Source organism: Callorhinus ursinus, unplaced genomic scaffold, assembly GCF_003265705.2.
Source record: "Callorhinus ursinus isolate GAN/ISIS: 27379988/994484 unplaced genomic scaffold, GSC_fseal_2.0 scaffold24, whole genome shotgun sequence".
NCBI lineage: Eukaryota > Metazoa > Chordata > Mammalia > Carnivora > Otariidae > Callorhinus > Callorhinus ursinus.
The window spans coordinates 20,066,480-20,201,794 of record NW_027397086.1 but is presented as its reverse complement, the minus strand read 5'-3'; the positions used below and the strand labels follow the sequence as shown (position 1 = coordinate 20,201,794).

General features: G+C 46.7%; 1 protein-coding gene across 5 annotated transcripts; it reads right to left on the bottom strand.

Moving 5' to 3' along the window:
- Positions 1-14,084: 14,084 nt before the first annotated feature.
- On the bottom strand, positions 14,085-119,045 carry PTPN3 (protein tyrosine phosphatase non-receptor type 3). Of its 5 annotated transcripts, none has more exons than XM_073876586.1 (26): positions 118,947-119,045; positions 89,143-89,297; positions 83,859-83,966; positions 83,740-83,782; positions 81,126-81,204; positions 76,602-76,646; positions 73,237-73,289; positions 67,339-67,459; positions 66,123-66,210; positions 63,058-63,146; positions 61,924-61,987; positions 60,224-60,396; positions 56,884-57,018; positions 54,459-54,635; positions 45,775-45,961; positions 45,530-45,607; positions 44,406-44,462; positions 43,232-43,388; positions 40,628-40,788; positions 28,811-28,901; positions 28,461-28,522; positions 25,963-26,109; positions 19,210-19,401; positions 18,109-18,254; positions 17,533-17,668; positions 14,085-15,529 (listed from the first exon to the last, which is right to left on the bottom strand). In XM_073876586.1, the coding sequence occupies exons 2-26, from the start codon at positions 89,278-89,280 to the stop codon at positions 15,452-15,454; spliced, it is 2,805 nt and encodes a 934-aa protein (XP_073732687.1). In that variant the 5' UTR covers positions 89,281-89,297; positions 118,947-119,045; the 3' UTR covers positions 14,085-15,451. The 5 variants fall into 5 exon arrangements, 4 of the variants coding, with proteins under 4 accessions (XP_073732687.1, XP_025744140.2, XP_073732688.1 ...); XM_025888355.2 differs by having other exon boundaries at positions 19,210-19,338; XR_012373522.1 differs by lacking the exons at positions 14,085-15,529; positions 17,533-17,668 and adding an exon at positions 23,823-24,069 and having other exon boundaries at positions 18,115-18,254; positions 19,210-19,338.
- Between the last annotated feature and the right edge of the window lie 16,270 nt (positions 119,046-135,315).

Below are 135,315 nucleotides of genomic sequence, written 5' to 3'. Positions count from 1 at the left end.
CCCTCTCGTGCTCTCTCTCTATCTCATTCTCTCTCTCAAATAAATAAATAAAATCTTTAAAAATATATATATTAAAAAAAAAAAAAAAAGCCCGGCCCATTTCCCTGAATTTTGGGACAACTCTGAAGGGCCATTGTGGCTCCAGAATTGCCTGCAGGATCAACGGAGGCTCAGTTGCAGCTGCATTTCATCTTGTTTCCTCCAGTGCAGTTCTTGTTCCCTCACCTTCTTACAGGGCGGATCTCTCGAAAGCATTCCCCAGTACCTCTTCCGCATGCGACTCTCCTCAGAGCCCGTTTCCAGGAAACCCAATCTGTGATACATGACAAGTTACCTACAGGAGATTTCCTCGGTGTCTTGGGTTACAGGGGCTGGGACTCGAGCTGCAGAGGCATCAGGCCGGCTGTTCTCTTTCATCACCCCTCTGCATCTCCTCTGCACGGCTGCCTCCTGACAGGCCAGGCTTTCCATGACCTCTGCGAGTCCTGATGCCATCTCAAAACTTCTTTTCAACTTTATCTCCCACTGCTAACTCCCTCATTCCCTGGGCATTTCTGTACGAGTCCCGGCAAGGAAGCATCTGATAGGCTCAGCCCACCTGTTCAAGTCAGGCCACCTCACAGGCTGCCAGCAAACCTCTAGATTGGCCGAACTGGGGGTCGCGGACTTACCTCTGGCCCTATTAGCTGTGGTTGGGGGGAGGAGGGCAGCAGGGCCTGTGGCCGAAGGGCCTCCCTTGCCTTCAGCAGGGCTAGTGGGGGAAGGTAGGTATTGTGGAAAAGGCGTCCAGTATATTATAAAGGGTGCTCTCAGAGCAAACAAGGCCCCTGAAAACCCAGGAAAAGGTAATCGGAGCACCAGGTCAGGCAGAGCAAGAAGGCAGCCTGCTGCCCCTGTGTTCTTGGCTAAGCGGAAAGCCAGCTTGATTTGGAATGAAGCATTCAGGGCGGCCGAGGGAAGCGTGGGGATGTGGGGAATGAAGGCACGTGGGCCGGCACGGCCCTGTTTCAAGGCAAGTTGAACTGCAGACATGTGACTATGGGGGAGAAAGCCGTAGAGGGACCCGGGGCCAACTGAGGAGAGACACGGGAGCCAGCAAGCAGTCAGATGTCACTGGGACAGAATTAGTTCCCTGTTGTTCTCGACCATACAAGCTGGGCTCCCCAGGGAGACCGCCGCTTGCCCGCGCAGCAGGTGACCCCAGACCACGTGCCTGCCACTTCGAGCATTTTCCTCCCACTGCCAGGCCCATGGCGGCAGCCTCCCGCTCTTAAAGGTCCCCACAGCTGAATTCTGTCCTGCGGCTCGCTCTGTCTGACGGAGGCACGACACATCCTCACATGTGAGGACGCCCACAGCCCCGTGTTTACGTTGCTTTGACCCTCTCACAAACTATGAGACAGGCAAAAGGCATTATCTGCTCTTCATGGCACAATCCGACGGGGCAGCCGCTAGCCTCATGTGGCTATTTACATTTAATTACACATAAATTAAAAAGGTCTGCCCCTCAGAAGCACTCACATTTCAAGGGTTCAGTAGCTCCATGGGTCTAGTGGCTACCATATTGGATAGTGCAGACACAGAACATTTCCATCATCCTAGAAAGTCCTATTGGACAGTTCTGCCTTAGAACGTGAACTTCAAGTGTATGTCTGTCTGGTTCTTTGTGGCAGCCCCAGACCCCACAAACAGAGCCAAGGACATGGCACATGATCAATAAACCATTGTGGAATGAATGAACTGACTGACAATCTACATTTACTAGGGGGAAAAGAAGATGCGGAGAGACGCTACTTCCAAGGGTGGTTTAGCAAATATGTGACAGAGCTGGGACTCCAACCCAGTCCTTCCAACTCCCAGCACAGGGCTTGTTCAATCTCTCCCGCAGCTGCTTTATTTGCCCCCAGCCTCTGACAGGAGAAAGTGGTCCTTGGGCACCTGGGTGGCTCAGTCGTTAGGCGGCTGTCTTCGGCTCAGGTCATAATCCCAGGGTCCTGGGATCGAGCCCCACATCGGGCTCCCTGCTCTGTGGGAAGCCTGCTTCTCCCTCTCCCACTCCCCCTGCTTGTGTTCCCTCTCTCACTGTGTCTCTCTCTGTCAAGTAAATAAATAAATCTTAAAAAAAAAAAAAAAAGAAAGTGGTCCTCTGTTTTCATCTCAGCAAACTTCCGCTAGCGGATTGGAAAACCACTTTTAAAAAATGGCTTATGGGGGCACCTGGGTGGCTCAGTCGATTAAGTGTCTGCCTTCGGCCAGGGCATGATCCCGGACTCCCAGGATGGAGCCCCACTTCCAGCTCCCTGCTCAGCGGGGAGTCTGCTTCTCCCTCTCTTCTGTCCCTCCTCCTGCTCGTGCTCTCTCTTTCTCATTCACTCTTTCAAATAAATTAAAAAAAAATAATAAAATAAGAATGGCTTATGATGTTTTTTCCCCCAAGGTAAAGGGAATGGAAAATGTGAAAAATACCAAAAAATAGAAAGAAAAGTTACTCATTCCCCTAACACTAAAACCCGCTCAGTTAACATTTTGGTATATTTCCTCCAAATCTCTTTTCAGTACTGTTAAAAAACAAAATTCAACTGAGTAAATTTGCACATCTGGGGCGCCTGGGTGGCACAGTTGGTTAAGCATTCAGTTCTTGGTTTCGGTTCAGGTTGTGATCTCTGGGTTGTGGGATCAAGACACGTGTTAGGCTCCTAGCTCAGTGGGGAGGCTGCTTGGGATTCTCTCTCTTTGCCCCTCCTGCTTGGGCTCTCTCTCTCTCTCAAATAAGTAAATAAATCTTTAAAAAACTTGAACATCTAATTGGCTTTATTAGCTGCTTCATGAATTGAGCAGCATCCCATTTAGCAAGCAGAGAGATGCTCTGAGGAGTTGCACAAGATGGAAGATTTTTATAGGAAGGAAGACGGGGCAAGAAAGTTATTAGCAAAGGAACGGGATTGTTCCAGGCAAGGTCACTTTCCTTTGGGGGAAGAGCATAGGGTCCTACCGTGCAGATTACCTCATCTTTCTTTGGGGGAAAGAGAGGGCCCACGTGGCAGGTTACCTCGTTGGTGCTGATCAGAAAATTCCGGAATGCCTGGTTAGGACTTATCTTCTGGGGGACTTGGAAACTGCAATTAGATTAGGTATTGAGTCCTAATTTGGTGACTTGGTCTAAGTGATGCCATTTGGGGCCTGTGGTTTTCTTTTAAGCAATACAGAGGTGTTTGAACTTTTCCACAGGGCTGTGTCATTTGCTTTTGAAAACTGATTTTCCAAGAGGTTTGTTGGGCCAGACACTCACTGCTTTTTTTTCTCCCAGCCTCATCTTGAAGCTCCTGGACCTATTTCTCTCTTCAGCTATCAGTATAGTCCTGGAGTCATGGATGTTTTCCCTCTCCACGGAGTGTGCCACAACCATTACGTGGTGGAGCTCAAGGCAGGAGCCAATAAGATATCACAACTGGGTGGTGGTACTTGAGATTTTGTGCCTGCGAGGGGAGTCCAGCCTCAGGCTCTGTTTGCAGGGAGATGAAATGAGGTGCCTGCCTGAAGAAAGCTCCAAGTCACACAGGCTGCCTAGCTAAGGAAGCAGGTCTGGAAGAACTCCACCTCTGGCTCTGACCCATGGGAAGATGTGAGGTTCCTCTCACTTGTATGGCATGGGGATTCCAAGTGGAGAGATGAAGGTAAAAACATGTCCAGAACTGGAGGGGGACCTGAAGGTCCATGAAACCATGGGAAAGGAACACTTCTAGGTCCACGTATGGGGTGCTCCCAGAAACCCAATAAGGATGGACATGCAACACATTTATGAACCCAAGTGAGGAAATCTGCCACATGCAGTCAGCAGTTGCAATAAATGGGAGACTTTGCAACCCAAGAGCGAAAGATAATAAAACAATGCAAGAAAGATCTCTAAAACAAGCAGGTTTACAGTCTTTTGAAGTGATGAAGGAACAGATACTTTGCGCCTTAAAACCAGAGCAGAACAGTATGGGAAAATAACAGGCAGGTTTGAAACAGGCCAGTTTCTACATAGAAATTCTCTTTTTTTTCAATATATATATATTTATTTTAGAGAGAGAGAGTGAGCGAGCAGCAGGAGGGGCAGAAAGAGAGAGAGAATCCTCAAGTGGACTCTCCACTGAGCACGGAAGCCGACACAGGGCTCTATCCCAGGACCCTGAAACCATGACCTGAGCCAAAATCAAGAGCCGGCCATTTAACTGAGCCACCCAGGCACCCCTCTACACAGAAATTCTAGGAAAGATACAATTATTGAAATACAGGGAGCCCATGAGTTTAGAGATGTGAGGAAAGGATAGGGAATGGCCTTTTAAAGGATGTTTCTGTTCATAACAATTGTTAACTTTCCCTATGAACCAGGCACTGTTTCAGGGATTTCAAATGTATTAATTCATTTAATCTGCTCAGTCTTATGGAGTGATAGCATTCCACACTGGGGAGGCAGGGAAGATTCCAGTGGCCCTGTGACCCAGCCATCCGCAGGACAGTCAAGGAATAATATGTTATGTATTACCTGTATACAATAAAGCACTTTACATGGATTATCTCATTTAACCCTCATTTAATAATTGCATTAATCCTTCTAACAATCTCTCAAGATTTCATGACTCTCAACAATTTCATGACTGAGGATACTGAGCTTACAGCCATTAAGAAATTTTCCTAATGTCTACATTGTCACCAAACACTGTAGTTGGGATTTAAAATGAGGCAAATTGAGGGGTACCTGGGTGGCTCAGTCGATTGAGTGTCTGCATCAGGCTCCTTGCTCGGCGGGAAGTCTACCTCTCCCTCTGTCTCAGCCTGCCGCTCTCCCTGCTTGGGCTCTGTCAAATAAATAAATAAATAATCTTATATAAAAAAATAAAATAAAATGAGGCAACTTGAATCCACAGTCCAAGCTCTGAACAATGCTAGGGAACAAGTGGTTGTTCGTTTTGAGTTTAATTTTGTGCATTACTTATTACTGAATAGGCAATACTGTTGTTGATTTGATGTGAATCATACTGGACTTAAAAAAAAATAAAAATTAAAAAAAAAGGTACCAAAGCATCTAGAGTAAAACATTTCCATTTTTAAAAAACTAGCGTTCCTTGGGGCGCCTGGGTGGCTCAGTTGGTTAAGCGACTGCCTTCGGCTCAGGTCATGATCCCGGAGTCCCGGGATCGAGTCCCACATCGGGCTCCCTGCTCAGCAGGAAGTCTGCTTCTCCCTCTGACCCTTTCCCCTCTCATGCTCTCTCTCTATCTCATTCTCTCTAATAAATAAATAAAATCTTTAAAAAAAAAAATAAAAAACTAGCGTTCCAAGTTTCTTATCAACTTTCAGAGTTATTTCATGCCTATAGAAGAAGCAAGTGTCTATAGATGTAGTTATATACAAGTCTGTCTATTCACATAGATGGATGTTCTTTTCAACTTTTTTTACATAATTAGAAGTTTCCTCTATACCTTGGTTCTTATCTTGCTATTTTCACTATCCTGGAGAGCATTCTATATTAGTACAGAATAATGGTAATAAAATAATATTATAGAATATTTACTATTACTAGTAATGTAAAAGGATAGAATAGAATAATAAAGGGCTTCCTCATTCATATTTGTGATGGCTGAATATGCTATTGTAAGTCTGTATTATAATTTAATTAGACCTCTATGCTGGGCATTCGAGTTGTTTTCAGGATTCTGCTGTTACAATGCTGTAGCGAATAATTGGGTACGTGGACTACTTTACACATGTGAGGAATACATTCCTGAAGGTGAAACTGCTGGGTCCAAGGCATGTGCCTTTGTGATGTTAGGTGGTACTACTATTAAGCAATCTGTGACTAACTAGTTAAAAGTGATTATTTTAAAAATGATTTTTTTCCTGATTATAAAAACATACATGGTAGTTGTGGGAAAAAACCTAAAAGCAAGCTTAATTCATAAACCTAAAGATATTCACTGTTAACCTACTGGTAGAATCTTTTGAGCCTCTTGTTATGTACGCACATACACACCTTGAAGACCACACTATTTACCTAGTTTACAGTGAGCCTTTTACACTGAACATTACATCATCATTTTAAATTTTATTTAAGTGTTCTTTACAAGTGGTATTTTCCATGATTGCATATTCTATTATATGACCATGCCATAATTGATTTAACCTATATCCTCAATATTGGACACTTCCATTGTTTACAAGTTTTAAAAAACCTCTGCAATGAATAATGCTGTATGTAAATTGCTTCCATTTCTGTTTGGTTTCATAGCTGCTTTTTATTCTAATCATCAGAATCAATGACTAGAAATAGAAGTTAGATGAAAGAATATCAATATTTTTCAAGTTCTTGTTAAATTGGTATCCCTCTTGGAAGGTTGTACCAGTTTATGCTCCAACACCTTCATCTCACCCCCTTGCCAACATGGATACTTACCTTACAGGAAAGTCAGCCAAAGGTGGTAACTGTTGCTTTGCCCTTATGATTCGATAGGTAATGCTTATTTATCATAAACAACTGGAAAAGAACAAAACTTAACAAAAAAGCCCCCTCCCGCCAATCCCACAACTTTGGTCTAATCACTATTAAAATGTTGACTTTCTTTCTAGAGGCTTTTCTCCATTCAAATAATTTCCATAAGACTGTCATTAAATATGCTTAAAAACATGACTTTTATTTTTGCCAAGTGTAAAGCTAAAAGTGGCATCTATTTGAAAATCTTGTCATATTTGTTACAAATATTTTTCTCAGTTTATCGATTGCCTTTTCCTTGTGTTTATGGTGTCCTGAATTTTTATGTGGTCAGATCTAGAGATCTTTTTCTGTCATCTCTCCCCCCAGCTCCTTTAAAAACTTCTTGCCATGGGGATAAGGGTCATGGGGGGGGGCAGTTAAGTGACATAAAAAAGGCAGAGTGTTAGGGAGAACAGGATCCTAGCTGAGATCAGCACTGTAAGGGAAAGAGTACCGGTTCGTGTTCATTCGTGGTCAGGCATTTACTGACACCTACTTACCACCGGGTGCTGTGGTTCTCTCCAGCAGGGAGATAAGGTGAGCATAACCAAGAGAGGGGCCACACAAAAGGAACCCCACACTCATTAGCTGTCACTCCCCACCCCTCTTCCTTCCTCCCAGTCCCCGGCTGGGATCTACTTCTGATCTACTCTCTGTCTCTATGAATCTGCCTTCTCTGGACCACTCCTGTAAGCGGAATCATACAATACGTGACCTTTTGTGTCTGGCTTCGCTCACTTAGCATATTTTCAAAGTTCACCCATGTTGTTCATTCCTATTCATGGCCAGATAATATTCCGCTGTGTGGACAGACTGTGTCTTGTCTCTCCAGTCATCAGCTGACGGACATTTGGCTGGTTTCCATGTTTTGTCTATTGTGAAGGAGGCTGCTATGAACATCTTTTTCAGTTCTGGATGGTATGAAGGAAAGACAGGAGAGCTTGACCTGCGCCGAGGGAGGCAGAAAGATGATGATCAAGAATCTGTAGGGGAGGGCTTGCCTGAGGCCTGTTTACTGACGGAGGGAGACACACAGGACGTAGCTGGGTGCCGTCCGCAGAGAAGGGAGCAGCTCCTAGGCCTCCTGGGTTCCCCTGTGCCCGGACAGGGCCTACAAAAGACAAAAATAGAACGCCTCCAAGCTCTGCATTATCCAGGACAACCCAGATTTGATACAAGAAATGAGAGGCCACGAAAGGGCTCTAACTTGAACATGTAGCTTAGAATGTGTCTAGGCATTTCTCAGTTGTTTCTGTTTCAATTTTCTGAATTTTTACGGTTAGTTTATAAATAGCATGTCTTCCGTTTCCACCCTTGACTTACTGGCCTCCATTACCATCAGGACTGCTCTCATTTCCACACCTCTGGCCGTTGCCAGGTGGGTCTCTCACTGCAACCGAAGCCGTGCGCCTGGCCTTGGGGAAATGTGAGCACGCAGTTCCTTGCTGGAGCCCCAGAGGCCTGGGTCACAGCGACCTCACACTTGTCACACTTGGGACAGAGTGCAGCTGGCACGCCTCTCCTAGGCCATGCCCCTCCATGCCAGGCAGTTCTGTTGTGCTTTTTGATGGCTGCATCATGAATATTTTATTTTTATTTTTATTTTTTTAAAGATTTTATTTATTTATTTGCGAGAGAGAGAATGAGAGACAGAGAGCACGAGAGGGAAGAGGGTCAGAGGGAGAAGCAGACTCCCTGCTGAGCAGGGAGCCCGACGCGGGACTCGATCCCGGGACTCAAGGATCATGACCTGAGCCAAAGGCAGTCGCTTAACCAACTGAGCCACCCAGGCGCCCATCATGAATATTTTAAAATATTTTACCTCATTTTTCTTCTCTCTTCTTCCTTTACTGTGTGACACCGTCTGCACTCTTGTTAATTGCAGCCTGATGAGACTGTGACAACTGTGTATTCATGCTCAGACGGGCTATTTAATAACTGGACTTAACTACAGACAGCGCTGGGATGGATTAAAATTTAAGCGCGAAGAGCACAAAGAAAAAGGCATCTACCGTGGGTGACTGGGATGCTTGCGACCCAGCAGTATCTACCTCATTTTTAAGAATGAACTTCCGTGGGCGCCTGGATGGCTCAGTTGGTTAAGTGACTGCCTTCAGCTCAGGTCATGATCCTGGAGTCCCAGGATCGAGTCCCACATCGGGCTCCCTGCTCAGCGGGGAGTCTGCTTCTCCCTCTGACCCTCTTCCCTCTCGTGCTATCTTTCATTCTCTCTCTCTCTCGAATAAATAAAAATAAAGTCTTTAAAAAAAAAAAGTGAACTTCCGTGTTCAGACATAGCTGTGTGAGACTCCTCAGACTGGCTCTACGTGTCCCTAATGCTGAACTTCAGACCCAAACAGCAATCTCATCCTCTTTCCCACACCTGGTCCTCCCGGCTTGCAGCACCCGCACCCACCCAGCTGCCCAATCTAGAAAATGGCCTGTCCTCAGCTCCTCTCTCTGCACACCCGCCAGTTACACAGTCTTCTCTTCTTCCTTTTATGTATGTTGGGGCTGTGACCACTTACCTCGTCCTCATTGCCACCGTCTCTCCCCTGGACCTCTGCCACCTTCAAGTCCCAACAGGTCTTCCTTGGCTCTTCCTCTGGTTTGGACGATGATGATGGAAGTCCCAGAGGGCAGCCTCAGGAGAAATCCTGGAGCCTTCTTTGACCATGAGAGGAATCCAGAGGTTTAGGGACTGATGAGTATTGGATACAAGGGTGGCCATAGGGAGACTGATTTGTGTAATTTGGGGGTGGGGAATGGGTGGGGCTCTGGGGTTTCTAGAAAAGAGGTTGAGTCTGTGTTATCAGCCTATTCTCATTCCAGTGATGTTTGCATGTAACGGATGGGTGCTGACCTTGTCAGCAGGGGAATGCTCTACTTCCAGACGGTTGATCAGTCTCACTTAAATGACATCATTGCATCGGTTCCTGTGTGCTGAGTCTTGAGCAGAGTTAACTCCTCCTAAGTCAGCCCTTCAGTAGATCTGAAGTCAAGGAATCTGCAGGGGAGCTGCTAAGGTGCCCAAACCATCATTTCCCCTTCTTCAATAAGAAAACTCCAGGATTTTGGCTGGGTAGAGAAAGTCAGCCCTTCAGTAGATCTGAAGTCAAGGAATCTGCAGCTAAGTTACCCAAACCATCATTTCCCCTTCTTCAGTAAGAAAACTCCAGGATTTTGGCTGGGTAGAGTAAGTCAGACCTTCAGTAGATCTGAAGTCAAGGAATCTGCAGCTAAGTTACCCAAACCATCATTTCCCCTTCTTCAATAAGAAAACTTCAGAATTTCGGCTGGGTAGAGTGCCATCCAGAATGAAGATTTCATTCCCTAACCTCACTTGCAGCTAGGTGTACCCATATGATTAAGTTCTGGCCAACTGTTTGCAAGTCAGAGTAGTCTGTGCAACTTTTAGGAATTATCCTTAAAGGCAAAGGCATTTTTTGCCACCATTTTCCTTTTTCTTTCCAGCTGGGACATGGATGTGATGACTGCCGCTGGAGCAGCCATCTTGGACTGTGAGGTGGACGGTATATGTTGGGGTTAATGGAGCAACCAGATTGGAGGGGCACAGATCATGGTAACCATGCAGCCCCTTTACCAGCTCTGGACTCCTGTGTTTATCTGAGAGAGAAATAAACTTCTATTTTGCTCCAGCCAATTTTACTTTGGTTTTTGGATTCAGAATTTGATCCTCGAAAGTAGGATGCTGCAAATAACATCAAAATGTGGCATTGGCTTAGTGGAATTGGCAGGCCAGCAGATGGCAAAGACAGACATTGCCTTTTATATAGTGACTAAGGTGTCACTTTGGTGAAAGTGTCATCTGCAGTACTTTGGAGGTGGGACCACATGCTGACCAAGGCCAAGATAGTAGAGAAAATGGTGGGAGGGTAGTTGCTTTTCACAAAGTCCCATAGAGGTGAGACCGGCTGGGGCTAGAGCCCGGGGGGCTGTAGCAGAGATGGAAGGGAGCCTGGCTTGGCTAAGGGAGGCAGTCTGTAGCCTGTGCTCAGAATTGATGAAGGTCTTCAAGCACAGAAAATGCCAACTGCTGTTGTTCTTCAAACTGCAGCTATTAAAGGCAGTGGCCTTGAAGTGACAGCCTTAGCAGGAGCTAAGGCCGGGTGCAGCAAGCCATCTTCAAGACTTCTCTGCCAGAAAATGTGAACTAGGTAGCTCCAAAGGTCAGATGAAGGGTCTTGCCTTCCCACCCAAGCTTCTCTTTCTGGCGGCCTCAAGGTAGCCACCTCTAAGAGGCATGAGCAGAGCACAGAACGTCATTCTAGGTCAGACTGCCAGCTGTGGGTGCTTGCTGGAATTCAGAAACCACAACCCTGGGGACACCCCCCCCAAACTGCTCCAGGAGTCAACAGGCTACAAAAGCTCTTCTGTTCCCCAGAAGGCTGCCCACCACTGCAGTCCCAACTTGGATGTGGCCATGGAGGTCCACGGACAAGGAGGTCCTCCCAGAGAGCAGGACTTGGCTGTCAGGCAGCTGAGGGACTTACTGGCCTTCTAGAAGTGTCTTCATTCTTCCTGTGCAGTGGACCTGGGTAACCACTTGGAGCAGTGTTTCCTGTTCTTCCCTCTTACAAATGAGTTTTCAATGGTTGTTTTCCTGTTTCTACTTCACTGCTGTTTATGGGCTGTGTGTGTGATCACTTGTCTTGAGTTTAGAGGTCATTGACAAGAAGCCACCCAGAGCTGATGGGAGAAGACCACAGGTCACCCAAAAGGGATCTTAGCTTTAGCGTCAAGCTGTAAGTGGCTGGGGCCTGGGTTGTCTACCTTGGAGAGAGGAGGAATGGCAGAACCAAAGGGTTGAACTATGGCAGAGATTATTAATTGTCCCTGAAACCCATTCTTTCCTTCTCAGAAACAGAACTCCTGAATTTGTTAGACACATGGTTTCTTGGAATAAAAACCTTCCCTAGATTCCCTTGCAATAGGTATAGCCCTGCCGATAAGTTCTGATCAATGAGATGTATAACATCCAGACGATACACCCTAAGGGAAGGGGTTTTGGTTTCTCCTTCCCCTTTCCTCCATCCTGCTGGCTGGAGCCACTGTCATGGACCTCAGCATTGACGCTGCATACTGGGGATGGCAGAGCACCAGGTCAGAAGGAATCTGGGGCCCTGGGGATTATGGAGCCACCCTGGCAGCCCTGTGTGATATATAAAGTACGGAAACTTCTTTATGTAAGCTACTGTTGTCATGACAGCTGAACCTAATTCAGATCTAGAATTTGCCACACCAGGTCAAGACAGTTTGAGCTCCTGACCAGAGGGAAGGGATGGGCAGAGAGCACTCTCCTCCAAGAGAGTTAATATTTACTTTAAAAAAAAGAGAGAAAAAAAGAAAAGCAAACAGAGTGAGAAAACCCTTTCAGAAATCAAGACAATTATTAGAATAAAAATGTCAACACACAATAAGTGTTGCATAGCTTGAATGTTTTTATATTGATTAAACTTTTTCAGTAGAGTCACTGACAGTTCAGAATGAAAAATGTCCCAGATTTACAGAAAAAATATTGCTCATTAAGATATTTTTCAAAACTACATAATACCAATCTTTTTGTTGCTCCCAACAGAATGTGGGTTATAAAGATGGCAGACGGTCAGCCGTCAGACTCCCACAGGTTTGGCTCCTCAGAGTTGGGCTGAGGTCAGGGTCTTTGCTGTCTTTAGGGATTTTGTTCTCAGTGCAGAATGGCAAGAAGGAGAGGGTGGCAATCCTTGACTCGGCATTCAAGCCTGCTAAGGTTTGAGGAACAATCTCTTGGAGACAAGTCATGGAAATGTGGTACATCTCTCTCCAGTAGCTATGTGACTTTGATTTGCAGTTAATTTCAATTCTCTGGAACACTGACTCCCAGAATGGTAAACGTTGAAAGAACCCAAGAACTCATCTAGTCCAGCCCAAACTTCTTTTTACACGTAAGGAAATTGAGGCCTGAGGGCGACACATCTCACCCAAGTCTAGGTCTAGACCCGAGTAAGCTTTCCCTCATCTGAGCTCCTATGAGCATTTCCTATTGATACTGCCTCTGAGGGGTGAAGCGGCCTGTTGCTTTCACTAAAATGATAATTTCTGAGGAACAAAAAAGAAATAGGTAGCAACAGAGAGGCAAGAGCACCTACACTAATCTAAAAGCATTTTTGATGTTAACGATCTGGAATTAAAATAAAAAACTTAATTAAAAAAACATTTTTAGGGTACCTGGGTGGCTCAGTTGGTTAGGCGACTGCCTTTGGCTCATGTCATGGTCCTGGAGTCCCGGGATCGAGTCCCACATTGGGCTGCCTGCTCAGCAGGGAGTCTGCTTCTCCCTCTGACCCTCCCCCCTCTCGTTCTCTCTCTATTTCATTCTCTCTCTCAAATAAATAAAATCTTTAAAACAAACAAACAAACAAACACATTTAGTCTTCTCAAGCTTCTTGCACACAGGGTGCTGATGTATTTTTATCAAACAGCAATAATTTGCTAGACATCCTGATGGCATTTACATTGAGGTCAGCTTTCCACCTTCCCCTCTCTTTTGGAACTTAGCTGGTAGAACGTCTTCTGAGTCCAGATTGAAGAAAGGCCCTGGTATGAGGATATTCCTTTGTGCTTTTGTTCTCAGCAGAAGAAATCTTCTTTTGTGGAAAGATCCATAAGCTTCTACTTTTTTTTTTTTTTTTAAGATTTTATTTATTCATTTGAGATACAGAGAGAGAGAGAAAGAGAGAGCACAAACAGGGGGAGAGGCAGAGGGAGTAGCAGTCTCCCCGCTGAGCCAGGAGCCGGATGTAGGGCTCAATCCCAGGACCCCGGGATCACGACCTGAGCCAAAGGCAGATGCTTAACCATCTGAGCCACCCAGGCGCCCCATAAGCTTCTACTTCTATTTCATGGGTTTTTGGGCTGATGGCTGGTAAGTTAACTTTTCCAAGTAATGCACCTGTAAGCAGTGTCAAATAGCTACCAGCTGATGAAAACTCCCGCTGAGAGCATTTTATTCGGTCCTCATATTCAACCCACAGCCTCAGTATTATTCCTCCTGTTTCACAGGAAATAGAGAAAAGAGACACAGTGCTCCGAAGTGACCAGGCCAAGAAATAGTTTCTGACGAGTGGGACCAGGAACCAAATCTCCAACTGCGTAATTGCAACCTCCCCTGGTTCATTCTGCTAGCTTAGCACGAATCCGACAAAGATGGGGCTTCGATGGTCTCCTGTCTCACTCACAGTAGTGGGCTAGGGCACGGCGTGACACCTCCCTCCCACCCCTGCCATTTAGCAGTAAAATACTGGTGGGGGACAGGTGGGAAGTGTGCAACTAAATGAGCTAAGTCTGGAGATAAAGAACCTTTAGAAACCCGGCTCCCATCATCTAGGTCGTTACCCAGCTTGCAACCAGGAAACGACTCGATTGGTCCAGAGTTTGCTAACCATCAAAATGGCTTCACTTCTGTGCGCTATGATATAAAAGCATCCTTTTTCTATACATCCCGCTAAGAAACTGGCTGAGCTTCCTCTCCCTTCAGGATACATAAAAGCCGCTATTTAAAAATACCACATTCACATTTTTATGTAATTTATTTTCCTTAAATAATAATTTGCTACAATCCTGTCACAAATTTTTAAAAAATTTAACACAGTATGAACAAAGGCAGAATTCTTTAGGACAATCAAGATCAGGGTGCACTTAGAATAAATTAACATCAAATTGTGTTTATATTCAGATAGCCTGATCCTCTCCTTTGAAATGAAATGGAGACCATTCTAACCGAGGGTGAATGCACACATTTGTTCTTCTATACAGAGACTCATTCTTTATAGAAACTCAACTGTAATTTGAATCAAGTTAGGAATCCTGAGAAACACTTACCATGGGCGCGCGCGCACACACACACACACACACACACACACACACACACACACACACACATCCACACACATCCACGGACAACCCTCTAGAAGCTGGGTTTCCCATGATTCCATGACTAGATCTTTCCTCAGAAGGGCCAAAGATTCTGAATATTAAGATGATATCCCATCTCCCCTCAGGAAAATCGTAGTGTTTCAAGTTTAATAGCTTGAAGTAGCAGCAATCCATGTAGTAGATTCAGTAGTCGACAATTCCAGTCTTGGGTTCTACAGGGACAGCAAGAGGCAAGCGGAAGCCCGAAGCACCCTGCTCCTAATGACGGGTGACAAGACGCACAGGGAGTCTTCGTTCTCAGAGTCTCAACCGAAAAGTCGCCGGAACCTACGTGACTAACCTGGTCCAGGCACTGTGTGAGCCCCTGAAGAGGGTCATTAATGCGGGGAGCAAGCGGGGCATTTTGCACATGATTTTCAGAAACACGAATATCGGAAGTGGGAGGGAGATGGGGCAGCAAAGGTAGCGCCCGCCCTTCAGCTTGAAATCCCACCACCCTACCCCTGATTACATTCATCAGGGATCCCTTAGCATCGGCAGGTGAATGCTAACAGTTCCAGCTCTGCCTCGAAGCACAGAAAGCTCAGCCCTTAGAGTCCTATACACACACACACACAAAACATCCAAGCAACTCCAAGTAGCCACACCCTCTTGTTCTGGGAGGTCCACAGCACTGCTGGCCTCCCCTCTCAATTGCCCAAGGATGGTTTACAGGAACACGGTGACGTCTAGGGAGGAAGGCAATAGGACAGGCCCCAAACTGAGATCCCCTTTTGCTTATTTCTGAGGACAAACGGGCCTAAATGTTGCTGTAAGTGCATGCGTATCTACACACTTCCTATGTACACGATACCTCTTCTATAGAACTTTAAAGTGCCTGGCTTCAAATGTGCTCATTCCTTCCCCACAGCCTACAAATTTCCTCTTGCTGCTTCCAGAGAGGCGTCTGTCCTTAAGGAGGATGCCCTTGGGAAAGAGGAATGAACGTTTTTCACAGTTGTCTTAACTGGGATCCAGCATTTGGACTAAGCCTTCTTCATAAACACGAAGAATTGCTTCACATACAAACTTGTACTGGCTCTGGAAAAGAAAAGAAAGCTGTCAGTCCACCCGCAGCTCCATAAACAGGCCTTGTACCACATCTATGCTCACTCTTTCACATCGCTCCCAAGTACTCTGAGCTCCAGCTCTGGGCCAGGCCAGACCCTGCGTTCCTGCAGGGGACGCACAGCAGGGCAGAGACACCCCCCCCCCCCCGCCGCCCCGTGCGGCTGTTATTCCTGCATCATGAGGGCCAGGGGCGGCTACCGGAGAGCAATGGGCAAAGCTTAATGGAAGGCACAGCCAAGGGAGCCCATTCCACGTGGCACAGTCAGGGCTCAGAGCCCTGGCTGGGAACACCTGGGCCCTGAAAGAGAGGCTGAACAGGCGGCGGGGCCTTGTGCCACAGTAAGGAGTCCGGACTTTGTCTTAGGCAGGGCCACTGAATGCTGCTCTGCAGGACATGGTTCTTTATGTTAACCAACACCTAAGGACCTTATTTAGTGAAGCGTACAGGGTGAGGGAAAGCATTTCGACGGCACTTCACCAGCTAGGAAAATCTACCCAGAAGATGCACTGTAAACATTGCGAACCCGCAGTGAGGTCTTCCATAACATGGAAGAGGGCAGAGAACGAGAGTCTTAATAACCTGATCTTTTCCTCTGAATTGTATTTCCTGAGTATAATATAGAGCTCACCATCATTAGAGAAATGTTAGAAACTTTGTCCACGAGCTCGTGAGGGCACAGAGCTGGCTGCAACATGGAATTCCCACTCCTTTCTTTGTTTTTTGTTTTTTTTTTAAGATTTTATTTATTTATTTGAGAGAGAGAGAATGAGAGATAGAGATCACGAGAGGGAAGAGGGTCAGAGGGAGAAGCAGACTCCCTGCCGAGCAGGGAGCCCGATGCGGGACTCGATCCCGGGACTCCAGGATCATGACCTGAGCCGAAGGCAGTTGCTCAACCAACTGAGCCACCCAGGTGCCCTCCACCCCTTTCTTTGTTTACTCCATCTCCTCCTCCAGAAAGCCTTCCTTGACTTTCCAAAGTCTGCTTTTGATACTCTTCCATTGAGTTCTTAGACTCCCCTTGGACTTCCTCCATTACTGTTGAGATTTATAATGGACTGATCCAGTTTTCCCACCACATACAAGCTTGGGTCTCTCCGGTGTGTGCAATTACCTAAAGGAATGTGGGATGGTCCCCATTTTGCAGATGGGGAAACTGAGACTTGGAGAGAGGTTAAGGGACTATCCAAAGGTCACCCAGTATGTGGGGTAGCCTGAATCATGCTTTCTTCTACATCACCTGACCTGCCTCTCTTGAAGTTCTAGGAGAAACCCACGAGATTTCCTCTGGAGGACACTTGCAGCATCAATGACTCAGATGTGACACACACGGGAGACAGCCCAAGGAGGAGAGACTAGGGCCGTGTGAAACGTCCATTGAGCCAGAAGACTCACCCACAGACAGGCAGGTGGGGTAAAACCCTCAGGGGACTTTGCTTACTTCTGATGGACAAATGATGGGCCAGTGGCTCGACCATGTAGAAGGTAACCAGGGCTGCTCCCTGGCCGCATGGCTGGCAGGAACCACACCACGGAGGCAGCAAAGGGAAAGGGCAGTGAAAGACAGAGGTCACGTGGGGTGGGCTTTGGAGTTGCTCAGCCTCTGACAACCTCTGCCACCTTGGGCAAGTGATGCAGAGCCCTTGAACCTTGGTCTCTTAACCTGCAAAGCCCTCCTCCCAGGCCTGGCCCAGGGCAAGTGCCCAGAAAGTGTTGGCCATCATTACTACTTTTCTTTTTTTTTTTTTAAGATTTTATTTCCTTATTTGACAGAGAGAGATACAACGAGAGACGGAACACAAGCGGGGGGAGTGGGAGAGGGAGAAGCAGGCTTCCTGCCGAGCAGGGAGCCCGATGTGGGACTCGATCCCAGGACCCTGGGATCATGACCTGAGCCGAAGGCAGACGCTTAATGACTGAGCCACCCAGACGCCCCCATCGTTACTACTTTTATCAGTGGATTTCTACTCACTGATGTCTGCACCATCATGGCACGCTGGTCTCGCATTTTCCGGACAACATCCAGTGGGTAAACAGGCAGGTTTCTCTCAATTAGGCATATGGCTGTTTCCATGGTGACCAGCACACCGGTGCGCCCTATTCCAGCACTGGGGGACAGAAGCAGAGACTTGGGATTTGCTCAGGCAGTATTTCTGCACGGCCCAGCTTAACTCCTAGCCAGTTCCCACGTTTACTCAGAGCTTTCCTCCCCTGACCTTCAAGAATACAAAACACACATTCAGGGCGTGCTCTTGAACAGGCTGAAAAGGTCTCTCCTCATATATTCTGAGGCCAGGGGCTTCAACACCAATGAAAAGAAACCCACATTTAAGTGTGGGCTGAGGGTGGGGCTTTCTTCTTCTGGTCTACATTCAGGGATTTATGCTTTCATAAAATTCTAAATTTTTTGAAATAGGGAAGAAATAAACAGCCTTCTTATAAAAGCATCTGGTCTCGTGGGATTTAGGGTGCTCTTTGCCAACTTTCTCCAGGTCTTTCCCTCTGGAGTACGTGTATGAAAACAAGCAAAACCAGAGAGCCAGAGTACCTGCAGTGAACTAACACAGGGTCGCCATCCACTCGCAGGGACCTCACAGAGTTGACAAACTCCAGAAAGTCTGAGGAGTCATCAGGAACGCCGTGGTCGGGCCATGCGACGTACTGGAGATGCGTCACAGTGTGCTCTTCCCCAGTCTGTAGAAGATGCAGGGTGGCCTTGGTGAGCCCATCCAAAAGGTGGGTGGGTGGGGGGACCCCGGCCTCAGCTATGGTGGTCCTGTCTCCGGCTGCCCTTCCACCCGCTGCGCACAGCCCTGCCGAGGCCCTTGGAAACCCATGCTCACCCTCCACGAATCCATCCACTCCCATGCACCCATCCTCCAGGACACGGCTCAGGCCACCCCTCCAGCCTCCCTCAGGACGGCTTCCTTCCCCACTTCTGCCCACTGCGACTCCTTCCCTTTCGCTCCGATGGCACTTGCCATTAGGGCCACACACACTGGCTTTTTCTTTTTTCAGGGGGGCAAAATACACGTAACATGAAGTTTACTATTTTAAGCATTAAGTGTATAGTTCAGTGGCATTAACTACATTCCCGGAGTGGTGCAACCATCACGGCTAGCTATTTCCAGAAGTTTTTCATCTTCCCAAGCGGAAACTCTGTAGCCACGAAGCACTGACTCTTCAACCCGCTCTGCCCAGCCAACCATCCTTCCACTTTCTGTCTCAGATTCTGACTACGCCACGTACTCCATACAATCGTACAATACTTTCCTCTCGTGACTGGCTGGTCTGACCTAGTAGAACATCTTCCAAGTTCATCCTTGCTACAACATCCATCAGAATTTCCTTCCTTAGCAAGGCTGAATAGTACCCCACCGTATAAACAGACCACATCTTGTTTCTCCATTTATCTGTCAATGGACACTTGGATGTTCCCACCTGCGGACTGTGAGCAGCGGTGCTGGGAATGAGGGTGCTGGTTCTTTCACAAGTCGGCTTGTACATTTGCTGAAATGCTCACCAGGTGAAAATGTAGAACAGATCTGGAAGCACTGCCCTATCCAGGACCACGGTGGATGCTGCTTGAGCACCTGCCTCTAAGCTGTGCCCTCCCTCCTCGGCCTCTCCCTGCAGGGGCGCGGCTTACCTCCGCGTTGGTGACTAGCATTTCTCGGAACACATAAGCGATGGTGCAGTCCTCTGACTGACATCGGATGTGAAAGTTGCCGTGTTCCATGACATCAGGAGGATCGGGCCAGTACTGGTGACATTTGGTCTGCAAGGGAACCACCGGGTGTGAGCTAATCTCCACTGTGGGGCGGCGCACATGAGCAGTCACCTGGATGGACAGGTGGGGCATGTGGTCAGCGCCCTCACACTCACACACCAGGTACTCTGAGAGCTGCTGGTGGAAGGGAGACTCAGGCAAAGCCCATCTGTTCTTTGTCTGTTCCCTGAGGGCGGCAGAGGAGGCTCCCCTCCTCTCCTAGAGAGTAGGGTCGCGGTGGGCCTGCCAGGGGCCAGGCCACAGCTCTCCAACCGGCCTGGGGCTGCAGCCCGGAGGATGAGTACAGAGCTCATCCTCCTTATCACCAGGGTCTGCTTGCTGGAAGAACAGGAGAGGCCTCAGACACGGTGCCTTGACATAGGAGCGACCTCTCCTCCTCATCCGTCCTCCATCCCCCATCAAGCCCACTCCTGGCGCTCAGGTCCCTTCTCTGCTCTCCACACCCCTGTCCACCTCACCCTCCTTCACCATCCATCCCCTACCCACTCGAGTAGAAGGCCTCAAGGCCCAGAGGTTACGAGCGCACAGTGGGAAGTCACAACTCCACCGGACTCACTTTCTCCTCTACCTGCTAGCCTTATGACTTGGAACCTGCCTCTCAACTTCTTGGATTTTCATGGTCTTCACTGGATAGATGGGGACAACACCTGCTTCCGAGATGGTGACAGAGGCTGCGGGTAATGGTGAGCAGTGCCAGGCTCACTGTGGGGGGCCAGGTTACCATTGTTGCTATGAGCCTCCCCATCAACTTCAGTAAGGGTGATCAGAAATCCCATAGAATTCCCAGTGAAAGAAGTCCCCAAACAGAGACAAACATCCCTTTACATTCAAGCAGAGTCCCCTTGGCCCTCAGAGGCTTTTGTCCGTGACTCGCGGAGCTGACACCCTCCCCAGAAGGCAGATGGGGAGCCCCGGCATCAGAGGGCTTAAGTGACCTGCCCAAGGTCATAGGGCTGCTGCAGCTTCCCCCGCAGGCTCAGGCTTCCCCGCAGGCTCACGGAGAGCCCACCGCCTCTTCCTGTTTTTTATCCTCCCTTCCAAATCCTGAAGCTTGGGCCACAGCTGTCTTAGTTCTTGCCTCCGGCTTCAAAGCAAAACTCAGGGCCAAGCTGTCCATCCCAACACAGTGCCATCAAATTCTGACTCATTCAATTTTTTTTTCCTCCAAGCTTATAGTTGCAACATCTTACATAAAAATTATATTTGTGTACAGCTAAAAGGGGCTATAAACCAACAGATGCACGTGATTTGTCTAGAACAGCTTTTCTATTCTTATTTTCAAACGGCACAGGGAATATTCGAAATTAAAGTATGCGGACGGAAAGTTGGAGTTAAGAATTTACTTGTCAACCTTACATATGGGTGTGTGGGCTAGTGGCCATTTCCCAATTTCCCTTAGACGTGAAAGGGCTGCTGTCCCCAGAACCCAAGGCAGAGTCGACACCCACTGGTCTACATCTGCCTCATTCTCACAGGGTGCTAGGGAACATCAACAAAATGACGTGACCCCACACTGGCCCGTGAGCGGGACCTGGGCACTCAGAGGGGCCTCCCCTGCACCCTGTCCTTAGAATGTGGGTTCTGCTTGCCTTTCCTGCTCCCAGAGGTTGCTGTGAGGACACAGCCTTAAGACAGTAATGTGGTGCTGGAAACACCTATACCATAGACGTAACCGAGCCCAGGTAGGGCCTCTTTATAAACTTTAAAGATTTGACGGGAAGGTGCGGGGATCCATTTGTCTCGCTGCTACCCAAGACAAGCCTTGTAAGTTCCCTTCGCTTATTAAAACCGTCACCTACCAAGCTGGAGTGGCCCGCCTCTTCCTTCAGTCTCCCCCTGCCCTCTGCATATGGGGGCCGGCTTCAGATCACACCTGGGCAGCTCCCCAGAGGGCTCTCTGCCATAGACTCCCAAGGGTCCTGCCCACAGGACCGCTGATGCGAAGGGTCTCTGAGGTGATCAGCCCATACAAGGCAGAGCCACAAATACCTATTTCCAGAGACTCCCAGTGAATCTGACCAGAACTGGACTCTCTACCCCTTGATCAAATTTAGGTTTTAAGTCTATTTGGATCTCAAAGCACTGAGGGTGTAGTAGAAAGAGCAAGGAGTCTGTGGAAACCCCAAGTTTCAATCCTGGTTAATAAGCTCCACTAACCAACTGTGTGATCCTGGGCAAATTACTAGACTTCGAGTCTCTGTTTCCACATTAATGCTGGCTGTGGGGGGTGAGGATGCTAACAACTTAAACCTACTATCTATTGATCAGGGTATGCCCAGCACTAAATGGTACTTTTTATGGACATTAGCTTGGCCTCAAAAAACCCTATGAGGTAGGTATTATTAGTGTCTCTATTTTGCATTTGAGTAAACTGAGGCTCTGAGTGTGAATCTACTGCAGATTATACATATCAGAAACGGTGCATACATAGATGTAAAAATAATTTTTCACCCAGAGGAAGCAACCCTGATGGAAGGTGCGGGAGAATGTTTTTTCAATAGAAAAGCGATACCTCCATAGGTCTTTTTTCTCTATGAGGAAACCTGTGAACCTGAAGGGAGACTATCACGAAAAACATTTTGGGTGGGAATGAAACAAGGCAGAAATTAAGGCGATGCTGCAGTGGGAGCACCTCACATGCTGGAGGAGACCCCACTCGTGGACGCACCTGCTGGGCACAGCCGTGATCAGGGACTCTGGCCAGCCACACGTCCGCGGGGAGGCCCACTCTACTAAATGCACGGTAGGGGAAAAAGGAAATGGGGCATGCTGAAAACCTCAACTCTCAGAACAAGGAAGGGGCGAAGCTGCTGGCCTGGAGAGAACCCGTGGGTGGTGGTGAGGAGCAGATAAGGGACCTCAGGATAAAGGGCTCGGGTCAGCTGAGAGTTCGTAATGGGAGAGGGAGGAAACATGTAGCCTGGATTTTTAGAAGAATAGGTTTCTAACAACTGATACACAGTGGGAGTTAAGTCCCCAGGGTCCGAGACAGCAAAGGCAATACTGACTCAGGAGAAGGGGCCGGCTGGGATGGGCTCACGGGCTGGGAACCAAAGAAAGCCCCTGGGTCACAGGGAGACCTCAGAGGAGCTCAGGTTCAGAGCAGATGCCAACAAAAGGCGGGGAGGTGGGATGTCCTCAGGACAGAGCAGGAGGGGGAGGACCCGTAAAAGCAGGTGGAAGAAGCAGGGCCTGTGGGATGAAAGAAAGAGCCTTTCTGTCCGGGCTGGAACAAACAGAACCAGGGAAGAGGGGCTGCTCTGCAGGGCGGATCGTCTGGCACCCACCACACCCGCGGCAGCTCGTGAATGACCTCAGAGCTGGGAAGGGCAGAGCCAACTTGACAGGGGAAAGAGAAGCCCAACCCAGGGGAGGACACTGCATCCCGCTGCGCCGAGAGACCCCGTGACACGGGAGAGTGGCACCTCCATGAATACTCTGAGAGGACTTCCAGGCACCCAGAAGTCACAGAACAACAGAGGCAAGCAGAGCACAGGTTTCAAATGGGGAGCCTCGTAGGCTGTGGAAATGAGAAGGTGACAAAGGTGACGTTAGTCACCTACAAAATAGCAGAAATGGTCCAGAGCAGGGCCTGTAGAGTGTGGGAGCTGCTGGTACAATCGGGGGATTCAATAACACAGACCTGCATGCGTGGTGGGAAAGCAAACTTTTTTTTTTCTAAAGATTTATTTATTTAGTTCTAGAGAGAGAGTACGCTCGAGTGGGGGGGGAAGGGCAGTGGGAGAGGGAGAGAGAATCTTAAACAGGCTCCACACTCACTGCAGAGCTTGATGCGGGGCTTCCTGAGATCATGACCTGAGCCTAAACCAAGAGTTGGATACTTAACCGGCTGAGCCACCCAGGTGCCCCAAGCAAATTTCTTCGTATGTGCCAAGGATTGTCTTGAGGGTGGCTTTAACATCACTTCCCTAATACATTAACTCCCTTTTTATGAGAGACGAAGAAAGAGAGTGTGTGTGCACACATTCATATGGGCCAGGCTTTGGGTTCAGAGCCCGCAAGGCAAGGCATGAGTACTTAGTTAGAATTTAATAACACTGTTCTCTCTCTCTCTTTCTCTCTCTTTTTTTTTTTAAGTAGGGTCCACTCCCAGAGTGAAACCCAACACAGGGCTTGAACTCACAACCCTGGGATCAAGACCTGAGCTGAGATCAAGAGTCAGATGTTTAACTGACTGAGCCACCCAGGCGCCCCTGGGGTCTTCGTATTTTTATGCATACCTTCTCCTTATGGCATGTGGTATTTGGCTTCCACTTAAGGTATATCTTTCAAAATAAATGTATTAAAACAAAAAAAAGGTAAGTCAATTTAAAGAAAAAATAATACTATAGTAAAATAAATACAGTCTAGTCCCAGCAATACCTGTTAAGGTGGTCCCCAAAGTGCTACCTCTGCTAGCTGACATTTACGTAATATTTATTGTGTGCCAAGCACCCTTCCGAGAAACCTACCTGTATTAACCCCTAACATTCCCACAAGATAGGCGCTATTATTATTCCATTTTTCCCAGAGGTTTTGTAGTTTTCTTAAGTCACACAGGTAGGAAATGATAGAGCCGGGATCTGAATCTGAGTCTGCCTTCTTGCCCACCACAGCACAGAGCAAGAGGGCTGTGAGTGCTTCAGAAAGAGAGAGGGCAGGACTGTGAGTCAGCCAGGGTTTCCTAAGTTCAAAAACAGGTCCAAGTCTCTTCATTTCCTATTCAAAATGAAATCAGAAAATCACAAAATATAAAACAATAATTTAAAAAAATAGACAAAACTGAGACTTCTGGACAAGATCAGGTGATGCTTTGTGATTTCAGGAAAGCCTTCGACAGTCTCTCAGAGTAACGGGGTAAGACAAGGTGGAGAAATGCAGGGGCTGGGAGGAGAGCTGGGAGAATTACAGTTGCTCCCCAAAGGGTGCCCTCGATGTCTCTGACTCACAGCATTCTAGAAGGAGGTTTCTACTGCCTCTTGAGGAACCTTCACGTTTTTTTAACAGTGACTTACGCAAAGACAAGGGATTCTGATCAAAACTGTCAGTGACAAGAAGCTGAGAGTGACAGCCGACACAAAGAACAACAGAAAGAAAGCCCCAAAAGCCCCAGAGAACACGTGACAGGCCAGATCCGATGGCCGAATCCAACCAGTGATGATGACACACAAAACAACACTAACATACGCTGGACTCTTGCCACATGTGATTCTCTAAGCTTTTTGCATATACCGTCTCCGTCTTTACAAACCGTCCGAGATGGGCACTGTTAGCACCCACACCTCACACACGGGGAAGCTGAGGGCCAGAGAGGTGAAGTGACTTGCTCAGGGGGAATGAGGTTGTGAACCGGGTCGTCTGTCTCCAGAGCCCCAGCAGCATTCTCTATGCAGCTTTCAAGAGTCAAGGGCAGAGTACAAAACGGGGCAACTGGCCCGAGAGCAACACCAAGACAGAGACTGCACACTTTCTGCTGGTCACAGGATCAATGGAAGCCGAGCTTATAACCTTTGACAAAGTCTAAGGTTATTTTCAGATACGTAAAAGGCCAGTGCCTAGAAGAGAGGGGTAACTTCCTCTGAGTCTTCCAGATGGGAGAAGCAGGAGGGGTGGAGGTTCAAAGCCATGTAGATTTCAGCTAGTTGTAAGGAGGAATATACATATATTTTAAATTGGAGCCGAACACCCATAGGATGAGCCCTGGAGGTGTTTTTGCAGAAGTGGGGAGCCCTCTGCCTCGGACAACACACAGAAGTCCTTTGCAATCCACGGGGCTCTGCAGAATTAGTTAGGAATTCTTATTTTGCTGTTGCAGGTGACAGTGTAGACTGTTCTCAAACATACTATTCATTCTAATCTGCATATTCTGATTTTTGGCATGGATCAATTTGGTATTCTGAGCAATGTACCAAGGAGGGAGGCCTGGGAGGAAGCAGCACACGAATCATTCAAAGCAGGTGGCTCAAAGTTAATTTATATCGGATTTTGGATGGGTTTCTGAATAAATGTTTCCTAATGAAGATATCTTGCTGTATGCACAAGTTAAGAGAATGCACAATACAGGTACCCCTTGCACAGTGACTTCTGTTCCATAACCAGTGATCTGCTCCTCTGGAAAATGCATGCCCCGCTAAGCACAGTGTGGTGCCCATCACTCTCCTAATCAAGCCCTTCTTCCTCTTTTTGCATCAGATTTTGCTGCATCACAAGTGAAGGCTGACAGAGGCTGTAATTTCTCCTAGTTTTTATGGCCACTGTGGCACCCACACTGCTCTCCTCAGGATAGCGCTTGTCCTGGGTGGCGGAGGCTACAGTCAACACGGGGGTTCTGGGGCAGGTGAAGTGAGACAAGGGGAACAGCCTTCTGGCTTGTTATAATGGATCTGAGACAGGAGCAGGAAGGGCTGTCTGATCACTCGTTAGCTCGGGGAAAGCCAGGGAGTGGGCAGGAGTGCTGAGCTGCCCCTCACTCAAGGTGTCTATCAGTAGTAGCTCTCTAAAGGAGACTTATGGGTCACATAGGGGCTGGACCAGACATCCAGGTCTGAGATTCATGTTCCACAGGGCAGTGTGTGACATGCCCACGTTTGAATTGGAAATCAAGCCACTTACCCGCCCTCTCTCTGTGAGAGTCGTCAACATGACAATGAGTGATAACTTCTGATCCCAGACGACTTGCCAAAATTGTGCACAGGTGTGTGGCAGGGGACCCTGAGCAGCAATGTACTTGTTCACAAGGTTAGCAGCAGGAATTTCCATCTGGCAAGAGATTGTTCAGGCATTAGTACCTGTCACTGCGACAAGGTAGACTTGTCTACCTTGTCCTACCTTGATCCGGAACTGGATCTTAAACTCTTCTAGTTGGTGCCTGACATCACACCAGAATACCCCCATCAATTTATAGCCAACAAGGAAAATCAAAGAAAAAGCTATTTTAAAAAATCCTTGAAAGATGCCTGATGATGACGTTAGCATTAACTACTTAAGGTAAAGCTGTACGACACGCAGCAGGCGATAATCAGAAACGTGCCTACAAGACGGCAGTAGAGTTTCAGTGACCTTTACTGCTATATCCTAAATATAATCGATATTGGCCATCTGTATTTTCAGCAATACATACCAGTCCTCATACCCAAATCTTTCCCCACACAGGGTTTTCTATCAAAATCCATTGACTTTTCTCTGACGCACAGACCATACAGGCGTATACCCCCACAAATGCTATGCCCTGCTTTCTGCACGGCTGCCAGTGCTCGTGTCCTTGAGTTGACCAATCCTTCCCCCCACCCAGCCTTACTGACATGTAATCAACAAATAAAAATTGCATGTATTTAAGGTGTACAACAGGATGGTGTGATATACGCATATATTGTGAAATGATCACCACAATCAAGTTCATGAACACATCCATCACCTCACCCAGTGACCACTTGAGTTCATTAATGTTAAACATCAAAATGTTTTCAACTGTCCTCAGTGTCCCTCCCCCATCCTGCTCTGCTTGCATTTCTTCCCTCTGAACGGAGTCATTTCTATGAAAAACATTCAGAACCCGTTGAGCTTTGAAGCGACACTAGGATTCACTCATCTTAGATGCAGAAGGCCAAGAGAGGTGCCTAATTCATGATTTGGTTGATGCTGGGGTTAATGGCTTCTTCAGCCCTGGTCTTAGTTCCCTCATATCCTCACGGTCAAGGAGACCGGACTGCATGACCTTGCTGACCCCACCAATTCTGATGCTCTGCTCTCAAGACACCAGGAATGGTGAAGTGAGAGTCAACGAATTCCACAGATGTTTTAGAATAAATGGAATCACTGATAGGGCCCATTTTTATTAGGTAGTTCTTGATATTTTGCTATAACTTGAGAACTTGAGAAATCATCTGTTCATTTAGATCAGGGGTTGGCAAACTGTGGCCTGAGGGCCAAATCTGACAGCCACTTTGCAAGCTAAGAGTGTTTTGGTTTTTTTTTTTTTTTTTGAGATTTCTTTTTTTATAGATTTTATTTATTTATTTGAGAGAGAGAGAGAGTGAGAGAGAGAGCACAAGTAGGGGAAGTTGCAGAGGGAGGGGGAGAAGCAGGTTCCCCGCTGAGCAGGGAGCCCAATGCCAGGCTTGATCCCAGGACCCTGGGATCATGACTTCAGCTGAAGGCAGATGCTCAACTGACTGAGCCACCCAGGTACCCCAAGGTTTTTTAAAAAAGAATTTGTTTGTTTGTTTAGAGAGAGTAAACAGGGGTTGGGAACAGAGGGAGAGGGTGAGAGAATCTCAAGCAGACCCCACTTGGAGTGCGGAGCCAAACTCGGCTCAATCTCATGACCCTGAGCATCATGACCTGACCTGTAATCAAGAGTCAGATGCTTAACTGACTGAGCCATCCAGGTAACCTGCAAGCTAAGAGTGTTTTAAAAAATATTTTTACATGGTTGCATTTTAAATGGTTGTGTAAATACCTAAGTAATATCCTCTATTTTGCCTCAGCTTGCAAAGACCAAAATGTTTATCACCTGGCCCTCTACAGAAAAAGCCTGCTGACCCCTGGTTTAAATGAAGAAAATGAGGTTCAGAGAGGCCAAGTAAGTTGTCCAACATGCATTTGCAGAGTGAAATGAATGCCTTTCTCACAACATGTGACATCTTTTTACCTTTTCTTTTTGGGTTATATGCACAAGTGGTTTTCTTCCCCTTATTTTTAGGTGGGATGTACAGTAATAACATGGGGGGAGGGGACACAAAGTTACAAGCATACCACTGGCAAAAACAAACAAACAAACAACCCAAAACAGCCAAAAAACAAAAAACCCCACAAAAATGTCAGCAGTTGAGGACAGAAGGCATGTGGACGATGGGAGTCAGAGACACGGAGTCTGAGTTTTGGTCTCACCTTCTGTTAGCTTTGTGACTTTTCAAATTATTTAATCTCTCTGAACCTTAGTTTTGTCCTCTGTAAAATGAGACTATTGTGCCTTCCCTCAGGGGCTGCTGAGGTGCTGAAATGAGGGGGCGAACAGGGAAGCACTTCGTCCACCGCAAAGCACCACCCATGCCACGATCATGCTTGGGACAGTGATCAACGTGCTCTTAGTATCCAGATTCTTGACTTACGTTCACATAACTCGCATTAATATAATCTTCATTTCCCTGCAATAAGACCCGGGTGGTGTCGTCTGTGGGGGAGAAAAACAATTTACCGATTATCCCAGGCGTTATTTTTATCATGCCAAGGAAACAAGAGTTCAGTCCCCAACCCCATCTGCAGCTCTCGCCTCATTAGCATAAACACTATTCCCCAACTGTTCTGAGTCTGACATGGCGGCAATAAAGACGGTGGTGTTTACAGACACACTGAAAATCGTTCCAGAATACCAGACAATCTGTTTTAAAAAGGGAAACATTATCTCAGCGTGTTGGGGGAGGGCGGGAAGGGGAGGGAGGCATCCACACCGGATACTCACAAGGCAGCACATCTTTGTATCGGTTTTTGTCCAAATTTTGAGGCAGCTTTGCAAACGTTATGGCCAGACCGGGCTTCTTTCTGTAGAGTTGCTATATAACAAATACAGAAGTGAGGAAAAAAACCCCAAAAATCGACACTGCAAAAAACAGCTATGGAGGGAGTGTGGAAACATACTTTACAATAAAGTCTACCACTCCTGGCACTAGATCTTAACATTTAAAAGTGATTAGGTGCTGTATTTTATTTATTTTTTGAGAGAGAGAGAGCATGTGTGAGTGGGGAGGGGAAGAGGGAGAAGGAGAGAGAATCTCAAGCAGACTCCCCACCCAGTGCAGAGCCCGATGTGGGACTTGATCTCACCACCCTGAGATCTTGACCGGAGCCAAAATCAAGAGTCAGATGTTCAACAAACTGAGCGACCCAGGCACCCCTAGGTGCTATATTTTAAAAGAAAACTCTTCCCGGGGTGCCTGGGTGGCTCCGTTGGTTAAGCGACTGCCTTCGGCTCAGGTCATGATCCTGGAGTCCCGGGATCGAGTCCCGCATCGGGCTCCCTGCTCAGCAGGGAGTCTGCTTCTCCCTCTGACCCTCCACCCTCTCATGTGCTCTCTCTCTCTCTCATTCTCGCTCTCTCAAATAAATAAATAAAATATTAAAAAAAAAAAAAGAAAACTCTTCCTAAGAAGAAATTTTACACTCCCATGAGAAACTGACAACATTCACTTTTTTCTTTCTTTCTTTTTTAACGTGAGGATCTTTGGGGAAAAGGAAGTCATAGGAAGGGGTCTGAGTCACCAGATAATGGATCATGGTAAGTAAAACCTCGTCCTTATGACAGTTATTTGACAAATGCTAGAAGAAGTAGAGAAAGGAAAGGATCCTGACTCAAGGTTACGTGGAAACCATTTATATTAGTCTAGAAACATTTCCCTCCAGTTCAATGGAGAGAATCCTGTTCTTAACTAAAGAACAAGAGCATTTCGTTCATCATTAAGAAGTCTGTTTCCACAGTAAAAAGGGTAAACTTCATTTAAAGGGGTATGTCCCTGTGCACTTAATAACTAGCAAAAAATGCAATTAAAGCCATCTTTGTACATCTGTAAGCACCTACTGGATACATTTGTGTCGTTTCCCCAATACGATTCTGACAACAGCTCTGTGGGAGAGACTAAGAGGACTCTTATTTTACAAGCAAGAAGCAGAGATTAAATATCTTGCTCACAATCACAAACGAGAGGCTGAATTCACATCTGACTCTGTTTTTTTTTTTCTTTTTCTTTGAAACCACACTATGGAGGTATGATTGTCATGTAAGAAGTGGTGTATATTTCATGTATACAACTTGCTGAGTCTGGGGATAAGTACACACCAGTAAAACCACCACCACCACAATGGCCACAGACACATCCGTTCCTTCCCAGTTTCCTCCTGCCCTTGAGTTTTCTTTTTTTCTTTTCCTAAGATTTTATCTATTTATTTGAGAGAGAGCACACGAGTGGGGGGGGGAGGGGCAGAGGAAGAGAGAGAAGCAGACTCCCTGCTGAGTAGGGAGCCCGACTGACTTGGGGCTACATCTCACGACCCTGAGATCATGACCTGAGCTGAAACCAAGAGTTGGGTGCTCGACCAACTGACCACCCAGACACCCCTCACCAGTGTTTTTTTTTTTAATTAACTTTATGAAAGTTTAAAAACAACACAACTTTTCTTCAATATTGAAAGTGTTCTTTTCTTCCCCCAGAAAATCTGGGCAATTCAGACTGGTATAAAGAAAAAAAATTACCAGTAATTTCACAACCCCCAAGATGACCCTTTTCATAGGTTTTCTCTAGTTTTCTATGCATACATGTATACAAATAAACATAAGTACACATGTATACACATCAGACACACACATTTTTATTTTTTATTTATTTAATTAATTTATTTTTTAAAGATTTATTTATTTGACAGAGAAAGACACAGCGAGAGAGGGAACACAAGCAGGGGGAGTGGGAGAGGGAGAAGCAGGCTTCCAGCGGAGCAGGGAGCCCGATGCGGGGCTCGATCCCAGGATCCTGGGATCGTGACCTGAGCCAAAGGCAGACGCTTAACGACTGAGCCACCCAGGCGCCCCAAGAGACACACATTTTTAAAAATAAAAAATGAGATTCAACTCCATATTAGCACTTCCTATACTATGTTCTGTGGAACACGAGTGTTTTGAAGGATGCTAATAGGTATTCCTTAGAAAGTTTCAAGGTCAAAGAAATTTGGAAAATACAAGTCATCTTATGTTCTATGAATCTCCAAGAAGCCCAGCCCTGCAGTACTTCAGCTTAATTTAATTCTGATTAGCTAAGCATTTCTCAAGCTCATTTGGAGGCCATGGAGGATCTCACATCTCATAAGAAGTATTCTGGGAAATACTACTGTAATTTTGAAGCCTGTTTTTTCCTACTTATTACAGTGCCTAGTTTCCCGTGCCATTAAATATTCTAAATATTCTCTACATAAAATGATTTTTACTGGATTAATTTATAGTTTCACATAATTTAACTTTTACTCTACTTTTTGATTAGGCCGTTTTCAAAGTTTTTACTCTTATAAATTTCCAGGAGAATTACACCATCAAAACATATTTTTAGGGACTCTGATATGTATAACTAAGTTGCCCTACCAGGGTGTATGAGAATGGTTAGTCCATCAAATTGTGGCCAACATCATCAGTGTGTTTGCAATTTGAATAAGAAGGCTAAATGGTATTTTCCACCAATATTTTTGCAAACTGTATTTCTTGTTTTGTAAACTGACCTCTGTGAGTCTGTTTCTCTTATTAGTTCTTTTCCGATTAAATAAACAAGCTGCACAGAAATCACCAGGAGAGAATTAGCATTGAGATTTCTGGCAACAATAATTGTATCATATCTTATACATTTACCAGATGTTTAGAATTTGCAATCTCTCCACCAAGCTCAGCTACTGAACTTCATAATTTCAGTTCATAACAATCAAGTAGCCACTGAACAACTTCTTAAATGTCTGCCAGCTTTAATGGACGGAGACCATTCTAGAAATAAATTCATGTTTTATTGGAAGGTTTGATTTGATACTGTACGGAGACTGTCTGAGTCAAATTTCCCCAAATGACCTTTTAGTTCTAACTGACTAACTGCATGGAGGTAAAACCCAATTACGTGAATATAATCAGTAAAGCTAAGCCAAAGGTTCAAAGAGTTTTTTTCCCAAATAAAATCGTAAATGTAATCAACTTGAGATGGTCTAGCAGGAAAGCACAGATCTAGCAAAGGGCTTTAATTATAAGAAGTATATAAATACATCTCAGCAGTAATGATCTACTGATAAGACTGTTAAAGGACTAAAATAAAAAATAAAATAGCAGTGTTTAAACATTTTTAAATGTGCACACCCTGGGCTTTATCTGACAGGAATGCATAAAGATTCGTATCAAAGAAATTTCCCCATAGCAAAGTATTTTTTTATTAGCAGAATACTGGAAACAGCCTGAAAATTTCCCAATAGGGAGAAGTGTTGCCTTAAATTATGGCACAGTGATACCACAAAATTATGTGCAATGAAGAGAATAAGATTAAAGTACAGATTTGGAAGGATATTCATTCATCTATTTTTTTTTTTAAGATTTTATTTATTTATTTGACAGAGAGAGAGAGACAGCGAGAGCAGGAACACAAGCACGGGGAGTGGGAGAGGGAGAAGCAGGCTTCCCGCGGAGCAGGGAGCCCGATGCGGGGCTCGATCCCAGGACTCCAGGACCATGACCCAAGCCGAAGGCAGACGCCCAATGACTGAGCCACCCAGGCACCCCAATCATTCATCTATTTTTAAGTGAAGAATGCAAGTTACAGAATAAAGTGGTGATCTCTTTTATATATAACAGCACATACATATAACATGTGTATAATGTATGTGTGTGTGCACTTTTGTGTATAAAATATATTTGCATGAGCACCAAAACAGGTGTGGAAGGACAGGCGCCAAGTAGTTATTTGTAAATTGTAACAAAGAGCAAGAAGCTAAAGAAGATGGGAGTCAGGAGACAATTCTACTTTGGGCTATTTCTGAATTACCTGAATTATTACAATGCAAATTATTTCTTTTTTTTAAGCTTTTACTTAAATTCTAGTTAGCTAACATATAGTACAATATTGGTTTCAGGTGTAGAATTTAGTGATTCATCAATTACATATAATACCCAGTGCTCATCACAAGTGCCTTCTTCAATGCCCATCACCCATTTACCCCACCCCTTGCCCACCTCCCCTCCAGCCAAATTCTTTCTTTTTTTTTTAAGATTTATTTATTTGAGAGAGAGAGAGAGAGCATGTGAGCGTGAGCGATCAGGGAGAATCCCAAGCAGACTCCCTGCTGAGCATGGAGCCGGACACTGGCTCAATCCTATTACCCTGAGAGCATGACCTGAGCCGAAACCAAGAGTTGGATGCCTAACCGACTGAGCCACCCAGGAGCCTCAGCCAAATCATTTCTTAAATTCAAATGACTGAATGAGAGGGGCGCCTGGGTGGCTCAGTCGTTAAGCGTCTGCCTTCAGCTCAGGTCATGATCCCGGGGTCCTGGGATCGAGTCCCACATGGGGCTCCCTGCTCTGCGGGAAGCCTGCTTCTCCCTCTCCCACTCCCCCTGCTTGTGTTCCCTCTCTCGCTGTGTCTCTCTCTGTCAAATAAATAAAATCATAAAAAAAAAAACAATTGTAAAAAAAAATTTGCAAATGACTGAATGAGAAAAAAAAAACTAGAATAGATCTATACATTCAAAATTCAACAAAAAGCTGGGTGAATAGGAAGATGATTTTGGGGGCCTTCAGAAAGTAGGACAAGCTCGTATCATGTCTGCCTTGCCAAGGTGAACACTGAGCCCTATTTCTGCTGAACTGCTTCAAGTCCTAGTCATCCACTTAGCTTGTGAAGGTGTTAAGAGTTGGTTTTCAACTTCCTTTAATTTATTGACTTTTTCTCCAGACCCTGTGAGCTGCTCAGCAGGCTATGAAAACACTACTCTGAGAAGGGGGGGGTCCAGGGTGGAGAGTGAGGTGTTGGAAACCCAGGTATATCTTTCCAGACGGGTCAGGGATGGAGGGAAAGGAATTAAAGACCATCAGCCAGAATTCAGACAAGCCTCTTTCAAGAACTACTCATTGTAAAAGAACACTTGGCTTGGGTTAATCCCAGGCTAAAGGTGTACGAGGCGAGCAAGAGCTCGCAGTCACAATTCTGCCCTAAAACGAGAGCAACCAGGAGCCTGGCGAGGGAGTCCCAGGGGCAGTGGGTTAGAAGTTGTAACAGTTTTATTAAAAACCATTAATTTTGGGGGCACCTGGGTGTCTCAGTCATTAAGCATCTGCTTTCGGCTCAGGTCATGATCCCAGGGTCCTGGGATCGAGCCCCGCATCGGGGTCCCTGCTCCGCGGGAAGCCTGCTTCGCTTCTCCTTCTCCCACTCTCCCTGCTTGTGTTCCCTCTCTCGCTGTGTCTCTCTGTTAAATAAATAAATAAAATCTTAAAAAAAAAACCTATTAATTTTTAAATCCTAAAGTGCTTTGTTCTCATCTTATTAGAGTGTAGTCCTAGGAAGCTGTGAAACTAAGGGTAAATTATAAAAAGATCAGCTGAGAATGGGCTGTTATGGAACAACCATATTTAAATTAGCGCCAATATCACTGGCTCTGGCTTCCAAAGACAGAAAGCTGAACAGTGGAAGCTAGACCTCTCCAACGCAGGACCGCTGGCGTGGGTAACATGATGTGGTTTTCCAGTCTAAACATTTCTTCTTCGAAAAAGTCCTCTAATGTTAGAGAGAGGGCATCAGGAGAGGACTCTGATCTCCTCAGACTACTGGCCCAAGCCAAGGTGTGAAATCTGGTCACCATCCTCAGACGAAGGCTCCTGACACCCCCCCAGGCTCTGACCAGTGGAGGCGGGCAAGGCCTCGCACAGGGGAATCGAACATCCCATCAACTCTACGACCAGAGAAAGGGAGAATTCTCGAAGGCTGAGAACCCAAGGTGGGGGGAAAGCGGTAGAGAGAAAAAGGGAAAAGACAGGGAGGAAAAAGAAAAAGGAGGAGGAGTTGAAGGGGCAATGCGCAAGGAGAGATCAAACAGTAGAAAGACTCCCTTTCACTCCCTCAGCAATGACTAGGATCTACTGCAGGCAATGATTTTTTTTTTTTAAACAGCTGCTTACGTCCTACTTCCTGTATCAAGCACCCAACGGTGATCTTCATGAAGGCAGGCATCTTGTTTGCTTTTGTTCATCACCATAAGCCCTAGGCCAGCACTGTACCTGGCCCACAGAACGCGTTTAATCAAAACGTGTAGAGTGAAGGAATAGAGGGGTCTGTAGCTTTGAACAGAGGGTGCAGACCACTGAGTAAAGCATGACAAGTGGAGTCATGGAACCATACAATTAAGCTAAGGGTAACTCCTTTTTCATGAAGACCTTGAGAGGCTGTTTCCCTAGTAGTACTTTGTAGACATAATTCACTACTCAGGGGCAGTTTGTCTACACTGGGAACTCCCCCTTTCCCTTGTCTCTGTCCCAGCCAGAGGGCAAGGGACACTGCCTGGAAGCACCCCTGGAGCCTCCCCCTACATTCCCATAAAGGTGTGCTGAAACAAACTAACACTATTGCTGGTAATTTGGGGACCTTCATAAGTGCTACTTGAAGCAGATCCCACTGCTGGGATCAAGTATTCCTTCGAGTCCCTTTCACAGGTAAATACATGATAATGAGTTGGGGTGGCACCCTCTTTAAAATGGGCTTCTGGAATCTGAAATGTAAAGCCCTCACACTTGCTCCCAGTATTCTGCACATTACAGAACGTTTTCCTTAAAGGAAAAAAAAATCTGGAAAAATTCTTAAATGGGTTTTTTTTTTTAAGGTATGCACTCTAATCTCGAAGGTATAATTGCCTTCACTAATTTCTACGTGTGTCACTTCAAACCTCTCATTAAGCCTTCAGCTATCTTAGTCCTTCCAGATCAACTTTTATAGTCATCCCAGGAGCCAGTGAGTCACTTGTTTTGACACTAATGGATGTTTCCTATAAGGGTGATATAGGAGGGACTTCAGGGGAAAATCGGTCAAAAGAGAGAAAAAGACGGGCTTCTGGTTTTGTAAAGGAGGAAGATGCTGAAGGGGGATGTGTGAGGGTTTCTGAGCTGGACGTGGTCTCTGGCGGAGCCCTGTAGCCCCGGCTCATATCTGTGCAGAGAGGGAGGAGGAGAGAGGTTCATTTCCTATCAACCTCACTCTAAAAGTCTCCGCAGAAGTCTTCACTGGACAAGGAGGCAGAGAAGTTGCAAGCCATCCGGTCACTGGATGGAGACAGGCACAAAGGTCCTTTGCCAGGAAAGCTGGTTCTCAAAGGACACACCTTCCCTTGCTTAAATAGAAAGGTCAACTCAGGGAAAGTATGAAATGCGCCACAGGTTTCCTTCAGGAAGGAATGAACCTGGGGCAGACTTAATGAGTTCCTTAACAAAAGAGCATCCTGGAGATGTTAAGACTTGGAGCCATGCAAACCCCAAATCTTCTCCTTGACGTGCGACAGAGTGACGCCCAACCTTGGCTGAACCAGGTAGAGTATTCAGGCAGTTTGATGCCAAACAGCTCACACTGGGTAGCTCATGCGGTATAGCTCCGGGAGGGAAGGGCTCAGATTGGAGGCTGGGTGAGGAGCTGGGGGGCACCCGGCAATGGTGAGTTCTGACACTGACTAGACCTTCACACAGATTCTAATCCTACCTCTATCTGACCAGCTATTTAACATGAGGCAAGTTCCCAACCCCCAGCCTCATTTTCTCCATCTACAAAGGCACCATCCTAAAGTTGTGAGAATCAACAGAGACAACATATGGGAAACATACTTAGCAGATTCCAAAGTGCTACAGAAATGCTAATAATTATTAAGCATGGTTTTATTACAGCTGGGACCAAATGCTTTCTGGAACACATTAGTAATTGTTTACCAAAAGCCATGGGAGGGACGGGGAATTCCCCTAATGCAAAAACGCTTTAAAACAAGCTTTGCTGAAAACCAGCTAGCCATCACAGGGGGGATTCTATCCATGGCCCAGCTACCCCAGGGCAGGCCCTTGGCATTGTGGAGTGGGTGGCATGGGCACCTGCTAGGGACCAGCCCCCTCTTTCTGCTCTTGTCCAGAGCACAGCCCCCATCAGATACACAGCCATCTGCTAATGCCACCGGGGGAGGCGGGGGGAGCAGGTGGAAAATCAGAACAGCCAAGATTCTGGAGTCAGACAGCCCAGGGTTCCAAACCCAGCAGACATGACCACTTCTTGTATGGAGATTGAGCCTTTTTTTTTTTTTTTTTTTTATAAATAATTATAGTTGTTACTCTTTATGGCATTCTTACCATGTGCTAAATAACACACTGAGTATCTCATCTAAGCCTTACAACCGACCCATGACATACCCAATTTATAGATGGGCAAGTAGAGGGTACAGAGAGGTGAAACGGACATGCTGCCTGAGGTCACATAGGAAGCAAGTGACAGAGTCAGGATTTAGAGTCTGGCTCTGTGTGGTGAGACTGCTTCTCAGATTTTTTCTAGCTCTGATGCTGTACTATTCTAATAACAACTCCCCCACATAAACAGCACTTTGTTGTTTCCAAAAGAGAACAAGCTCCTGAGTTAGCCTGTCTGGTTCTAGTCGGGCAGAACCATTTACTGTGCAACAAGCTCTCTGAGACTCTGCTCCTCCATCTATACAGTGGGGATAGCAGTTCTGGGAGGTTATGCCCATAAAACACTTGGCACATACTAAGTGCTCAATTCAGGGTTTCCCTTTGTCGTAGTTTCCAGTTTGATCTGGCTTCCTTGAGCATTGCTCCCCTCTAGCAGCTGGGGAAGGCGTCTTCCGGCTTCTGTAAGAGGGGTCGTTACATTACGTTCCACGCTCTAGGGCTCCTTGGGGGGCCTTGTGGGGAGACTGAGGCGGCAGGGCTCCATGTACCCCACCAGCTCCGGCACAGAGCGGCTCTGGTGTTAACTCTGCTGCAAGCGATAGTAGGCAAAAAGAGAGTTTTCCTACTCGATCCCTAGGAAACATATAGACTAAATGAAATGTGCACATACTAAAATTTAACCCTAACCTAACATTTCTATGTTCTCCATTCCTTATGCTGCGGTCCGACTCTAAGCTCTAAAGACGAGACTTCGCACAGGCAGCGGTGGTACAATCCCCACTCTGCAGTCCCCTGGATCAGCCTGGGCATCAGAACCTCCTGCCCATCTTGTGAGGAGGACCAACAGCCAGGACCTATCCCAGCGTGGCTCATCCAGCAGCTGGGGGCTGGGCCCCGTTTCACAGGCTCCTCAGGTGATAGCCATACAGGTGGTCCGTGGGTCACCCTTTGAGAGATGCTACTCAAAACCACAGGGGATGGTGGGGACTCCTCTCTCAGGTATTTTTAAACTTCTCAATGAAGTTCAGTGAACAGTGTTCGAGGAAAATCTTATGTGGGATTCCCACATGTGAAACCAAAGTGGAGCCAGCTGAGTGGAGGGGGTTTTCTGGAGCACTGTTTAAGACCACAGTCAAGCTTTTTCCCTCTTTGAGAGCCCACAGTGCCTCCCTGTGGACAATCCAATCAAGGACGGTGTGCGATGGAAGGACTCCCAGCACCTGGAGCCTCTCCCAGGACTCCTGGCATTGCTCAACCCAGGTAGGCGTGCTTCCCTGCGCTACCTGACACCTGAGGAGCTTAGCCTGCATTCAGGCTGTGACCTTGCTGGAATGACCTTCCATCCACACTTAATCCCATCCATCTCCTTAATACATCTTACCTCAGACGACCTGGAACCCCCTCACCTCCATTTCCTATGGAACATACATCTACTACGTAAGGAAATCTTGCCCTACCTTGGTCTTTTTTTTTTTTTTTTTTTTTAAAGATTTTATTTCTTTATTTGATAGAGAGAGAGAGTGAGCACAAGTAGGCAGAGCGGCAGGCAGAAGGAGAGGGAGAAGCAGACTCCTTGCTGAGCAGGGAGCCCGATGCGGGGCCCGATGTGGGGCTTGATCCCAGGACCCTGGGATCACGACCTGAGCCGCAGGCAGATGCTTAACTGACTGAGCCACCCAGGCGCCCCCCCTACCTTGGTCTTTAGCTGTTTCTGGGACTTAGGCTACATCCTCCAAATATACCAATAGTAGACTGTTAGCTGCTTGGGGCCGGAAATCCTCTCTTTCCCTCAGCATGTTCCTCACGCAGTGTTTGGCACATGGTAAATACCCAGTACACACTCGCTGAACAGGCATCTCCACAGTGCCTCCCCACCTTTCCCATGCCCTCCAACGCCAAACATCTATTCGTATTCTGCAACCGGCTTTCACCTTCTCCTTGTTTCAGTTACTTGGGAGAGTGTTTAAAAACGTTGAGCTTTACAGTGTTTAAAATGTATATTTCAATTTTGAACTTTTTTGCAATGCAAGGCCAGAGAACATAACCTCTACATTTTCTTCCTTCAAAATCTTAAGTCAACATAGCCTCCTGCAGGACACCGGGAAAAAAGGGCTATTTCTCTTTGCAGATACTCTGTATATGTCCATCAATTCTGCCAATTAATTCTATTATTCCTCCCCTCTTACCCTGATTTTATTTCCACAAGATATGAAGTTATTTTTCAGGATGGGGTTAGTTATCTTCACCTTTTACTTACGGGTTTTTATACTTTCTACTATTGTTCAGATACACATTGCTCTAATAACATATATTATTTACATTCTATTCCTTATGCCATTATAAACCTTTTTTTCACTTAAGATTCTTTGCTTTATAGTGTTTCCTGTTTGATATGCACATCACTCATGCTTTTCTGAATCAGTATGTGACCACGTGCATTTGACCAACTTCTTAGTTTTGTTTCTGTGACTTTTCCCTTTCTATAGCTTTCCAATAAAAAACGGCACTGCTGACTTATGCTTTTGAATCAGATCTGGACTCTTTCCTAATTTATGAATCCAGACTGTGTATGCCGTCATTAATCATGATCTATTTTAACTGTCTATGTTAGGCTTCTTTGTGCTCTTCTGTTACCTTCTATTGTATGAACTACACTTCTACCTTTAAAAAATTTGGAAGATAAACACACTGTGTTTATCTGTTCACTCTGTTCACTCTGTTAGTGATCAGTACAGTGGACTTAAAGACCAAATCTCCTTTGTTCCCGCTTTGTTCTGCAAGGGCCCTGTGTGTGCCTCTGTCACAGTCTCAGTTCTGTGATTAGAGGCCCCTCCTGGGGAAGGAAGACAAGGTCTGACTCTGGATTCTACTCCTGGTCACACGGCTCTGGGGGACCTGGGCAGGCCAGCCGCTCTGCCCTCATGGGATGACGCAACCTGCTCTAAACTACAGAGCATGTCTGGTGGGGTCAGGGACAGGCTCCTCCACCATCCTCTGGGGCTCACCCACACTGTTTCTCCAGCACCTTCTACTGCTGAGCGTTTTGAGCTTTTGTGTTGGCAGCTAAATATGCTCAGAGTCCCTCCTCCTCGATTTCTGACATGTTTCTCCATGACTACCGAGCATTACTAGATAAGAGGGTGAGGCAGAGTTCAGCACCAGGCTGTGGCCCCATCCCCAGCCTTCCAGGCCTGCTCTGCTGCCCTAGGCTCTGAGCCCCCACTGTGTTCCCACGATGAGCACGGGCTGCCTGGTGACTTGGGTCATGCAGCAGCAACTGAGCAGCCCACTGAGGCTGCTGTGGCCTCCCCATGGGCGCAGGACTTGGCCCTCGAGGTCTCTTACCTCGAACTGGATCAGTATTGTCCCGCTTTCAAGGCCCTTCTTTAGCTGTTCCATGGATCCCTCCAAGGTGTCCCCACCCTCCGGACAAATGGGGAAAATGGCCTCTGGGAAAAGCTGGTTCAGTTCATCTTCAGATTTGATGTCAGCAAATGAGTGCACAGCTGTAGTGAACAAGAAAGAGTGTGTCTGGCAGGGGTAGGAACATTCTGGTAGATCTGTTTCCTCAAAAAAAAAAAAAAATGTATATATACACACACACTTATGGCACCTGAATGCAGACGGTTTAAAACAGCTTATTAAACGATTAAGCTTATGGTAATCACTTTCACCAAAGACACTACTTCTTGAATGATTCAGTAAGTGCTAATTATAAAAAATGACATACTAATCTTTCTGGTTAGTTTTAAATGATGGTGTTTTGTACTCAGAGCCTTTTGACAAAGGTGGGAGAAAGGGAAAGAATGTCTTTAAAGAAACCTTACTTCCTCCACCTTTGTTCTCTCTGACCTGGTTATTCTTCCACCCAACTGTCTCCCCTCCTCTGTTTCTTTCTCAGGTCCCTTTCATTTGCTTCCTTAAAACAAGTATTTTTCATGGGCACTTTATGACCGCTTTATCCCACAGAGCCCAGTCAGCCTCTCCCTCAAGGCCATCTTTAGGTGGGAGGTTCCCAAGTAAATGTATCAAGTCCTAACACCTCCTCTGGGTTCAGTCCTACCTCGTCCGTACAGATTCTCCCTTCCCATCAGACTCCTCTGGGTAAAGGCAAACCTGGGATCTCCCCCATCCCTGCCCTATACTAACTTCCTCCCCAGTCTCACGTGCCTCTTTCTGTCCACTGCCACTTTCTTCTCCGATCTCCCAAACTGGAAACTTTGGCATCATCTCTCAATTTTCCCTTTTCACCTAGGAAGGGAAGTCACTCTTACTCAAAAGCCTTCAATGGCTCCCTACTGCCTTCAAGACGACAAGAAAGAAGAAGGAAAATAACCACGCATTTTCCCACATAGCTGAACCGAATGTTGAAGTAGCTGCCATTGTCCCCATTTTACAGTTGAGGAAATGGACCATCAGGGTGAAGAAGTTGTCTAAAGTGTCCAAAGTGACCCAGACTATCAGGGGGTGGGGGGGCACAGACAGGAGTCCAGTCTACATATCTCTGATCCAAAAGACCACATTCTTTCCACAGACCCTGGAAGCACACTGCTTCTGTTGTTTTGTAAGGATATGATTTCTGTTATGTCTGCTACTCCCTATGCTGTTTACTTATTTTTCATTCAGTCAATTCATTTTTACTTAAATGTTTATTTAAAAAACAAACTCCTTATCATTAGTTCTAGACAGCCTGTGGCCCTGCCCTTTTAGCTCTAATAGTTTACAAGCAACTATTTTTTCCCTCTCAGACCAGCGCCAGGCCCTGCCACGGGCTGGTGGAGGACTCTCCTCCCCCCGCCTGGCCTGAGGACTCTAGTCCGCACCCCCCCCACCAGGATGGTCCGCGTGCCCCGGGGTGCATCCTGTGAGGAGGCCTACTCCCCATCACTGGATTCGTTTCCCATCATTAGCCAGTCTGTGACTTGGTTTCCTCATCCCTTCCCTCGTACTGACCTAAGTACTGATCTAAGAGGGTTACATAAAGCCATAGGCACAGCACAGGACCCTTTGCCTGGTGCTGCTCGACATCAGCAACTATGGCCCCTAAACACTGAACACCGGCCTGGCTGGGCGTGGCGTCGGTGGTTGGCGGGGCGGGGGGGGGGGTCGGTAGGGATCTGGAGAGATGGGGCAAGGCCTCACACTCGCAGCCAGCTCTGGGCTCAGAGATGTACGGGTACAGAGGGAAAGCAGGCGCGGGGGTCTGGGGACTGGGCATACAGACACCTGTGCAGCCAGAACACAGGTTGCGCAGCCGGGCCTCAAATCACACACTTCATCTCCCTTCAGTATTTTAAACCTGGGCAGAAGGATTCAAGGACTTGGCTTGTTTTACAACCACCACCACAACAACACAAGTCATGGTATTTAAAAGAAGCCATCCTTCAAACGCCTGCCTGGTATCAGGAAGCATTCTAGGTGCCTTCCAAGTCTAAGCATCAGTCCGTCTTCACAAGAACCCCGTGACGGAGTGGTTACTGTACCCTTACCCTACATCAGAGGGAACTGAAGCACGAACTGGGCAAGAAACTTGCTCGAGGTCCCTCAGCCCAGTAGTGGTGGAGGTAGGATCACCCCGGATGCTCTGCTCTACTGACTTCAACAGAACCCGACCCTTCATGAAGGGGCTGAAAACACAAATGTCTGCAGGGCCAGGCAGCTGAGAGAGGGGCATGATGCAGGGGGAGCCATCCTGGGAGGGATCAGGGCTCATGTCCCGTGTAAAGGGGGTGGGTGAGTGCTGCCTACCTCCAGAGGGCTGGCCACCAGGGGCTGGGCCCTGCGTGGGCAGATCTTCACATTTTGCAAGTGAGAAGTTCCACATCTTGGTTGTGAAGCGCAAGTTCTTGATTGTCCAATGTTGGCTACAGGCTCAACATTTTCAAAACCATGGAACGGGCGAGATAGGGCCCCACCTCGCTAAGGCTCCTCCCCTGCGGCGGCTGTTACCTTTTCTCCTGATCACCAGGGCCAGCTCCCGCGTGTGGGACTCCCGGCTGGCTTTGATGAACATCACCACTTGGTCATGAGTGTGTTCTGAGATATCCCGGCCATTGATTAACACAATTTGATCCCCTTCATTCAGCTTAGGAATGCAGGTGTCTGCCTGGGTAGAGAGGAGAAGCGAGTTTCTTCGGTTACCATAACACAATCCTCAAGGGCAGGACATGGATGCTCTTGGAGTCCAGACACTTGAGACCATGTTTGAGTTCTCTTCTCCCTCGGGTGTGACCGTGCCATTATTTTTCTATCTGCTGCTATGCTGACATGGTTGTGGGTTGTGGGATTGTAAATGGTCATGATGTGAGTCATGCAGCATTTCAGAATAAAGCTACGAAACTTACTGAAGCCATTCCTCTGTGATAGCCAATCTTCACTTATTACTGTAATGTAGTAACTGTGAGGCTTCTGAGCTTTTGTTTTCTCGATGTGCTGTTAGAAAATGATTTGTCAGCCAAACGTGTTTGTCTATCTTGCAACAGAGAAAGCCTCTGTCAGCATAAGACCAACGGCAGAAACCAGCATGGAGAGAAGCAATGCACTGAACAGTGTAGGAACAGAAGCCTCTTAATTTGAAGAGGCCATAAGCAGTAAGAAAAAGTAAACTACATGCTTGAGGACTACTTACAAGTAAAACTCCCAACCTGGTTCCTTCTTAGGAGACATAGTGACTCTTTGCTGCTTACTGCTCTAGAAAAGCAAACCCTCTCCTGAGGAGGCTAGACAGAGGGCAGAGGGCAGGGTGCTGGTGGTGGGATGGTGGGTTTATGCGCACAGAGTGAGCAGAGAAACATACTCTGTGCCTCAGTTTCCTTTTCTTGAAAGTACTTCTAAATTTTAATGTGCACATGAATCACCCAGAAATCTTGTTAAAAGTGCAAATTCTGGTCTAGGAGGTCAGGTGGGGCTTGAGATTCCACATTTCTAATGAGTTCTCAGGTGATGCTGGTGCTACATGGACCAGCAAAATTCTGGAAAAAACATGGATTCCATTCTCTCTTTCCATTTATACGCATGCATTGACACACGCTTTTTGTTGCTGGTAAAGAAACAGCACACAGAAATAGAAATGTTAGATTTAACAGAAAACAAACGTAGGAGAGAACGAAATGTGTTCACTTACAGGTGACTCTGGGTTTATCCTTGATACCACAAGAGGCATCTTTTGATCCACTCCTCCCTATAAACATGTTAAATTGAAAAACAAAACACTTGAATAGCTCATAGCAACAAAGACACACAGATATCGCTGACACAGGGAGGGCTCGAACTTCACTTTAACCTATTCTAATCCCAAGGGTTGGCATCTTTTTGGGATTACAAGGTTCCTGACTCTGTAGGGTCTAGTGGGATAACCAGAGGACTGCTCAGAGGCCTCTCACTGCCATCCCCACATTCCATGAACTAAAGACGTGCTCGGAGGGTCAAGCTTCTTTTTAAAAATGCAAACATCCCCAGAGGACTCCACAAGCACAGCCTAGAAGTGTTGCTGGAAAGGGAGTTTTCCGCATCAGAGAGAGAAGCTGTAGAAAAAGTCACATGCTGTGAGGGCAGGTCCTCAGGGGGGTGCTGGGGTATAGGAAGGGGAGTCTGAGGTGGCAGCTGTGGGAGTGGGCAGCGGAGACCACCTGCCCTCATTCTGCTCTAGAGCAGGGGTTAGGCAACTTTGTAAAGTGCCTGAGGGTAAATATTTTAGGTATCGGAGAGGGGGCTCTGTTCCAATTGCTCAACTCTGCCACCACAGTGTGAAGGTAGCCGATAACTACTTGTAAAATGAATGGGTGTGGCCACGTTCCAATAAAACTTTATTTGCAGAAACAGATGGGATGTGACTTGTGGGCCAAAGCCGGCAGAAGTGGGTGACGACCCTGGAACTTGCGCTGCTATTCTCTCTCATCGGCTTTAGTGATGCTGATGGGTTCCCTCAAAAACCCTTCTTCTGGAGGTGGAGCTACTTGGTCAACTGTGTGTCACCTCTCTGAGCCTTAGTACACATTTATGAAACGGGTTTAAAAATACCAACTTCACCGATTATAAGCACTCAATGAGGTGACATAAAGAAGTGCACAGTGAGCACCAAGCACAGAGTAGGCCCTTGGCGTGAGGCAGCTCTATGGCCACATTAAAAACTCCCCAATTCTGAGGGCTGAGTCAGTTTCCTCATGTAGACTTAGGCATGCAGCACACTCCTAACGGAAATTTAAAAGCCATCTAAAGATGGCTTCCTTATAAAGACACACAACATACCTTCAGATTAAATCCAAATTTTCCATCTTCATCTGGCGTGATGCGGATCAAAACTAAATAGCCATCACCATTATCATTCTGGAAAATGTTGCAAAAATGATTATGTTACTTCTCTCTCCTGTGGGTGGTGAGGAGATATTTTCTCTTGGTCCTAATTACTTAAATTGCCCATGAGGTGCCTGGGCACAGGGAAGCCTGGGTGGTCGCCTGCCCCCTCCACTGCCACAGGACCCAAGTTCACCCACCTTGTCACAGTAGTACTGGCTGGAGTCCTCGGTGGAGCCCCCTTTGGTCACCCTGTGGAAATCCTCTAAGAACTGCTGATCGACGCCATCTGGTGAGCAGGAGCCTGGAGCATTTGAAGATGGAGACACAGAACTGGATGACTTCTGGGTCAGGCAGCTTTGTGCTGGATTGTTCTCGGATATACTCCTTCATTATGGGGAAGGAGGAGATATCTTAATAACTGGATCAACATTTTAGCAGAGCAAGCATTATTGACTGTCAGGGCCTGGCATCCCAGGGCTGTCATGAATCCCTGCAACCTTAGGAGAGCTCTACAGGTCAATCCCAGGGCTCTGGTACACCCGGGGTCCACGGGCCGCCCTTGCCCTTGTCTGGCCTGAATATCATCAGCTTTAATTTTGGGGAAAAAGGCAGGAGGGCAGGGAGGATCCAGGAGCTGCTGAAAACTCAGCTCCCTTCCCAGCTGCTCTGAAGGTGACAGGGAAATGTGCCCAGCTACTCTGGTGGCTTAATTACTGAAGCTCACTCAGATGCATGCCTCCATCCCTTCTAAAAGCTTTTCCCTCCCATCTCATTCCTGCTCTTAGCTCTGTGTCATTAGGACTCTTGGCTACCCACCCCCCCCCAAATGGGACTAATGTTCCACATCCAAGACAATTTATATTAATCCTAGTTTGCATTATTTCCCTGTGATCTCCATTAATTGCCTAAAATGAGATTATACTTTTTTCACCTCTAATATATACCCTCCCGCGGCCATTCACATTTAAATGAAGATCAGGAAGTTCCTTGGTTATATCAGTCACATCTCAAAAATGCTCAGGAGCCACACAAGGCTTATGGCTCCTGTTTTGGATGGCATGGTTACAGACCATTTTTTTTTAAGATTTTATTTATTTATTATTATTATTAAAGATTTTATTTATTTATTTGAGAGAGAGAGCACAGAGGGAGAAGCAGATTCCCTGCTGGGCAGAGAGCTGATGTGGGGCTTGATCCCAGGACCCTGAGATCATGACCTGAGCAGAAGGCAGACGCTTAACCAACTGAGCCACCCAGGTGCCCCCAGAACATTTCCATCAGCACAGGAAGTTCTACTAGACAGTGCTGTCTTAGAGAATTACAGACGATGAGAACTGAACAGACCTCTGAAGTCCTCTGGTCCAACTCCCACTTCACAGGTGAAGAAACTATGGTCCAGAGAGGCTGAGTGACTTGCCCAAGGGCGATCAGCTTTCCCCTCACTTAACATACAGAATCTGATGGACCTGGGTCCTGGAGCATCTCTTTCTTCTCTGGGCCACACCAAGTCTGTTCCTAAGACCCCCTCCGCCCCACCACAGAGGGCCACAGGGATTAACCATCTCAGCGGTCACACTCGACTTCTCTGCATCACACACACCCACATTATCTCCCCTCCAGAGTCACAGGCCTAGCAAAAGATGCCTTAAAATGCCTACAGAATATAGGGTTTTCCTTACCTTCTACAGACTCTGCCACATTCTAACCTCAAACGGACTTAAGAGATGACAGAGGAGAGTAGACAAGGCATTCAGTGACACATAACAGACAAAAGACAGGTGCTGCTGCCTCATTAAATTTTTATCTCAAACCCTTCTCTGCGGATTTTTCATTAAATTGGGGCTTCTCTGTTTCTTAGCAAGTTCAAATGATCTTACTCTAAATATAAAATCTGTATCATAGTCACACAATAATTCACAATCTCAATTTATGTGAATATAAAAATTCAGTGACAGACCAGTGTAGAAATAACAGCAATATGCAAGACTAGAGTTTGGCACTATGGCTTTCGAGCTGCTGGGTTAGGGAAGGGTGCTATGGATGGGAAGGCAATTCAGAGACAGGATATTTTGGAAGTGAAGCTGTATGCCAGTGGTAAGTTTTCAGAGTGAAGATGAACAAATCTTTAATTTACTTAAAGCTTTAAAAAAATTACCCCCAAATAGGGTAACTTGGCCGGTTTCATGTTTATATGAGCACCCCCTAGTGGCAGGAGGGGCAACTGCTTGGCAGTTGCCAGACAAAATTATCAAGCCAAACCCGGTTTAGGAAACACTATTTCCAGTTCTAGGGGTGGAAATGAACCTTTAATATGAAGTTGCAAATAGCAAACACACTTCAAACGTTTGGGAGACTCTGGAGGGTGATAGTGACAGAAAGGGTGAAGGGCATATAAACAAAAAAAATCCAGAAAAGCAAAGTGACAGAGCAGAAGAGAACAGACTAATTTCAGTAAAAGTCTAATTTTATATTCATTATATTTAATTTCTACATTTTGAATGTGTGGCTTACATCATATAAAGTTTTGAAGTATTTTTCTTTTTCAGTATAAAATGTAACGGTCTAACACAGCCCACAGTGCTAAAAATAATATATTCCAAGTCATTATGTGCCCAATCCTATTTTCTAAGTAGGGATAGAGAGGTTACTTTTAGAGAGCAATTTATTAAACATATGACGATTTTTTTTTTTTTTTGGCTGATCAACTATGTACAGACGTTCCCTGTAGGCTGCAGTAACGTTCTGCTCAGCGTGGAGGATGGACAGACAGATGGTGAGGAGGACATCAAATGAGAAGCAACAAGAACATGGCAGCTGGATGCAGCACACGGATGCCAGGAGCCAAAATGCCAAACCAAGTGGGCTTCCTCCCTCCTTGGGGCAGGAGATGAGGTGCTACTGAGGGAGAGCCTGGTGGGTGAGGAGGGACGAGGGGAGCTGCCAGGGGTACCTGGGTTCTAGGGAAAGGAGTGAAGAAAGGGGTAGGACGAGCCAAAGCAAGAAGCCAGTGTGGGCTGACAAAGCCAGTAACTGGGAAGAAGGTCTCTCCCCAGGGCAGGGAGGGGGCACTTGTCAGAGGAGGGGAGACACGGTGGGGGGGGACTGTCACTGCTGTCTGGGATCGAGAGCAGCCAGGGAAGGCCTGTCCACCTCCAGCTCCCTGGGGAGACAGGGGCAAGGACAGACTGACAGGCAGACCAAAGGGTATTCACCTTCAGGAAACAGATGCTTCAGAACTCTAAGTGCCCCTGACTACAGGTATGAAAAACAAAAGCCATTAGAATTCATTCCTCAGCCAAAGAAATTATAAATGGTAGGACTGCCCATGAAAGAAAGACTTCTGCATCGTGATGCTTTTATACCACGCTTCCATAAGCCCTACGAAAGGACAATGACCTGCACCCTCAAGCCTGTTAGAGGGAGCAATGTTGTGCTCCACAGAGGGCGTCCTGGCTCTAACCGGGCGCCCGGTGAGGAGGTGTGTGCTGTATGGGTGTCACAGAACAGGGGCCATTTGCTGTGACATTTCTCTCTTGAGTCTATGAGCTTCTTCAGATTGGGAGAGACCTTCGTCCACTTCTTCTTTCTCTCCTATCCTAGGGCACATAACACCCGGCCGGGCACGCAATGAGAGCTCAAGCAAGGTGCTCAGTGAATGAAGAAGAAAACCACCTTACTCAAGTACCTGGGCTTGGCTGAATTACTCTAGAAGAGCACAGAATTCACTCGATCACCTGGAAGCTGGCGGGGGAGGGGTGGTAAAAGGTTAGCTACATAGTTCTTAGCTTCGGTGAGCTCAGAGCTTCTGAGAACGTCACGTTCATATAGGTCCCCTGAGGATCCTGTTAAAACACAGACTCTGATTCAGCAGGCCTGGGGTGGGCCTGAGGTTCACAATTCCATCAAGCTCTCAGGAGATGCTGATGTTCCTGAGCTACGGCCATAACAGGAGTGTGAGGGGCTAGAGAGAGCTCAGGGTCTAGTTTGAGAGAAGACATAAAAGTATAAAAATAAAGAATATCATCGTGCTGCACTGGAGATGCTCAGATGTCTGGGGTACAGTGGGAGGCCAGGAGAGCCTTCACTGAGGCACTGGGTCTGGAGTTTGAGAGACGACTTAGCAGGAGTCTGAACAGGTAGCTGAGAGGGAAGGAGAAGGTGGTCTAGGAAAAATACTAATAACAAAAAAGACAAAACAGCAGCATATGCAGAGGCATAAAACTCTGAAAAAGCACAGGGGCGTGACTTGCTGGGGCACAAATTTCCCAAAGAGAAGCCTGTTGGCTTGTGAGGAGGAGACCCAAGGCTACGGGCATGATCGCGACGGTCCCCACGACTGAGGACGGTGGCCGGCCGCGGGCCGCGCAGTGGCATCGTGCAGGGGTCCGATCTGAGAGCAGTCTGGGAGGAAGATTACTGAGGTGAGGACCTCGCAGAGGAGGGTGGAAGAAAGGGAGTCTAGGATGACTCAAGTTTCCAATGGGTGCTAACAGGGTGGTAGCGAAATGCAGTCCCCACTCGCCAAGACCGAGGAGGAGCCACAGGTGGGACAGGAAGACAGTGAGTGGGGACCGGGGTCCCTGGGGTTTAAAGTGTCGGTCACACATCCACATGCAAGTGGACGGATGTCTGGTGGAGGACAGGCCAGGTGCAGGGAAGAAGAACACAGAACCGCTAATGCAGCCCCGTGGTGGGCGGGCCTCCTCTGACAGAGACCCTTAGACGTACACAGAGTCATGCTCTAGTCCAGGACTGACGTGCAGAGAACGGTGACTAGCAGGCTGAAGGGTGGCCTGTGGCCGACGGGATGGGAAGTAACTTAAAGGAGAGTCAACAGGGGGTGTCAGGGAGAATGAGAAACGGACGCTACCTGCGCTGTCCAGGAGCTCCAGGCAGGGATCTGTGGACGGCAGGGCTCGTGCTGGGCCAGCGTCCAGGACAAGGCTTCCTGCACAGGCCGGACAACGGGGATGCCCAGCACCAGGTCAGGCTGCCACACTGCAGGACAGCTCCCGGCCGCCGGCGGGGCGACTGGGTGGCAGGGCTGGGGGCGTTCCTGCACGGCCGGTGTGGCTCCACAGGGCATTCCCAGAGTCCCTCTCAATGCGCAGAAGTTCTTAAAAGCGTTCAGTAGTGGTGGGTAAACAGACACTATAAAATGTACCATTCCACCCTTTTCTGAAGTGTATAGTTCCGTAGCATTAAGTGCATTCACATCGTCGCCTGCACAGAGTTTTGAGATAAAAAATGACAGCCGCCCGTGTCCCCTGGAACAAGGCAGGCTCTAAAGAGAGAAGCAAGCAAATATCGAGGCATCACAACACAGAGCCCCATGCCCTTGGAGGACCCACCAGGACAACTGTGGAAAAGCAGCAACAAAGAAGTTCTTCAAATACAACCCTCCATTGCGCCGAAGTGGCTTTTCCACCAGCCTCTGTTCTGCAAAGTCACTTTTCCTTTAGGGAACCTCCCCTCCCATATTTTCTCGGTGGTAGGGAGTGGTGGGTTTTAAAAAAAAAAAAAAAAAAAAAACCCCCTCCTTTTTTTTTTTTTGCCATTAAGAAAACTTCCTTTCCTGCAGAGTTCCACCTCTGCTCTGAAGCAAGCAAAGGAACACGGAAGGGCTGAGAGAACCCTGGGAGTAACGAAAGAGTACAGCGGACTCGGGCACAAAGCAAACTGCCAAGGATTCATAACTATAATCATAAACTTGGCTGTGCTGCTATAAATACGGAACAACCCGGACGGTGACTCATCCGCTAAGAGAATGTTCAGAGAGCCTGAGCCGCGCCACTCTGGGTTGAGAGCCAAAGTCTATCTGCTCTTTTTCTTCCTTTCTCTTTCTTCTTCTTGTTTACATGGGTACGAACGTTACACTGAATTCTCCTTTCTACAAGGAACCCTCCAGACTGTGGTATTATTCTTCTGATTTCTGACAGAATACTTCATTTTGCCTCTTAGCACAAACAGGCTGTATAAAATATGTCAGACATTTCTTGAACACCTTGCAAATAAATATGCACTCAAGTAACTACCCTGGGTTTTTTTCACCAAACACAGACCAACCTTGCCTGCTTGCCTTGGGCAGTGGAGGGCCCCTAGACTCTTGCGGGGGGCAGCTGCCTCTGAAGACCCAGCGGGAGGCAGCATCCTACCAGCAGGAAGGGGTCCCCCACCTGAGGAGGTAGGGCCTGTCATTTTTCACCTGCTCACCCCACTTGCTGCGCACGGCCGTTAATGTGACTCCGTAAGACACATCTATGGGCAGAGCCACAACAAGGAAGGCTGCCTCCGAATCACCATTATTTGCCACTTTGAACATTTAGGTGCAAAATAAAAAGTGCCCCAGGATGACACATCTTACAAGGTCTCATGGAGGAGTTTCAAAGAATTGATGTGCTATGCATAGGGGGTGCACGGGGCCTGAAATTACTTGAATCAAACAGGACTTAAGGAAGTGAATTTTGAATCTAATTTTAATGAGTGTAAATTCTTTTTTTTTTTTAAGTAGATTCCCTGCCTAGTGTGGAGCCCAATGCAGGACTTGAACTCATGACCCTGAGATCAAGACCTGAGCTGAGAGCAAGAGTGAGCTGCTTAACCAGCTGAGCCATCCAGGCGCCCCTGAATGTAAATTTAAATAGCCCTATGTGGCTAGTGGCTTCTGTGTTGGACAGTGAGGGTCTAGCTGCTGCACGATGCCATGATGTGGGTGGCAGGCCACAGCAGGAAAATCTGACATGGGACATGTAATTGTGCTTCTCAGGACCCTCAGACCGTTCCCCAAACTCTTTCCTTTTACCAAAGTGGTAGAAGATGCAGTGCTGAAAGCTGACAATGTGCTATTTGCCCGGCTGGCCTGGCGGCCCCTAAAAGCAGACACTTGTCTAATTTGCCTTGATGTTCCCTCCGTGAGCAGCAAAGGGTGTATATGGTGTGCTACTGTGCTCAGCAACGCATGCAGCCTTGGAAAACATCCACACCCTACCAGACAGACTCCATCTCTCTCTACCCGGCACCGATCAGTACTGCCAGTAGCACTTTCTGTGATGATGGAAAGGTATCTATCTGTTCTGTCCAGCGCGGTAGTCGCTACCTACATGTGGTTTCTGAGCACTTGAAATGAGGCTCAGATGACTGAGGAATGGGATTTAAATGTTAAGTAACCTAAATCTGAATAGCCACACATGCTTAATGGCTACGGCACTGGACCACGGGAGTCTGGATGGTCCACAATTCCATGACGGGACTGCAAACCACAAGAGGAAGGGCTGACATGGAGGGGGTGAGACTGAGCTCCCCAGAGCCCTCAGTCCGTTTCCCAAACCCTCTTTCTCCTTTCCCCAAAGCTACAGAACCCCACCCCATCGCCAACTCAAACTGGCTCAAGTCATGCATGTCTGCATTCCTGCCTTGTCTATCTAGATTTGCAAAACCATGGTGTCACACAAAGGAACTCACACCCTTCCACACTGTCACTTCAACAGGGCTGCAAGTTGGAGCAAGAGATAGTGATCATTTCAACAAAAGCATCATCCGAGCTCAAGTCACAAGGAAACAGTGACCAGAGGATTATTTAACCAGAGGTGTTAAGAACACAGATAAGCTGGAAACCATGTTTGCTGCGGTCACCAGAGAGGTAACAACCTCACACATAAGGAAGAAGCCAGATTTGCAATTCACCTGCGATGTCTAGAATACAATCAGGGTGCGCTGAATGCCATAAACCTAGCAGCTAGAGTGGTAAAAATTTACAGATAAACTAAAGTGCCTTCTCGCTAATCCTGTGCCATTAGGGGAGGCATTGTGTTTCCTTATTATTTCGGGTATAGTATGGCACTTAAACAGCATCAATACCAAACGCCTACGGTTGACTTCCTAATGGTTGATATAGTCCTCTCATACTTCAGCTTAAAATGTCATTTTATTTATGATTAGGTCTGTCCACCTCAAAAACTTGATTTGAGATCGCTTACTCTAAAATGTACAGAGCAGAGCTATGAATTCATTAAGGAAAAAAAATAAGAGCAATGATGGTGATTTATATAACAATAAAAAAAAAATAAGAGCCATGAATAAAGCAGGGAAAAGTAGGCACTATCTCAGGAACTGGAGTAAGGGAAGCCAATGCACTGCGCCTAACGTGGAGCTCTGAGTTCTTTGCTAAATCAAGACCGAAGGGAACTAGTGATTTCGATACAGCTTATTGAATAATCAAAGAGCTCAAGCCAGTACTTTTGGAAAGACGTTTTTTCCCCTGGCCTTGCGACGGGAAGGGAGTTTGTCACATTTAAAAAAGGGAAAGTGAGGACATAAAAGAATTTAATGCAAACTGTCAACAAAAATTTAACAAAAATGCAGGAGATGGTCTATGTGTGTTTTTGCTTTACACTAACGATTCATTAAAAACAACCCCCTCTCCCCAAAAAGCCCTGAGGGCACACTGTAGATCTGAGAAGGCTTTCTGTGGAAGGGTACAAGTAAGTCTATCTCCAGCGATCTAGAAATCTTGCAGTGGTTAAAACTTTGGCAATCTAGAGAAAAACTACTATTAAGGTTAACATATCTATAGCTCTGGAATGGGAACTGATCTAAACGGGGCTTTGCTCATGAACTGGAGATGATTCAAGGCAGCTAACATGTCTGTGGAGAGTAGGTCTTTGTCATACACAAAAAGAAGCGCAAGCTCGAGACCCCAGGCATACAGCTTGTCCCCCTGCGGCGGCAGGGACAGTCTGATGTATGCTATTATCCCGGCAGAGAGCAGCCTAGGGAGCTGGCTGCAGGCTCCAGCCCTTGACTTAAATGGCCATCTCTGGGCCTGAGCAAATTCCTCAACAGCCAAAACAAGCAGATACAAAGAACAGAACATGTTTCTTACTCTCGGGGCGGGCTTCGGTTCTGAGAAACCTCGGATTCACTGTCTTTTGGGGACAGGGAGCCCTTGTACGTGTAAAATACATCTTCGGTTTCGGTAATGTAGGTCATCTCGTTCGCAAGGTTATCGGCAGAAGAGTGCCGAGGCTTTCGGATTTCGTGCCGGAGCCGAGGACTTCGCCTGTGTGGGGGAAAGGTCGAGTGTGAAGTGTTGAAAGCAGATTCCACTTAAAAACTTTACCAGGCATTAGGGATCTAACTTTGTGCCCTGACCTAAGGATGCCTTGGCTGATGCTGTTGTAAATTAAGAACCGGTTAACCCATTACTACACCAGAATCCACCCAGGGCCATGAGTCCTTGATACTCTCAGCCCCTGTGCTGTAACCCCCAGAACGGTAGCCTCGGCTGTAAAAACAGGCAGATGAGATTAATTTATGCCCCTTGGGAGGTTGTGAGTGTTGATTTAGGGTGAGTTATTCTTCTAGGAAGACTCAAGCTCTCAATGCCCAAATAATAGACCATACTGACTACTGATCAATTCTTTGGATTCATTCGAACACCAGTATTAAGTAATGGGTTTAGAAGCCAAAGTACAGTTTTTGGCAAAACCGAAACCTTACTTCAACTACATCCCTTCATGTGAATTTCACTTAATCCAAGAAGAAATGTTTGTTTTTTTTTTTTTTTAAAGATTTTTATTTATTTGACAGAGAGAGCAAGAGAGCACAAGGAGGGGGAGCAGCAGAGAGAGAGGGAGCCCGACACGGGGCTCAATCCCAGGACCCTGAGATCATGACTTGAGCCGAAGGCAGATGCTTCACCAACTGAGCCACCCACGTGCCCCAAAATGTTTGCTTTTAAAAATGTACCCTGTATGCCCTATTAGACGGGCACAGCAGTACCACCCTGTCTTTAGGCAAGTCACACCACCTCTCTGGGCCTCAGCTGTACATACCTGCTCCTGAGAACGAACCAAATGAAGCAATGTTCTCTGGACGCCTCCTGCAGTGGGTGACCCCAGGCTGCTGAGCCTTCTTCTATTTTCTCTCCGTTTTTCTAGCTTCTTCTTCCTTAGCCATTTCTCCTGGACACTGTCAGGGCCTCCACTATTCCCATTCCCCCGGGGCCCAGGTAATCAATAATACTGTGTCCAGAGTAGAGGAGGAAGGCTCGTGACTCCTCAGGAGGGGACCTATAAATAGCAGTAAGAGCTCCAGGCCACGGGTGTGGTGACATCAAACCCCGCTGTTCTCCTGGATGCTGTCCTGGGCCTCCGTTCCTGGGCCCTGGCATTGCCGCCCCAGCGGCTTTCAAACAAATTGAGCTGCTACTTTACAGCATAGATTTACCACTCTAGGATGAAGTGCCTAAATCTTGGGAAACCAAGAAACAAATCTACTCAGTCATGCTATGACTTCTAACACTAACTACCATCAGCATCTCTGCCTAGAGAATTTGGCCCCGGGCGGCGGGGGGAGTCCTCACCCAGCGGCCCTGCACAGCAGCCCCGTTTTGTGCCTGTTAGAATCTCCCTTAGTCCTAGAGACCCCTCCTTGGTAATTCACAGGTCCACCTGCATCTTTTGTGACATGAATACAAAGCCATACTCTCCAGTCCAGTGTGGAGCTGGGGTAATGTTTCTGGCTTGGTTTCCCTTCCTGCAAGACGATGCCTGGCCATTTCAGACCCATTCACAAAACTGGCCTGATGTCTCTGAGGAACAACATTCTAATATAACAACAACAAAAATTCCACCCGATTTTTTTTTTTTTTTTTCACTTACAAAGCACTTGTACACTGTTAAATCACTTGTGGTGATTTTTTTGAACCCTTTGACAGATGGGCAGACTGAGACCAGAGAGGTAAAGAAACTTGTGAGTTAACAAAAGAGCCCAAATCTGAGTCCGGGTGATGGAGCTACACACTGCCCTTCCCACTTTGCCAACTGCCACTTTCTTCCTTTAAAGACAGGCTACTTCCCCAAGTGTATCTGCTACTGCAGCTGAGGACCACACATCCTACACTGCAACCCTTTACTAGGTTTCCCCAAAGCTTATTTTGTGTGATGTTAACGGAACACAGATAAAGTAAAGCTCAGTGTGCTTCCTTATCACAAGACTCCCCAGAACATTAATATGCCAGTGTGTACTCTAATTCCAAGAGGGGCGTTTCAGTAGGCTGTAGTTCTCAAATTCAGACCAAATAACTTTTTAGGAAAAAGGACATCCCAGCATCACACACTAAGGAAAATGTTTAGCTAGGCTTGCGCATGTCATGAAAACAGTAAACTGTTCATTCCGCAAGAGCCAAGCATGCGAATGTAAACTTTGATTGTGGGCCACCTATATTGTGAAAACTTAGGAAGTTGAGTTTTTTAAGAGAGATCAAGTGTTTACGGGTGGGCAGAACAAAAAAAAGGCGGACGTACCAGTTGGGAGTGATGGGAGGGGACCGAGAAGGCAGGCTCTTGGTTTCTAAGTGTTCCGCTGATAATGATCTCCGCATGGCTGGGTTCCACACCATCCCTCCAATCACCTTTTTGCAATACTGGTTATTTACAGACCTGAAAAACCAGAAGCAAGGTTCACTTTCTACATGGACAGACGTGTTCAACAAGAAATTACACCATAAGAGAAACAGTCTGTCCATGCTCCCTCCCTGGTGGAGGGCTGGTTGGCACCTGGATGACACCAGCCAAGGTTACAAAGTAGAGGTACGAGGTCCAAAGTAGTTCCCTTCTGTCCTGGCCTTCCCTTGTCGTTTCTTCTCTTCTGGTGAAAATATTTTCTTGGGCCCTACTACTGCAAGCGATGAAGTTGCTCTCAGAATATAACCAAACCTTACCACAAGATGAGAAGGCATTTTCAGGATAACATAGAAATACAGCTCAAATAACTTCAAGGAATTTTCACGTCACTCACAATGGCATGAATACAAACATTAACCATCCTTCCAGGAAGGTGCTCTTCAACATCCTAGCTGGCAGAAGCCATTAGCTATAAATCACAGATAACTCTTTGAAAGAAGGCCCGAAAATATGTTTCGGTGGTGGAGTTCCAGGCCACGTGCTATCTGAATGGGCCTCCCTGAAGCTAACTTTCGTGTTTTATTTATACCTAGAGAATTTAAATCGTAGCTACCTAGACCCATCAAGGAATGAATTCTTTGAAAGGATGGGGTTTGAAGTCAGTTTAAAGGAAACTCAGTTCTGCCATTCCTACATTTTAAACAATGTTTTAATGTCTTATCAAAACATTCCACGCATTTCCTTGCAGCCAAACAAATAAACAAAAAGAGGACAAAAAACCCAGAAGAACATGAAACTCTCCCTAGAATATCAATGTACTAATTTACAGTAAGAAATACCATTGTCACCCTGATCAAAACATTCACAGCAGCATCACTAAGAGAATCTACATCAGAAAGCAAATTAGCGTTGATTGAGAACATTGCCTCAGAACAAGGGGAGCAAGCGAGAGGATTTAAAAGTTTAATGTCACAGTTCCCTAAAGTATGTGTCACAGGTTATTAATAGATACTTTTATGGGGAAAAAAAAAGTGTTCCATTGTCCCTTAAGCTTGCAAAATACTGAACAAGTTCTTTTTATGTGGAACTTCTATCAGGAGGCCCCACATGCAAAGATGTAGGTGTAGCTCTAAGGTTGGGCAAATCATGTGAACTAAGCCTCAGTTTTCTCATCTATAAAATGGACACGGTGAGGGCTGAAATTTGCAATACAATGAAGTTGGTCTTAGTAGTAAAGAACTGCTGACCCGTGCCCCTGAATCACCGATATCCCAATCGACCCCCCCAGTGGCAGGTCAAAAATGGCTCAAGTTCTTGGACTCTTGAATGTGGGCTGGCCTGTGACTGCTCTGACCAAGAGTAGCTGTGCCAGTTCTGGGCCTGGCCTCGAAGATGACTGGCTGCTTCTGCCCTCGGAGCCCTGAACTTCTGCGTAAGACACCCAACAACTGTGCTGGAGAGCCACATGAAGAGGCCCTGAGAACAGAGAGAAGTAAGGGGTCCAGGTGAGTCCAGCCTTCCAATCATTCCATCAAGCATGGGAGCCAAGTCATCTTGGATCCACAGCCCAGCCCAGCCACCAGCTGCCTATCGTTGAGAAACCCCAGTCTATACCGCATAGAGCAGAAGAGGTGGCTGGCCAAGCCCTTCCCAAATTCTCGATCCACAAAATCTTGAAATGGAACAGAAAGATGGCTCTTTTGTTTTTCAAAGATTTTATTTATTTGAGAGAGAGAGAGAGAGCACCCATGCATGGGGGAGCAGAGGGAGAAAGACAAGCAGACTCCGTGCTGAGTGTGGAGCCCCACGCAGGACATGATCCCATGACCCTGAGATGATGACATGGGCTGAAATCAAGAGCTGGATGCCAAACCGACTGAGCCACCCAGGTGCTCCAAGATGGTTGTTTTATGGTACCAAAATAGGGATAGTTTTTTCTCTCATAATGGGTAACCAGAACCTGCCCACCTCACCCCCAACTCTATGCTGGCTATATTTTACAGAAATGAGGAAATTCAAACAGTAAATTCACATTGAAAGTGACACAGGCAGGATCTGAACTCAGTCTTCTCAGCAAAGTCCATGCTTTCCACTGCTCACTATCCAATCCTGTCAGCTGGCCCGAAGGCTTAGGTCCAACTAAAGTGAACAGTCAATTCCCATAAGTTGTGTTTGTGACACGTTCCTTGAGAGCCACTGAATGTATAAAGTACTAGAAAATATTATGGGAGCTGGAAACTTTGAAAATATATTTGTTCTTGGTTCATCAGAAGCTGAGAAAGAACACTTAGCACCATAAATACTATCACTGATACTAACAGAAATTCACTGCTTATTGAATCTATAAAAAGCTACCTAATGATTATCAACATAATAGGAATGTCACTGCAATAGTCTGATACAGTCCCACATATCAGATAATGGCTCAGACAGGGGCCCTGTTTCATTAGTAACAGCCACATCAACAGCAATGCAAAATTATGAAAACAATTTTTTAAACCAACCAACACAGTTTACAGTAACTTGGTAATTTCTGCTAGATCTTGTACTTAGAGGGCAGTCTTAGAATAAATACACAAAAATATAAACTGCAGGATTAGTTTAGGAATATACTTTAGAATTAAAATTTTAGGAGAGTAATTTCTTTCACTGAACTACTCATTAAATATTCTGATTATCATTCCCATAGATATTAGTACACATGGGATTTAAATATAATTTAGATATAATTAAGTATGTGCATGGTACAAAGTAAACATTCAATTGCCAGTTTTCATGATTACTGTTATTTTGTGATTGTGATACGCAGTATATCCCAAAGCCACTTGACTCTGAGAAGCTTTATTCCTGCTCATTCATTATTCGGGAGCACTGCATGGAATTAACATTCTGTGGGAGAGGATGTCTTAGGAGCACGACAACCCTCAGAGTTACGGCCACGTGCTTCCCTTATTGTGACATGGTGTGGGACTAGTTGTAATTTGGGCTGCTTAGGTGCTCCCAGGGTAGCTGAGTTGTGGAGGTAGAAATGAAGGATAGGAATATGGGCAGTAACTGAGTATGCACGGAAGGAGATACTATTGCCCCTGGAGACACCTTCAGCCTGGGGGCTCCGGCCCCGGTGACTGGGGCCCCTGGGTGACGGCATCCCCTTCCCCCCGAGGATGTCCCCTACCTGGAGGTGATCAGGACATATTCACATCTCAGTCTACTGTGGATACCGTCCCTAAAGAATACTCACTTTTTGGGGTTCCTAGAGCCCATAGTCCAGTACTGAGACAGAACATTCTTTTCCTGAGGTAGCAGCTTCTTTGCCTGAAAGAATGTATGATGCTCGACACAGGATTTCCACAAGTTTTTGCAAGATCGGTAATTTAACATGTTGAAGGCCACGATATGTTCCCTGGATTCAGTCTGGGAGGAAAAACACAGTAGAGGTTTCATCTGCACAGATGAAGGAGCAAAGGCTCACAGGGATTCTATGCCCGCATCGGCGGTCATCAGCTAAGACGTGACAGACAGCAGAACACCAGCTTCGAAATGCCTGAGGCCACAAACCAATGTTACAGGAACAGTCAGGAGCAGGGTCTGTTAACCACCTCATTGATGAGGTAAAGACGACCTGACTCTACTCTTTATCATCACTTGTGATCCTTCATGAAGACTCCGATTTCCAATGTGCTTACATTCCTGGGTTGGATATATTTGGAGCAACCAGAAAAAGGCTGTGTGATACATCTCTTTCAAAATTTAGCTCTGGGAAAATCTCTCCTGAAGAAATAACTCTTCCATTTATCTGAAACTTAAGAGATCTTATAAGCCTTTGGATTTCTGTTTATCCCCCAAGCACGGAGTTAAATCAAGCCCTCGGATATCATCACTTTAATCATTTCCTGGACCTCTACCCTACCTAAGTTTTCTGTTTTCATGTTAAATTGCCACCTCGTGCGTTTTGGGGCCACCTTCGATCTTGCAATCAGGGTGTCAGGAGACCCAGATTCTAGTCCTAGTTTGCTCTGAGCCTGTGTCCTCATTTCCATGTGTCCTTTAGTGTCCTAATTCCATGCTAGGTGAAGCCATTTTAGGAACCTATTATCTCTGAAACCCTGGGAAATGAACATAGTGACAGTAAGTGAAAAACGCAGAGCATTAACAGGACAGAGCGTGGTGTTGTTGAAAGATCAGGAGTCTCGGATTCAAATTCCAGTTCCTCCCTCGGTAGCTGTGGAAGCCTCAGCTTGCATACCTTCAAGTCCTCTTCTTCACCCAGAGTAATCCGGAGAGCAGGGGGTCTCCTCTTAGGAGACACAGGCGAAAGTTACTGTGCACTCTATTATTTTTTTTTTTTTTAAAGACTTTATTTATTTGAGAGACAGAGAGAGAGAGAGAGAGAAAGAGCGCAGAGCCTGCCATGGGGCTCGATCCTAGGACCCCGAGATCGTGGCCTGAGCTGAAGTCAGACACTCAACCGACTGAGCTACCCAGGTGCCCTTCCTTACTGTGTATTTTCAACACATAAAGGGAAGGGCCTGCTCTTGCCGACATTTACTGCTACTCTGAGAGGGCTCATGCCAAGTGCTCTGACGAATGCTCTTTTACTTAATCTTCCGGATTCCCCGAGAGGCAGGTGCTACTGCACTGCTGGAACAAGGTAGCTCGGGCTAAGGGAGGTGAAGGAACCTGCCCAGCTGGTCAGTGGAAGTGGAGCAACAAGGATCCAAATCCATCATCACTGCCTCCCAAGCAAGTTATGTGTCCAGCCTGATAAGCACAGTGAATTCTACAGGGCACTCTGGACTCCGGCATCCATTTTCTGTCCAGCACATGCCAGGCTCTCTCTCCCCGGTCACACATACGGCCCAGCTGCCTTCACCTGCTGCAGAACGAATGGCTGAAGTGACTACAAAAACAAGAAACAAAGCAAGCGTGGACGTAACTCACCTGTTTTTGTCGCTGATGTATAAAGAACTTTTTCCTCTTGAAAGAAATTTTTAGAATGTTCACCCTGCAAGAAAGCAAGCACACAAAATGCACTTAGGGATCAGCCGGGTGGCAGCTGATGCATCTCAACATGTGTCCTCTGCTCCTGACCATGAGGAGCACAGGCTCGAGGCTTCCCGGGGTTGACCTCAGGGTAGGAATGATGGCGGGCCCGTCGCCTCAGCCAGATACCAAGGAGCTGACTGAAGCCAAGTATCACACAAGGGCCGCTGGACTGTGATGTAACTTTTAAATGACAAGAACCACGGGCCAAGTGCTCTCTTTGCAGTCAGCTGCTTTGGTGATGCCCAGGGAGGACAGCTGAGGGCAGCGTGGAGCAGAGGGACAGAGAACAGCCAGACAGATGTGGGTCCACGTCCCAGCTCTGGCACTTACTGGCCGTGTGTCAAGTAGCTCCTCTACAGTTTGCACAAGAACACGACCGTAGCCCCCACAGTCAGTATTTTTATATACCAGGTCCCCTACTAAAAGCTTTACTAGCAGTCCCTCAACTAAGCCTTGCAACAGTCCTGAACTGTATGATTACACCCAGTTTCCAGATGGCAAAACTGAGGCTCAATGACCTCACCTAAGTGCTCAAGATCGTTCAACTAGGAATGCGTGGATCTGAGCCTGTGCTCTCAAGTCCTGCACCGCGAAGTCCTTGGAAAGTACTGCCTTTTTCAGAGTGGTCTCGTGAGGATTCAAGTCTGAACACTTGGTAAAAGTCCAGCTAATAACCAAGGAACCACAATGACAATACAGTTCCTGCCCAGAGGAAGTTCTCTGACTTCTGGCCAAAGTACTGCCCGGGCCTCCTTAACTCCAAAACCTGCCTTGCACCATTTTATCCCTGTTTCCACGGAGTATCCCAAACCATACGGTGACCGGGGGAAGGGGATGCCGGTGAAAACCCAACTACTTTTCCCAAGTACTGAATCTGGGTCGACCAGAGAGGTCAGAGGGAAAAACCTAGGGGTAAAGTCTCCACTCCTCCTTCAGAAATAAAAGTGTAAAATTAGAGATAACATTTCTTTTGTTCAGCATTTTTTTAAAGCATGATTCAGAAAATAATTAGAACTGGTCTGCACTTACCAAGGATAGAAACTTGTGCAAATATATTTTCGGTACACGGCGATGCCCGCAGAAGCGATCCCAATCATTAGCTCTAAATTGTGCAGATCCTGTAAAAGGGAAGAGCTCAGATTCACAGTGTGTCACGGTCACATTGATGCCCTCCGGTAACTGAAGCACCCACGCTTTTATAAATAGCAGTATGTATATGCTCCAAAGGGAAAATGTTAGAAAAACAGGCACAGAATACTTCAGATCCCAGTACTTAGCAAGACTCTTCTAAAGTGAACATACACCATCTGAGAGCAGCCGCTGGGTCCCACTGGCTTAGAGAGTTACCAGGCAGGCCCACTCGTCCTGCCACAGAATCCTGACATGAACATCCAATTATACATTTTCAACAATTAGATACCATGCTAGCATCAGCAAGGCTTCGACCTCTGCATAGCTTTCCACCAATCTCAACTCCCATCATGGGAAAGTTGTTAGCTACCTATTGTCATGAAGCGTAGAACTGCTGACTTTAAATCCAATGAATGAATAAATATTGCCTATAAATCCAATAGACTCAACATTCATTAAGAGCCTGCTATGTTGGGGCGCCTGGGTGGCTCAGATGGTTAAGCATCTGCCTTCAGCTCAGGTCATGATCCCAGGGTCCTGGGATTGAGCCCCACGTCTGGCTCCTGGCTCAGCGGGGAGCCTGCTTCTCCCTCTCGCTCTGCCTCTCCCCCTGCTCATGCTCTCTCTCTCTCTCTATCTCTGTGTCTCAAATGAATAAATAAAATCTTAAAAAAAAAGAGCCTGCTATGCTATGCATTGCCATAGACAATGAAAATATGGAAGATACAGCCACTATAAGGTATTTAAATTCATTTGAGAACAAGGTGAGTATAGTAAAATTTAAAACTAAAACGGTTCCTTCCCGAGTCATCTATATCCCAATATACCCACTCAGATACTTGTAATTATATTAAAAAGGGGGGGCACAGTCTGACTTAGTTACCACTGAGCGTGAACGTTGGGTTTGCCGCTTACTAGCTGTGTTATTTTGGGCTACTGAGCCTCATTTTTTTCCTTTTGTACAATAAGGATTATTAAAGCCACCTCTCCAAGGGTTTTTATCAGGCTGAAATTACAGAATATGTGGCAGGTATAATAAACTTTCATTCCCTTTTGCCTTCCAAGATGCTGTGGGACAAATTACTGTGAACAGTGATGCGAACATGGGAAATCAGAGAAACTGGCCAAAGAAAACAGTGCTGATACAGGCGAAAGTCCAGAGAACATTCACTACTGGGCAGCCAGCTGAAATCACATGCAACTCATCCCCTGATGGTCACTGTTCACTAAATTCCCAGGCCGTCGCCACATTCCCCAGCTATACATGTAGAAGACAGGGCCATGTGACTAGTCGTGGTCAATGTTCTAGGAGAAGTGATGGGTCTCCTCTGGGCTGAATCATTTAAGAGCTGCTGTGCAACCCTCCAGCTTCCCCTTCACTCGCCACAAGCATGAGGCCACGTGTGGAGTTGGTGACACCACAAAACGGAAGCATCCTGGCTGCGGAGTCACTGCAAGTAGGAAGGCTTCCCTGGAGGGTCGCTGGGACCCACCGCAGCTTTTGAACTACTGAGGAAGGAACTTTGTGGTATCAAGTTATTGATAGGGGTTTTCGGATGACCCAGCATAGCCAAAGGTAGCCCAACTCCCTCTGATACCTTGGGAGGTGTCAGCCAGGCAGGTAATCATCTGGCTTGAGGTCTCTCGTGGGACACAGGTGGTGGGGAGAGCACAGATCGACTCAGAGACATAGAAAGCCCACTTCACCACCGCAGAACGTTCTCCACAACATTCTATGACAAATTATTATTTGCAAATGTAATAAAAAGTAACCATCAAGTCCCACAGTTGGTATTTTTCTAAGATCCCATATCTTTTTCCTACTTTATTACTTAGGTCATAACTTGCCTATCACACAGTTATAAGATTGAAGGGGACACAAAAGAGACGAAAGTGTGTCTATGAACTGCAAAAATACTCTATTTACTCAACTTCCCCAAGCCTCCATTTCCTCATTGTAAAATGCGATGATTAGCATACCGACTTCACAAGGTTACTATAATCTTTAAATGGACCTTGGGGTCTCGTGAAAAGCATCTCACACAATGGCGAGTACCTACTAGGTGTTCAATCAATATTTGCTTCCTTTTAGATATGATGTGGGCCAATTACTGGTAGAAAATATAAAGGTCAGATGCCAATTAGACAGTGCTGGGGTCATGTACTGAAGCTGCTACTTCTGTGCTATGTGACCTCTGAGAAGTCCCTGAGTACCAGTTTCTCCATCTGTAAAATGGGGGTAGTGATAATACCTCATGGCATTTACTGTGGGACATAAGAAAACTGCTCTGTCCGGCAGATAGAAATTGCTCAGTAGATGATGGATATTAATCAATTTCATTTAAAAGGTCACAGTCAATTTAAAATATTTATTGGTTTTCATGATACCATCATAATTTTTAAAAGCTGTCATATTTGAGCAATTAACTGTATTTTGAGCAGCACTGAGATGAAACAGTAAAAACCTTGGCTCACCAAAGTATCGCTTGGAAAATGGACATATACATTTTTTTGCTTCTTTAACTGTAACATGAAATCATCTTACAAAAACTACTCGTTTCTAATCCCCATGACCCCCCACCCCATGGAAACATGAAACATGAAAAAAGCGACTGGATAAATAACCAACCATACTCAACATTAGTTCATAAACTTTCTGAATATTGTTTAAAAAGGTCTTTTTTTTTTTGACAGAGAGAGACACAGCGAGAGAGGGAACACAAGCAGGGGGAGTGGGAGAGGGAGAAGCAGGCTTCCTGCGGAACAGGGAGCCCGATGTGGGGCTCGATCCCAGGACCCTGGGATCATGACCTGAGCTGAAGGCAGACACTTAACGACTGAGCCACCCAGGCGCCCTAAAAAGGTCTTTTTAAAAATTATTATTATTATACCAGAAAAGGCAGTTCAAGAAGTTTTACTTCCGGAAGTTAATTTCTGAACCCGACTGGGGAAAGGGTACCTACCCTACCGCTGTGCAGCTCCACTCCATAGAAGTCGAGGGTCCGTGCTATGTTAATAAAGCAAGATTCAGCTTCTGATTGCTTTAGCCCACTATAGGAAAGGAGAGAAGATGGAGAGTTTGCCAACCAACAAAGTATATAACTCCAAGTTTTAAAATAAAAATCCCCCTCCAAGTTGGTAATATTTCTGTCAGGTCGTTAAATGCCTTACATTATTCATCTTAAACAGTCTAGCCCTGAATTCTAAAGCAGGCCTTTTTCTTGTCCACTGCAGAGGACTTCATCTAGCCTGCTCGGTCCTTTAGTAAATACTACGTTTCACTCGGTAAGCTCTCAGTCCTCAGATACAGAAGACAGCCACCTTGTGAAATTCCCACCCTCCTTGTTCCAAGTTGCTTACTTGCTAGGTGCTCTTCAGGTCTTTCCACCTTTATCTATTCTTCGGCAGCCTCAAACTCCCAAACGTCACTGTACTATTTTAGGACGCTGGCTTCTGCCTGGGAAACAATTCTGGGAGGGAGGATCGGCGGTGCCTTTTAGAAGGACGCTGGTTGCTTGGCCTTTGTTTTTCCAGCCTTCCCAAGAATGGCAGGTCCCTTGAGACCTGGCCTTCCCGGTCAGGAGGGCCCTTATCTAACCTGGACTCCACCAGCGCCACTGCAGGTTTGAGTAAAATGCGGCAGAGGACGAGGGGGCTGGAAGTGGGCACATCTGCTGGAGTGCAAGCGTGGCCTGAGGCAGCCGTGGAGAACTGGTGTCCCTTCTGGGATGAAGGCCGTTTCGTGACCTGAGCCCAGAGAGGACGCGGGATTCACACGGCCTGGCGCCATGCGTCCACTGGCCTGCCTGCTCCACGATGCCTGAAGGGGCCGCATGTTTTAAGTGTGGTCATCCGTTCAAAGGTTTGCCTGGCAGGTCAGTTTGTGGGGCAGTCAGATTTAAAAAGGGCATTTCCCCTAGGAGTTAACGGATTTTAACGACATCCTAAAAACAGAATGCTGTAAATCCCCCTAAACTCTTATGGAGTTTGCACTTTACAGAAATGCTAGTTACGCCAAATATATCTGCCATCGTAACAGCCCAAAGGTTCACAAACCCCCAACAGCTTAAAAGAGGATGCATGAACAAAAGGAAGCCACACATCAAACCTAAGGGAACACGAGGTCTGAAATGCCCGACCTGGGCTCCCAAAGTAGGCCACCGTACCCCTCCCCCTTACCTGTGCTGCTCATGGAGGGATTCCACCTTCGCTAAAAAGTCATCGTTCTGATCTGGGATGAACTGACTGTCGGAAAGATAGCCCGGATGATGAAGGGAAGAATTATAGTCTCCAAAATGAGCTATCAAGACAGAATGAGGAGGAAATTGCCTTTTCAGTATGGTCTGTATTCACGAACATGGACAGCATCACAAGAAAGGCACTGGAAGCATTCTTCCGAGAGGTTCTACCACCACATGCAATAGAGCTTCTCATTTGCTCCAGATTTCACATTTTCTTCGGAACCCTATATGGGCTAAGTACTACTGTGCAGGCTTTGGCTGAATGCTCTCTCCCCGAGGCCAGACGTTTAAACACTCTAAGCTAGGTCCTGTTGTAAACCCACAGTCTGTGGTGAGCACAGCAGGTGGTACCCTACCCCTGCATACAGACACAGAAGGGAGCCCACTCAAATACGCCACACCCTCTATGCCGGGCACTGTGCAGACAGACTCTCTACTACCCCAAGGTGATTACGACACTGGACCAACCTGCTCTGAAACAACGGGTGTGGGCAGAAAACAGGTCATGATGACCTGAATACTCTCTGCACCTTGACCGACTCCCTGGAATTTGGAGAAGTGTGGAAGAAATGGAACCAGGATGTGTTCGGAGGCACAGTGGGAGGGTGGGGGATGGCATAAGGGATGGGAGTGGGTGGGGCTGTTGGTCTGGGCCTGGCAAGGCTGAGGGCAGAGTTCTTGGGAAGAAGGAAACCTTAGGGGAGTCAGGGAAACACTGGGAACCTGCAATTCCCTTTGTAAAGGGAAGAGGAAGGGGGCCTTCTAGAGGGATTACCAGATGCATCCCTGGTCCAAACAGCACCTCTCCCTCAAGATCCTTGACTGCCATTCTACAAACATGATTCATTGATGTCTAAGGTGTTACAGGTATTCCTGAGAGTGGTGCAGTAGCCAACCTGTACAAGTGTACATGGCTGCCCTGAGGATTCAAACCATCTGGTGTCTGGACTGTGGAGACTGGGAAAAAGACCCTGGGTGGAACAGCCAAGGATCTGGCTGGGGGACCCAAGGACACCTGCTTTGCTTCTCTAAGATTCAGTTTTTCCGGCTTTATAAAAATAGGAGAAAAACAAGTTCTAGTTCTGATGGGTAATTTATCTAGTATTTCATTTTCTTAATGAGACACTTTCATCTTTTTCTTAAAAATATTAACCTTGATCTTTCCAAAGGTTTCAATGAATTCTTCCTGCAGCTGGCCTCACTGCCAGGGGGCTTCTGAGGACTGACGTTTCACAGCCCATTCGACACAGATTTCTAAATCACACAGCTCCTTCTGTGTCACAAGGATGGGAATTGGGAGAAGCTGCGGCGATGCTTCACGGCCAATCTCAGAAGGGAAGGAGAGGAGCCGGGGAGCTGCTTAGGGGGATTTCATCACAAAGATGAGAGGAAAGACACAAACATGTCTTTCTTTACATCCGTGTGGCCCTGCTCCCCCTCAGCTGCCATCACACATAAGAGCTGCCCTTTGAGATCCACACTGTAATGAAGGGATCTGTTTCCTCCTTAGTCTTCCCTGAGGGCTGGGAGCGAGGCAGACTCATCTGTGGGGCCTAGCACCTATGCATGGCACACAGAAGGTGCTCATGGATGCAGTACTTGGAGCTAACCCAAACAAAGGCTACTACAAAGTTCCATTTTCGAAGGGGAAGAGGGCAGAAAGTCAAATGATCTACGCAGACAGACTTGGTCAAGGGGAGACCATAGGCTGTAAAGGCCAGCCGAATGCAGCTAAGCTATGGACAGAAATGTCAAGGCTGGATGATGTAAGCACAAGTGTGGCTTACAGGCGAGTCCGTACACGGTGAAGTGTACAACAGTGTGTTTATAGGAAATAATTTAGATGCCTTGACAGAGTTCCCAATGAGGAAAGCCTGAGAAAGCCTTAAAATTACCTTGCGTAAATTCATTTTAAAAGGGAAGAAACAAAGTAAGGGAAGAAACTGGTCCACAGAAGCCCCTTTTAGCAGTCGAGACCAGAACCCAGGTGATCCATGCTCCAGCTAGGGCTCCCACCATCCCCACCAGCCTGCCTACCAGGTCCGAGCTGCTGCTGGCTGGCCATCTGCTGAGGACAGTGGTCACGGCCCCAGAAGGCAGCCAAATGCTGCAAGAGGTTTTCCTAAGCCTCAAGCCAGAGTCCTATTGAATTTTACTCTGTTGGTTTCATTAGCTCATAGAGATCCTCTTGGATCTTGATTTGGTCATCCATACTGGCTAACAAGTCCCAACCCCTGGGCCCTTCTACGAACATGAATAGCAAGGCTGTCTTTAGTCAAGTCACTGACAAACATCTGAACATGAATGACCAATGAACCTTCCTGTAGGGTGGTTTTCCCTTGAAATCGTAGTCAGCTACTCTGTGCAAAGTGCAATGCTAACCACTAGAGGGAAACAAAGTCAAACAGTCATCTGCAAACACTCGGAAGGCACAGGGAGGTTCCCATGATGGTTTCAAAGCCATGGACCCATCAGATGCTCATGACAACCCAGTGACAGACATTGCTTTTATCCCCATGAAACAGTTAAGGGAAGGGAGACTCAAGGAAGGGACCTGCCCACTTTGCTCAGCTGGTAACCTGGAGCCTAGACTCTGACCACAGTCCATATTCTTCATCTACTTACTATACCACATACCCTAACCTCCAGAGTAATACACTTTCCTATTTGTGGAGAAGCAACACACGCAAAAGCTAATTATAGCAGGAAGAAAAGGAAATGAGTGTTTATGTGGGAAATACATTGTCTTAAGTCCCATGCATTCTTCTGGCTAATATTTTATATTGTGCAAGAAAGAGAGAGAGTATATTCTAAGCACTCAAATGTGCAGCATTTCAAGCTGTGCAACTGTTCTGCTGGGAAAGTCCTTTACATGATATATGCCCCTTACATTCTTTATCCATCTCCCACTTGATCTTGGAGGCTTTTCTCAGGGGTCACGACTAAGAAGCTTTTCTGGACTTGCTTGCTCCTCCCCCACACGGGATGGGGTGCATCCTCCGTGCTCACCCTCACTGCCAGCATCAGCTGGCCCACCTGTGCCTCCCACCAGGCAGGAGACCCTTGCAGAGAGAGGCTGTGCTTTGTCTGTCCGTGCAACCCTGAGGCGGGTGCAGAACCTGCATGTAACAGAGGTCAACAGACATTACGGAGTAAATACACATTTCTAAAAATGTCATTCTTTGAGCCTCATTAATACTTGTGGCCACCGGCAACCTGAAGTCTTTTCAGGTATTTGCCTATATTACTTTTTATCTAGTAAGAAAATGTGCCTTCGGTTTGCTCATCACTGGTAGGGTTTATCTCCCTATGACACACGTCTGTTGGGACAATCTGGTGAAATGTAGCGGATACAATTTAGACATCCAGCAGTATCCAAGAATTAATCTTACAGGAATGCATGCACAGAAGTATGAGGAAAAATACACATGTACTTCCTGAGAGTGAAGGAATAAAGAACTTATACTTAAAAATGCTTGTCTGACCACCCATAATTTTATTAGCATGATAGTCGTGCTAATATTTCCACTGAAACTAGTTTGTACTTTTTAGGTGCTAATAAATTCCTTTAGCCCCCAGTCTAGCATTTGTTTGCAGAGGGGGAACCTGACCACTGAAGCTTAGAATAGTTTTTTCTTATTTGGTCCTTACATTTTACTCTAAGTAGAGTTTATTGTTGTTGAACAACAGGCAGTTCTTTAGAAAGCTTTCTTCTGGGGAGACATGAAAACAGAGTGAGAGTTAACACTCACCATGTGCCAGGCACAATTCTGAGAGCTTTCCCTATAATAACTCATTCCATCTTCACTACGACCCCATGAAGTAAACACTGTTATCCCCACTTGACAGGTGAAGAAGCTGAGGCCTAGGGAGGCTCAGGGTCATGCACGTATGAGGGGAAGAGCCAAAATCGAGGTAATATGGCTTCAGGTGTGCTCTCGTCGACTCAGGCAAGGGTCCAAATGTAGAGTTTCTAGTTATAGACTACTTCACACGTGTGATCTGACTCAAATAGTCAATTCTGAGTCGTCACAGTCACCGTCCTCACCTCCATTTTACAGAGGAAAAAATGGAAAATCAGGAAGGTAATACCACATAAGTGGCAAATGGAGAAGCCAGGCTTAAAATTGAGTCTGGCTGCATCCAAAGCTACGTCCTTTCTAAAAGTGTTCCCGGCCCTCAAACCTGAAGCTCTAGCTGTGAACACCAAACTCACTCTGGGATGTGGCAAAGCTTGTTTCTTCAGCCGATCAGCCTGGCAGAGACAGAGGAAATGAGGTCTAGAGATCAGTAGGGATACAGGTCGACTGTGGCCATGTCATTTCCCACCTGGACGCAACATGGCTGGGTCTGTTCCAGTTGCATTGTAGGGAGAGGGGAACTTTCCAATCTACCCAGACCTACCACTGCGCAACCTCTTCTCAGAAGTTTCCCTGAGAGGAACCTGAGAGGGAGGAGGTGCAGGCCACCAGGGGAGACTGATGCTAGGTCTTACCTGACTAGTGAGTAGGGTCACCGTTAAAAGTCTGTCTTCCATTTCCTGGTATCACACAGGTGGGCAGGTAAGCTGGTAAGTGCCGGCCACCTTGCTCTTCACCTCTCCTATTCCTGATCCTTGAAGCCGGGGGTGTGGAAAGACTTAAGGCCACCTCAGGAGTCCATGTCAGCCCTCTCTTGCTATTTTGTCTTCGAGACCAAAGCAGAGTGAGTCATTTAGCCTCCACCTGCTCTGAGACCTGACCATCTTGCCCTCTTAGCTGCCTAACACACAGTCAGCCAAGAGGGTTAACAGGCCAGGATGGGGTGGGGCTCATAGAAAGGTACAGGGGCCTTCTTACGTCCTGGGCTCCCATGTAAGTCTGTCCGATTTCTACGTTAGTGTGTTGCCCTGGCACCACACGGCTAACTATGATGGGGTACTTCACCTTCCCTCAGGCTCGGGACCAGTTCCATCGTGCATACCCAGCATCTACCACGGGGCATGACGTGGTATATACTCTCAACAGAGTTTTGCTGAATGAGTGATTTCTTAAGCTTAAACAGGCCTTGATGGAAAATTCCATATGGGTTTTCTCTCCAATGTGGCAGCCACCAGCAACATGTGGCTCCTGAGCCCTTGAAATGTGGCTGGTCCAAATTGAGATGTGCTGTAAGTATAAAATCTGGACTGGTTTTCAAAGACTTCATATGAAAACAAAATGTAAAATATCTGGTTATTTTTTTTTACATCGCCTCCATATGAAAATGATAATATTTGGGATATACTGGATTAGTTAAAATACTAAAGCTAATCTCACCTGTTTCGTTTTCCTTTTTTAACACTGGGTACTAGAAACTTAAAATGACATATGTGGCTCACATTATATTTCTTTTGGACACTGCTGCTACAGACCAACGGATGACCCATTAACTCTACTGAAACTCTAAAAACAAATTCCTAAGATCCTAAGAAAGTAGCATGAGTGGCCGCCAGCAAATTGCTTAACCATGGGACTTGGTTTCTGTTTCTGTAAGAGGTGACTGGTAGAACTATCTGCCCCACTGGGGTTTGTTGTAAGATCCAATATGTGAGCGAGGGACTGCTTAATGCAATGTGTGATAGGTGACTTCTGTTGTATGGGCTCATTCACACCTTCCCTAATCAAGATCCCTGTGTCGGCAGAGTGCGTCAGTCAGGGTGAAAGTGGGAGTATCCCGACAACCAGAGGTAAGCTTGCCCAGTGGGATTCCTGGGAAGAGGGGAAGTGATCTGGTCAAACGGGAAAGGCCAGTGACTTTCTTAATACATCGGTCAGAATAGTCTGCCCATCTGTGAAATGCTCCCTTGGTGACTTACATTGTACGGCATAGGATGCTAGAACCACTGCCGAGTTAAGAGGGCAGGTTAACCTGTCGGGAGAAAAACATATTAGCAAAGTCACAAGAGCCAACAGCCTGAAACATCCATGATGGGGGACACCTGTCTTCTTTCTCAGATTAACCATTAAAAAACATCATGAATCATAATAAAGATATTTTTAGGATGTAACTCAAACAGTAAAGATAAATGTAACACTGAAGATTCACAACTAAAAGAGAACTTTGTCATGTTTAAAATAATACACACTAATACAAACACCATGAAGCTGGAGGCCTAATGCGGGCCAAGGTTTTGGCTGGTCAAGAAAGGTCAGGCTCATATCACTAAGAGGAAAAGTGAGAAAAATTATACTCTTAGATCAATGGGCAGCCTTTGTATCTTTCTAGTAAAGACGTGAGACTTTTCGTAGGGCTTTCTAACTAAATCCCTGACTTCTGCCACCTTTCTAGAAAGGTGACATCCTCTTAGATGGGAAAAAATAGAAAAGGATCTTAAAATTTTAAAACTCCTGTGAGTTCTAAATTACTTAGTAACAGTTACTTAAGATTCCTAAATCTATTTACCCTCCTCAAGCTTCCGATCTATAGGGGATGGTCTGTCTGCCTCCCAGTTTGCCTGCCACCTGCTAGAAACCCAGGGATCAGACATTAGACTTGAGCTCCCTTCCCCTCAGGCTCACTGCCCTCCAAACACCCTGTTTCTGCCAATGACACCATCTCTAGCTTAGTCATACTTCGAATCCTCTGGTCGCTCCCTTCTCTCTGTCCAAGCATGAACGCCACCATCTGCCTAGGAGCTTGGCCAGCAGACCTGGGCCAGGGATCCCTGCCAGGTGGAGAAATACACGGTGGAGGGGCCGACTAGAAGCAGTGCAAATGAAGGCTTGCAGGGTGGGGGGACACAGATTTTGAAAGCATTCCTCCCGGCAGCCCCAGGGGAAGTGGAGAAAAAGTGCTGTTTCCATGGCAGCTCATGAAATTCCCAAGATGTGAGTCACCCCCATGTCTCTGACTAATCAGGTTGGCCAGTGCAGGGTTCCCCTTCCTGTCTGTTGTGCTATGTACCGTTCTGAAGCCGCATGAGAAGGGAGCCTTCCCTATGTGAGGGGCCCCCAACTTTCCTCAAGTTACCAGGTGTTCCCTGCTAGAACTTCTAAACCATCTCTCCAAGTTTGGAGCTATGTCCAGGGATATTCACCATCTGTTTGTTCATCTGGAGACCCAGAGAGCCCGTGGGGAGAGCAGACACCAGCCACTCACTCTCCTAAGATGCGCTTCAAGGAAACCTAAGTCAGTGTCCCTGCTAGAGGCGGAGCAGGTGAATGGGACTTGGGGAACACCTGAGAAGACAGGCTAAGGGGGTTCCATCCACATGGAAGGAATAATCCTATGAATAAGTCAGAAATGAACATTTCCAAAGAATAGGGTAAATGCGAACTAAAAAAGAATGCTGAAAGCCTGCATGGCCATTCAACATGGCCCCTAAAAAGACCCCTTTGTTTCCCTCTAGGCTTTAGGGTCTCCATCTGATGGCCAAGGTCACCTAGCTCAGCTGGAAGGAGAGCGTGCCTTGGGAACCGCCTGCCACTGATGGCTCAAACAAGCCAGGGCGCCCAGGAAGAAGACTAACCAGGTCCATCCTGTCTGTCAAAAGAGTCACAGTTACAAATGGCCAGACCCACCCTGACGTACCCAGGAAGTGTCTGGTGACAGGAGACCCTCTCCTGAGAGAGGTGGTGAAGGCCACCAGCATGCCTGATGAGGAATGCCAGGGATTTAAGGCAGGATGTGTCCCTCAACAGGTGTCACCCAAAACTAACAAGGGGTATTGTGTTGGGAGAAGAAAAAATGAAGACAGCTAATTCTCACTATGGGGAGCACTGGACTGAGAGCTCCTGGGGTTGAGGGTCTTGCTTTATTTGATCAGCACAGCACAGAGGCCATCATCTAACAGGTGCTTGAGAAATACTTGTTGGAAAAAGAAATTAGCTCATAGGAGAGACAAGTTTCTGCTTCTGCAGAGGGCAGCCTGGACCCAGAAGAGGGATGGGTCATTTCCCTCTAGAGTCACCCTCACATGTGAGAAGGCTCACAAAAGGGGGAGCTCATTTCTGGGGGTGCTTAAGCAGAGGCCAAGGCCTGCAGCTGTGCTAGAGAAGGGGCTCCTTCCTCCTCCAGTGAGAGAAGGAGCTCAATTGCAAAACTTCTCCCATTCTAGGAGCTCTGAACAGTCAACAGGTTAGGGCAGTCCAATTTCAATATGTGTCTTGTTTCTAAATGTTCCTCCCCTCCCCCACCCCCAGGATCTTCACAGCCCCACCTGCAAACCTCCCTTCCATGTAGATGAAGCCCCCCAGTCTCTTCCAGCCTTCTCACCCTTGCGGCTGCTCTGGCCACATGCCTCCTGCCTGAACACCTCCGACAGCTCTCCTCTGCCTGCTGGACACAAGATGCCGGTCTTGCTTTGACATGAAGAGGGACCCCCCCCCCCTTTCCCTTATTCTCCTGTAAGCCTCCAACATGTGCTTTTCAACTGGGACCAAGGGGCTGGGGCAGGGCAAAGCCTTCCAGCCTGCACTTCTCCTTCTAAAACCTCGTGGCAACTGGGGTCTGCACAGCTCATACTGGTCCCAATCGTCTCACGGGCTCCTGTGTCACTGCCCCCAACCACAGGGCAGGCTCCCTCACAGCAGCTTCTGAAAACCCTCCTGGGGGGGGGCGGGGCTGGCAGGAGGAAAGAAGGAATGAGGAGAATGGGAATAAGCTGTTTCTACCAGTTCACTGGCTGCAGGTTCTCCCTTAAGGAAAAGTCAGGATTTGCAGGAGGTAGCTCAGGGACAAGTGGTTTGGCATTTCTCATTCCTTCCCCAGCCATTTCAGATCCTTCCAGCCCCTGAGATGGTCCTGCCACACAAGACGTGCTGAATCACAGGCAGACACTCACGTCTTCCAGCACAAAGTCTCCCAGAGAGAAAAATGAATCATCTAGAGGTACTAAGGGGCTTGGAAGTGGACCTAAATTAGGCCTGAGCTGCCTTCCTGAATGAAGCGTGTCTCACATTCTCCCTGTAACTTTTCTCAGGTCTTTACCAGAAAGATAACTGTATCTTTGCTAATAAAATTGAAACATGAAATGAAGTTTATCCATCCTCAGCTTCTCCAAATCAACACTGAGTTAAAAACAGATGTCCGGAGCATAATGTCGTACAGGATGCTGCTTTCAACATCCATCCTTTGTTTAGATTTAATACTGTTTCCAGAAATACACGCTCATTAGATTAAAACCAGGAATTTTAGTGTCTGGCAACTGACAGGAAAAGAAGAATGTGAAATTCTCATTACCTTCCTTCACAAATATCCATCTTCAGTTGTAAGAAATACAAATGCCTACGAAACAATTGTTTTTTATTAATGCATAATACTCAAATTGAGATACAAAAAACAGAGGTGATAAGTCAAAGACAAGGTTTGTACATTTGGAAAACAAAATACAAAAACACACGTTTTCGCCTGAAGTCTCGGGCGCTCTTTTGTACCTTGCAAAGCTGCCCCTTCGGTAACAATGCTTCCTTGTGGCTGCTGATTTCCAGACAGCCTCATGCCAGCACATACCGTCCCAGGGATGGCTGACCCCGCCAACGATCAGCCAGTGCTGTTGCCAGTGGACACCCCCACCCTGGACATTCCCCATCAAACGTGGGGCATCTGAGAGCACCAGGCCCCATGGGCATCATGCACAGGCAGCCCCCCAGGTGCTGGGCGGCGGTGGTTCAGAACACACCCACATTCCCTCTGCATGAAGCTGCAAAGAGGAGCTGGGTCTGTGAGGACACTGCCTTGGCTGGGTGCAAACACCCAGCTGAGTTGTTTCCCGTGTCCTGGGAACTGTGGGTACTCGAGCAAAAGCATAAACATCAGTCAGCTACCAGCTGCCAGGACCTCTGAGCTGAATTCGGCATTTGCCCGTGAGCCACCAGCAATGTCAAAACCCAGGACCTGATTTGTGGGCAGTGCTCGGGAACCCATCCCGGGCCCCACACCCTGTGAATCTGCTTCCTGTCCAGGGACTGGGTAAGAGACAGCAGTAGGAGTGCTGCGCCGGCCACCAAGGGCCATGGAAAGCTTTATATTTAGGGATGTGGCATACACCCACTTGGCTACTAGCTCCCACTCCTTTTTAAAGCCCAGATTCAAATGGGATAGACATTCTAGTGTCTGGCCAAGAGGACAAAAGGGAAACTTCTTGAAATATAATACAGATGCAGCAGAAGTGTTCTGGGGCAGGAGAGTGATTATTTGGCAATTTGAAACACATGCAGTCTCCTTAGTCCTTCAAGTTTATATGTTCAAAGGTCAAGGTGCTGGTGTTCCGAGACATGAATGCTTCACCTGGCATTACAACCTCCTCTCTGCACAGATCTTGGCTGGGTGCAGGGAATTATTCATAATGTACTGCCTCATTTCAGCCTCCTACCAGCTCTGAAGTAGGTACCACCACCTCCTTTTTTTTGAGGAAACAAGACATTCAGATAGTTTACATGGCGTCAGTTAGATCTTATTTTAACCTGGACACTCATGCTATGAAAAAACCTGACTATGCTACAGATTTCTTATACATCTAATAACTTCAGGCTTAGGGTCAATTTCCTAACTCTGATATTCTTATGTAGCTTGTAGTTATCATCAACTACCCTTAACGTGTTGAAGACCAGCACTGAGATACCATGTAGCATACATTTGCTGATTCATGCTTACTCTGTATTGGAGACTATCTTTTTCACCTAGGAGAACATCATCAGTCCTTTCTAGTTTGTTCCTATGTTTATCCAAGCTGACATTCAACCAGAATTAAGTGTTCTCTCCTCCTACAATGGTACTGGGAGAAATGAGACAAGGGAGAGAATCTGGATAATCTGATGGTAAACCTGGCCCTCCAGTGATGAGCCGGGCTAATTGGCATATCTTCCTAGGGACAGAAATGAGAACACAAACCTGGACATCACCATTCATCAAAGGCTACCTTGTCTGAATCAACCTCATGACATCATACAAAGAGGTTGTCATAGTGGAAGGAGGCCCAAATTTAGGGGATCTCCTGGAAATCCTGAAGGAGCCTCGTTTTGAGACTGCCAGTAAATGAAATTCTGTGTACAATGACCTAAATTTATCGGGAACAGCAGTTGTGGAGGCTTCCAGTCAAGGAGAGGTCTAACAATCAGAATAAGAGAAAACCATGCAGAAGAGATATCAGCACACCTGACTCAGAAATGTAAAGGTCACTCCTAGAGTATATCCCATCCGTGATCTCAACTTCACAAAAAAAGCAACGAATGCCTCCCTAGATTTTAGAAAACAAACAGAAAACAACAAATACTACTTTCTCTGACACCTGAGAACTGAACTTCTTTAAAAGGAACTTATTTTTGGATAGGCTACAGAGGTGGGGCTTAATAGGATACCGTGTGTCAGGAATATAGGCAAAACTCTAAGTTAAAAAAAAAAGACCTGTGAATTAATGGTGGAAGTCTAGCTCAGCATAAGAAAAAGATCTGGCAGTCCTGCCTGCCCACAAGCTCCACAGGAGCCATGTGGGTGGCTGCTGCAAAGACTCCTGTTACATTGAAAGCTGGTGCCCAAAATCCCAGGAGGTGACAGCCACACTCCACTCCAACCTTGGGGCTACCACCCACCTTAAGTTGGGAGGTGGGGTGGTAGGGTCAGGTATCAGTCCTGAAGCAGTGAATTCTAGCGGGGATACTAACAAACTGACTTTTATCTTGGACTTAGGGAAGAACAAAAATTCATCTATTACTCATCTTGTGCCCAAATCTGCCTCTCGGCATCCCCCACCCACTGGCCATGATTCTACCACCAAGCATGTCTAATTCCCCTTACCGTGACAGCCCTTACAGATCTCAAGGCAGCCTGTTTCTCCCCAAGTCCTCCCTCCATCCCAAACCTCCTACATTTCCTCAAATGTCCCTCAAACGACAGGGAGGCTCAGCAGGAGGATTTTGTTGGCACCCAGAGGTGGTGAGCTTCTCTCTGGTGGGGTAGGGAAGTGGGTACCCAATGACCAAGAGGGACCTGGAGAGGGACTCTTGGGTTAGGCCAGCCCTAGCAATCCCTCCACTCAAGTTCTTTGTTTGGAGAACTCTGCCATGCCTGCTGGTCACCACACTCCTGGGCTCTAGCATCACAGGGGCGCAGACAGAACCAAAGGTGACAATCACTAGCTTAGGCAGGGCGGTTCATACATATTTGTTGGAACCTATCAGTTGCTTAAAAATTTAATGGGTCACAACTGGCATTTTAAAAGAAGGAAAGAGAAAACAGAGAACTTGAGAGTGCCCTGCGCTTCCTCTTGGTTTATTAAATATTTGCTTCTGTAATGTCTACCTGGACTGCACTGTGAAGCAAAATATATTTTTGCTGTGTGGTTGTGATTTAAAAATCCACTGGTTAAAACCACACACGTGTATACACACACACACACACACACACACACACACACACATAATCTATCATAACGTTTTTAAAGCGTCCCTTGAACAGAACTTGGTATTTAGTAATGGCCTGGGGGAACTCTGGTAGGGTGATTTCTATAGATGTCGCCCCCTGGGTCCACTGGCTCATGAATTGAGCTGCTGCACTAATAACCCCTTAGTCCACCGGCATGAGGAACCATTATGCAGAAAACTCAAAACATCATGTGAACTTCCCATGGTGGCTCAATGAGCCCCACGGACATCTCTCACTCTGGCTTAAAATTCAAATGAACAGTAAACACAGTCAAATCTCCGATGTCTGCTATTTTGGAGGGAAGAGGTGCACAAAGAGGGTAAAACAGAATAATAGACTAATACTTAGCCTTTAAATAAACGTAACTAAAAGCTAAAATGTCATCCTGTGATTACCTTCAAAAACAAAACAAAACAAAAAACAATATTCAATGCCTGAGTTAATGTCACCTTCTTGGTGATGGCCTCATGGGCACAATGAACACAGAATAGGAGTCAATATTCCCGAACATCCATTAAGTTTTGTTTTGTTTTTTTTTCTGGTAGAGAAAAAAACCTCTGGAAGTTTCCCTCCCTATGAAAAATAAACATATCATTAATAAAAGGGCTCAACGTTGCCATGGGGGAGGGAAATTAGAGGCAGGGTCACTGTTCAAACAGCAACAACCTTCCTGTGCCCGCCCCCTCCATTCCAAACCCTGTTCCCCACCCAGAAAACCCACGAGCCAGTACAAAACAAGGGCTAGGACCCATGCCAAGCCCTGAGGGGTAAACAATCCTATCTCGGCTCTCTTTCCCTTATCTGGCTCACATTTTGCCTGCACAGCCTGATTCACCCAGGAGAGAAGCTGCTCCAGCTTGCATTCCTTTCTATTTCTACCAACTGGGGATCTGGTGGAGAATGCTCAGTTCAGACACCTCTTGTTATCGTAAAGAGCCCCCATTCTAGCCCCCCAGAGATACCGTGTTATTTGATGTGTAGACCACTGTCTCAGCAAACTGGTCTCCCAAACCTCTGCCTGCATAGCAAATGAACAAGTGCTTTCTTTGGGTGCCTGCAGGCTCAATGGGCAGGAGGGGTTGGGGTGGCAGGAGAGGTAGGAGGAAGCGGATGGCAGTGGACTCCAAATGGCACCAAATAAAGAAGTAAGTAGGCCCCAGACAGAGAATTAATTAGCTGATGAAAATTTCAGTATGTATCCCTCCGATTTTTGCTTGTTTCATAACCGCTGGTGTGGTTATACCCAAAGGAAGTGTACGACCACAGTGATAAGATAGAGTACATTTTTAGTGGTTTACCCATTTTTATATACTACAAAGGAAACTTTAAAAAAAATGTTATTACCTGGTTTGTTCTTCCTGTAGTGTGTTGGGATCAGGTATAAAAAATCTTACTCGAAAATGCAGAGTACAGGGGAAACCTCCTACAACATTTTTCAAAAACAAATTTAAGTTTTCCTTTTAAAAAAGTCAATGCAGGTAAGCGGCTACTCTCCCATAAGTGATGCATTTTTTTCACTAGACCACAGCTTTTTTCATCAATAAACGGACTAATTTCAAAAAAGGAGTGCACAAGATCATCGTTTAGAAATCTCCAAGTCTGCAAAGAGTCAAATATTTTGCAACAAGAGCACAGAATGAGGTACTATCCCCTCCCTACTATAGGTTTAACTTAGGGCTGTGTTCAATGCACTCCTTACCTGTATCAGGAATTTTAAAAATCCTTAAATCAACAGATTGTACAACATTCATAAATAATCCCACACAGATAGCGACTTTATACTTTTCCCAAACATTTTCATGTACATTCTTGAACTTAAACACCGCCATAACATTTTCATATACATTCTTGAACTTAAACATCACCATGGCAATGAGTAGGTTAGGCTGATCTCGATGGCACTGTTTTACAGATAAGCCAACAGGCATAGAGCCTTGCCTTCAGCTGCACAGCTGATGACAAAACCAGAACTCAAGCAGTGAGGTTTTTGATTCCGCTATGCCACATCTCAATCATTTTGATAGTGGGAAACAGTTCATACTTTTAATGCAAAGTGAATTCCCAAAGTGATAAACATACTAGCAAATATTATACAATTAACATACTCAAATATGGCTTTATGCAACGATACCAACAGTCAATTTGCTTGTAGGGATAAAATTAGCCCATTTCTTTTCCTGGATATGGCAACAGGAGATCAGATTGTGTTGCTAAGATTCCACGCTCTTCCTCAGGTCAACTTTACCCCTCTCCATTACTCAGTAAATGTTCACTGGCCCTATCTATGTGCTCAGCACTTTGCTGCTTCTGAAACTCAAGCCTTCTCCACCCTGCTCCTCGCACTGATCCGGCCACGGATCTGCCGACCTCACCTTCCCTCTCTTTAGTAGCTTCTGTCAGTGGCAGAGATATGAGTGGTGTGTGCGCACCTATGAATGTTCCTCTGTACAGTTGCCTGGGTACCAGTGGGTGGCGCTGTAACTTGGTACAGTCTGACCACCTGCATGTTAGGGGATAGCTCAGTCTTCCCACTGCCTTGGGATAGCCTTTCAGCTCCCCTGCTCACCATAACTTGTCACTGTATGTCTCAGGATGTCTTTGTGCACCCAGAGCATCCTATCGTGTGCTCAGAACTATCCTAGAACCGTCACTCTCATCGTCTACATCCCCACACTTGGCTGTCAGCTCCTTGAGGGCAGGGTCCAAATCTGATTTGGACCAGATTCCCAGAGCTTAGCCCAGGGCGCTGCCAAAATCTAAGCTCAGGACACATCTCCTGAATGAATGAGTTAGTGACTATGACTATAGTCTATGGACTCAGTGCTCTGAGAATTCAAATGGGGGGCAAGTATTTATCTGCACAGTAGCTCTGCAGCTCCCCATGGGTAGGTAGTTCTGAATGCTACAGGAGTTAAGGGCTTGGAGGCCCAGGCTTCACGTGTGGGTAGCGGTGGCACCATGGCCATGGTTCCTCGTCTCTATTCCTTCCCATCCGGGTGCTGGGGCAGGTGGGGGGAGGTGGTGTGTGTCCACTTGTGTGAAATCCACCTGCCGTTTACCCCTTAGCCATTCACTGGCCACCTCCTGTGGAGGGGTGCATGGTAGGGAATGCAGAGAAAAGGTGGCAAGCACCGTTCCCTGAAGGAGCTTGCGGTTTCCAAGGAAGAATAAGGCAGGCAACTATGAGATGAAGGAGAGTTACAACAAATGTAAGGGAGGGTAGGAGGCATGGCTTCTAACAGAAGAGATGCGAGTCTGAGTGGCTAGGAAGAACAGCAAGATTTGGATGTAGGGAAGAGGGAAAAGCATTCCAAACAGAGAGAACAGACTGAGGACAGGCACAGAGGAATGTGCGCAGCCTGGCAGGTCAGTCAGGTTTGTCTGGGGCAGCAGGTGCATAAAGGGGAACACAGAGTGTGATGCGGGAAAACCAGGCTGAGAACAGATCTGGACAGAGGGTGGGGCGGGGCATGCTGTGAAGCCCTTCCTAACTGGGAGTTACAGTATGGCACTGGGGCCCACTCACAGCTGGGGAGCAGTATGTTTTATCTGTGATATTACCTACCTATGCCTTAGGCTCCAGGGGGAGGGAGTGTGAGTGAGTGTGTGAGTGTGTGTGTGTGTGTGTGTATGTGTATGCACATGTGTCTTTCCCACCTTGACTCACACTGGACTACGAAAGGCCATCCTCCTTCCCTTGTAAGAAGAAAGTAGGTTCCTGGGCTCTTGGCTGCCTTCTTTTACCTTTCCCTTTCCTGCTCACAGCTGGTGAGGGCTCATTTGGAAGCATCTCTGCTCACTGAGAAGTCAGACAGGGGGAAGTTGGCTCACTCACATTGCCTGGACCACCTGGAATCCAGGTCCCAGATGTTCCTAGCACACTGATGGTTAGAAGAGAGAAATGGGCTAGGGTACACTAACACCCCGTGTTCAACTGAAATGAGAAGGTCACACTCACCTTTTAACTGCTTCCTGATGGGTTTGCTTGATTCCAGCCATCTCTGTCGGGTAAGAAAACATAAGCTATAAGACCAAACCATGCAGGAGTCCAGCATGTGTTAAAGGGATGGTACTCACTAGAGAGTCTACTGAGTCATCGCCATGCTGCAAACCAAAATACTCCTTTTCAGTCACACCCAAGTGGTTGTATACCATATCCAGAAGAACTTGACCGGTATCTTGTTTCTAGGGGGGAAAAAAATGTCTAGTAGGCAAATGTTTAAAATGAATCAAGAACCGATAGTTAAACATCTTTATTATAGGGGCGCCCGGGTGGCTCAGTTGGTTAGGCAGCCGACTCTTGTTTTCGGCTCAGGTTTTGATCTCAGGGACCTGGGACTGAGCCCCGCATCATGCTCCACACTCAGTGTGGAGTCTGCTTGAGGATTCTCTCCCTCTCACTCTGCCCCTCCCCACCCCCGCTCACACACACGTGGCCCTCTCTCTCTCAAATAAATAAATCTTTTTTTTTTAAAGATTTTATTTATTTATTTGATGGAGAAAAAGAGAGCGAGAGAGGGAACACAAGCAGGGGGAGTGGGAGAGGGAGAAGCAGGCTTCCCGTGGAGCAGGGAGCCAGGTATGCAGCTTGATCCCAGGACTCGGATCATGACCCGAGCCGAAGGCAGACGCTTAACGACTGAGCCACGCAGGTGCCCCAGTAAATAAATCTTTTAAAAAAAGTCTTTATTGTGGGCAAAAAAGGAGTTAAAACATTTAGAGATTTTATGCACACTCATACCTCACAGTAAGAAATGCTTTAATAAATGTCATGTCAAGAAGTCACGTGGTACATATGGGAAGGAGGGCTAAGAAGAACCACATATGTATGATTTAAGACGGCATGGTTTCATTTTCTAAGACCTCTTCCTTCCCCTTAGCTGAGATTCCCAAGTGACATCTGAATGGGAAAACGAAGATATCACAATGAGAGTAAACTTTCCATGACCTACCCATGGATTATCCACAGCAAAATGCTAATCCCACGCCAGTTTGTTGGCGCCTTGGGAGTGACAGAAGCGTGTACAGGCAACGAAACTCTACTAACAGTGTGAAGGAAGATGGCTAAGAACATGAAAATGCCATCCTCAACACCCTCAAAGTGACTTGGTATGTGACACCCAGGGGGATTATCTGCCTCTCTGCTCCCCGCCATCTGAAGTGAGAAGCCAGTGGAGACATTCAAGCACCCTTCATGTCCAGAGCAGGACTCAGCCACCATCACCACTCAGTGCTGGGCGTGGGGACAGAGCCACAGGACGTGTCCTAGAGAGGCCAGGTGTGGAAGCAGTGGCCGGAACGTGGTGTGTGTCAAATGCTGGAACACTCAGGGCATGATAAACACACAGAGGACAACACAGATGGTAATTCAACCTGGGGACAAGTGGAAGCAGCTGCTGACCTGGGCTGGGGGGGGTGACAGGGCTGAGTGTCACCGCTCCCCTCCAGGTGAAATTAAGAAAAGGCCTTTTAAGCACAGGGCCTGGCACAAAGACACAAAGGAGGGAGACAGCATGGTGCCTCTGGGAACTCGCAAATTCTCCTTTATCAGTCCGACTTCTCAGGAATCCTTTGAACCAAACCATTTGACTTAAGGACAATAAGACTCAGAAATAGACTATATAGAACAAGCAAAAGACAGCTCCTTTTCTGAGTGCTTGAGAGCAGATAATGTACCTGGAAACAGGCCACAGGGACCAGAAAGAGGAGAATTAGGGAGCTGTCAGGCCCCCTCCTGCAGCCTCTTCTTTTGGTGGGATATTGTATTGTTTGGTCATAAGTGTGGGAACATGAGACATGCCCACTTCCCTGAACATACCCCCCTTCCTGCCCTAGGGCCCTGCACCTGCTACTTCCTCTACCCAGAACAGCTTCCTTCACAGAGGAATCAGCAGAGTGTAGAAAAGATGGCCCGGTCCACATAGTCTAAGTTAGGAGATACTCTCCTGGTGCATCAAAGAGCGATCAGTTCCCCTTGTTAAAATTTCTACAGGATTTTATATTTAAAAGGTAAATAACTACTGAACATCCACAACAAGCCAGATGTGATACTATGTGCACTTTTTATATATAATCTCTAATCTCTGTAGCTACTTGTGAAGTCATCACCAGCATCCCCTTGGCTGTGAGCAAACAGAGGCCCTGGGATGGTCAGCCTGCCTGCCCGACTCCAGTCTGTTGGCTGCCAAAGCCTGCATGTCCCCACCACACTGCATCTCCCCTGTAGAGTGTGTAATTCACCCATTCTAGTATATTCTGCCCAACTTTCCCAGTTCTCAAAAGGAACTTAAATATACTAAAGGACACACTTATAAAGAACAAGCCTCCCAGCCCAGTTCCCCACCCAATGAGAGGTCATCTTGGCTGCGCCAGGTCACTGTCCATGACCGGCTTGCTCCTCGGGCCAGGCTAAGAACAGCTGATGTCCAGGCCACCTTCCTGATGAGGCCCCCTCCCGCCCACGAGATGGTAGTTTAGGCTCCAGAGTCGGTGCCAATGATCCTTACAAGTAGAAAATCTAAAGTGAATGGGATTTAAGCTGCCAGACCCTCAGATTCAAGTTCAACATGAGTCAGCTTTGACCCGACTGCTGGAGGCTTGGGGAAGCAACACATGAACAATGGTGTTCATGACCAGGAATGACAGGGCGCCTGCTGAATGCCAGGCTGTGTTCTAGGATCATCACTCTGGGCAGGCGCTTTCCTTACCCCGTTTACGGGGCTCATCACTCCTCCCTCAAGAACTTCTTACCTGGGATTCTCCTCCCTCCCAGGATAGTCTCCTCATCTCCTGGAGTGCCTGTTCTTGTCTCTCAGACCTTTCAACACTGAACCTTGTTCGCACCTTCTGTGTCCTCGCTTCTCAGGTGACCTCATCCAGTTTCGTAGCTTGCACTACCATCTCCACCCTAGTAAGCCCCCCATCTGTATCCCAGCCCAGACCCTTCCCTGAACCTTCTCATTTGTACAGTGATCACCGTCTCTACATGGATGAGTAACAGGCACCTTAAACTCAAGGTGTCCCCAAAAGAACCCCAAACCTGCCCTGCTTACAGCCGTTCCCATCTCTGTCAAATGCAACTCCATCTTGCCAGTTGCCCAGGCCAACAACCGTGAGAGTCACCGTGAGGCCTCCTTCACATCCCACATTCCATCTATCAGCAAACCCCACAGCCTCCGCCTTCAAAAACAGTTTCAGACTTGGTTTACTCTTAGCTACTACTTTCACATTACCACCACACTGTCCAGCCCTCCTCCTCCTTTCCCCTGGGCTGTGATAATAGTCTCTTAGCCCTCGCCCCCCACAGTCTATGCTGACAGAGCATCCAGAATGGTACTTGAGTCAGATCATGTAAGGTCTCTGCTCGGACCTACCAATGCCCTCTGCCTCCCTCAGAATAAAGCCAGTGCCCTCAGGATGACCTATAAGGCTCGCCACAGTCCCCCTGTCTACCTGACACCAATTACCTCTGATCTCTCTTGCTACTCTCCCCCTTGCTCATCCCACTCCAGACACACTAGCTTCCATACTGTTCTGCAACTACACTGAGTGGGATCCTGCCTCAGGACCTTTGCACTGCTATTTTTTTTTAAAGATTTTATTTATTTATTCATGAGAGAGAGAGAGAGAGAGAGAGAGAGAGAGAGAGAGAGAGAGAGAAAGAGGCAGAGGGAGAAGCAGGCTCCCAAGCAGCAGGGAGCCCGATGCAGGACTCGATTCCAGGACCCTGGGACCATGACCTGAGCTGAAGGCAGACGCTTAACCATCTGAGCCACCCAGGCGCCCCTGCACTGCTATTTTTTACCTCCAGAGAATCACATGGTTCTTGCCCTCACTTCCTTTAGGTGAGGTCTTCCCTGATCACATCTGTAGCAAGACAACCCCGCCCCTGTCCTGCTCTGGCACTCTCTACCCTCCTTATACCACTTTACTTTTCTTCTAAGCACGTACCGCCTGACAAAGTATACATTTCTTTATGGTCCATTTCTTCACACTTGGATGTAAGCTTTGAAAGGCCAGATACCTCGCCGTTCCATTCACTGCTGTATTCATTATACCCAGCATGAAGTCTGGCACATAGTAGGTGCTCAGGAAACATTTGTTGGATAAACATTCACATTCTTGTCAGGAAGAAGATAAATAGCAAAGGAAGAGCTCCCAAACCAACAAAGGAGCCAGCCATATACTGTCAGTTTACAGCCTCTGAAAGAGACACCTGTGACCTTTTCGGAGCACCCACCACGCTGTGACTTCATGCAAACATCTCCTCCTGGCTTCTTGGCTAAAAAGGGCCATAGTGAGCTGGGGTCAGTGGGAGGCAAACTTAGGGGTGGGGTGGAAGACCCAGGGGCCAGTTATTGTTACCCTTTCCAGTCCTATGGCCTTCTGTTACCCCTGGTTGTTTCCTACCCCGTCTTCTCTTTCTGACCCCTTCCTTGCACACTGAACTTTCCAGCGAGACACCCTCCAGAGAGACAGGCAGAGGGCATTAGCCTAAGCACTGCCTGGGGTGGGGCAGGGCAGCATGGACTGCTACGGTTCAGGCACCTTACTGCTGGCCCGAGATGGAGGCCGAATTTCCAGCCCTGCCTCTTGTCGTAGGCTTGCGGTGGGAGATGCCAGGCTCTCCCTGAGCCCTGCCATCTATGAGTGGAGCCGTCTCGCCACCCTCCAGATCGGACCCATCCCCTCACACATGTCAGAAGCACCTGCTGTGTGCCTGGCTCAGGACTAGGCCCCGGGGAAATGACACTATTCCTGTTCTCAAGGAGCTCACGGTTTAAAGAACATACAACCTAGAGATTATAATTACTATTAATGAAATGTGACATGGGCTCTAATAAAGCATACAGGGCACCATTATGGGATAACTAATTCAGGAAGCTGATGAAGATGTCACAGAAGTAACATCAAAGGGTCTCTCAGTTCGTGTCACCAAGAAGAGGGGTTCCGAAAGACACTCCAGGTGAACAAGAATGTGGGCAAAGTTTTTAGGGTTATTTCCAGTCCAATCTCAACATACAAGATCTGAGATCTCTCATTTTCATTTTATTTTTTTAAGATTTTATTTATGAGAGAGAGAGAGAAAGAGAGAGAGAGAGAACACGAGCAGAGGGAGGAGCAGAAGGAGAGGGAGAAGCAGACTCCATGCTGAGTGTGGAGCCCAATGCGCGGCTCGATCCCAGGACCCTGAGATCATGACCTGAGCCGATATTAAGAGTCGAACACTTAACCAACTGAGCCACCCAGTACCCCCCAAAGCTTTCATTTTAAAATAGTTTTCATCTCTTGGTTTATAAAATGAAGAAAAATTATTTCTTAGTGGCATAAATTCAGAAAAAATTAAATTTGGAGAACTTACATTAGCTTTAAAGGTCTGTACCAAGCCATCTAGAAAGCGGATGCTGCAGATGACTTCGGATCGAGTTTTCTCTTTGGGTAATTCTGAGGTGCGTATATTATTAATTCTTCCACCCAACGCACGTAACCGGGAGGTCATAACTATCGCTGAATAACCTGTAACAGAAGGTATACCTGTTAGCTCTCTGACAAGCAAATTACCCATTACATGTGGATCCTCCTCACAGTGCACCCATCCCTTGCCTGCTTTGACCCTCATAAACTGAAGAACTCACAGATAAATGAGAACCAGATAACACACCATGTTTCCATTTGAGTTTTGACTTCTAGGTGTCTCTAAGCAAAATTTATTGCTCAATTATAACATGTTAATATAATTATACGGTTTATTTGTGTGTCTTATCTCCCTGGTCTAAATCTAATTTATATTTCCCAGGCTTTTAATTTTTTATACTTTTTAAAAAATATATATTTGATATATTTGTGTATTCTACTCCTATTTTTTATTTTTTTTACAGAACTAAATGTGGTATAAAAATTGATCTAAAATACAAAGACACTTATTGGTAAAATAAACTATGTTAAATAACTTCTATTTATTAAATTTAAAGACACCACTCAATAATAAAGACAATCCACACAGGTACTTGCAATATGTGTGCAATACAAAGAATATATAAAGAGCTCCCACAAATCAATATGAGAAAAACCACGCAATCTGATAGAAAATGGGAACGACATTAGTTGCCAAGGAAATGCACATTAAAACCCACAAAGTAATAGTACCGCATACCCATCAGAGTGGCCACAACGAAACCTGACAAAACCAAGTGTTGGCCACAGTGTGCAGCAACTGGAACTTAAAGGCACTGCTGGTAAGACTGAAAATTAGCACAACTGTTTTGGAAAACTGTTTGGCAGTATTTACTAGAACTGAACATATGTATACTCCGTGATGTAATTCCACTCCTAGGCATATTCCCAACAGAAAAATTTATATCTATCCATTAAAAGACATGCATGAGAATTTTTATAATAGCCCCAAACTGAAAAAGACTCCAATGCCCATCAACAGAATGGGGAAATTATGGTAGACTCCTACCACACACAGCTATACAGCAAAGGAAATAAATGAATGACCATTAGGCCAAAAACGAATGGATTCTTCTATTGTTATGTTGAACAAAAACTGCCGGACACAACAGATTACCGACAGCATGAACCCATTTACATAAATAAAGTGCAGCAACAGGCAAAACTGATCAACGCTAACAGAGGACAGAAGCATGGTTACAGCTGTGGGAAGGGATGAGGGGTAGGGGTGTGTATGTGTGTGTCAGCAGTCTTCCGGGATGCTTAGAACACTCTACCTATTGATCTGGGTATTGATGAGACCGGTGTATTTACTTTGTGAAGCTTCATCAAGCTCTATACCTATCTGTGTACTTTTCTATATATTTCAATATCAGGTTCACTTAAAGTAACACGTGTATGCAGAGGAAGTTAGTTTAAAATCCAACTATGGTGTGTATTCAGGGAACGGTGAGGAAAGAGGCTTCCCTAGCGAATGTAATTGTAGAACAGTAGACTAAAAAAGACCGAGGAAGTGTGCAACTGAGCACACGGTCGCAGCATGCAGGCAGGACAGCCACGGGTCTGCGCTAGCTCCTCGGCTTAGGGAATGGACAAGGTGTAAATCTAACGAGGCTGGATGGAAGAACAGATAAAGATGAAGGACTTAAGTGCAATTTAATGTTCTTTCTTTTTATTAATTCTCTGTAAACTTTCTATGATGAGCTGGGCCTTTGCACGTGCTATTCCCTCTGCCTAGAAAGTTCTTTCTGCTCCTCTTCCGGCTTCAGGACCTAGCACAGGCATCACTTCCTCAGCAAAGCCTTCCCTGGCGTCCCTAACTACTCTATTTGCGGTACAAGCTCTCCTCTACAATGCTCTGCTCATTTTAATTCCACAGCTAGAGCTGATGGTGTACCTAATGTCTGCTTCTGCCACTAGAAGCCAAGCTTCACAGGGGTAGGAGCCCCGTCTGGTTTCGCTCACTGCATCTCCCAACACCTGCCTCTGGGAGGCAGTCAATAAGCAGCTGAACAAATCAGTACAAGGAAGAATGAAATGAAAAATGAAGCATGGGAAAAACAGTGCTACCTGGGGCACCTGGGTGGCTCAGTCAGTTAAGCGTCTGCCTTTGGCTCAGGTCATGATCTCAGGGTCCTGGGATTGAGCCCCACGTCGGGCTCCCTGCTCAGAGGGGAGCCTGCTTCTCCCTCTGCCTGCTGTTCCCCCTGCTTGTGTTCCCTCTCTCGCTGTCTCTCTCTCTGACAAATAAATAAAATCTTAAAAACAAAACCCCAAAAAACCAGTGCTACCTGACAGACTAACTTGGGTTGGTGGGAGCAGGAAGGAGGATGGAATGAGGGTGGGGACATCCTGTAGACCAGGACTCCTCACACTGTAACGTGGACACAAGAGACCCCTTGGGGATCTTGATCAGATGCAAACTAGGATTCAAGCAGGGCTGAGTGAGGCCCTACAGTCTGCATGGAACGCAGCCTCTGATCCAGGGTCCACACAGTGAGGAACAAGTCGCAGCACTCAATGTCAGGCAGGGCCAGAGATCTGGATTTGGGAATCAGTAGCAAGGAAGGGGTGAGGACAAGGTGGACTGGAGCCTGAGAATCAAGCCTCAGGGAATCACGGAGGCATAGCCGATCAGCAGGAAGGTAAACTACAAAGGAGGTGGACGCTCCAGGAGACAAGGGTGGTCTTGGCCCCTTATCCTACTGAAGGAGCTCCGACATAAATCCATCCTCCTGCAGTCAGGGACGGGGAAATCTCAAATATTAATAACAGAAGTCCCTGGAACCAGCAGTGGAAGAAAACTCATTCTGTCACTTATACAATTCCACCCACCCCACCACCTCCACCTTGCCCTTTCCAACAAAAATGTCATCAGGAGCAGGGATGCGTTTTCTGAGTAATGCCAAAAGTGATCAAAAGACAACAAATGTGTTCCGTAATGCTTGAACCACATTGCATTTGAAATGTCAAACTGTTTAATCTTTGTCTAAGAATTTCAGGTGGGCTATAATTTTTTATTTTTTAAGATACAATAGAATCATTCTGAGTGTGGTTCTTAGTGGGAGGTGCACAGCAGTATTACCTGGGGTGCTTTCCAAAAAAAAAAAAAAAAAAGGCCTGTCCTGGCCACACCCGTAGATGGTGATTCAGCATCGTGGGGTGTGGCACTGAATGACTTTCCCTTTGGGAAGCCCTCAAAGGAAGGGCCAGGCAGCCAATGGCCAGGAGAGTGGTTTTTTAGGGAACCTCAGGATGTGTTTTGGACGGTCACACTCAGAATATGGGTTCCATGGAATCTAAGCCATTCACTGAGGGTGCACGCATGAAACAACAGGGCCGTTCCTCAGAACAGCTCAAACGAAGAGCTCGACACGCCATGACTCTGGATGGAAAAAGCCAAAGGTGATGTCAGTCAAGAGTTTCCAAGAGAAAGTACCGCAGACTGACGTGCTCATTGCAGGCACTGATCTTCAAACTGCCCCTCACCTGAGCAGCTCTGTGTAGCTGGCACAAGCATGGGTACCAGTGGGACTTACTAACTTGACCATGATTAATGGTGCTTCCCGGCACAGTCTTGTAGCCAGCTGACAAAGGACATCAGCAACCCAGAAGAGACACATCCATCTCTCTATATAAAGGGGCTCGAAACCTAATGACAATGTCTTAAAGAGGAATTTCATGAAAGTCGCAGAAATGTTCTTCCCACAATTGTTCCTAAAGCAAGCCTTGATAAGAGCAAGCCTCACGCTGAATAACCATGTAACTGAACCATGTGTTTTCAGATTGTCTTGAAATTCTATCTTAAACAATCGGGTCAAGACAATGGGTGCTGACTGACTGCCCTGTTTCCTGTACCACAGCAATTGGGGAACTCGGGCTTTCTATGGCTTCCTTTATAAGCCTCTTCATTCTAAACAAAGCCACACAACCCAACCAGGAACACACCGGCCTCCCCAACCCCAAGTGATTATGGCTGCAACTGATGCATTTCATAATATGGAAGCCAAGCTTGTTCTTCATTTTTAAAAACAAAATCAATCAATCAGTTAATGGCTTCAGTACCTATTCTGCACAACAGAGGTTCTACTGTGACTACAGTTCTTATCCGACATAAAGGAGGAGGCCACATCTCACTTGGTGCACAGTAGGGGCCCAGCACATACCATGAGGGTTAGGGTTAGCACATGTAAAGTGCCTACACAATGGGAGACACAGAGCAGGTACTCAATAAAAGCCACTTTACTAATAATGCTAAGCTTCTAATCCATCAGGTGCCCATTAGATTCTGGATTTTGTAGGCAATCCTGATTTTAAATACCTTATAGGTATATAGATATTCTGTTTCTTAAATTTTTAATAAAGACGGCTAAGTTAACGTTAAAAGATACAATAAATGTGTAACATACCTATCAGCTGCTCTACAAACTCAAGTCCCAGGGCAGGAGCACATTGCCTGGGGTGTGGCAATCTGGGGCATGTGGGACACCAGAGCCCTCGTGGGTAGGGCTGGATAACAAGGCTTCAACCACTGTTCCTTCTGGGATCCCTGTCTGCGCTGGAGCTTGGGACGGGGGAGAGTTGATGCTTTATTTCCTAAGAGTCTACACGCAGACCTGGGGAACTCTGTTCTTTCACAAGCCCATGAACCACAGACAGAAATGAAGGAGAGCACTATACTCTTCTCCATTAGACAAAGCCAGAAAGCAACTCAATTCCACTTTGGTCATCTTAAAACAAAGTGTTAAGCTTATTTCATATCCTTTTTTCAAAAATAACAATTTAGACCTCTAACTCAAGAGCACAAGTTTCAGTTAAAAAAAAAAAGCAATCCTGATTTATTAACACCTAATCTGTGAATAAACCCTACAAATGAACCACAGGTGGCTCAATATGGGCATCAACCCGAATAATCAAGCTGACCTAGGCCGATGCTACCACCTAGTGGCCACCAGAGGAAATCACTTCACCTCCTACCCTATGACTCCTACTTCCTTCCTCGAGGGCAAAAGGCACAGCCATGCTCCCTTCTTCTTATCCCAGCTCAACTTCAAAAAATCTCTCACGATATTAGAAGGCCTTCCTTGTATCCCAATTCCTTCCTTTTCCTCTAACTCTTCTTCCCTAGTGAACTCAGGAGAGGTCCTTCTGGAGCGTGGGGAGGATATTTATAAGCCCCAACAGATGTCTGATCAGCTAGAGAGGAACGTCCCTCGCATGGAAAAGTAATAAACACTCATGTATAATCAGCCATGCTAGAGAGATGACTCACCAAATACTGATATGCTTTCTTCTCCTTTTCACTGTAAATACTACAGCATTCGGGCTGCATTTATGGTGTAAGCAAGTCTTAGGGGGCAAATGCACATCACTCACAACTTCACAGCATACTGATAGGAGAACATAAACCACCTTCTGATTGCTGACTCCATCTCACCTAGGATAGCTTCTATCTCTGGTCTGTTTTATGGCCAGGCTTAAGTGTTCCTGAAACTCCTCTGAAGTGGCGTATTCCCTTCTAAAGATTTATAAACATCTGGATGGGGATTTATGTATTAAGCACTAGATTAAGATCAGATCAAACTGGAAGAATGTATGCTTAGTAATTAAGCTGCTAAGAAAGACATAGTGATTAAAATGAGACTTTTTAGACCAAAGACTTAAATAAAACTTTAATGTGCTTGATTTAATCATCTGGGGAACTTGTTAAAATAGATTCTTGGGCACCACCCACAGAAATTATGGTCTGGTAAGGACCGAGGAAACTGCATTTTAAAAGTTAATTTTTTCCAACTTATAGAAAAATTGCAAGAAAAACAGAACTCCCATACACCCTCATTGGCCTGGATTTAATTAACATTTTGCCACATACGCTTTCTCTCCTGTACACACACACACCCCTCATGCTTTTTACTGAACACTTGGAAGGTGTAGGTATCATGCCCCTTTACCTCTGAATATTTTAGCATGTCTCTCAAGAATAAGGACCTTCCAAACCACAATTATTGCACTGAGACAATTTAACATTGATAAAGCACTTATGTAATACATAGCCCATATTAAAGATATGCAAATTATTCTAATGATGTCCTTTATTTCTTTCCTCCTGATCCAGGATCCAAACCAGGACCTTGCCTTGCTTTACTGGTCAGACAGAAGTTGCATTTAATATTTTTTTTAAAGATTTATTTGACAGAGAGAGACACAGCAAGAGAAGGTACACAAGCAGGGGGAATGGGAGAGGGAGAAGCGGGCTCCCCACTGAGCAGGAAGCCAGATGGGGGGCTAGATCCCAGGACCCTGGGATCATGACCACAGCCAAAGGCAGACGCTTAACAACTGAGCCACCCAGGCAGGCGCCCCCAGAAGTTGCATTTTTAATAAGCATCCCCAGGGGACTCAAATACGCAGGTCTGAGCACCATGCAGTGGAAAATACTCAACCAGATCATCCTAGAGATCCTTTCGGTTTTGACCGTCTGTGTCTACAGCCAGGGGCTTGGTCAGGTCGGTAGCCTACGTCAGTTTTCCTACATAACAAATCACTTCCCAGAGCTGAAAGGAGTTTCTGTCGCTTAGCAGCTGTCCCTTTACTCAGTCTGGGGAAGCCCTTCATAGCGCACTGTTGACACAGACTTTCCAGTCTATATGTCAGTTCTGGGATTAGCACTGTTGTCAAAACAGAGGAAGAAAGCAACACGAAAATAATGTTAGTTCAAAAAGGATTCTATCACTTGGTATTATGTAACCAGATGTCTTGGCTTGTTTGCTCAAATTAGTTCATCTTTCAGACAGTGACTCTTAACAATTCCTAATATCCAAGTTACAAAAAAGACAGTAGCGCCTTCTATAATGCACTTCCTCAGAAAAGAGGGGCAGTCAACTACTATTGTGGGAAGGAGAGAGACAAAGGGAAAAGAGATGCACGCATTTTGTGATTTATTAGGCTTTGCAAACGTTAATAATGAAACTTAGCCCAACCAATAGTGATTTTAGTTCATTTTTAAAATACCCATATACCTTAAAAAAACACTGCCGTATATACCATTTCACTTTTTTTTTTAAATGAGAGCGTATTTGCGTGCAAGTGGGGAGGGGCAGAGGGAGAGGGAGAAGCCGAAGCAGGCTCCACACCCATCTTCATGCCCAGCACAGAGCCTGACATGGGGCTCAATCTCGCGACCCTGAGATCATGACCTGAGCTGAAAGCAAGAGTGGGATGCTTAACCAACTGAGCCACTCAGGTGTTCCTCACTTCATTAATTTTAAATTATGTGCAGTTGATAAAATTATAACTGGTACATGAAACTTAATTTTCCTCATGGCTAATTTCCATAAATTTATCAACACTGCTTTCTGGCAATTATCTCCCCCCCCCCCACTTACTTGGCTTTTTTAATATCCAAAGTACAACACTGCATAACAATACGAAGATACACAGACTTCTTTTAAAAACTAGTTTATAAAGTAAACAATCACTATGAATATCAATAAAGTAGAAAAATTCTATTAAGGATGGCATTTTCATATTGCTAATTCAATGTTACAGCCAATGCACTAATTCTTCAGCATAGAGGCTCAGGACAAATTAATTTTTCAACAGCATTTTTAAAGCTTAAAGCCTGTTATTGAAAACAATAATCACAGCTGACAATGGAAAGTACTGGTGCACAAGACTTCTTTTTAATTTGGGGTATGCATATATAAGAGTAGTTAATATTATATTTATAAAAAAAATAAATGCTTCTGTGAACACTTTTATGAAAGTTCGTAACTCTCACATTTCACATTATTTGCCACCACGTGGGAGAAAATGCTCATCCAAGTCCCTCCCAGAGCACAGCTCAATACTCAAATTATCTTGCAATTATTGATCCTCACACTCCAGAAGTACAATCTTGGGATCAAATCGTTTGTTCCATAGATCCTGTAATTTGTTCAGGGAGTGGATCTCCCAACCAGAGGGGGCCCCCCCCTCCCCGGGGGAAGGAGTAATTTGTAGGATTAGTTGTATTCAAACAGAGACCGGTAATTAGCATCCTTCTTCTACAACTTCAAAACGCCAAATAGTTTTCTTATTATGGAGCCAAGGTTTATTTATAGGTTCAACACCATGACACTGGCAAAACTAACAAAATAGGAGTTATACTTGATACTGGGAGGATAACAAGGGAGTCGTTTCAAGCTCCCTGAAGGGCAAGATAAAGAGCTTGGTGGGAGCTTAGCAGCTGAGCTTGGTGGGAGCTGCAGGCTGCTTCGGGAGAGAGGTGATGAAGCCAAACCTCTTCTGTTCCACGAGGCGAAGTTTTCAGGGTGGCGTTGAGATGCTGAGGAACTCAACACAGTCTGCCCCCAAGCGATGAGAAAACTCTTGTTAGACGTGTGATTCTGTTAAATGAAGTCATTACCGCCCCCCCTCCGCTTTTTGAAGGATCACAAGAGGAAAAAAAAAAAAAAAACACAAATCCTAAATGCACAGCTCTCAAGAAGCCTGGCATGAGCCGCACATCCCCCGCCCATGCCCTCTTCCAAACATGACCTCCCCCAGAGATGATTACTCTTCTGACTTTTACCACCACCTTCATGAGATTTTTTAAAAGTACACTCTACTCCCAACACAAGGCTCGAATTCATGACCCCGAGATCAAGACTGGCATGTTCTACTGACCAAGCCAGATACATGCCCCTTCATGAGATTTTTTTAAGTGAGATTTTTATTTTATTTTTATTTTATTTTATTTTTTTACATGTTTAGGAAAGGTTATCATGGTGCAATGTTAAACTGCAATTTCCCAGGACTCAGCCCTCCCAGGGCTGTTTTCAGCATGCGTGTGGATGTGTCTGGCACCTACGTAGTGGGGGCTACCGAGAAATGAGAAGGCTGGGATGTGGTCTCCCCCTAAGTAAGGCTCTGAACAGTGTCTGGTGAACTTCTCTTGTGAAGATGCCACCTCCGTGAACCCAGAAACTTCAGAGGCCAGCAAGCCTGCCTCCTGGAACAAAGAGGGAGACACACATCAGCCCTTAGAGGGACTGACCCAAACCATGTTGGGGAAAAGGACTTCCAGGACCCCCCCCCCCCAAGACAAGCTGTCCTTACGTCCTCCCAACAAATGGCCAAAGTCCCACACTGGACTACAACTATGATTTCACAGACCCTTAATCTTGTTTATAATTACTTTCAGCCTTTGGCCAAGGAGTTCCGGACCATTTCTCAATATTCATTTACTGGGCACCTGCTCTGTGTCAGGCCGGGTTGGAGGGGCGGGGTGGGGAGACAGAGGTGCCTGGACTTTCAACTTCTAAGGGAGATGAATACCCAGGACTCATTCAGAGGAAAAGGAGGAGGGCTCCCAACCTGACGGTGGTGGGCACTGGGACCCGTTCACCAAGGTCTCATGGGGAATCTTGCAGGCTAAGATAGTCTACTAGGTAGAACGGGTTCTAACGCCACAGTGCATCTGCAAAAGCCAGGAGGGGAAACGCATTTTAAGAACTCCAAAGAAAGAGATTTAGCAGGAGTGTCTAAGGAATAAGTGGTAGCCTAGAGAAATCTCCAGGAGGAGGAGATAAGGTGCTTCAAAAATCCAAGTGGCCATCACATAGGATATGGTATGAGGCTATGGGAAGGTCAGCAACAATGGAATCAGATGTGGGCTGGAACCCCAGCTCAACCACTCAGTAGCTGCGTGAACTTAGAAATCACTCACCCATTTCCTTACCTATAAAAGGGGGAGAATTTTCTTTGCTTTCCAAGGTTTTATGCACTGACTATATATGCAAATTACCTGGCACCTAGCTGTATCCAATCAATGGTACTTATTACTACTACCATTAGACTGGTTTATTTAAACCCCAAGGGTTCCATGGGTGGAAGATGAAAGAAACAGATTTCCCTTCAACAGAAGGAAGAGCTTTTGAACAGTCAAGGCTGCACAAATTTGGAAGGGACTGTGTCAGGAGAGAGGGAGATACCCATCACTAGAGGTGATCAAGCAGAGAAGCTGGATAAGACCTCTGGTGAGAAGGTTCCACAGGGTAGGCTGGCATTGAAGGAGGTGGGGGGGGGTGTACTCTGAGCTTCTAAGACCAAGGTTCTATTATGACTTCTGTTTCAACAATGCCAAGGTTAAGTTTCTGTACATGTAAGCCCACTCAAAGCAGCACCGTTAAAACTGGCTTCCTTACACAGACCTCTCATGGGAAAGAATTCTAAACGGCTACCTCATTCTTGAAAAAAACTAAAATGGACCATCACTGAAACAGGGGATAAAAGAATATGAGTGGACAAAAAGCAATACATAAAGCCCAAAACATCGATGATAGAATGTTTTATATTGAGCTGTTTCCCCCTAAAATAAAGCTACCAATCTCTTCCCATTCTCCCTCTGGATAGTTCCACGAGGCCCCAAATGGACTGGAAAACAGGATGGAATAAATTTACTCTACAGGGACATGAATCAAGTTGCATAAATTTTACAAAAATACAGTGCTAATATTTGCCCTCGGGGCAGAGACACGCCCATTTGGGTGTCAGTCCCTGATATTTCTATCCTGGGCTCCAGCCCCCACCCCTTTACAGCCAAAAGTAGCAGAAGCCTTCAGAAAAGAAAACAGCTAAAGTCACTTTGAAAGGTTTGAGATGTGCTAATTGCAACTCATCCCAGCCAAGAAGCTGGACTCTCACAACAGGACCATCCCGCCAGCTTTGTTCCTGCCAAGGAGTTTGAAGGCAGTGGCAGCCTGGCCAGAGAAACCCAATCCTCACCACCAGCAGCCCTCGCCATAATATCATCTCAAGGAAACACAGAAAAATACCCTCCAGCCGCGCCCCCCCCCCAAAAAATCATCCCATCTGTCACTAAATCAGCCAAGTGACCTGGGAAGCTGCTACTCCGTTTTTCTTCAGTTTTCACTGGTTTTCTTCCAGCTTTAAACTGCCTGCCTGTAAGGTTTTAACCCGAGGGGCCATCTCGGGTTATATTAGGCGCAGCAACCTGGCATCTCTAGACACCAAGATAAAATGTATTTTTATGCAGCCTAGTCAGTCAGGGCTTTAGGACTTGGTGAGATGGAGTCGGAAGATTAATGAAAGGAAACTGCATAGCCTCTAAAAAAGATTTATAAAGGCATGCCAAAATGCTGATCAGAGTAACAGGGCTTAGGAATATTTGAATGCAAATACTGTATCTTGTTGCTGCCATTGTTACATTTATTTGTACCAGGGCTTCCACGTGCTGGGAGCTGGGAAGACAGAAATACAATCCATTCTTTGATGTCCAGGAGAGCCTAGGGGAAGGAGAAGAGTAACACCACTGCCTCAGGGCTCCTGGTGGCCAGGGCCCATTGGAGTCTGGAAGGAGTAAGCCAGACCTCAGTGAGTTGTCTCTGCTCGGCCACTCCTAAGAGGTCAGGACCTTAGGTCAGAAGAACCTAAGTCTGTTTCCTCTTATGTAAATAATTCTGAGGAGCAATGCTGTTCTGCGGGGCCCACGGCAGACACCAGCGGCTGCTAGGAGCACTGATGCGCCCGCCCATTCAAGGACCTCACTCCTAGGCCCCCGGCCACTGCCATCCCCAGGCTTCTCGTCTTGAGGAATAGCCAAGGGTCCCACAGAGCTTCAGAATTTTCTAAATACTTTTGCCCCCATTCCTCTCGACTCCATTCACTCTGACGGGGCCTGGCGGGCAGTACTGCTGGTAGGTTCGACTCCAAGAGCCATGCTCCAGTCATGGCCTCCAAATGGGGTGATGATCCCAAGCTCAGGGCAGGGCATCACACACCTGCCCACTGAATCCACTGGCCCACAGGGCGGGGAAGGAAGATGAATTACAGGTGATTCACTGTGGCGGGGAAGAAAGGAAGGCCCCATTTAAGCACTGCGGTCTCTGTAATTCACTGGCTAAAGGTATGTTCTTACCTTTTGAGATAAGCTTGGCAAACACTCCCCATAGCTCACATGTTCGTAGATTTCCTCTTAAGGAGGAAATGGTCCAGAAGACCTTCTCCCGCCCAATTCTGCAACATCAGAAACCTGAGTAATGACTTGGGTATTTATTACCCTATTCCAAGATGACACAATTGATTTAACAGGTGTTTCCCAAAAAATGAAAGAAAAAGTACAAAGTACCCTCAGACTGCCAAGGGCATGCTGATGAGAGAGGAGTTAAAATGTGGCACACATCTCTCAGGGCTGAGGAAGCGTAGCAAAGGACTTCCTCTCATTTTTGCAAAAGGTGTGGGCTGGAGGGCGTGCGCATGACATCCCCAAGTCCTTCCAGCTCACAGGCAGCCACCCCGGGTTAATTATTAGCAGTGAGAGAATAGGAGTAGGTCACCTCATTTCTTGAGCCCAGGCCCTCAGTGTGGCCTGGGGCCTCTCCGTACTGTAACCAGCAGCTCTCCTTCCAGGGAGCTCCTGGGAGTGACAGGCCAGTCCCAGACCCAGCCAGTGTCCCTGCCTGCCTCCCCTCCCTTCCACCGCACCTGCCTCCACGGATCCTAGAACTCGGAGGACTCCTGATGGAAGCCCCGGTTCACTGCAGTCCTTGGAAGGCAGGGCTTCTTAGCTTGAGCTCAGCTTAGACCCTTTCCCCTGCAGCTGCACAGGGGGGCTCTAAGCCCAGGATCTCATGAGGACAGCCACACGGTGGGGCATCTGAGGGGTACCAGGGGCCTGGATCTCCAGGAGGAGCCCAGGCAGCTGCATAGCATCTAACTAAGCCTTGCTGTTCTTTCGGCGAGCTGTGGGAGGTATGCAGGCCGTGCTGAATCTAGCTCCACCGCTGTGAAGGACAAGCTTGCTGCCGTCACCCAAAGGTAGTTAGCCCTGGAGGGGAAGGAGGGGGCAGTAGTGCAGACAAGCTGCCATGCAGGGTGTGCTCTGATCCACGCACATCAGAGAAAATAAGCCAGCTGACAGTGTTGTCCTAACTGGGGGTGTTTCTTTCTTTTTTTAAGTTGTTCTTGTTCCCATCATTCCACTGCCAAACATTTGTCCAGGTATTTCAAACACTTCCCTGGCATGGCATCTTTTTGTTAGAGTTCACAATATTCCACTTGGTGAAATCATAACCAAGGTCCGAGCGACCTCTAGTTTGCAGGGCTCCAACTTCCGAAAGAACTCCTAGTAAATGTGGAAAGGGAAGAAGGAGCAGGTGACCAAGGGCTGCCACAAGGGTCAGGGAAGTGGGGCCCAGTGGAGCCCTGCTTCAGGGCAAAAGCACCAAAGATGTATGGCAGCAAGGTGACAGGAAGGGGCTAGACAACTCCCCACCCCCCGCCCCGGAGGAAAATGGCAAAAACAGATGAGCAGGTAATTGATGAGGATTTGGAGAAAACCACCAGGTTTACTGTTTTCTGTCTTTTCCACCAGACAGAACAATCTTTTTACACTTGGGAAGGACAGAAAAGGGGACGGGAAGGCGTCTCCCACGACCCACACTCCACGCCTATCACCTCGTTTGACTTCCCACATCAAAAGAGAACCAGGCTGAAAGCGGCCAGGACTGAGCAAACGGGGGCCCGGTGCGGAGGGAAATCGGAGGGAAACCAAACCGAGCAGCTCCTGGCCGTCATGCTCCCAAACCTCACACTGCTTCTCTCCAACTTCCTTGCAGGAAAACAAACAGAACACAAAATTTGCCGTTTTAACCATTTTAAAGCATACAATTCAGGGGCATTAATTACATTCACAATGTTGTGCAACCAACCACTATTTCCAAAACTTTTTTGTCACTCCAAACAGAAACTCTGTACCCATTAAGCAATAACTTGTCATTCCTTTCCTCCCCCAACCTTTGGCAACCTCAGCTTTGTCTCTATGAATTTACCTCTTCTAGATATTTCATATATGTGGAATTAGACAACGTTTGTCCTTTTGTGTCTGGCTTATTTCACTCAGCATAATATCCTCGAGGTTCATCCATGTTGGAACATGTGTCAAAATGCCCTTCCTTTTTAAGGCTGAATAATTATATACCATCGTATAGAGACACCACATCTTATTCATCTATTTGTCTGCAGGACACTTGGTTTCCCATGTGGCTGTTATGAACAGTGTTGCAATTAACATCTCTGTACAAGCATTTATTTGAGCCTGCTTTCAATTACTTTGGGTATATGCCTAGGAATGGAATTGCTGGGACATAGTAAATTCTATGTTTAGCTTCTTGAGGACACCAGACTTTTCTATGGAGACTGCCCCATTTCACATCCTCATCAGCAATGGAAGAGGGTTCCAATTTCTCTACCTCTACATCCTTTCCTATGCCATCCCAGTAGCTGTGAAGTGGTATCTCACTGTGGCTCTGATTCACATTTCCCTGATGACTAATGTCGAGCATCTTTTCATGAGCTTACTGGCCATGTGCAGATCTTCAGAGACAGGTCTATTCAAAGTCCTCTGTCCATATTTTTAATTGGGTTATCTTAATTTAGGTTGAATTATAGAAGTTCTTTATATACCCTGAATAAACTTTTACCAGATATAGGATTTGCCAGTATTTTCTCCTGAAGTGTAGGTTGTCTTTGATAATGTTCTTTGATGCACAGAAGTTTTTAATTTTGATGAAGTACAATTTTGCTCATGCTTTTTTATCATATCTAAGAACCCATTGCTAACCTCAAGGTCATGAAGATTTACTCCTTTAAAAATCTGTACAGGTTTTATGACTTTGGCTCATATATTAGGTCACTGATCCATTTTGAGTTAATTTTTGTATATGGTGTGAGGTAGGGGTTTCCCCACCATGATCTACTGGCAGGACTAGCATTGTGTGAACTTCATGAAGGCAGAATCTGGGTCTCTTAAAAATCACCACTGGGATGTAGGCAGCCCAGTGCCTGGTACTCATTAGGTGCTCGATAACTGCCAGTTGTATGGATGAATGAATGAATGGATAAAATTATTGGGGGGGGGTAATGTTCCTCCAGCCCCACCTGCCTACCATTACTGCAAGCACCCACAGCTGGCTGAGCAACTCTTGTTTGTAACAAACAAATCTGACAGGCTACACTTATTAAGAACTAAATATCTATTGGGGTGCCTGCGTGACTCAGTTGGTTGAGTGTCCAATTCTTGGTTTCGGCTCAGGTCATGATCTCAGGGGTTGTGGGATCAAGCCATGTGTTGGGCTCCATGCTCAGTGAGGAGTCGGCTTCAAGATTCTCTCCCTTTGCCCCTCCCCCTCCTCATGCTTACACACTTGTGTGTTCTCTAAAAGATACAAATCTTAAAAAAATAAAAATCTTAGAAAGAAGTATCAACAATCTCATTTACACACTCCAATCAGTTAACTTAAAATGACCAAGATTTAATTAGTGCACTTAACTGATGGCACTTGAGTCCTAGCCCTGGAAAACTCATTTCCTTATCAATCTCCTAGCTCAAGTCCCTCATTGCACAGAAGAGGAGACCCCAGGGCCAACGAAAGCCATGACTTCCCAAAGTCTGGGTTTCAACTCCCAGGGCTTTCCCCCACCAAACACAGGCCTTAGCGATCACCCACTATAGATAAGCAACAAAAAGGTGTGACGTTAGACTGAATTGCTTCAAGTGGCAGGAATGGCTGTGTGGCTCCCAAGCCTCCCAGTGAAAAAAAATGAACCCTTGAGTCCTAGATCTCATTATGCTAAAAGCCCATCTCCTGCCCTCCTGGTGCAGCACCTGACTACTCTCACTCCACAACCACCACCGCCCCCCGCCGCCGCCGCCGCCCATTCCCTGGTTATGCCAAGCTCATTCCCACTGCCGGAAACTTGCTTCCCCAGGACATCCCCCACCTGCACTCTCTCCATGCGTCTGCTCAAATTTTACCTATCAGTAAGGTCTTCCCTTACTCTATCTCCCTCACTCTATATTTCTCCTTACCATTTATCACCCCTGGACTTATTAAGTATTTATTGTCTCCTCCCAACTCCTACATCCCCACCTCCTACGAGAATGGTAGTTCCTTAAAAGGGACTTTGTTAGTTAACGGTTATCCCTCACCCGTGGAATAGTGCCTGGCACACACGAGGTACTCAAGAGGTGTCTGCGGAATGCACGAATAGAAGGTAAAATGGGGGGGGCACCCTACTTGGTATTCACTACACCACTAAGCATCACAGAAGGGGAGGCAGGCAGCTCCACACTCACGGTTGGCACTGACCGGACCCTGCAGCCACAGAGGCCTGCAAGTCTCCTTCCCGACCCACGGGCTGTCCCTGCCTCCCGGGGCAGGCAGGGCTGGGACGGGGCGGGTGATCAAACACTCCCACACGTCTCAGTCAAGCCCGAGATGCTGGCAGCTGTTTTTCCACTGAGCTGGCCACAGAAAGTGGAGTCTTTCCCCATGGGCGCCTAATAAATGCTTGTGAAATGCACACAGGAGTGAGTGAACAAACTAATGCACACAGGGCTCATGCCCACACTTTCAGGAGGCTTGTGTCAGCAATAAGAAAAGATCATCCCAACAATGCCAATGCCGGGAGGTAGTCTGACCAACTCCATTTCTACGAACCCAATGCCAGGATACATCCAGACATGAAACAAAGTCATCTGCAGAGATTTTCCTCCCAAAAACACTTCGCGCTGAAAATGACAAACCAAAAACGCTGATTTCCAACTGCAGAGGGCTAGTTAAGTAAATCACAAGATAGCCCCAGGATGCCCATGAAGACTTCATAATGACATAGTGACATAATGGGAAATGTTAGAATATTAAGTAAAAAAAGGCTGGTTGTAAAATTGTATCTACAGTAAACACATTTAAGGTAATTATAAAGGATCTCAAGACCATAAATATAATTGCTAGCTTTTCCTATCCTTTCATCCTTTATTTCCTAAATTATAACGAGCAATAAGTTTGAAGAAAATCAAACTGATAGAACTTAAAAAAGCTGTCACCTGATATTTTATTGGGCTCCAGGGTGTGTAACTGCTTAAACCTCCATCTGGCCATCTCCTCCTCTCTCGTTTCTGCATTCACCCCACCCTGCTTCTTCCTCTTCCTCTGGCCCGCCCCCAACCGCCCCCCCCATCCCCCCCCCCAGCCCGCCCCCCAATGCTTGGGCCTTGTCAGCCACACCTGCAACCACTCCTCCCCCAGAAATCTTGCTCCAAGGCTGAGCTGCCCCACCCAACAGTCTCCCGGCTCACAGACCCCAGGCTTGCTCTTCTACTTCCCAGCTCTGGGGCTTTGAGCAAGTTACTGAACCTCTCTGAGACACCATTTCCAACTCAGAAAAATGAGGCTGACCCCAACTCATGGGAGCTTCTGAAAGTCCAGGGAGCTAACGGACCCCCACCTCGCAGGGCCCTCCTGTAGGGAGGGCTAATGTGCTGTGAGTGTGCTCTGGCCCGGCCATGTGTTGAGCCTCAGTCTGCTGCTTCTACCCAGGTTCATGAAGCTGTAGTTCTTTGTGCTCTATCTGCCTAAGTCCCGGCCCCTGTCCTCTCCTGAAAGGAGAAGGAAAGCAGGTTTGCTCTTGGATCTCAAGTCAATACAATGGCGGCTTGGCTGAAATTCCTATCCGCCCCCCCCGCCGCTGAAGCCTCGGCTCCCACACAGTCCAACTCTCAGAGCTGATGCCCAAATCCCCAGCAGCTGCCCCTCGTGAGGCCCCGTTCTATCTTCAGAAGACATTCCCAGCATTTTACTTAAGGTCCTGAGGACTCCTTTAAATCATCTTCCCTCATCCACACCCACATTCTCCCATGGTCTCAGCTCAGGGCTTGCTTCTCCTGCTCTTTCAGTCACAGGGGTTTACACATTCTTCCTTCCTGCTGTTCTGCATTCATCCCTCTCTAATCCCTGAGGCATTTAATGAGTTCCCACCTGTGGCCACACTCCAGGGCAGGTGCTGGGGTTCAGGTGAGTAGGAGGCTGTCTCAGCTCCCCCTGCTCTCTGGAACTCATAGGCTGCTCAGAGAGCAAAACACATGCATAATCAAATAATCACCTTTTGGTGTGGTCAGTGCTCTGAAAACAGCTGTGTGGCCCTGGCTGCTGGGGTCTTGTCCACGCTGTGACCAGAGCTCAGCCTGGGACAAAAACAGCTTCCAAGGGGATTCTTAAGGCAAAGCTAGACCCTGAAGGTGAAGTATCAAACAACACAATCAAATCACTCAATACTTATCTCAAAGCTCTCAGGCTCCCCCTCCTCCAACATCACCCACAACCCAATTCCAATCTAGCTGCCAGCCTGCAGACACCTGAGTGCACCTACCACTCTAAGGTATCTCCACGGAGCTGAACTGAAAGGGGTGCAGCTGTGCTCATTTTGCTTTTCCTATGTGCTCTTCTCCATGAGCCTCCTCCCTACCGTGGTCACGGTGCCAGGCCAATGCCACTCGAAGTGCGGTTTCCAGACGCCTGGCATCAGCATCACCTGAGTGCTTGTTAGAAATGCAGACTCCCAGGCCCTGCCCTGGACCTACAGGACCCGAATCTTCTCGTATGTACGTTAACGTCTGAGGGACCCTGCTTTCCACCCCAATCCCACTCCCCCCTGGTCTTCAGCTTCCGCCTTTTCACTGTGGCCAGCTGCTATCTTTAACATCCACGCAAGGAGCATATACCCGACCTCCGACCTCCGCGGGCGTCTGGCTCCTCAGCGGCAGGGACCTTCACATCCACCCCCACAGCGGCACCGCCTCAGCCCCACCCTGCCCAGGGCAGCCCACACAGCACAGCGCTCCCCAGCTGAGACCTCTGGCCCCACCTGAGGATGAATGTCCCTGTGGTCCCTTAGTCAAGTTTACTGAGCGAGACAGCAAACCTGCAGCTATCTCCTAAGTAACCATCAGAGCCTCCAGGAGAAGCACTTCCCCGGACCTTGTGAGCTGGAGGTACTTGTCATTTCCAGTGTGGAGATGACGAAATTGAGACATCAGGAGCTCAACGAAGGTCACAGAGTTAGTGGCGATGGGGTGCAGAGAGGACCCCAAGCTTACAACCTGCACCAAGAGATAACAAGGAGCCCCAAAGCCTTGCAGAGAAAACTCTGGAAGGGGGCTTAGAGCTGAGGTGGCCCATCTGCACTGGGCCAGGACCTAGAAAGGAGGGAAAGTAGAACAAGTGGGAGAGGCAGGCAGAGGCCAGGTCACGAAACACTTTGTTGACAGACTACAGAGCTTGGACTTACTGGGTGACAGGATGATAATAAAATTTTGGAGCGGGCTGCTCAAAAATGGCTACATCCTTCCCACTACTCACCCCCGCCCATGAACCTGATTCTTTGCCTTGTGGTGCTTGCTTCCCCGACCCTCCTGGTGTGGCAAACAGAGTCAGACTCTCCCAGCTACTCTGGCTCCATCCTCCTGCCGGCTTGCCCTCAGACCTCAGCCCTCCACGACCTCCTTCCTCCCCTCCCAGGCTGAAGCCCAGCTCCTGGGAAACCTCCACCAGCACGTTTCTCCCAGCCAGCTCCACTCCCGGTTCTGCAAAGCCTTATTAAGAGTCCCAAAATGGGCGAACACGCCCCTCAACAAGGGCCAGCTGCCAGGAATCCCTTCCCTCCATGATGAACAGCGCCTTCCCCAGGAGGGCTGGAGGCACAGGGTCCCCCTTCCAACCCAGGCGTGGTACATCCAACCATCAGTTTCCACCATCAGCTCCTCTTAGAGGAAGACCCAGACTCCTCCTCCCCTTCAGCCAACATCCGAAGGGGAGCCGGGCCAGGCCCTGGGGATGGAGCTGAGTAAGAGACAGTCTCTGCCTTGCAGAAGCTCCTAAGTGGGGGAGCCCTGATCCTGAGTATGTGCCTCTTTAAGAGGAAAACATTTTCGTGACCCCTGTACATTCACACACCTTGACCCGTTTGGTGATTCTTAAAAACAGAAGCCTTTCTTAGTCTTCTAAAATGTCTTTAAGTGGCAAGTCATCACTGCAACTGTGAGTTAGCCTTTATGATTGAAAAAAGTTAAGATTAACTGTATAAAAAAACATTAAAACTATCCCACGTTAAAAATTTCTTGCATTATTTATAGATTGAAAATATGTTGGTAGAACTTTTATTTGTGAGACACAGATCTATTCTAGAGTCTGGCTTCTCAACGTCTGGTCTGTGGATCATTCTCAACACCACCATTTGTTATAAGCGCATACTGTGGGCCCACCCCAGACACCCTAGAAGCAGAATCTGCAACTTAACACTAAAGCTTGAGAGGCCCTGGCTTAGAGCATATGGCTTATGGGGTTGGGGTCAGAGACAGGGAGAAGCAAGGCCAGATGGAATCCATGGAGAACAGGGTGATCATAGGTGCTTTTGTAGGGAACATTTTTTTGGCAGCAGTATGAAGGAGGTATAGATGTGAGGGGCCGGTGATGGGCGGGGGGGAGGTAGGAAGCAAAAGTAGAGGCAAATGGGAGAAGCACAGAGACGAACCCAGTTTTAGCAGGAGTGGGATTGGTGGGGGGAGGGGTGGAAAGGAAGGGCAGGCTGAAGGAGGTATGATGGGGCAGGATCTGTCCAGTGCAGGTGTGCGGGTGTGTGAAGGGTGACCCTGGGTTTCTAAGCTGGAAGACTTGTTACTTACGGAGAGGGCTTTAAGGAAGAAGGTACAGAGGAGGGACCCGGGGACACTCACGGAGATGTTCAGATGTGATAAACATATGACCCAAACCACCCAGAGATGATCAGGCCCTGTGAATCCCCTGACAATGGCATCAGGTGAGTCTACCCAGGAAAGCCTGCAAAATGATAAGAACAAAGGATAAAGGAAAAAAGATGAGCCATGGGGGGAGGAGGGGGTTGTGGAGCCACATCATAGAAGCCCTGATATGAGGGAGGGGCAATCCAGACCCAGTGGGCTGAGACATGAGAACCGGCCACGTGGTCTTGATGAGCGAGCAGTCTCTGACCATCATGGCGAGGGCAGTGTTGGCCGAAGGGTCAGTGTTGGTGGGTGATGCTGGGGTAGATAAAGTCAGGACTGCTCTACAAATACTTAAACACCCTGCCTGTGGTGTTGCAAGTCCCAATCAGTCAAAGTGATGTCTTTCTGTACACCCATGTTCACAGCAGCACTACCTGCAAGAGTCAAAAGGTGGAAGCAATTTAAGTGTCCACTCACAGATGCACGATAAACAAAGTGTGGTGCACACGCGTTTAACGGAACATTACTCCTCCCTGAAAAGGAAAGAAATTCTGACACTGCTCCAACATGGCTGAACTTGGGGACATTATGCCAAGTGAAATAAACCGGTCACAAAATGACAAATACTGTATGAGGGCTGCAAAGCGCAGAGCACTTGTCTGAAACTACCGTGGAGCCTGAGGTAGCGGTTCTCGAAGGAAGGTCCCAAGTCTCGGGGACAGTGGCAGCACCTGGGGCCTTGTTAGAAATGCAAGTTTGCAGGCCTCACCTGAGTCTGATTCAGACCCACTGAATCAGAAACTCTGGGGGTGGGGCCCAGCAGCCCATGTTTGAACAGGTGATTCTGATGTGATAAAATCTGAGGAACACTAGTATATACCACAGAAATTCAGTGGAAGATACATATCATTTTCCATATGAAAAGAGAAAAAGAAAATCAGCCTAGCAACTTCCACATAAAAGAGCCAGAAATGCATAACCGGTTTCAAAGCCAATACAACGTATTTCTGTAGTGAACAAACTTTCTGTTAACAAGAGAAAGATGCAGTCCATCTCATCAACTTCCTTAGATGAGATCTAGAAGACACACCTAAGATCTGGGGGTGGAAACTGCGGGTACTAGTCCCTGCTCTGCAACTGGTTACGTGTGCCATGGAGCCCGCCACAGACCTTTCAGGGCCTCAGTTTACCCATCTATAAAAACAGGGAGCCGGAAACATTTCTTCTGAGGTCTCTTCCAGTTCTGACACCCTGTGACTCCTTCTGTCCTATAAAAATCGTGACCTCAGACTGTTTTTACATAGCTGTGCCTTGGCAGGGGAGAAAGAATATCTTGCACTGGTAAGACATCATATCACAGTTCACTAGAAACCTTTCCAAAGTTCAGTAAGTGCTAGTATCTTGCATTCGAAGAATGAGAACACTCCCTCACTAACTGGCTTTGCCATGAAAGCAACCAATGCCTAGAGTTATAAAAACACTATAGTGCACTGGCCTGTGTTCATGAAGTCCACATGACTGGGATGACCCAGAAAATATCGCCAAACCTTCAATTTTTATCCTATGACACTTTTTAATCCAGGAAGGGGGGGCTTATTTTTCGCTAGGCAGAAAATGAGTTAAAAAAACTGTACCATACAGACCCCCGTGCCTGCCCGCTCTGATCCAAGTATCTGGGGACACAGCACTGCAAGTCTAGGCTTCCTGATAAATGGCCTTGTATTGACCTTGTTACTAGAATCCTTAGATGCTGGTTTCCTGCCTGGTTTCTCTACATCCAACTCCCTGTCTACACCTCCTGGTCATCCAGTGCTTATCCTCTCGTGCCTGGGTCTGCAGTGCCACCTGCTTCCATGCCTCTGCCAAAGGCCAGTCACTTGGTTCTGATCTCAGAACTAGGGCTGGGAGAGGGATGTGGGTGTTTGTGCAGGAAGGACAGTGGAAGTGTGAGCACCAGGGGAAAAAAGATAAGGTCTAGGGAGCTTCTGGTCTCCTGTCCCACCTCACTTACGCACCCTGGCTCTTAAATTCCGTTAGAGTTTATCAGTGGAAAACACAGCTGGCTTGTTGGTCCCCCTTGTGCATCTATCATAGACCCCGTCCTTCCTCCTCCATCCAGCCAAGGTATGTAAATGACGTTCCAGGCTCTCATAGCAGTCCCCCCAGCAGGAAGGTGCAGGGGAGGGCCAAAACAAGGCTGGTATAGCAGGAGCAGACTGGGCACGGGCAAGCGAGGTGTGACCCACCACAGGTACTAGAGCCATGAACAGGGGCTGGACAGGTAGTGCCAAGGTTAGTTCTGTCTATTTCCAGGCAGAGGATTCCTAGTGCTAGAGGGTTTTCCAGGCTGATCTCCAACTCAAAGTCACATTCGGGTAGGGTGACCATACTTCCTGATTTGCCTAGGGCAGTCCCAGTTGAAGCTAGTTCATGAGATGCAATTACTAATAGCCTCACTTTTATCTCAAAATGTTCTGGTTTAGGAGATGAATTCTCATCGCTTTATTCTTGGGTCCCTAAGCCTGCAGAGTCGCAGATAGAGAAAGAGCACTAGGAGGGACCTCTAGGCTGAGTCTCGCCCCTCCTCAAATGCTCCATTCTCCTCTCCAGCACCCCTGCCAAGCCATCGCCCGGTGTCTCCTTGTATACCTTCAGGGACAGCAGGCTCGCTAGCCCCTGATGAAGCCTTTTCTGGGAAAAGCTTTGTTATAAAAATACAGGACTCAAACCTATAGACAGTATGACTGCAACTAACAAGATCCTTCAGCAAGGAAAGGAGTGGCTGTGGGGGAAACCAGAAAACCTGCTTTTCCCTTCTTCCTCCTTCCATCTTACAGTCTCTCCACTCAATAAATATTTACTGAGTGCATTTGATGTTCCAGTGGAACTGGGGACACAATGGTGAGTTAAAACAGACTCAAATGGAAGGAAATTTCTATACAATAATGGGCCTGTGCTTTCCAAAAATGTCAAGGTCATAAAGGGCAAAGAAAGGCTGAGTAACGGTTCCAGTTTAAAGGAGATTAAAGAGAAAGGATGACCTTATGAAATGCACGGTCTGGGGTTTTTTTTGCTACAAAAGGACACAATCGAGACAACTGGCAAAAACCTGAGTAAGATCTATAGATTATAGTATTGTTTCAGTAATGATTTCTTGATTCTAAAAATTGTGCTGTAGTCATATGGAAGAATGTCATTGCCTTTAGGAAATACACTGAAGTATTTTGAGGGAAAGGAAGAATCTATAAATAACCCTCAAATGACTCAAGAGAAAATATATATACATAAAGAGCAGAATAAAATAAATGTGATAAAATGGTAACATTTGCGGAATCTAGGTGAAGGGTATATGAGAGTTCTTTGTTCTATTCTGAGAACCTTGCTGTAAGTCTGAATCAGGTCAAAATAAAAAATTAAAGGAAAAAAAATAAGTCTCAGAGAAAGGTTTTTGGTGTTTTTTTTCCTTTTTTTTTTTTAAAAGAAAGCCAGACTGACCCTGACTTCAGAGAGCTCCTCGTGTCGCTGGGAAGACAGGTACTAATACAAACAATTACACTAATTAACTGCAAAATTGCAACCGTGAAAGCGCTGTCAAAGGAGAGAAATCCAGAAGCATGACCGTTTACAACAGGCAGTTTTACCTAAATCATGTGCAGTCATGGGCTAACACCCAAAGCAGGAGTTAACTGGGGGGGTGGGTAGGAGCAAGGCTCCAGGCTCTCACAGTCCCTGTGGCAGGTGAGGGACCAAAGCATGCACACCGGGGGCCAGGGAGACACCAAAATCAGTCTCGTCCTTTATTCTCCAAACAACAGGAGGTGTTTCTGAAAGACCCCCTGAGTGCAGAGAACAGGCAGGTGAGAAGGCATGTGAGGTCCACTGCAGCAGGTGCTCATGACTGTGGCGTCCCGGAGGAGCATCACTGAGGATTCTTCTGTTCCCTGACACTGTAATTTTCTACAGCAGCCATGTATGAATTTGATAACCAGACCGGGGGAGGGGGCTGGCAGGAGCAAAGCGGGCTCCGACTGTCACATCCTCTTTCCAGGCCCGCTGGTGGTTAGGGTCAAGGGATGGCTGATGGAGCTGGTCGCTGCTTCGCTCACAAGCACCCCGGGTCTAGACTGAGGCTGACTCAACCTTAGGGAAGCAAGGTGCTGGGGGTCAGGTTTTCACACTCCACTCCCAAAGTCAGTCCAGTGCCTTTCATCCCACAGCATCCAGCTGGCCACGGCCCCTTTCTGGTCCTGGATCCTGCCCCTTGGAATGTCCCTTTAGCTCTGAGAGCGAGGCCCTGTAGTGGGCCTCGGAGCGGGCCATTACTCACCCACAGTGACTCTTGGCATTGAACACTAAACAAAACATTTGTCTGGAGGGTCAAGGGCCTGACGACAAAGGGAGGGGACCCTTTGCTGTGCCAAGTTCTGTCCTGGTGGGTTTTCATTCATTAGCTCCTTTAAAATAGTCCATTTAGAGGAAACAGTTTCCATTATTATCCTCATTTTACACTTAAATGTCTTGTCCAGGAAAAAGACTTGGGTTCGCATCTTGGCTCTCACGTCTGCTTATGAGCAATGTGCCTTTCGGGTGGTCACTCCATCTCTGAGCCTCAGTTTTTTTCACCCTATCAGTAATGTGGGGCTGGTAGAGATTTACAAGATTCTGGGACTAGACAGTACTATTTATACCCTTTTGAGGCACCAAGGGGCTCAGTACCGAAAATCCACTCCAAACTACACATCACTTAAATATTTAATAAAACCTTGTGTATCCTGACGGTAAATCATGGGACCTGAATTTTCCAGGACTATCCCCATTTCAAATCCTCTGTCCTAACTTTCCACATAAAGCATCAAACTGTCTCAAAAATTCCACTCTCTCAGTATCCAAATAACACCTCCCAGGCCCTCCTCTTACACGAAGCAGCAGCACAAACATTCTTTCTCTGACAACAGATCCCAGTCTTGGGTTCAGAAAATGTAGTCACCGGAACCTTGCTGGCCCCCTGATGGAAAGAGGGTCACAGCAGCCGGTACTCCATCCCAACTCCAACTCGGCTGTTTCCTGGCGCACTGGCATAAACCACAGCCAGGAGAAGCCGTCCCATGATCAGAGCATCACCCACAGAGGGACACAGACTGGCTAGAAGAGCTCTGCCCCCACCTACCCCGCAAGCTGCCAGTACCCAGGTAGGAAGCACGGCCAGAGGGTTGCTCCAAGGTTTAGGTGAATGAGTTAATATTTAGAAAGCACTCAGAACAGTGCCTGGCAGCCAGTAAGTGCCATAACAGTGTTTCCTGATGACAACCAAAGGCATCCCTGGCAGAAGGGGATCACGCCTCGAAGAGAACCCACAGGCATCAGTTCTGTCTGGGGGAGAACAAGGAGAATGGGCACTTACCCCTGGCTTGAGTGAAGCTGGGGCCCCTTACAGACATGAGGGAGTACCCTGACAACAGGAGGCCGGACCTGGGGAAGAGTCATCACTCCCGATATACACATGGGCTCTGGGTCTTAGCACCTGCTGTTCTGTCAGCCCCCCAAATACCATCTTTTTCTCCCTTTAAGGCTGAATTCAAATGCCGACTATTCCTTATGGTGTTCCTTGATCTCCACCAGAATGAACGGCTGCCTCCACTAGTCTCTCTTGCATCTGGCTTTAGCCTCTTTTAAAGTAACTGTGAGACAGATAAGTAGATACAGAGCATGTGTGTATGCGCACGCGCGCACACACACACACGTCATTGTCTTCCCAATTCCACCATGCATCCTTCCAAGATAAGGGTCTTTCACCTCTGTAACCCTAGGGCCTGACACACAGCTCAAAAAGTGTTTGAATTTGCTGTGAAATCTGTGCTCTCAGCTGGTCTTCACCTGGAGGCCAAAAGTAGCTTCAGGTGCACACATAACCTGAAGCTACATAGCTGCAAGATCTCCAGGTCTGGGAACCCATGAACTAGATCAGATTTTAGCCAGGGGCCTACTAAAGCATTCCCTTTCATCCCCCTTCAGGTGGATGAAAGGAGACACCTATGAGACCCGAGCAGCGTGGACGCTGACCAGATCCTGGCCCATCTCTAATAGAGTTGGTAAGAAGAGCCCAAGCTTGGGAAGCAACACCAGCAGGCTGCCCTGCCTCCACCAGCAGGTCAAGGCCAGGGTAAGTGCAGAGTGCCTTAGGCATTCCAGACCCTGCAACAGACCTGGGAACAGATGAAGAGGGATTGGCCCTGCTTTCCAGGAACCACTGCTGTCTGGTGGAAGAAAGCTGAGTACCGGGATTACAGTCAAAATCACAGGTCCCCTCCCAACCTACCACAAATCCTGAGGGTTCAGCAGGGAGGTAGGGGGCCAGGCCTTCTTGCTCCCTCCAATCCCCAAAGCTGAGCCCTGTGGGTGGGTTATGTGCATCCTGGAAAACAGAATTCCTCCTGTGCCTGGACCAAAGGTTCAGAAGGTCACAGTTCTTCCCTCCTGCTCCTGGCCCCAGACTACCTTTGCTAGCTCAATTTCTGCAAGAGTGAGAAAGAACAGCCCTGAAACTAAACAATGTATGTGAACTCTCCCCGTTCACAGCCAACAATCAAGGAGTTGGCCCCAATCCCCTAAGGTCCATTCCCAGCTGGGAACGTCAACTTCTTTCAGGGGTAAGATTTGTCTCTGACCAGGTTCCTGCCACTGGCCTAAGGATAAAAGCTGCCAGGATTCTTCTCTATGAAAAAATGTGAAAGAAGAGGTCCAAAACAGGAGTGGTGAAGCAGTGAGGTATTCTGAATTTGATTCTGTGTTAATTTAGATTCTTTCTCCTGCTCTCAGCTGTCCCTGAGGACCTGCCCCCTCCTGGCAGGGAAGTTCCCCCAGGCTCCCTGGGTTTGCTGGGACACACTGGTCTACTCAGCATCCCCACCCAGCACTACATCTGATATACAGAAGCAGCTCAATAAATGCTTGATGAACAGAAAGCCACTTGGAAAATGCCTTCAGTAACTTGACCTTTTACATTCCTCAGCTAATGCCTAATTCGCGTATAAGAGTCCAGTTTTAGGAGATGGCAAGTCACCAGAGACAACTCAGGATCAATACAGATTATTAGGCATGTTTTATTCTACTCTGATTCTCTGCAAATTGGTATTCCATTAAGTGTATGTGGGATTTGTAGGAGCTCACTATAAACTAGAATATTTAACTAGAACGACCTATTCTCTGTCAGATAATAGCTTATCGTTGTTAATTTTCAACTAGTCAATCTCAGAAAGGTTTCCAGCTTCCAGTCTCCTTTACATGTTGATTTAATCGCCAGGAAAGTCATCTATTTCAAAGTCTCCATACAATAAAGGGCAGCTTGATTTAGAAGAAAAAGACCTGCCCAAGGAAGCAGAAGACCTGAGTTCTATCCCACCTAGGTCAATACAGTATGATCGGCTGTTCAAGGCCTCAATTTTCTCATTTGTAAAATGGGAATAACACTGGTCTCACGGGAGAGTTGTAAAAATTAAGTGAGTTGATGCATGTGGATGCACTCTGCACAGTTCTATAAGGCTATACAAAGGTTAAACACAAGGTGAAATTCTTGAACAACTCAGGTAGGCTAATGACAGAAAGCAGGGTGGTTCTAAAGGGGGTGAAGAGATATTTTGCCCCCCAAGGGACACTTGGTCAGGGCTGCAGGGAGGGCATTTTGGGTTGGCACAACCGAGGGAGAAGGACTGCTACTGGAATCTACTGGGTAAGAGCCGGGATGCTGCTAAATGTGTTGCAATGCTTTGGACAGGCCCCACAACAAAAAATGATCCAACCCCAAATGTTAACAGTGCTGACATTAAGAAACCCTGATCTAAACAATCAGGAAAGTTGGGTAGGGGAGCTTTTTCCAACAGAAATCCTTTTAACCAGGCTGTACTTCCATCATCTCTTTAAACATTTGCAAGATGGATCATCTTGCAAAACAGCTCTTTTGTAAGTAAAGCTGAACTGCCAACTTCTGGAGTTTCTGAATGTATAAAACTGCTTTTAACTAGATGTTCTCCGATTACAATTCGGCTAAATTGTTTTTCCAAAGCCCTTGACTTCTGCAGTTCTCCAGGGCACAAAGACAGGGTCTGTCACCCCGCCACTAGGCCCTAAAGATGCTTTCGTAATTCTAATTTCCTGGTCAAATGGGAGCCACGAGGGTCTCTAAACGAATTAAATTCACATCACGTCAACTGCTCCCTTGCTTAGTGTTGGGCACGGAGCCAAACACCTCCACATAATTTATCCCACTTAATCCACCCAACCACTGAGTGAGGTGGGCATTACTACCGGCTGTTTGCAGGGGAGGAAACTGAAGATCAGAGAGGTTAAACAACTCGCCCAAGGTCACCAGCTGGCCAGGGGGAGCCCAACTTGAACGGAGGTCTCCAGTTTCCAAGTCACAAGCTCTTTCCACCAGCTCGGAAAACCCAGGTGTCAAGTTGTCTCAACTTCCCATGAATTTTTAAGGCAACGGCAACTTCTCAATAAGTTTAGGCTGCTGAAAATGGGAATTTCCGGGGGGCTGGGCGTTCTCACATACACTACCCCACTGCAGCTGTCCCACCGCAGGTACCTGATAAATCATCCCATATCGCCCGCGGAACAGGGAGGATTTATTGGCGCTGGAGTTCATGCCAGGCCCAGGAAATGCCATCTTTGAAAGCCGAGAGGCGGATTCGCCCTGGGAGCCGAGAAGGTCTGGCCGCCGCGCTTGGCTGGCTCCCCCGCGGGCTGTGTGCCCCCTCGGCGCCCCGGGCTGGGGTCGCCGCGGCGCGCTGGGCCCTCCGGGGTCGCCGGCCACGTCCACCCCTGCCGGGGTCAGATCGCACGCCCACGCCCCGCCGCCGCAACCGCGTCCCGGCCGCTCGCCCGGGACTGAGCCTCACCCCGCCCCGCTTGCTCCCTCCCGCCGCGGCCCCGCCAGGTGAGCGCGGCCCGGACTCCCCCTCCCCGCCCCGACGTGGCGTCGGGACCCCGGGGCCGCGGCGTCCACCAGCCCGCCCGCGCGCTCGCCGCGCGCTCAGGGACGGGTGGGGGCGGGGCGGCGCCGAGCGCGCCCCCGGCCCCCGGTAGCCCCGCGCCCTGCCTCGGCCCGCTGGGGTCGCGCCCGCCCGTACCTGCAGCATCCGGGGGCGCGGGGCGCCCAGGTAGGTCGCGCGAGCGGGCGGCGCGGAAGCTCGCTCGCGGCGCGACCTGGCCGCCGTCTGAGCATGCCCAGTGCCGCCCGCGGGCGGCTCCCGCCGGCCGGGCTGGCCGCGACGGGCCCGCGCGCCGGGCGGGGGGCGGGCGCCCGGGCCGTCCTGCGGGGCGCCCCTGCTCCGCCCCGGTCTGGCGCGCTTGGACGCGCAACGCAGGGCCACTGGGGCTCTGCTGCCGAGCTCCTGGCAGCCCCCAGTACCCTTGCGCGGGCACGCAGGTTTTCGTTCCATGCCATTTATTGGGTACCTACTGTGTGCCGAGCCCTCAGTGAGTTTATGCTTGGGAATGTCAAGCAGACCGCGTTCAACAAATCTTTGAAATGAGGACGAGTCTTGCCCAGCTGGGGTCCTGCCGACTTTCAGTCCAGTGCGCATCCCGTTCCACTAGTAAGCTTACCGGCTTAAACCTTCTTCCCCAAATTTCTTACCCGCCATTACCCCCCCCCCCCCATCTGTGCTCTTGCTGTCCTCTTCCACGTGGCTCAACTGACAGCACCTTTCTGTCCACCAAACTCTGAACTTGGCCAGCCTCAGGACATTTGCACATGCCTTTCCCCCCACCTCCTGCTCTGTGAGACTTCTTTGCCCAGTTTTTCACGTGGCTGGCACCTTCTCATTCTCGTACCTATGTCCTCATCTGAGAGGCCTTGCCTCAGCACCTTACTACATTAACACCCTGTTCCTGGACATTCTCCATGTCCTCATTTTATTTCCTTCACGTGTATCACTATCCATTAATTCATTCAACAAGTAATTATTGGTCATCTACTTTGGTTCTTCAGGCGTGGTGAACAAATAGGCAAAAATCCTGTCCCCTGGTGGAGTTTGGGGAAAGAGAGGCAGGCAACAGACAATAAACATGTAAATAAGCAAGCTATATATTATATAAAAGGTTATAAGTCATGAAAACGAACAAGGACAGGGTAGGGAGACGACGGTCTAGGGAGTACAGTTTTCAATGAGGTGGGCTGATCAGCCTATGAGAGTGACATTGAGAAGGTGGCGACTCAGCCCCGCAGAGGGAAAAGCTTGTGCAAAGACACTAAGGTGCAACACTCGTTAGGGTTTGGCAAGCACAGCGTAGTGGGAGACGAGGTCGGCAAGTGACTTTTCCTCTATTTGCTTCTTGTGTATTCCCCTAGGGAATTGCTGGAGCTGTATAGCCAGCCCTGCCTGTCTTCGCTGCAGTGTCCCAGCTCCTGTATGGCAGCACATGCCACACAGTAAGTGCTCAAATACTATTTGTTGAATGAATATGTGAATGGAGGGATGGACTTATGTTTGGAACCGTCCGGTCTGGACTAAGATGCCCGAGGTCCAGGGGGCCGGCCTGCCCAGGGCCATTTGGTGGCCGCCGGCAGCACCTGGTGCCTCACTTGGGTCCTTGTCCCCGAGTTGCACGTCCCCGGGTAGCGCCACTGCAGCGGGCGCCGCCTGAGCGTCGCGTCGGGGGGAATTCCGACGGAGTCAAGGAGTCCCAGGAACAGGACCCGCCCCGAGCCCTGCCCCGCCCTTTGGTCGCTCGCAAAACCTGGCCGCCGGTCCAGCCCCACTGAGCCGGACGGGGAGTTCACTGGGCATGCTCGGAGCCGGGCGGGGCCCGAGTGCCCGGGAGGAGGAGTCTCCTGGTGGGGTTGGCGATGTCCCCCGCAGAGCCTCGCGGGACGCTCAGCCCCCCGCTTTGTTCCCGACGCCTCCTGGAGGGTCTGGGGGGCTTTTGTTTGTTTGTTTTTCAAAGCTTAGTAAGAAAGCTGGGGATCCAGAGTCCGCGAAGGGCGTTCTCTGCCCTCTCTGTTGTGCGATCTGCGCCAAGCACCTTACCCTCTCTGTGTTTTCGATAACACGAATACCCATCACTTGGCTCTGGGCAGAATGTGGGGACTGAATGAAATAAAAGACGTGAACATGTTTAATCCACTTTAAAGACCCATTTCGCGAGTGCCTGCCTCAGTTATCTGTCATCTGCAAACCAGTTTGCCAAGTGCTAATATGAGGAAACGTAAGTTAATGGACATGTGAGTTCTTGGAGTTGTCTTAATTTGCCTTCTACCACAAACTAGGCTGAAAGTATCTTTTCTTTCCCCACATGCATCAGTCATGAGCTTAAACAGTGTTCTTAAATTCGAGCTCAAAAATATCTGTACATCTAAGGGAAAAAGACCTAAATTTTTTTAAAATCATGCAATTCGATCACCATAACAGAAGCAGGAACAAAAGGAAAAAATATTCCCCAAACTGGAAACAAATGAACGTCCACAAATAGTGGAATGATTAGTTAGGTTATGGTGTGTTTGTTGAATAATAACTAGTTTATACTAAGCTAGACCATACTGCAACAGGGGGAAACTAACAATACAATGTTAAGGGGGAGGGGAGCCAGAAACACAAAAACACTGCATAAAGATTAAGTCTACACATTCACCCAGACTAGAAGGAAATAAGGGAAAATGTAAATAGTTTAATTTGGGGGGATAGTGTGGTTGGTTTCTCTTTTTAAGTTTATTACTAAAAAAAACCCCAAAAAACCAAAGCAAAGTTTATCTATTACTGTCACACTGTTGTGTTTGCAATAATAAACATTGAAAGACCAAATTAAAAATTTGTGAAGTTTTGTGAAAGTCTAATCATAATAATAACAATAATTACTATTATCAAGCTCAAGTATGCTTGAATTTTACACATATTGTGTCTTTAATCTGGACAGTGACTGGGTGTCTCTAGCTCAGTTTTACATAAGAGGAAACAATCTAGGAGTCATTCACAGCTAGTAAGAAATAGGGTCAAGACTGAACACAGTTGGTCTGACCTCAAAGCCAGGGTATTAGGTTTTATAATACTGCCTCTCTGTGTAGTAGCTTGCCTTGTATTGATCAGAAGAGAAACCACATATCATTTCATTTTGTGTCTTTTTTTGCCTCATTTTCTCTACCCTTTGATGTGTTTGTAGGCTGCAGATTGCCTTTAAATGTTCTGGTCTCCTGTTACTATTTTATTGTGGGAGCCAAAATGTTAAAGTCCATCCTTTTCAGCTGTTGCACCTGGAGTGACATGATGTTATTATGAGCAATGACAGTTGATCTTATATCATAAGCTCCCAAATTTTATGGAAGTGAAGCTTTTGGATGGACACATAGTCTTCTTAGTCTATGTGGTTGAATCCAGCCAAATCGAGAGCAAGCAGAGGCCTCATCAGGGGTAAGGCTATCCCAAGTCTCAGATGATGAGGCCAGTCCAGACATAGATGATTCTCCCTGGATAATCATTTTGGAGTCACAGTCACAACATAATGGAACCACCTGGTCCATGGACTCCTCAGAACTTTGCTGTGATGAAAAGATACAGGGCCGATTGTCCTGATGATGTTTGCCAAGAGAAAGCCAAGGCCCTAATAGCAGCCCTCCTACTGTTGATAAGCAAAACCAGAAACAAACAAAAACCCCCAAAACCCCAGTCTCTCTTCTAATAGTGCTGGTAGACTGTTCCTGGCCCAGAAATCACCAAACAACAAGAAACACAAAAAGCCAAAGACGGTCATTTTGTAGGAGAGGAAAGTATGCCACAAACCCAATATCATCACTTGTAATGGGCCAGATTTGTACAGAGGAATGAGAGATGCGCAACTGGGTACAGTTATTAGCATATTCCCAGAAGCTGCCGTTCGCACTGAAAATCTGGTGCCCAGCACCATACACAGGCAATTGGCTGGGGGCATTTATAGGAAGAGTTTCCTGGAAGAATCACTGAGGATTGTCATTCACATCAAAACTCAGGAAGTCTGGGCACCACGTGGACTGTTTCAGTGATTTACAGGGCAGGGTTCCCAGCTGAGATGCTAATGCTCATCAATTATTTGTACTGTTAATGCAAGCTCCTGAAGGGCCCAAAGCATCAGCAAATATATGGACAAGTGGTGCTGTTATAATGACAAGTGAAAATACGATGTAAAATTATATACATAGTATGGCTTCCACTCTGAATTACGAAGTTAAACCATATAAAACTGCCATTTCGTGGGTCAGTAATGGTTGAACATTGGCAACTTCCTGTATTTCAACTTAATATATACACATAGAAAAAAGAATAGACAGAACTGCACCAAAATATTAATGGCAACTCTATCTGAGCATTGCATTTACAAGCAGAGAAACAAGATATGGAAGGTATTTTTTATAAATCTGGAGAACCTCAAGTCTTTGGGCATCTATTTCTTTGCTGTGTCTTTATAGTTCCCTAAATCTTATTTTATGGTGTGTTTCCTTCATTATCAGGAAAAGTGAAACAAACTTTAAAAGCTGGCAAGCCAAACAAAATGATGTAGAGGGAAAACAGTTATTCTGGAATCATACACAAATGGGAGAGGTTCCTTTCACAGAGAGTGAAGCCCACTCTGCCCTGTCCAGCATGGACAGATGATGGCAGAATGTCTGCTCCTGGCCCAGGAGGGAGGGAGGGGAGGAACTGATCAGGGGTCTAGTTGGGAGCCTGTAGAGGGGTGTTCATCTGACTTGCGACCCTATTCATCCCCACAGCCTGTGTTCTTAGGACTCCTGGACTTCACGGATCTCACTTGGAGAAACACAAATTTGTAGCCTAAAGTTTTATCCATTGAAAAATGTTTTTCCTCTTAAAAAAACAAAAAAGGACACCTGGGTGCTTCAGCTGGTTAAGCCTCTGCCTTTGACTCAGGTCATGATCCCAGGGTCCTGAGATCGAGCCCCGCATCAGGCTCCTTGCTCAGCGGGAAGCCTCCTTCTCCCTCTGCCTGCTGCTCCCCCTGCTTGTACGCGAGCGTTCTCTCTCTGACAAATAAATTAATAAAATCTTAAAAAAAAAGAAAAATGTTTTTCCATCGCAAATTATCACTGCCAAAGGAGTTTTGTCTGTAAAACTGATGAACAAACTTAGCATGGGTACAAGAGCGGTGTTGTGGATTCATTCATTCATTCATCACGTATTTGTTAAGCACCTACTATGTGTTGGGAACTGCTCTAAGTGCTTGGGAGACATAAGTGCACAAAAGGAACAATTTCTGCTCTCATGGGCATGAGGGCCTTCTACCTGGGCAAACCAGACAATGAACAATAAGCATTATAAACAACTGAATTATGTTATATGTTAAGAGCCCAGGGGTAAGGCTCATAGAAAGGGTACTAGAGGTGAGGTGGGTGGGGAGTTGCAGTTTTAAATAGGGCTGAAAAATTTAGTCACTTAAGCAAATACTTAAGGACACCTGAAGAAGATGAGGGAGTTACTCATGTCGATATCTGGGGGAAGAATCTGGGTAGACGGAACAGCCAGTACAAAGGCCCTTAAGAAAGCATATCTAGAATAAGGAGCTTGGTGGAGCTGTTTGATGCCAAAGAGTTACCGGGTCAAGAACTTGAGGGCCCTCCTCTGTTGGTCCCAGGAAGGACTCAGCCTTTCAGTGTGAGCTAGACAGAAGCCAAGCCAACGTAATGGCTGTCAAATGTGCTTCTCAACACACTCCAAAGCTAAATGCTATCCCTGCAGATGGTTACTAGATGCAACCTGATGGTAAGCACAGATTGAAATAAGGGAACTGAAATCATGTAGCAGGCCTCTGTTATAAGGGAGTCAGCCATAGGATCCAGAGTATGCATACATTTTTAATATTATGTAAATGCAAAAATAACATAATGAGTGATCTCAGAGGGGTCTCAGACCTTCAAGAACAGTTGAATGAACCCTTAGGGATACACAGACCTGAGTTGGAAAAACAATTTCCTGGTGCACACACTATAGATATGCCAGAGGACCAGAGGGAGCATAATAGGCCCACAGACCACCACATGGATTTGCTGCTACACAAGAAATGGAAAGGTAAGTCTAGGGATTTTGAGATCCTGTTCTGGAAACTCAGCAGAAGGTTGTGGCTTTAGAAACAAAGAGAAATGATGGGAAATGCAGGGAATGAGAGCTGGTGTCCTAAACTGTGGCTGATGGTATTTAAGCAATGGGTGGTGTCATCTTACAAAACCCAGGGAGAATGGGTTTGTCAGGTCTCCCAACCACACCTTTAAGGTTCATATGTCCAACAATAGAAGGAGAGAGAGAAAAATACCCAGGCAATGTAGAATAGTCATACAGAGGTCATGGCTTCGGAAAACCAGCAACCATAAAGGACATATTCAAGAAACGCCCTAATAGAAGATTCTAGGGCAAAGAGTCAGGGAGAAGACTGAAAGCAGCATTTGTAAAACTTTGATCCAGGAACCACATAACAAGATCACCTTGAGAGAAGGAGTCCTTTTGTAAAAGCAGATTTTTGGCCTCAGCTCAGACCTTCTGGTTCTGCTTGCAGACCCCAAGAACCTGCATTTTATAATTAACTATGAAGGGGTGCCTGGGTGGCTCAGTTGGTTAAGCATCTGCCTTCTGCTCAGGTCATGATCTCAGGGTCCTGGGATCCAGCCCAGCTCCCTGCTCAGCGGGGAGCCTGCTTCTTCCTCTCCCTCTGCCCCTCCAGCCATACGTGCACTTGATCTCTCTCTCTCAAAGAAAGAAATAAAATCTTAAAAGAATCTTATGTACACTGAAGTTTTATAACTTCTGCCCTGTAGCCTCCAATATATGTACTCTAAGAACCTAGTCTGATAAACTAAGAGGATGGGAAATTTTACCAAGAGATAATCATGGTCTTGTAGGTATCATTGATGCTTAGATCGATGGGGCCAAGGGACACAGCATCAGCTTCTTAACCATTTAAAGGGGTAGAAGGGGAGGGGACAGGAGATAGAGGCCATCCCCTGCAGGCAAATAGGGACCCCTAGTAGATCATTATCAGGCTTTCAGCTTTCTGTTCTTGACCTTGGATCTCGGACTCCATCCATCTGACTGTGCTCTCCTGGGGCCAGGAGGAAGCTAACCATGTGATTGGAGAGGAGGTGGTAATGGGGATAGTCACAGTGGTGGTGATGTTTGCTAAGAGAAGTAGACACTAAAATAAACACATCGGAGTGTGTAGAGTGCACACGAACCTGAAACTGAGAAGGTCATTACCTCCTGAAGAAGAATTGGACAAGTGGGGGCAGGGGAGGGATGAGTGTTTACCTTTCGCCATAAACCCTTTTGTACCTTCTGACTTATGTACCATGTGATGTATAACCTATTTAAAAGTACATTCTTTGTGGGGAAAAAGCATAATGATGTATGCATCATTTAAAAAAAAAAAAAAAACTACCTTGTTTTACATTTTGGCTCCCTCTAAATTTTACTGACCAAGTACAAAGCCCAGGTTATTAACAATTCAAGGCTGTAGCTATGACCAGGGCACAAACACAGTGTAGCTTGCTTGAAAGAAACAGTCGTAGGTCAAGGGCTCTTACTCCTACTGGCAATGCATGCGACTGAAGGTTGGAATAGAAAGAGAGCTTCAGATGAGGGTAGAGGAGTAAGAAAAATCACTTCAGTGATCTCGAGATCAAGAGTGGTGCTTTCCTGACACAGCTGGTAAGAAAATGGCTGGGAAGTCAGACGGAGGACTTCAGCTACCCACACCTTGACTGGAAGTCACAGCCCCATGGAAAGACAATCATCTGAAATCTGTTCTAGCTTGGCTGACCATTCCATTCTTGAGACACTGGAAACCTGATCTGGGCCCAAAAGAAAACCGTGCTTCCAATCCCTGGTGACATTTCAAGAACAGGGGCCACCGTTCATCCTGCCCAGTGCTCTGGTGACCTTCTAGTATTGCGTGGATGACATACCACAGGATTTCCTCAACTGCGCCCCGGCGTCCTGCTAGGATGTTGCTCTCATTTTTTCCATGCAGTGACACAGTCACTGCATTGAAGTTCAAACAGACTGTCCAACGATGCCTCCATAAACACGAGGCACATGTGAAGTGTAAGGAATCTGTGTTCGGCCAGGGGCGTCAGAGTTTCTAAGCCGTCTCCGCATACAGGGTATGGGTTGATGAGAGTCATAAGATTTTCTGCCAACATGCCTGAGCAGTGATCAGGGACCGACTTCATGTGGCAGCCACCAAGGTCTACCTAGATACTGTTCTTCATCCAACATTCCGTGTTCCAGGGTGAAGTTCTCCAGCTATTATATCAGAAAACATTACCCTCTGTCCATTTCTTTGTCTTCTTGGGCTTCTCTCAGTTTGGTCTTCGTTGCCGCCACCTTGCCCATCCGCGGTCATGCAGCCCAACCACTGGCACAAATCTCTTTCTTGCTTCCTCTTGAAGAATGAAGGTGACCCACGTCAACCTCCTAAAACAGATCATTCGACCATCGCTGCCTTTGAAATCCTACCCATCCTTTAAAGCCCATCTGACAAGCTACTTCTTCCTAGATTATCCCAACTGGTTATGAGCAGTCTAATCCCCTCACCCCTGTGGATTTGGTCTGTTCTTTCATGCTTCTCATTGCATACTGACTCCCATGTAGTTATTAATGTACATGCCCCTTTTGGAAGGCTCTTGGAAAAATCCCCTGAATCGGGTTATGATGCCATGACGCCATGTAGGCTGTGACTATTATTTCTGAGCAGGGTGTGCAAAGGGCCGTAAGCCTCTTCTCAAAAAATTGCCTAGCTTTCTGCAGGGAGCAAGAAGTTCAGTTGTATCTAAAGTCCTTCTGGAGTTCTTTCTGGAATTCTGCTTGCGAGCTTAATAATTAATTGACCAACAGACAGAAAAGAGATACAGACAGATGTAGATACATAGAGAGTATAAGAAAATATAGGAGATAAGCTAAGGGAGAAACATGAGCAGTGGTGTCCCAAATAAGGTATAATTAATCTGTGATTAGGTGTCACTATGCACTCTCAATTTCTGTGTGAAACAATTAAAGGAATTAGGACATTGCCCCTGCCTCTCTAGATCTGGGAGTCACATAGTTGTGCTGGCAGAAGGTCTATAGGTCAAGGACACACCCCTTTGTTGTCTACCTGTGTTGCTGACTGAGCTAATTCCAAACCAGCTCTGGGGCCTGTGACCTTCATCTTTAGGCAGGAGGACCAGGAACGGCAGGGTGAATAAAATCCATCATAAAAATTACCGGGGAATAGAGGGGGGCTAAAACCTTCTTGGTGTCTTGTGGTTTCAATTTCATTGTAATCTAGAATCATGTACAGTCTCAACCTTGGGAAGCTGCCCCAATTTTGTCAGCACCCATGACAATATTTTATCTTTACATTATAGGGTCCGAAGCATTGAGGGCAGTCCTCATTTCTCTCTCAGTCTTACACAGTCTGAGTAACTAGCTTTCTCTGACTGCATAGGCAGACCCAGGAGCCCCTCCTTCTGCACTTAGATTCCGCTAGATTTACACTTAACACGTCATATACAATTGAGCAAGCCTGCTGCCCTCACTGTGAACTCATATCATTTCTTTTTATGCTGGGAACCTAGATAGAATCTGGCACCTAATAAGAGTGTGATGAGTGACAAAATTAGTTGAAATTGGATTGCCTTATTGATATGTTTCAGTCAGTCCAAGTCCCTTGACTTACTAAGGCCAGCATATTATTTTCCATTACACTTGGTTCATTGGCATAAAAAAGTGTACATAATACTAGTACATATTTCAAATGCCAATTCACATGAGAGAACAATTTCCCAACAGTGTTATCTAGTTTCTTCTCAAGTTCCCTGGGTTGAGGTCAGTCTTTGTAGTTAATGTTGGGTTCCTGACCTAAACATAGCCTGTGCCAGTTATGAAAAAAATAAAGTCAGTTTTCCATGGTTTGGATAAAGAGGTGACCGTGGGAACATGTACAGCTCTGTCTCTGGTTCTGGTGAAGTCATCGAAAAGCCAACCCAGCCTGGCTATCCTGTGCACCCACACGGAAATGAGGATAGACAAGGACTGCAGAGTAAGAGGAAGTGGGCCTATTCTGCAAAAGCCAGCCTTGGCATATGGAGTGGAGGAGAGTGTCCGTCCCATTCAGGAGGAAAAAGATCTCTTTCGCTATTTATTGAGAAACACTGAAGGAATCTTGAAAACCGTGCTATATAAGGAAAAAATATGGACCCGATCTACTCAAAAGAAAAATGTAAATGCAGATAAAGCCTTATGAGCAGAAATGGATTATTGTAGCACTGTTGATAATTGCTAAAAAAGATGAAATAAGGGACTGAATGAATATATAACCCTATGTCCCACAGATTATCGTCTCTTAGAATTATTTTACAAAGAGTTTGAAATGACCTGGGAAAATGCTAGTGATATAGTTTAGATAAAGAGAATAAGATAAAAGCTGTATTCATAGCATAACTTTGTAAAGAAAAACACGTTTATGAACATAGAAAGTCCAGAAGAAAGTATAGTAAAATGTTAAGAGTAATTATTTCTAGATAATGATATGACTAGTGTCTTAGTTTGTTCACCTGCTATAACAAAATACCATACACTAGATGGCCTATAAACAACAAACATTTATTTCTTACAGTTCTGGAGGCTGGGAATTCCAAGATCAAGGCGTTGGTAGATTCAGTGTCAGGTGAGGATGTGCTTCCAAGGCTTAAAGACAGCTGTCTTCTCACCTGGTTCTCACATGATGGAATGGGGTGAGAGAACTCTCTGGGGTCTCTTTTATAAGGCCACCGATCCCATTCATGAGGGCTCCACGCTCATGAGCTAATCACCTGCCCCAGGCCCCACCTCCAAATGCATTAGGGATTAGGTTTCAACATAGACATTTTGGGGGACACATTCAGTTTATAACAACTGGTGATTTTCTTCATATTTTTCAAATCTTCTACAACAGATGCATAGCACTTCAAAAATAAGGAAATATTTTTAAAAAATCTAGGTAACCGATACAAACACAAAATTTTGCTCCCAGATAATCGTATGGGAAGATATTTTTATATCCAGGTGACTGTAGCAGTGACCACAGGAATTTCATGACTCTTCCGTGGGAGGTTTAACTGTGGTACCTCTGATACCCATGGTCACCTCATCTCCTTTATACCAGCCCTTCTGGGAGTCCTTCTGAGTCCTAGAGTTAGGAAGCCCATGAGCCATGGAAGTGCTTAGTAAGATCAGTTGGATTCCTTCACGGAGGAATTTCAACTGGAGGACACAGCGGGAAAAAATGTGAAGACACACAAAGAAAGCCCAAGATCAAGAGACAGCCAGAGTAACTGTGGTTGAATGTTACACAAATTACTTGCACAAAACTGACTTCCTGGTGTCCACACCCCTGTGCAGTGCCCTCCCACACTGAGGCTCAGCCAGAGTGGCTTGCTTTGGTCGATGGGGCATCGGGAAACAGGACTCACAGGCAGACGTTTAATAGACACTTGCGTATGAGGACTGGCCCTCTCAGAACCCTGAGACCACGACGCCGTGTAGAAGCCCGGGACGGAGAGGAGATAGGAGAAATGCCCAGCCATGGCAGGCTTGTCTCAGCTGAACCCAGAGAAGACCCGTAAAAGAACCATTTAGCCAACACATTGAATGATGAGGTATTAAAAACAAAAATGGTCGTTTTGAGCCATTGTCTTGGGAGCGGTTTGTGACCAGCACTGGATGACTGGGACAACCGCAACAGGGGGTCCTGTTGCTGAGGTCCACCTTGCATCCTTCCATTTCCAAGCTGCCTTTCTTCCTGGCTCGCCTGGGCCCAGTGGAGTGTCTATCCTGGGGTTCCTCGAGGCTTCCATCTTCTCTACTGATCCTTATAGTCTTACAGCAACCTGCATTATTTTAAAGTAGGTGTTGTTACCAAACCCTAGCATTCAAAAGGCCGAGCCAAAATACAAGTGTCTTTAGGAGAGGGATGCTGTGGGTCTTGTTCACCATTACACCCCCACGAAACAGTGTCACATAGCAAGACCTTAGGAGATATGTGTTAAGTAAGTTAACAAGCAGGTCTTGGGAGCTTGTTTAAAATATAGATTCCAGGGACGCCTGGGTGGTGCAGTCGGTTAGGTGTCTGACTCCTGATCAGGTCATGACTTTAGGGTTGTGAGATGGAGCCCTCTGTCGGGCTCCATGCTGGGCATGGAACCTGCTTAAGAGTCTCTCTCTCCCTCTCTCTCCGCTCCCCGCCTCCCCAGCTCTCTCTCTTAAAATAAAAAATAAAATAAAATAAAATAAAAAATAGATTCCATGGCCCCACCTCTGGAGACTCTGATTTGGTAGGTCTGGGTTGGGTCCAGGAGACTACATCATTATTAAGCCACTTGAGTGAAGCCATGGCAGGTGGCCTCTGGGACACACTTTCATCATCAGGGCCTCAAGTTATCTGCAACCAAAAGAAGCCAACTGATCAATTTTCTAGCTGTCTGTGCATCAGAATCACCTGGGGAGCTCGTTCATGATATTAGTTTCTGGTCCTCACTCCTGACCTACCAAATCTGAAAATCGCTGAAAGTGAAAACTTATGTTGTATTATTAAGAAACTCCTGGGTCAATGTGATGCAGCTGGTCCACAGCTTAAGGGTATTTGGAAACCGCTGGCCCAACCAACACAATTCTCCGAAAGTCATTTGGCCCCTGAACACACTTTTCTCATTCCTGAGAACAGAGAACACACACCCCCTCAGTTAGATATTCTCACACTAATCTTTATGGGTTAAAAAAAAAAAGTTTTCATGATGACTGTGAGAAGTATTTATTAGGGACTCCAAGCCTAAATGTCTCATCTATCAATCAGATGTTGGTAACACCTGCCTCTCAAGTGCCGTGAGGACTAAAATGAGTTGAGGTGCATGACGGCACTTTGAAACTGAGCGCTCCGTGCATGTGATTTGTAAGCCTTTAATCATAAACATGTCATGCAAGGGATTAAAGTATTCTTATCGACTTTTAGATAAGCAGTCAGATTCATTATGAGTTAGCTTGTTCTCTTAACAAAGGGAGAGCCAGACCTTTGGGATCCTGATGTGAAGTGTCAGGGACAGGAAACCCTGGTTGCACTTTGAATTCCTTCACGTGGTGTTCAAAGCCATGTGTCATCTGAGCCCTGCAGCATCTTGGTCTCTCCTGACCCCTCTCCTCCACACCCTCCTGCCCCCACATGCCAGCCCTTCTGAAACACTAATGCAGCATGCTGGCTCACCTCTGTCACAAGCCCTGGCTCACTCTGGGCACTACTTCTGGAATGTTCTTTATTGTCCATGCCCATCCACCTGAACCTTTCCTGAACCTTTGATGTCTGTTACTATCTTCCACCCTGTAGTCAGAATTGACCAGCCTCTGTCTCGAACCCCCATTGAACATTTGTCCAAGATCCTGTATCACTTGGTTGCTCTTACCTAGATCACTTTTCCTTACTCATCTCTGTGTCTCTGGCCCTGAGCACAGTGCCTGGCACAGAGAAGGGAATAGTAAATAGTTGTTGATTGCATGAAAGTCCAGGGCTGTCCTTGGTGGGGTCTTAACTTCTAGGGAAAGAAAAGTGCTCATGCCTGGCTGTGGCCAATTGTGTCTCTTGGACTCTGATTTCCTGCTGTTGTCCTTTGCTCTTCGCGCCTCCGTGCAGAGACTTATGAAAACCAAACAACTTGCAACAAGCTGCTTGCCTGATCTTTAACTGGTGGGGGTATACAGGAGGTTTAGGAGAGTTTGCCTAAGTGGGTATTATATATAAATGTAGTTTTTGATATAAATGAAAAATTAAGGTATTAATGAGAAATCTCTTCTGAAGGCCAGTTCTGAATTGTTGGTTTCTCCTAGCTACATCCAGCTGGATGTCTCAGAAGCAGTTCACATCCAACAAGTTCCAAACTAACAGATCAGCTCCAGCCTACAAGCCTATTCCTTGTCCACTGGGCTCCAAGCTCCAAGCACTTGCTCTCTCTTGCCATTCAAGAAAATGACTTGTTCTCTCTATTCTACCCCCATATTTCTCACATCCTTCCCAAGCTTTGCTTTCTGTCGCAGGAACTCCATATTTCTCTTACAGATAGCCTCCCAATTGGTATCCCAGCTTCCTCTCACTTTATTCTTGGGATAGTGATAACGGGTTCATCTTGATAAAGCACAGATTTGAACAAGTTACTCCTCTGCTTGAAAATATACAATGTTTCGTCCTGGCCTAAGTACTGGAAAAGTCTAAACTCCTTAGTTTGCAGGGAATTTGATGGTAACAAATCTATCTGATCAGACGGCATCTCCTGGGAAGTGAGAATGTAAGGAGAAGGCAGCAAGAAGCATTCATGTGTTCATCAAATATTGATTAGCACCAGCTATATGCCATGCTCTATTCTAGGTTCTGGGGATAGCATGAAGTCTTTGATTTTATGGAGCTTATATGTGAAGAGACAAAAAAATGGAGTCACTGATGTCTGCTTTTAAGATGACCTCTAGTCTGAAAAACAAGATAGTGTAGATTGTGTTGGCCCCAATTCTTCCCTCCTCCCTCCATCCATGCTTTTTGCCATGTAACCTTGAAGTTCCTTACACAAGAAGTAGATGGACTTCTCCCTGCTCAACTCTGGGCTTGGCCATGTGACTTGTTTTGGCCAATGTGATGTTAGCAGATGTTACACAATTAGAGGCTTGAAATGTGTTTGCATGGTTAAGCTTATCCTTCTTGCACTTCTTCTGCCATAAAAAGGCTGCCCCAGGTAGATTGCTGGTCCCAGAAGAAAGAGAAAAATATAAAGTAGAACCAAACTGTGAAGGAATGGTGGTTGTTTTAAGATGCTGGGGTTTGGAGGTGGTTTGTAAGTTAGCATTATTGCGGCAACAGCTGGTTGAGTCTATCCTCCATGAGATCTTCTTGATGTCCCTGTATTGGGGGTGCTGCTCCAGAGGAACTGGGTTGCTGCTGATGGAAGGGGGGGGCTCTCATACTTCCTTACTTCTGTACAGGAAACCCTTCCATGTGAGGAATATTTTAATCTAGCCATTTACATCAGCACCTAAGAAACTGAGTATGTCTTTTCCTTGCAACCTGAATGAGCCTAAGGAAGATGATGTCCCCTCTACTATCACAGGTCCCTGAGGGAAGAGATATTGACACAGAACCTGGTGTAGTGCATGGTATACTCCACTAGTTGTGAAACCAGATGAAACTCTGGGCAAAATTAGTGAATTTAATGAAGCAGTCTGCTCTAGGTCCTCTTTCAGGAGATCTTTTTCCATGTAAGAGGCCATTGTTAATTCAGTTTATCTGTCTAATCCAACCTCCCTCCCCCACAGTTGGTAAAAGGAAGACATTCTGTTAGGCCCTGAAATATACAGGCAAATTAGGCATGGCTGATCTTGTCCTTGTAGAGATCACAGATTAATAGAAGAGATAAATAGACTATTCCAACGTGGTGAGATATAAAATCTACCAGAGAAATGAGAACAAGATACTAAAGGAGTACAGACTAATCCAGCTTGGTGGCTCAGAAAAGACTTCAAGGATAAGATGACACTGGAGTTTTGATTGACAAGGAGGAACTGACCAGGTAGAAAAGCGGGAGAACATTCTGGGAAGAAGGTGGAGCAAGTGCATGAACTTAAAATCTATGATGAGGGTGTGCGGGGTGGGCAGGGTGTGGGAAGTGGTGGGAAATGAGGTAGAAACTCAGACCTGGCCAGGTGTGAAGAGCCTTGTGTGCTACAGTGAGGAGGCCGGACTAGGCCCTGAGGACACTGGGGAGCACTGGAGATTTTAAGCAGGGGAGTGATATGCTTAGATTTTGCATTTTTAAAAGATCCCTCTGACAATAGTGGCTTGAGAAGGAACAAGGGAGCTTGTTAGGTCATTACAGTAATACAGGGGGAAAATTTAGATGATCGGAAGTGTTGCTAGAAACCTAGAGAGTGAGAGAATGGGAGAGTTAGGAGGTTGAGTGGATGGACCAAGTGCCTGATATCTGGCACTTGGAGGGGGCAGTGTTGAGATGGCTCCTAGGTTGCTGCTTAAACACAGGCTGGATGATGATACCTCTCATTGAGGTTGGGAGACTTGGGGGGTGGGGGGGATGGAAGATGAGTTCCCATAGGGTCATGTAGATTGGTGGGGGGCTTCAGGAGCCTCTAAATGTATGTTTCATAGGCAGCTGAACACCCACACTCAGGAGAAATAAGTATTTGGGCGTCATAAAGTATGATGGTCGTTGAAACCATGGGTTTAGCTTGTTACTTTACCTGCCCAGAGCTGGTGCTTGCAGGCACACTGAAGAGTCATCTGCACATGGTCGGAATGACTTTTGAAGTCCTAGAAGAATCCCTACATGGGATGTAAGAGGTTATCCTAGCATATTCACGTGGGGACCATCCTTTTTTACCTTTGTGCAGCCAGAACCCTCTATAGGGCCCAGACGTTAGCACATGCTCAGTAATGCAGATGAATGAATGAATGACTGAATGA

Bases quoted from the DNA above. Each gene is read 5' to 3' on its own strand.
- PTPN3 (XM_073876586.1), bottom strand. From the start codon at position 89,280: ATGACCTCCCGGTTACGTGCGTTGGGTGGAAGAATTAATAATATACGC. The intron at 54,636-56,883 runs GTACGTCCGCCT...TCCCCCACACAG, and splicing joins CCTCCCATCACTCCCAACTG to GCGAAGTCCTCGGCTCCGGC. The intron at 45,962-54,458 runs GTAAGAAACATG...CCCATAATGAAG, and splicing joins AACCGAAGCCCGCCCCGAGA to GAGTATATCCGAGAACAATC.